At 40.4% G+C, this 143,538-nt stretch overlaps 1 protein-coding gene across 2 annotated transcripts; it reads right to left on the reverse strand.

Moving 5' to 3' along the window:
- Positions 1 to 560: 560 nt before the first annotated feature.
- MID2 (midline 2) lies at positions 561 to 97,530 on the reverse strand. 2 transcript variants are annotated; one of them, XM_041000116.1, is made up of 10 exons: positions 97,209 to 97,530; positions 83,153 to 83,868; positions 70,458 to 70,553; positions 28,024 to 28,131; positions 26,600 to 26,748; positions 16,441 to 16,568; positions 15,212 to 15,445; positions 7,333 to 7,494; positions 5,610 to 5,817; positions 561 to 5,232 (listed from the first exon to the last, which is right to left on the reverse strand). In XM_041000116.1, the coding sequence occupies exons 1-10, from the start codon at positions 97,210 to 97,212 to the stop codon at positions 4,830 to 4,832; spliced, it is 2,208 nt and encodes a 735-aa protein (XP_040856050.1). In that variant the 5' UTR covers positions 97,213 to 97,530; the 3' UTR covers positions 561 to 4,829. The 2 variants fall into 2 exon arrangements, with proteins under 2 accessions (XP_040856050.1, XP_040856051.1); XM_041000117.1 differs by having other exon boundaries at positions 15,302 to 15,445; positions 97,209 to 97,529.
- Between the last annotated feature and the right edge of the window lie 46,008 nt (positions 97,531 to 143,538).

Raw genomic sequence — 143,538 nt, forward strand, 5'->3', positions numbered from 1 at the left:
AAGCATGCCCTTCCCAGTTTGTCACCCCCAGGTTGGATAATAAAAGCATTGGCTTTTGACCATACCAGCTATTTTTTCTTATAAAATATAAAGCTAAAGAGGTGAATACGGACGTGAATTTTGCCTACACTCCTCCAATAGCACATTACTGATGGCTAATTTATTATCTCCTTTAATTGCATTCTTTGAAGGCCTTAAGAATAATAGTTTTAAAAGGTGGCAATACTGGACCTGGAATATGTACTCGAACAGAATAATACAAGTGGTAGCAGGGAATTCATTGAAAGCATATCCTTGATTCTAATTTTGTTTCAGTCCCTGAAATTTAATGTGTCATGTTTTCTTTGGCCTTAAAAATTTATTTCTTATGGTACTTATGCTGCTAAAGTCTAAATCTTCCTGACTGAATTGCGAGTTTCAGACACCTTGGCCCTCTTTGTGTACAGATCCTTTATACAGTAATTTGTTTCACCCAAGTCATTTACCCATTTCCAGTAACCCACATCTTCCTTATACACATGCCCACAACTAAACTCCAGCAAGAGACAACCAGAAACTCATGAATTCATTATATATTTATTTAATTCATAATATAGCATTTTGGATGGGCTGGGATATTTTAGAGAGGGATGAGGCTGTATAATCTGCAGATGTTCATATTTCCATCACTTGGAGAGACAGTACTGGTCCAGAGCTCCCAGTACAAACAGGCCTGGGGTAAAGCATTGGATAAAAAATAGTCCAACAATAGTCCAATAAATATTCTAAGCAATAACAACACAGCATATGTCTGGAGTTGGCAGACCCCCACCATAAGAGGGAATTTTGTCTAACTTGATGGCAATTAGTCCATCTGACCTGTAAAACACAGCCAAAAGAGTTCAGTGGCTCCGAGGCTGTAACTGGCTTCAGGAGCTAGAAATAAGTATGACGGTGGTTCTTATTTACCTGCCTTACATTCTCTGTTCCTTGGAAGAAAGGGTATCAAATATTTGAACTCATTTGAAAGTCCATCTCTGGATTGCTCCATCCAAGTAGTCATATATAAATATGTAAACCATGGAAGCTTAGAAAATTCACCTAGTGTGTTGTAGCTAAAAAGCATATATAGGTGATTTTGCTGCCATCTGAATTTCACTGCATCCAAAGACACACAATGGAATTACATAATAAAAACAGGTCCAGATGCAGTCATTCTTACTTACAAATACTTATTTCAATATGGCATTAAATTTTTTCATATTCTCAAAGCAAGATTAATGTTATTTTTACTATTTTGTGCTTTGTTCAATATGAGAATATAAAAACTAAAAACAAGCAGAAATTGCAGACAGAAAATGCTTTTCAAACAGAAAGAAATGTAGAGAATAGACTGAATAAAAAAGAAACCCACAAAACAAAACACACAAAACCAAGAAAAATCTTATGGAATCACCTTCTCTAATTTAAATATCAATCCTATTCTCTGTGTTCAACTGGGTCTATCTAGAGGTAAGCAATGACTTCCCTTAAGGTCTCCAATACTCTCCTTATTTAATGAAGTCTTAAATTTACTGAAGTAGTTATTTGGGACTCACCACATGCCTACTAAGTACTTTGTTGCATCTTGGAAATAACTCTCCATTATTTGGCTCCTACATTGGGACTTAAGTGTCAACCTTCATTGCTTACCCCAAAGCCAATTTAATTTTTGATTTTATTCTTCAGACTTAGCTCTGAGTGATTTTTGGCTACACCCAACATTTATATTCATCTTCAAAGTTTTAAAAACTTAAAATGTTGAAAAGAAAGGTGCCACACACTCTAAAGGTAATTCTCCAAGACAATTGCTGAAGAGTTTTTGAGGACAGTGCTCAACTATATGTATAAGTCCTGGTGCTTATGAAAAATGGTAACAATACAGCTCTAATGAGGAAGCCATCAAGCTTTTCTGCTCAGGATATAAGAATACCACTGTGGACATCAGAGTACAAGGCGGGAACTTTGAGTTTTCATTCATCCATCCATCATTCAATATACATTAACCAGGTCACCACTCTGGTCCAGACACTGTACCTGGTATTAAAAATATTATAGCCACAATAAAAGAAAAAGTCCTTGTCCTCATGGACTTCAGTCTAACAGAGAAGATGATTAGTACTCATTAAATATTTGTGTGCATTGAAATAACTTGAATTGTCAAAAAAATGAAAATTTCTACCAATGCTCCCAGATATTCTAATTAAGTAGATCAGGAGTTGGTACTGAGATATTAATTGTTTTAACAAACAACAAAGGCAGTTCTAACATAGGTGGTCTGAAGAACATCCTTTGAAATAGACTACAATACAAAGTGATTATTGCTCAGAAAGACAGATCAGGAGTTGGTCTGATTGAGTGAGGCAGGTATAGGGAAATGTAGCCCAAGCTAAGGGCAAAAGTAAGGTGGGCAAATAAAACTTTATCTCAGGGTACTAAAATCTAAAGGGCACAAAAATAATGACGCTGGAGTGTCAAATACAAGACAAAGGAAACCGGACTAGGGTGGAGGTGGAATGTTCCATACTTACACAGCATTTTCACACTATTCACTTGATTTAAGAGAAATTCCTATTGATGAATCTGGACATTAAAAATACTAATGTCTCTTCTCTGAGCCCAAAGAATAACTTGTGTAAATAGTTTAACTTAGTAAGCACAGTCGTGGCAAAAGATAAAACTGGGAAAGCCAACAAGAACACCAAAAGCCAAATTCTAAGGAATCGTGGCCTCCTACTGAATGCTAAGAGTCAGTGGAATGTGCTATGAAAGGAGGAAAGGTATTTGTTTTGTTTAAGAATTTGGAGACAGCCTTAAGGGAAGAGACCAAGATAACTGAGGAATGAAGGAAACTTTCAATGAAATATATTTTAAAGCACCACTATATTGTAGGGGGGCTAAATATAGGGAGGAGTTTAATATTTATGGCACAATTAACAAATGCCAGATACTGTGCTAGGCAGTTGAAACATGCTATCATTTTATATCTTTGAAACCCCCATGTGTCTCAGATGTTATCTTACAGAAGAGAAAACAGGCTCAGAGAGGTGAAGTACTTGCTCTCTAGGTCACATGATTAGTAAATGATAGATAAGCTAGGATCATTTTATTCCAAAGATTCTGGGCTTTCCACTACAGCAAGCTATTTAGCAGTGCTGTTGAATCGTAGGGAGGTTGCTACAGTCTCTACAAACAACTTTTCTATCAGATTTGCAGTTTGAGCCTTTTTTTTTTAAATCTCCATCAGTCTTGTTTTCCATGTTAAGTGAACAGACAATACACAACTGTAACTGAAACAGAGATGTATATAATGTCTCCTACAGAGTAACAAGCCATTCAAGAGCAAGGAACGTGTTTTGTGAATAAGTGCACTTCCATGGTAGTAGGGATACCTTCTAAGAGTTCATTGAACAGACTAAAAAATGGACATCCACCAAGCCCATGGAAACAAGGAGTGGAGAAGTTTTGATGTTGTTTCAAAGCTCCAATCTTAGGGGTTGTTCCAATACCACTTTGGAACTGTACAGCTATAACATTTCCACAGTTCCAAAGGAGTAGACTGCTTGAAGCAGCCTTAGCTCTGGCAAAGCTTTGGCTCTTGACATGGTCAACCCCTGAAGCTGAGCTGACATAATCACAGACTACTTAGCCTTTGACTACACTGGTGAAGACTTGGAGGAAGTTTATTTCTGTATTTCCTAGGAAGGGTTGGCTAAACCAATGAATAGTGTAAACAAGAGTGTAAGAGGAATGATCACTTAATTTGTTTAAGGAAAAGAATGTTGTTAGACATTCTTCAGCACTTCCAGAGTGCTTATCTGAAAATACATCTCTATGCAAATAGTTGTATCTTAACACTCCATTCCTACAGGTTAAATAAAGCAAATTCCTAAAGAAATTCACTATAGAACCATCTTTTTAGTCTAATGCTAGTAACTGTACTTGAGAGTAATAGAATTGTATTTCTTTGAAACATTCTTTCCGTTTGAAAAAAAAAAAAGCCACTTTAGACGGACTTCCTCCATTAAGAAGCATTTGAGAAATTGTGCTATATTGGACTCTTCTAGCTGTATCAGATTTCTATTCAGCAGTAGTATCTCTTGTGCAATAGCGTCTCCAAATCTCTCCTAATCCCATCTGGAGTTCTTCTCACTATCTCATAATCTATGTCATGATTGAGTGTGTAGAATAAGGAAAGAACTGGAGGGAGTGAGGGGCTTATTTTGATGTTTCCTTTAAGGTTGATTTCTTACTCAAAGGAGCAGCTTAGAAACTGTTCATTTTGTATGTTACATATACACAGTTGTTTCCTTATAACAAATTCTTGGTTGTAGGTTTTTGACAAAAACAACACAATATATGAGAATTTGACACTGTTAGAAATTGTATTTGGCCAAACAGGCCAGCACTAAGAAGGCTGCCCACAGTCCTTACTTCTGGTTAACTAGACCCTCCTTCAAAGCATCTTTCTACATTATTTATCTTGAATTACTCTAATTCCTTCCAATACCATTTATACTCTGATATCACTGGGAATTTAAAATTTTTCCAATGACAGCAGAGGCATTCTCTAAATTTCTTCTTGGTTCCATGGTTTGAACTCAGACTACTCAGATTATTCATTCTGAGAAACTCAATATATTAATTCAAATATAAGTTTTAATGCACAAAATTAAATCTACAGTATCTAGTTACTTGGGGTGCTTCAAATGAACTTTATTTTGTATCTCATATGTTGAATGCTAACTGAGGCTTATGAAAGCAGGGACTGCTGACCTGGAGAGCCAGTGAATTCTATGCTCTCTTGAAACCTAATGGCAAGCCTTCACCCCAGAAACATAGGGAGATTCTTGTGGCCTGCAGTTGCATTCCTGCCGCTCAGGGTAATCAATGAAATCAGGGGCAGGCAAGCCAGACAGTATCATGAGGGATTTGTTCCAGATTGTAAATGTTGGACAAACTGGAAGGATGAAGGTCACATCAAAAGTATGGAGGTGGAGAGAGTTAGCTGGATCATAGAAAGACAGCATGTTGTTGTCATAATCCAGGAGGACCCCCAGACGCTTCAGCTGCGGAGGTACATCCACCAGCATCTCCTTGTTGTTATGTCTCACCACGAAGTTACTATTACAGCGAGAGAAGACCCATGAAGAAGCATTCTTGCCAATCCATTCATTCTTTGGCGCTGATTTATAGGCAATACCAATCGCATACCTGCGAGACAGTCAAAAAGTGGAGAGAGACAAACATTCATGAATGATCTGACTTATGCTAGACACTGTGGGGGATATTGAAAAAAAAACCATTCACTGTTTCTTCCTTAAATAGTTTACATTCAATCACAGAATGTTCATATAACAAATGGCTTTAAAAAGTTAGCAGTTGAAATGATACAGTAATTTCCAACTTCTATGCCAGTCATATTTTCCATAATTTTATTTTTAAGAGCCTGGCAAAACTTTCTAGAAGTGATTTTCATCACATATAATTTAATCACTTTTATCCTTGACTTGTTGGTATTATGGTTGAGCTATATAATTCTGCCTCCCAGGAACGCAACACCAAAGAAAATAAAAAAGGAAACCACTTACCATGTTGAGGAACCCATGACAACCTCCCAGTAGTGGCAGCCACTGTCAATGAATATATTCCCTGCTGCCCCATAGCATCCTGTACCACTAAATCTCTCTGGAGTATGACTTTTCTTCAGAGAGCTTTCATCCTTCTCCATTTGCAGGCCATCATTAGAGATCTTCAACTTCTTATGAGTCATCTTGGGATCCAGTTTAAAGGGCTGGCCTAGAAAAGGTAGGGGGGAAAAAATCACGATGAAGTACTTAAGAATTCTACCTTTGTCATTCAGGACCATTATCACTACCAGGGGCACCTCAATATAACGATCATTCATAGGTCAGTTTAAGTTGGCTGCTGTTTAAATTTTATCAGAAAGGTAAGACAGAAGCCAAAGTCTTCAATAAAACAAGACCACAGATTAATCTTCCATAAAATTATCTTAGAGATATATATTTTCCCACTCTGGAAAAAATGTGGCTTTCTCATGAGCATTTTGTTGGAATTCATATTTCAATTATATAGATGCTAACAAACTGCCCCCTTTGTCATATATTATCAAATTTAAAGCAGACTCCCAGATTCTCATGTTCTCAGACACGTTTTGCATTTTGCTTTATTTCAGGGAGTGGTTTGGGATATGGGTATATTTTAAGAGAGGGAGTGTGATGATGTTTGGAATTAGACAAAGGGAAAAAGATGAAGCAATTGCTATCTGGTGGCAGAGCAAAATAAAAACTGAGAACTCAATGAAAGGACAATGGTTTACCCTCCTACAACTGAGATGTAAACAACAGGTAATTGAACATTTTTGTTAAAGTGACTGTTTTATCATCAATGATCAGAAAAAAAGCATTTGTTGTGTAAGATCATTCAAAACAGAGATTTCCTTATAGTTACATGACAAAAACATTATGACAAGGTGGGAAGGCAGGTGTTGGATATGGTAACAGTTTTACTATACAAATAAATAGTTAATACAACATCCCTTTCCAACTTTTTCTCTCTTCTCCATTTTCACTACAGAGGCCACAAAAACTAAATAGTCAGACTTACCACCTACCTTGTTGCTGGGGGTGGCTAAGAAGATGAAAGCAGAAGTCAGAGAGTAGGAAAGTTTCTGCTTTCATAATAAAATAGCCACTCTGTGTACCAACCCTTTGTTCCTCCTTATCTGAAGAGGAAATGTGACATCTGAGGGCTGCAGTGGTCATGTTGTGACCATTTGGCAATAAATCAAAGCACAAATGGAAAAGGAGGCTGCACTCTCTACGACATCACAGAGCTGCCGCACTAGCCTTGAAATGCCTATTGCCAAACTTGTTGCTAGAGATGAAAAGCAATACTATTCATTTAAGCTATTAACAAATACTATCTGTTAAGCCAACTTAGTTGTATTTCTGCTATTTGCAGTCCAAAGACTTCTTAACAGAAATGGCTTCTCTGCAGTGGAGTTCTACTAAAAAATGTATTTTATTTTATTATCTGCCAAGCATAGGGGACAAAAAGCAGAGAATATCTCTTCACTAACATCCTCCCAAGATACCCAACCAGCTAATTCTATGTATATCTCAGTGCACACAAACTTTTCAGGGGAATCCAACAACCCCTTGCCCAAAGCAAAAAGTGCAATAGTAAAGCTCGGCTACCCAGTAGCACCACACTCATGTATTATTGCGGATGATTGCACAGGCTCAGGCACACTTCCTGCCATAGAGGGGAAACCTGATCATCAAAACGTACTGTTTGTTTTCAATCGAGTAGGTTCACTGTTCCGGCTGCCTGCCTGGTTTATGGCTTTGACAATGAAGATGTAGCGGGTCCCACTCTGGAGTCCATGCACTGTGTAATGATTCTGTTTAATGTTGGGCACAATCATCCAGCTATCCACTGAATTATACAGACCTGTAAAGTGGAGCAAAGAGATATACATTGACACAGAGATAAGAGACCATGAAAGACACAATGAAAATTCATTGTAAGCTCCCACACTCCCACCCACCAAGTAAATTCATTTTGTTTTTTTGGAGGGGGATTGCTTGGTACCTTAGAAGGAATATGAGATGAACCAGGGTTTATAATTCAACTATTTCTTTTACCCCACAGAGCTAGGCTTATGCCAGGCTCCTCATTTCTGGCAATTGAATGCAATCACTAGCAAAAGTTAGCTTACTTTCAATTTTTGCCAAGTAACAGAAATAGGCAATGTGTAAACTTTCATTAGATCACTGCTGTTACAGACTCTATGAATCTTTATTACAAATGTCCACTCCTCTGAGCTTGAATGGATGGGACAGTCTTGTGCAGACCACAGAAATGTGAATACTTAGAGGCAAAACAAGCACCTACACATCAGATTTCCCTTACTTTACAAATGGGAAGGTAGGATTAGGAGAAGAAAGATGACTTGCCCATGGCCACTGAGAGTTGTTGATGACATTGAGGAACCCTGGTATCTTTTCATTCTAGTCCAGTGTTCTCTCCACTATATGACAAATCATGGGTTGCACAACAATTTTGCTTTGCCTTTACAAGGTAGTGAATCTTTCAGAGCTTATGATTCTACTCCTGCTTCTGAGCCTCACAAACAAGTTGTGTTCCAAACCATCACAGAAAAGCCAAGAAATAATATCTGCTTCTTACTCTGGCACTACACATGTTTATTCCTTTCTGAATCTGATTCCTACATTCCTTTAGGGTTAGATCCTATAGGAACATCTCTGTTGTCTGGAACATTCTCTCCCAAATATGGAAAGGGATCAGATAGTTATACTTCTGTTTTTGAAAGTCTTTAGATGATAAGCATCAACTTAAACAGGGGGAGATCGACATAATTAAAAACATCCAATTGACTAGCTTGCATGAAAGGAGAGAAAATTTGTGGAGATGTCTTATGATTCTTGTGAAAAGGCAATAAAGACAAGGGCAGAAGAAATGCTTAAGGCGTTGCCTATTTACATATTGTTGTACAGTATGAATCACAAACTATATAGGAAAATTTAACATAAAGAGAAAAATCTGTAATCTTCCACATATATTTCTAACAATACAAAAACAAAAACAAGCTTTACAATGAAGCACAATGCAGCCATGAAAAGAGAAATAAGGATGATCTCCAGGAATAGATATAGAATAATTTTCTGGAAATGTTGTCAATTGAAAAAAGAAAACTGCAGGGGGCTGGTGTTGTGGCATAGCAAGCTAAGATTTCACCTGTAGCACTGGCATCCCATATGGATGCCAGTTTGTGTCCAAGCTGTTCCACTTCTGATCCAACTCCTTGTTTATGACCTGAGAAAGCAGAAGAGGATGGTGCAAGTCTTTGGAACCCTGTACCCATGTGGGAGACTCAAGAAGCTCCCAGCTGGTCCAAGCCACAGCTAGAGTCTGGAACTCCATCCAAGTCTTCCACATAGATATAGAGGCCCATGCATGTGAATTTTCTTAGGCTGCTTTCCAAGATCCATTACTAGGGAGCTGGACCAGAAGTGAAGCAGCTGGGACTCGAACTACTGCCTATATGGGATGCCAATGTCTCACCTTGTGGATTAACCTACAGAGTTACAACGCCAGCTTTTGAACTCACGAAATTATATACACATATTAATCATTAAATATATATTAATTATATCATTATATATTACATTGCATGCAATTATATGTGTTTGTATATGTGCACACATATAAATTATGAATGCATATATTATATGTGTATGCATATATGTGTATTCATATGCATATGTAGATGTAGATGTATGTTTGTATATCCAGCACATAGGTCTTGGTCTCTAATACAATTCTCCCACTAAAATGAACCAAGGTTTGTTGAAGGAAAAATGTTTTAATTCAGGACCGGAACAGGATAAGTTAAAAAGTAACTTAATCATTTTGTTATGCCAGAAAATAAGGAAGTGCTCACAAAAATGATGGAAGAATATCCTAAGGACCCAGGACAAAACCATAGGGACCTTAGAAGACTACCACTGGTGACAGGTGGACAATTTAAGCACCAAAACAAATTTTACATGAAAAATTATTAACCATTGAAAAAGGAGATTTTGTGAGTCCCTACTAATAAGTCAATAAACAAATGAGAAACAGGAAGTGGAGGGGCACGTTTAAAGTAGAATGTGAGCACCAACTTATAAATGTCAATGCAGCAACTTATAACTAATACTATATGTCATAATTTTGCAATCACAGTAAAAACTGGATCAGACAAGAATCATCAAGTAATGCCAAAACAGAGGAAGAGATGAGGGTGAGATGAGGCCATCAAAATTAGTATCATTAATGAACAAATGGACATTCTGTGCCTCCAGATATAAGCCCTGAAGAAGGACATGGCATCACTTATGCAGTGTTCCACCTGTGAATGCATAACCTGAAAATAATTGTGAGGAAACATCACAGAAACCCAAAGTAAGGAATAGAGTCATGATAAGGACATAAAAGAGCACTTAAAACAAAAGTCTCATTCAAGAAAAAAAAAAAAAGAGAGAGAGAGAAGGGGGAGCTTAAGGAATGTTCCAGAATAAAGAAGCTGAAGAGATATGATCATTAAATGCAATACATGATCTTAAGACTACATAGGACAATTTTGGTTTCTTTAAATGCTATAAATAATATTACTGAACCAATTGGAAAAACTGGAATATGATATGGAATATTTGGATAACAGGAATGCATCAATATCAAACTTTTTAAAGAATTGATAGCTATACTGTGGTTATGCAAGGGAATTGCTTTATTCTTAGGAAACATACACTGAAGTAGAGGTAAGAGGCCATGATGTATGCAATTTACTTTTCAAATGGTTCCAAAACACAAAAAGATTGAAATGTTTAAGAATGATAGAGCAAATGGGGCAAAATATTAATAGGTGAAATCTTGGTAAAAAGTATTATAATGGGTGCTCTTTGTGCTGGTCTTACCAATTTTCTGTAATTTTTGCAGTCATTTCTAAATTTTAAAAGGCAAAGTATGTATTGCCTTTGTACTATTGAGACTTGATGAAATGAGACATAATATTTGAATTATGGTAGTGAAAGTATACCTCTGATTCAAAAAGGAGACCACAATACAGTCAGTCATAAACCTGAGTGTAAATGTGTGGTGCAAAGTATTGGCATGATGATGAAGGGGAAACGGAAGTTATATCACTGTGGCATTATGTTACTAACCACTTGAGCAGAAAGACATTACATCTAATGCTTTCTTAATGCAAAACACAAAATTGAAACAGAGAAATGATAATACAGTAATCAGGAAGACAAACAACTGCTGGAATTTTCATTCAGCTAACAGCATCATCTGATGGTTGTGATGATTTCAAATCTTAGATATAGGAATAAAGTTTAAAATAGGAATGAAGTTGAAAAATGGGGCAGCTACTTTTCTATACTTAATTCTAGACCAAAAAAAAAAAAAAAAAAGGGCACAAATTTAGGCCCAGGACTGTAGCCTAGTGGCTAAATTCTTTGCCTTGCAAACGCCAGGATCCCACATGAGTGCTGGTTCATATCCTGGCTGCTCCACTTTCCTTCCAGCTACCTGTTTGTGACCTGGGAAAACAATCGAAGATGACCTGAAGCCTTGGGGCCCTGCACCTGTGTGGGAGACCTGGAAGGAGCTCCAGGCTTCTGGCTTCAGACTGTCTCAGCTCTGGTCATTGCAGCCACTTGGGGAGTGAACCAGCAAATGGGAGATCTTTCTCTGTCTCTTCTCTCTGTAAAATCTGACTTTCCAAAAAAAAAGAAAAACTAGATGAATCTTTTTTTTAAGGCAAATTTCTGGATAGAAAACGAAAAATCCTCAAGGGAAAGTAGAGGATGAGGGTACCAAGGTGGGCCAGATGAGCGGAGAAGACTAGGACTTTCCTTGAATCTTCACAAATATTTACTCCTAACAAAAGAGCTTCCCATTGGCATCTTTAATTCTACTTCGGGTCTCTACTCTTTTTCCTGTCCCTCTGGACTTTGACCTCAATAACCAGAGGAGGACATAGATGGCAGATGGGTATGAAAAGAAAATACATGGGCACTAAGGACTACATTCCAACTGCCAAGGAGACCACAGGGAATTGGAGTGCCTTCGGAGGCCAAGTACTCCGAGGTCATCACTCGCATTTGAATCTCCCACATGGGGTAGAAGAAGTTCAAATCCCTCATCGCAGAGCCCAATGTCACTGGAACACAGCCAGGAGCCCTGAGCGGTCTACAGAAACAGAAGAACAATAAACTCCCTTTGGCACTAGGGAGAGGAGCTTTCTCTGGTCCTTATTTAGTTCCAACTTTGGATCCTCACCCTCTCTTGCAATGACCATCAGGATCGCCCCAGAGCCCCCCCCCAAAAAAACAAAACAAAACAAACAAAATTAGAATAGACAGAGAACAGCAAGGAAAGCTTAGAACTAGACAGGAAATGGTCAGCTGAATTCACATATACCTTTACTAGGTAGGACACAAAGATAAGTTACTCCTAACTAGGGTATTGAGGATTTCTGTGCACACCCCTCCTAACAGTGTCCTGTGCCTCAGCTGGTGACATATGCCTTGTTAAAGCTATAAGCCAGTTTGGACTATTCTAAAATCTGCCAAGTTCAGTAAAAATTATGCTTCAATACAATAAACTGCTAAATACTAAAATGAAAATAGAAATGAGACAGCTGAATAGTATCCTACAGCCGATTGTATACAAACTAAACTTGAAATGTTAATGAAGTAGTCACAGGATGTGGTTAAGAACCCACATTTTCTGACATATCAGTCAATACAATGTCAATTAACCCCATAATGTTGGAAATTGTTGTTGATGTTATGTTATGGCTTTTAGTTGGTCGGAACGATATTCTGCCAGCTCTGCCTTCAGAACAGAGATGGTCTCCCCAAGAAACTGTTGAATTGAGCTGGACAACAAGATGCTGGACTCTATGCACGGCACATGCTTGCAATGAAAGAAACAAGATTGGATTTGAACTGTAATACTGCAACAAGGTGGAGTAATCCACCATGGGGGGAGGACACGGGGAGGGGTTGGGGGAACATCAGAGCCTATGAAATGATGTTGCAAAATGAAATGCAATAAAAAACAAACATACAACCCCTCTCCAAAAAAAGAAAATATATGTTAAGACTGACTATATCCAAAAGGAGCTTGGCATGCTGAAATAATAAGCCAAAGCTAATTAAATAAAATGCATTAGGAATACATTTTTAACATGTTGCATTTCAGTTTTAGACAATTGTGTAAGAAAAGAACAAGATTTGTAATACATGGAGATTTCAATTCACTAAATACTCAGTAAACAGTCAGTAGCCTATGGCTGCTGAAAAGAAAAAGATAAAGGGAAGGAAGCATGGCATACTGTACAGGAGAAATAATCTGGCTGTCCTCTGCAATGCTCAGACTACTTCTGGAATGTTACATTCACCTTTTAAACACATTTATTCATTAATTTGCTTGAGTAGCAGAGACAGAGAGAACACTCCCCTCTACTAGTTCATTCCCCAAATGCTCAGAGTGGTTGGGCTGAGTGGGGCCAAAGCCAGGAGCTGGGAACTCAACCTGGCTCTCCCATGTGAAGTGACAAGAATCTATCACCATGGTTCCAGGGTTTATTTACCAGGAAGCTGTAGTCAGCACCTGCAGCAAGATATTAACGTAAGTATTCTAAAATAGAATGTGGATGTCTTAACCACTAGGCTAAATGATACTTTCTTGAAAGCAAAATTTTAAAAAGCACTTTGACAAACAGGACTGTTTCCATAAAAAGGATTATCAGGAAATAATGGGCCAGAAAACTACTCCATATGAGGAGCAATTAAAAGAACTGAGGATGTCTAAAAAGAGAACATTTAAAGAGGACATATGCGCTGCCTAAAATTATCTGAGGAGCTCATATGCCAGAGATGGACTAGGTTTGTTCATGAGGAACAGAAGGCAAGAGATATGACTAGTGGTAGCTGTGGTTCAATTCAAGGAGGATCAAGCTGAAAGTCTAGCAGGCTTGTGTTCCATTCTTGAGTCCATCAGTTTGTAGCTCTATGACCTTGGACAACTCATTTAGTTTAAACCTCAATTTCTTCATCTGTGAAACAGAATATCATTTATTTAATAAACTAAGAGCTTGCTGAGGACTGATAGAGTAAAACGGATATGTTTATGAATGGCAAAGCAGAATAAACCTGAACATTACTATTGTCACTATTTACTAAGAGGAAGAGTTAGCGCTCTTACAAGGAAGCACTGGCAAGTATATTCAGCTGCATAACAACTAAATGGGTTTTTTGTTGGAAGTGAGCTTCTCAAACTGAGAAGATGAAGTAGAGATGGGACAATTGTCTACTGATATTCAGCAGAAGGCAAGAAGAGGGGGCTAGAGGAATTTTAATTTTTATTCTAATTCTAAAATGCTACGATCCTGTCATTATTGAGTTATCCTTGACGCTTTTCTTTTACAAGACTATTCATAGCCTTGATAACATAGGTGACAGCCATTAGATCTCTGTCATTCCTTGAACTTGTTCTCCTTGTAAAATGACTGTTCTACCTGTATCAAGAAGGAGTAGTACAGTTTCTGGCTGTTTGATTTTTCTAGAACAGAAGAGACTAGTATGGAAAAGAATGTTGGTGAGGACTTTGAGTGTGACTTCACAATCTGAAGAAACACTCAGGAACACAGTTATACAGCCAAGCGGCTTAGGTTGGAGCTGCACGAGGCAAGTGTTTTTTGGGTTTTTTTTTTTTTTTAGTCTGATCCCAAAACATTCTCTCATCTCTACCCACCCCACTTATGTCACAGAACAGAATTCTGTCCCAGAGTTGTCACAATACAGGAAAAGGAAGTAAATCTGGAGGGGTTAGTTAGAAAATCTCCTCTCATGCTGGCCTGTGAGGTTAGACACAGAAGTACAAACACAAAGATAGAAAGAAACACTAATTCGCATCCATGCTGATGCAGCCACAGGGTGAGAATCATTTCCATTCTTGGATCTAACTTTAATTCTGTTTTCATTTCTATTTTCCCCCAGCACAGTGAGGGGAAGTTTTAGCTCAAATCTTCCTAACTGGCCCTCAATAAGTCAAATTCTTACTTTGCCTTGTCTTGCTCCAATTTACCAGAAAGTGAAACCATAGCATATGAGTTTCATCAGTGTGTTTCATTTTATGGTTCACTTGAAACATTTTTATATTTATTGCAATTCTTGGTGAAAGGGAGGAGTAAAGGGAAGGGTGACAAAGGCAGGAGACTTGTCACTGTATTTACTGACACAAATAGGTACAATAAAAGAATATCTTTGAACATTACATATTTTACCATGAAATGAAGTGAAGAAAGATTCAGAGACAGAGATGTTCACACAGACAGAACCAGCAATGATGGTGGTTTAGCTATGTAGAAACAAATAGTGAGTTAGGCTCTCCTTGGGAGAGTAGAGTGATATGGGTTAACCGAGGAAAGGCTTAGATTACGAAAACAAAGTGTTCCCAGTGATTTCTCAGGAAGGGAATATGTAACTTGCTTGTCACCCATCAGTTATATCTTTGCAATGCCCTGGAGAGCTTACACTGTCTATGAAACACTGTACTGAACAACCTAACATGTCTTACAAACACTTGCCTCGTGGCGCCCCGGCCAATCTTGAGCAGCTTACTGCTTCCTTACATTTCCTTATCTCTGGCCACAGGCCCCAACTACACCATGACTTACTGATGAAGTTAGCCTGGCCAGTGAATATGGTGTACTGAAGCTCATAGGAGCTGATGCTGAACTCATCATCAGAGATCCAGTGGACTGTAATGGTGTCATGGGAGGCAGTACAGAGTTCCTCTCGGATAGATGGTGGGTTTGGGGCTGCAAGGAAAGGTGGGGAAAAAAGGTAAGGCAAACACATTCTTACTTCCAGAATTGTATAATGCTTAGCATTCCTGTATAACCCAACACCTCTTACAGAAGTTCCCTTAACAGAGCAGCTTTAGACTGTATGAACCTTGTATCTTGAAGCAAAGACCTGCGCCCTCAAGCTCCCCAAAGTAATTGTTGTTCCCACAGCAAAATACATCCTAAGCAAAGATATCAACCTGAGTGCTATAATGATTGTTCCAGCTGTCTAGTCTACCTGTATAAACATTTGCACAGTATTAGAGCAAAGTGGTCATATAATTTTCTCCTTACACGTCCCTCAATCTATTTCTTTTTGTTTCAAGGTAGGATTTGTTATAGATAATACATATATAAATGGCAATGGCGTCAAGCACAAATTAATGATCTCTATCATCTACACAATGGGAATCATAATAAATTAATTTGTTGTAAGCATTAATGATATAAAATTAATATAACTAGGTGTTTAAAACAGGATGACTGTGTTAATGAATTAATAGCTGCAAAGTTATTATGTGTATTTTTCTTCATTAAGTGGTCAATATAGAATCCTAAAGGTAGCCATCCTTTTTTAAAACAGGCTAATTGCATTCCTCATTTTCGAAAACAGCCTCCACAGCACATACTTTTTACCTTTTTCTAATTTAATACCTAAGTTGCCTTAAAGTCTTACAGGCGATGCCTGTGTCATATGAGACATTTTGTAATATTCCCTAACTGCCACTTGACTGTTCCCTTGTGGTTGACTTTCAAGTATGAATAGTATAATCTTCCTAATCCTAGAAAGAGTGGACAAATGATCATTTTCTTCCGTTACATGAAGTAAACTTATTTATCTAAATGGTAACTATATCATTTAAATATTATAAGAAAGATCTGTTATACATATTACCCATTTCATGTTATTTTAAAGTAAAAGCACACTGAAAGGAAAAATTAGGAAGGCAAGCATAGCATTTTCACACCTGTTAAATAGTCTAGCCCCTCCAGCAGTTTCTTTTCTCTGGAAAAATCTAAAGCAAAGTTTTCAAAGGCATCATTAAAATTGATGTCTGGAATCAGAACTTGAGAAGATGCAGTTGCCATAGCGACCCTGTAGAAGAAATAAAAGAACATATCAATATACATCAAAATAACTTTGCTCCTTATCCTGTGTTTAGTTACTAGTTGAACAAGGTGAAAAGAAATGACTGCAAGTCTTCATTCACTAAGTGAAAATATCATATCTGTTCTTTTCTAATGGAACAACCTCAACTTTAACCATAAGGAACCATTTAACAGTTACACCATATTTACTCACATATGTTCACCCCTCAAACACGTCGCTCCATCCTGTCTTAATTTGAACATGTAAATACAGCATTTTTCCCCCTCTGCATCATTTTCCATCTGGCAGGAAGCATCCAAACTAGACCTCTGAAGCCTTAGTAAAAGCAGTTTGAATTTTTTCTACCAGTTTGAGTGATTTTCCCTACTTTATTTTGCTAATCAACAGGCTAGCATACTAAGATAATAATATATTTTGGTAATCTTCTATAGTAATTGTATTTCATTTATTATTCTCCTACTGTACAATGTCATAATAATTTTCTATTCTCCAACTAAGCATCTTCAGAGTAAGGGCTATATTTCCTACCTCATATCTTACATGATCCCTAACACAATGTTGAATATACAGTGAAAAATAAATGTTGAATGATTTATTGAATGACTAACAATAACAAAGCAGCTTCAAATATTTAATGTGTATTCAGCACATACAAAGCACTATGAATGCATTTTATATACATTATCTAATTTACTATTTCTTATCATAGCTCTATATATTACACATTATTTCCATTTTGCAAATGAAAAAGTAGATACATTGAAATATTAAATTATTTACCCACAATTGCATAATTAATTATGATCAAAAATACAACTGAACCCATGTCCATCTAATTGTAAGATCTGCATATTTAATCAATTAAGACTGCTCCTTGCTTTCAAAAATGAGGTTTATTTTATACACTTCAGCAACTCCTCATCATGGCTACATACCAAAACCATCTAGGGGAGCTTTTACTAAAATATACATGTTTAAGTCCTGTGCCACATCTTTTGAATTACAGTCAGTTGAGATCCCTGAGAATTCAAATCACAGGACAGAAAAAAAATAAACTTGGTAACAATATGCAGGTTAGAGTGGAAGAAGCGTTGCATGAAGAAGACCAGCGAGGGAATGTTCATGGTGGACCAGCTGTGGGGATGAAGAGTTGAACAAATACCTTCCTCATGTATGTAAACCCTATCATACATCTATGAACAAATCTTGGCTGTTTCTGAAGGCAGAGTAAAAGCATCATCTTCAGGCCTAACACTGAATATCCAATCTTCCAGAATTTGGTGAGTAAGGAGACAATGACCTCTTTAAGGAAACAGTTAAGCCAAAAAACTGACTCAGAAAATTTCTTTCTAATCTCCCTCACCTTTTTCTCCACATCCATCCATCCATTCATCCATCCATCCATCCATCTAATATCTACTCAGGATAACTAATAGGCATTGTGCTAGGCAATAGAGATACACAGGGAAAACCAGTTTGTTGTGGTACTTGCAATGCAGCCCTTGCTCTTGCCCTCACAGAGCTCACAGTTTACAGACCTTAAACAGGTAATGTAAGCACCGCTGCTAAGGGAGTAGAACATACACAAGAGTTCTTCAGCATGGACTTGGGGGCTAAGGGCAATCCCAAACAAAGTTAATGTTAAGCCATGATCTACATCTAATGACTAGGAGTTAGATAAGCAGAGATAGTGTAGGGATGTGTGTGTGTGTGGGGGGGGGGGTTATGGGGGTTGGGGGTTATGTCCTTCTGGGCTAAACTCTGGAGAATGAGGCAGAGTCAAGAAGGGTCTGGGAGGCCAAATGGCAAACTTTGAATTTTATTTTAATAGTGGTGGGAATCATTGAATCATAAATAGAGATGTGCTCATCTTTAAGTTTATGTTTTGAGAAGAGTACTATGGCTGAAGTGGTCAAAATTGTGAGCAGGAAAATGTCTAATAATGAGCAAAAAGCAAAGTGATAACAGAAGGGTAAATAAAACAGAGAGTTAACTTGCAAGACATGTAAACAAGTGGTCAAAAATATTAAAAAGTCAAAAGAAATGTTAATTATGAGATAACACATAATAATTATATAAAAGCTTTCAAGGTATTTCTATTAAAATTTTTATTAGGATTAAAAATGATATACACTTTGGAGGTTCATTTTAATGTCAAATATGAAAACAGCTTAAATGTAATATTCTTGTGTGACAGCATCAACATTCTACTTTGTAACATTTTTGCTAAGGAATTCATTGAAGCACATGCATAGATACAACTATGAGGGCAGTCCGAACATCATAGGTAAGCTAATTATCTCACAATGCTGATTTAGCTAAGTAACATAATGTACATCAAAAGATGGAGTGTCATGAGATCACCAGAATCAGGTTTTACAATAATGTAATCCAATATTATGGCTTAAAATTTCATCATATACTAGGTTTAAATGTAAGAATAATACAGCACACATGGAATGACCTTATGTTTATTAAAAATACCCAACCCAATGTTAACAGTGGCTACAAGATTAAAACATTAAATGACAGAGTTAAAAATCACACGTGGTGGTATATATATATGCTCATGTTTGTCTTTCTTTCTTAAAGCAAGAAACAGTGTTTGCTATCTTTTGAAAAATAGATATATGTATATATATTTGTTTATTTTACTTGAAATTCAAAGTTACAGAGGGAGAGAAGGAGGAGACAGGAAACAAAGAGAGATAAAGAGAAAATCTTCCATCCACTGGTTCACTCCCTTAATGGTCACAAAGGCCAGAGCTGGGCTGATCCAAGGCTGCAAGCCAGGACCTTCATGAGTGCAGGGGCCCAAACACTGGGCCATCCTCTACCACTTTTCCAGGGCATAGCAGGGAGCTATGTCTAACGTGGAGTAGCTGGAACTCAAACTGGTGCCCATATAGGATGCTGGCATGGCAGACAGATTAGCGTGCTACACTACTGTGTCAGTCACAGTGTTTGCTCTCTTGCTGCAATCTGCCTAAGACTTGATCTCTATTAGGGACAATATAATGGCTAAAATTTCACTTTAACTGATACCTCAGTTTCTCTCTCTCTTCAGCCTTAATACAATGAAGAGTGTCAGGAGACAATGTAACACGATTTCAGAACCTGTCAGAGACCAGTGTGGAAGATACTTAGATTGTGTGCATGATTTTCAAATCATGCCACATAGATACACAAATTAGTTCACCCATGCAAGAAGCTATATTTGAGCCCATGAAGAGAAGATTAGACAGCTGAGAATTATTAACATCCAGATAGTAAAGCAAGCCCTGGTAGCTAAAGATTTTGCAACAAGGAGAATGTGTAGTAAGAGAAAAGAAAAGCTAAAGACAGGATCCTGAATAATAATAGCATTACAGGAACAGGTTAAGGAAGAGTTGCTCACAAAGACAAAAGAAATCGCACCTGTAGAAAGAAACCCAGTAGTGTTCATGGAAGTTAGGTCACAAACAATTTCAAGTAAAAATGATCAGAAAGGACAAAAGCTACTGAGAAACCAAATATGATAAAGCCAAAGAGTGTCTATTATGTTTACCAAGAAGGTATTTGTTTGATGGCTTTGGAAAGAACATTTTTCAATGATATCACTAACATTTTAGAATGTGAACTGTGTTTCAAGACAATTAAATACAGTTGTTTCCATATGTTTTATCTGCATTCAGGAAATCCCAGTGAAATGACAGTCTAAAATGACATAAGCCCACGAAAACAATGAGAATGGAAAAAGAGATGCCCATGACTAAGAGATTGTCAACAAATGTTTGGAAGATATAAAGGGATGCTGCGTCATAACCAGCAACAGACCAGAGAAAGCTGAATCAGGAAGCCAACAACATCAAGCTGACGGAGTGCCACAGAAAGTTGAAAGTTTGCGTGAGGAACAGTTAGGTCCCCAGATCCACTAACCAGAGACTCTCTTTTCCTCATCCTGGCAAGAGATGTGAGAGCTACTTTCTGCAGAGTTTTGACATTATACCAAAAGGAATGTTTAAATTCTCTGCTCTTTTTCCCTGTTTGGCTCCCTGAACGCTGGCAGGCAAGCTTTATATACTCATCTCACACCAAAAGCAGGGAGACTGGAGGGTTGCTTCCAAGTGAAACTGACCCAAGAGCAAAAAACCACAGACCCGATCCTTGGACTCCCCATAAAAAGCCAGCATTCTGACTTATAATTCTATAGCAAAGATCACCAAGCAATGAACAGCCCTCACCTCCTGTCAAGGCATCCATCTACCTTTTCCTGCTTCAATTCAAACAAGTAGCCAAAATCTTACTAGATACTTAGTGAAAGATAGTAGCATAAAAATGAAATTAGGAGAAAAGCAAGATAACTGGAGAGTTTAGAAGAAGACTTTAAAATGACAATATTTTCAGGGAGGCAAACAGTTTATATCCACCAAACAAGAACAGAATGCCAAAGAAGAAGAGAAGATCAAAGTGAATGAATATGCTGTTGAAATAATTTGGGGAAAAAATAGGGAAGGGGGGAGGGAGAGACGGGAGGGTAGAGTCTATGCTTCTAAACTTGTATCATGAAAAATGCGAAATCCACTCATTTTACATAAATTAAAAGGAGAATTAAAAAAGAATGGCTTTTTTGAGAGAATTATTTATTTTTTATTGGAAAGGCAGATTTGCAGAGAGGAGAGACAGAGAGAAAAATCTTCCATTCACTTATTTCACTTCCCAAATACCCTGACCACCTGGAGCTGAGCCAATCCAAACCCAGGAGCCAGGAGCTTCTTCTAGGTCTCCCGTGGGGATGTAGGATCCCAAAGGTTTGGGCCATTCTCTGTTGCTTCCCTAGGCCATAGGCAAGGAGGTGGGTGGGAAGTGAACATCCAGGACAGGAACTGGCACCCATATGGGATGCTGGCACTTACAGCTGTAGGATTAGTCAGGTTAGCCATTGTTCTGGGCCTAAGAACGAGCTCTTATAAATAAAAACAAAAATTATGGACTTAAAATTTCGGTAAAAAGATAGGAATAAAAATATAAATTAATACAGCCATTATGAAAAACAAAAGCTAACAATAGAACTACGCTATGATTCAGCAATCCCATTAATGGATCTATATCCAAGGAAACAGAACTCAACATAGAAAAGATATTTGTCCCCCTCCGCCATGCTGTAGTACTGTTCACAACAGCTGAGATACAGAAACAATGTAAGTGTCCATCAGCAGCTGAAATGAGTAAAGAAAATGTGGAATAAATACATAATGGATTGCCATTTACATCAACATCGATGCTCCTGAAGGACACTATGCTAAGGAAAGTTAAGTCACTTAAAGACAAACGCTGCATATGTTTAACTGCAGAATCTGAAAAAGTCACTCACACAAGCAGAAAGAGCAGAGCAAAATCATGAGTGGTAAGGAGTGAATACGGCGCAGATAGGCAAAGGGTACAGTGCTTCTATTAGAAGCACATTTTGGATATCTGTTCGTATAGTGATACCGATAGTCAACAGTAATACATTGCATATTTCAAAAATCTAGGAGTAAATTTCAAATGTCTCACCATAAAAAATAAGCTTGTTAGTAAGTGATGGATATGTGAATCCTCTCGATTTAGTCACTCTGTATTGTACAACATATATGAAAATGCCACACTGTATTCTGCTACTGCATGTAATTATTATTTATCCATAATAATGTTAATTTAAAAAATGTATTTATTTTTATTGGAAAGTAAGATTTATAGAGAGGAGACACAGAAAGATCTTCCATCTGCTGCTTCACTCCCCATGTGGCCACAATAGCCAGAGCTGAGCCGATCTGAAGCCAGGAGCCAGGAGCCAGAGGCTTCCCCTGGGTCTCCCACATTGGCACATGGTCCCAAGACCTAGGGCCTTCCCTGATTGCTTTCACAGGCCACAATCAGGAAGCTGGATGAGAAAAGGGGCAGCCAGGACATAAACTAGTACCCATAGGAGATCCTGATGCATGCAAGGCAAGGATTTCAGGCACTGGACTACCATGCCAGGCCCAATGATTTGAAGACAGCATGGCATAGAAAGAGGAAGAAACAGAATGAAGATCCTCTGGTTCACTCCCCAAAAGACTATAACAGAGTTAGACCAAGCTAAAGCCTGAGCTCCATCTGGTACTCCCACATGGGTGGCAACGGCTCCATCGTTTGAACCTTTATCTGCTGCTTTCTTGAATACATAACAGAAAACTGAATCAGAAGTGGAGAAGCCAGGACTTGAACCAGCACTCCAACAAAGAATGTGCGTGTCCCAAGTACTGGCTTAATCTGTGGTGCCACAATGCCCATCCCTCATTTTTTTGGAGAGTACAGATTTTAAAATGTAACTCATAGTCAAAAGATCAGGAAGCAAAATGACAGTAGATTTCACATAACACTGAAGATCAGAAAGCAATGGAGGCATGCCTCCACAATTACAAGGCAGTATTTCCAACCTATCAAGTATGACAATTGATTTTATAATGTTCACAAATGAAAATTTTCAAAAAATTTACTTCCACGTATTATTTAATAAACAGTCTTAATAAACAGTGGGAAAATTTGTTACAAATAATTAAGAGAGTAAAACTATAATAGGGAAGAGGAAATCCAGGCAGAACCTGGCGTGTACTCTAAAATTTACAGAACAGTGAATCCAGGGAGGCTAATTATCTGGCTGTGTAACAGAGAGTGCAGCATACCCGTGAACTAAAAACTTAATTGTAGAGACCTTCAGAGAAGTTCCTTCTAGTGTTCAACAGAATACTGATCAATACATGCATCTGAGGCAATTACACAAAGTTTTGTGTGTGGTTGGTGGGGGTAAGTTATCCAAAAAGATTAACATGAAAAATCCTTGGTGCTCATGTAGAGCCAGGAATAACGTCTGTTCTCACCAGCTAGACTGGAAAAATCTTACGATTCTAGGACACTGGGTACAGTACTCAGAGGGTTTCGCCTCAGTAGTGGGGAAAAAATGTAGACTAAACACTGCTGTCATCTCATCTGACAAATATTAAAATCAAGGCTTGAAAGGATCAAGTCATCTTATACAATAAACTTACTGTGTCTCAGAACAAAGACTACAAATATACATATATATACATATACAAATATATATGTATTTTTAAAGATTTCTTTCTTTGAAAGGCAGAGTTGGGAAGGGGAAGAGAGATCTTTCATTTGCTGGTTCATTAAAAAGTCTTCAATTGCCTTGGCTGGGTAAGGCTGAAGTCAGGAGCCTGGAACTCCATCCAGGTCTTCCATGTGCATGCAGGAATCCAAATAGTTAGCACATCTCTCACTGCTTTCCTAGGCACATTAGTGGGGAGTTGGACCTGAAATGGAGCAGCCAGAACTGGAAGTGGTGCCCATGGAATACTGGCATTGCATACATTAGCTTAACTCACTGCACCAAAATGACACCTCCAAGCTTAAAAATATTTATAGAAATACAAAATATACAGCAATTAACGAGAAAAATACAGTCTTGGATCCAATTAGAGATTATCAAAAATGCAAAGATTCAAGAAAATGCAACTCATAATGAAATCAATCAACTAGCTGAAACTGACCCAGACCTGAAACAGACGTTAGAATAGGGCAACGACATTGATACAATTTTAATAACTGTATTCCATACATTCAAAAAGTTAGAGGAAAGACTGAATATCTTTAGAGATATGGAAGATATTTTTTCAAAAGAAAAAGATCAAACTCCTTGAGATGAGAACTACAATATTTCAGATGAAAAAAATACACTGGAGAGGCTAATGGCAGATTAACAGTTATAGAAGGAAAGTTGTGGGCCCGGCGGCGTGGCCTAGTGGCTAAAGTCCTCGCTTTAACACGTCCCGGGATCCCATATGGGCACCAGTTCTAATCCCTTAAGCTCCACTTCCCATCCAGCTCCCTGCCTGTGGCCTGGGAAAGCAGTCGAGGACAGCCCAAAACTTTGGGATCCTGCACCCTTGTGAGAGACCTGGAGGAGGTTCCTGGCTCCTGGCTCTGGATCAGCATGGCACTGGCCATTGCGCTCACTTCGGGAAAGAATCATCGCAAAGAAGATCTTCCTCTCTATCTCTCCTCCTGTATATATATCTGACTTTGTAATAAAAATACATAAATCTTTAAAAAAAAAAGAGGGAAAATTAGTAAACATACAGATATACCAATAGGAGTTACCCAAAATGAAACACATAAGAAAAAACAAAAGATATCCCTACCATGGTAAAAATAGAGCATCTGTTGAGTATGGGATAACTTCGAGCAGCCTAATATGCGTCTAATTGGAGTTTCCAAAAGAGATGAAGGAAATGGCATTAAAAAAAAAACCACCTTGAAAGGCTGAAACTTTTTTCCAAATGTGCAGATGTCAATTGGTATTGTCTAAAACTCAGAAATTACAAATATCAATAAAAGGATTATTTAGGAATTAAGTCATGCCAATTGAAACACCTACTAGAGCTGAAATTGCTGAGCTTCATTATAAAATCTACTGTCACTAAACTCCCCTGGCTTGAGTCTTGCCTCTGTCCTTTACTGGTTGGACATTCTTAATCAAGTTACATAACTTCCTAGGCTCGTCCTGTGATTTTTAAAATGGGTGCAATAGAAGCATGTATCTCGGAAGATTTTTTAAGGATTTAAATGAGTTAACATCGCTTAAAATAATTCTCGATGATGATGACGACGGTGATGATGATTAAACAGTGGAATGAAGGATAAGGAAGGCTTAGGAATTTCTTGTACTGTGTCTTGTAGCAATGTTTTATTTTCTAATTATTCACAATATATCACTTCAATATAAACAAGTTTCAAAAATGAGTATTTAAGATATGAGTATTTAAAATATGAGTATTAAGTTAGGAGAGAGGAATTAGAACAGTTTTAACAAAATATGCTAGGGAAGAAAGTGAAGGACATGGTGATAAACAGGGGCTATGAGGTAGAAGAAAACTGTGGTTTGGGTTTTTTAATAAATGAATTTAAAAGCAATTGTAATATCAAACACACATAGGAATGGAAGAATCTGTCATTGAGAAGTTTATCATTTCCTATCTATGGTTATAAAATAAGGAGGGATCTGATAAGCATAAGCAGAAAAGTAGAAGGTTGAATTTTAAGGTGAGCACAAAAGATATGAAACTAGTCATTTTGAAGATGAGTCAAAAAAGAAAGCTGCTTAGAGAGAGATTCCAGGTCAGTACCAAGAGCCAGGGTAAGATCAGAAGTCATAAATGCATGATTCAGTAACACCATCACCACTGGTGATGTCATTTTCCCCAGCAGGGCTCTGCAACTGAAACACAGATGGTGCCTGACTTATGATGCTTCAACTTAACAATTCTTTGTCTTTAAAACGATGTGAAAACAATACACAAGCTGCAGAACCTATACCCAGAATTGGGGATTTTGACTTTATCAGCTAGCAAATGTAATATAATGTTTTTTGTTTGTTTGTTTGTTTGTTTGCAATTCTGGGTGTTGCCCATGGTTCCAGTCAGTTAGACAATCACAAGGGTAAACAACCAACCCTCTACAGCATGCTGTGTTGTTAAACTAGCATGTTCAATAGGTTAAATGTATTATATGCATTTTCCACCTTTTAACATTCCCAATTTACAATCAGCTCATCAGCACATAAGTCATGAAACATTTGTTATAGGAAAGGAAAAGGTGGGGATAGCTGAACTGATTCGGGCATGGATTTGTATCAGGTTGATGTGATAAAGGATACTAGTGGCTAGGGAACCAGGGATACTGAAAGGGAACAGCTGAAGTGAGAAATCACAGACTCAAATAAGCTAAGGAAAAACTTTTGAAATGTGTGCATATAAAGGGCCTTCAGAAAGCTCATGTAAAAACTATGCATGAATTTCAACAAAAATGTGCATCAAAATAAACATTTTCAATTCCATTTTCCACAAACTTTTTGACGTCTCCTCTTAAGTGCTGGAACAGACCCAAGGGACTTTAAGCTAGTCCTTTTTCCCAAAAGCAAGCATTTTCAAGCAATATAAAGAACTCACCTCTCAGCAATATTTTTTGCAGACTGTAGAAACCGTGCCTGGTCATTTTCTTTCAGGATATGCTCAGCTTGGTTGATGAGGACTGTTGACCGTTCAAGACATTGGCGGCAATTAGCAACCTGCTGTGCCAACTTTCTCAGTTTCATAACCTTAAAGGAGTTGGCACCAAAAAATAAAATAAGATAAAGCTTAAAATACTTAATTAAAAGCAATAAAGTAATATGAAGGATATCTGATGCAGTGCTTCCAAAAATAATGTTTATTAACATCTTACGGCCCCTAACCATTCACCTGTTCTCTACTAACCACTAAGTCTGTCTTGTAAATTCCGCCCATCTACAGGTCGCTCCCACTCAGTAATACACTCTCAATTATCTACTTCCTCTTTCTATTAATAACATTAATGTTCCTGATTGTAAAAGCAATGTACACTCCTTATAAAACATTTAGAAAATAAAACATACAAAGGAACCTCTATAACCCCCGAGATCACCATTGTTCACATTTTATTTTCTCCCTCCTATATATATAATATATATTATTATATATAATGTATATACAGTGTTATCTTTTTAAGAGGATCTACATTTCTGCATGTGTCTCTCTGTGTATCCATGCATACATGTACGTCCACAAATCTGTATTCTTATAAACTCCGATCCTGCATTAGATAGAACTACCCAGCATGACACAAAGTATGGATCATCACTCTATAGACTCTCATAATTTCTCAGGCTGCACACACAGCATGGGCTTATAATCACCAGCACTGGACAGAAAGCCAAAATCTAAAACTGTGTAACTGTAAGGAGGTCTACACCTAACTTTGACCAAAATTTTCAGTTTCCAGGCTAGAAAGCTGGGAGTCTTCTCTGACTCCTTTCTCTTTTGTATTTAATAAGTTGATGATTTCTATTATTTCCTTTCTAGTAACACTTATTATCTTCTTCCCTTATATTTGTGCTGCTGATACTGCTTCAGGTCTTTAACAATTTATACTAAGGATCATTATATAAGCCTCAAAATGTGCTTCCCTGCCTTCCATATCAACACATTCTTATCTACCTTGGACACTTTGGCCATTTCAATAAGGTTTTCCTCTTCCTAAGACAAGCATGGCTTCTCAATACCTTTCAGAGTAAGCTCAAAAGTGGATAATCACGGTCCTTCCAAAAGCATAGCTAATATTTCTACCATTTTCCTTTTTTTTCTTTTTTAAGATGTAGGATATTTCCAACAGGCCAGAATTGCTACCATGTTTATTAAAATCACAACACTAGCCAAACATTGCTTATTTGTCTCTCCCAGCAACCTCATTTTATCTTGCTGTTGTGATCCAAATTCAAACTGCAATCATGGGGATCAAATGCTGACATTTATAAATGTCAAGGTGTCCTGGAACACACTGAGGTACTATGTTTTACCTTTGTCTCTTTGATTTTGACAGCAATCATTTGCTTCCTTTGCTGGATGATTTCTACCAATTCGTCACATTCTTCCATGAGCTTTGCTTCATGCATAGCAGTATTCACCTGCCAAGAGAGTCCAGAATATTACACAGTGATTGCTGCCTTTGTCCCCTGCTGGTTCTAAAAGGTTCGGACTGACAGCTAAGCATGCACAACTTCTTCCATACCTCCCTCATAAGATCCACTCCTAGAAGAAGGGTAGAGATGATGATATTAATGATGCAAGGGCATTGAAGCACCACAGATAGGAAGCTCTCCGGACCTCTGGTAGATCATGATGGTTAATGGAAGGCTGGGCAGAAGGACAGATGAGATGGGGGCATGTTATTCCCACTGTGCAATTCCCTTTACTCCAGCACCCTGTCCTCCTGCTGTTCTTTTGGAATGAGGGTAAGGAGATTTTTGCATGTCAAGAAAAGTGAATCCTCCTCCACAGGCACAATAATAGTTAAATAACATTACAATAACACACGTCTACTGTCCTAACAAGAATATTTTCAGTTTTCCTTATTGCCTTCTAACTTATGAATCTATGAATGGGCAGATATATTTTCATGTTAAATATATGAACAGGCATGTATATTTTTTCACACAGTGGTCATTATGTTCTAGGAGCTATTTCTCACCTTGGGCTGTCCAGTATCTGAATATCTGAACTATTTTAGGACACTGGCTACATCAAAAATATTTTTCAATGTAAAATAAAAAAGCCACTTTTAATCATACTCTTTCCATGGACTGTTTCTTCCTACCTCTAAACCTACTGACATTACATGGTACAGAGCACCCAAGGGAGCTAAACGTAGGGCAGAAGATCTTTGTGCTGCCCAAGCACAAAAGGAAAAGAAGAAGAAAAAAATAACATCTGTTAAGTACTTAATGTCAAGCCCTTTATAAATGATTTTGTAGTTATCACAACTTATATTTCTGTTTCACAGGAGGGGAAACTGGGGTTTGGGAAATTATAGTGGCTACCTCGAAATCACTTAGCTAGTCAGCGGTAAAACCAGAATTCCAACCGAGTTCTGTCAAGTGAAACCCCTGGGCTGGCTGGGTGGGCAGACGAGGTTCAGATCCATTTCAGCAGCACACAGAGCAGTCACACAGGGAAGCACAATCACTCCAAGAGTCTAGTCAGGGATCACTCGAGCAGAGCTCTAGAAGGCTGAGGAATAGACAATGGGTTATTCAATAGCATCAAAACTCAAGGGGCTAGATGTGCTTCATTTGCAAGCTAAGGCTGCATTTATAGTCGATACGCTTCTTCAGAGGGTTCCTCTTCCTATCCCAACCCCAGAAAAATATTCATTGCTGGACGCTGTTTACCCCATCTCTCATCCACAAAGGTCCCATCTGGATAATTTTCTTTGCTACTTTACTAAAATGACATGTTTGTCACTGAGTGACAGCTGAATTTTGCTTTATTTCCACTTTCCAGGGAGTGAGCCATAATAAGCTGCTTTTCATTCTGAACCATTCAACTCTTTTTTTTCCTCAGAACTCTCTCCCTTTCCCTAAATGGGATCTACCTTTCCAAGGCAGATATCTTATCATGTTAAGGAACAAGAGATTTATCTAGTTCCCCCTGAGTCCCTGCTGACAGTATGTAGAAACTTAAGATACTTCCCTTCTATAGTTCCTTTTTGAGACTACTGCTGGTGCAGTACAGTACCTTGTTGTTTCATACTAACTTTATAAAGCACTCACTATATGTCAGGCACTGCCCTAATCAGATTATACACATCAGCATTTTCAAACCTCAACACAGCCCTGGGAGACAGATATTATCATTCTCTTTTGGCAGATGAGAAAACGAGTATACACAGACTCAGTGACTTGCTCAAGACTATCCGTCTAGTAGCAGCAGTGAAGGGACTGGGAACTCACACCTTTAACGCTTTCCTATACCACCTGTGCATCCTGGTGTACCAACATCTCTGTCTATAGTTTGCAAGATCATTATCTCTTTTGCATCATTCATCTTCATCCTCTCATCCCTTTCTCAGCCACTTCAAAATTCTAATTGCTTCTCCTAGAGTGCCACGTGCTTTTCAGGTTCTGTGTCTTTCCACAAGATTCTTCTCTTAACTTAGAAAGTCATTCCCATTTTCATTTACTGAACAAACATCTACTTATCCTTCAAGACTCTGCTTAATGATCACACTATTGGGCCCAGAGCAGTGGCTCAGTAGCTAAATGGTCGCTTTCCACAGGCCAGGATCCCATACAGGCACCAGTCCTGGTCCTTGCTACTCCATTTCCCATCCAGCTCCCTGCTTGTGCCCTGGGGAAGAAGCAGAGAATGGCCCAAAGCCTTGGGACACTGCACTTACATGGGAGACACAGAAGCTCCTGGCTTCAGATCGGCTCAGTTCTGGCTGCCACAGCCATTTGGGGAGTGAACCAGTGGGGAAAAGATTTTCTTTCTGTATAAAATGTGCCTTTCAAACAAAAATAAATAAATTTTCAAAATTTTCTTTAAATAACGACCTCATGGGCCTGGTGGCAATACCAAAGTGGCTAAATTTTCACCTTGCATTTGCCAGGATCCCATATGGGCATCGAATCATATCCCAGCTACTCAACTTCCCATCCAGCTCCCTGTTTGTAGCCTGGGAAGGCAGTAAAGCATGGCCCAAAGCCTTAAGACCCTGTACCTTCATGGGAGACCCAGAAGAAGCTCCTGGCTCCTGGCTTAGGATTGGCTCAGCTCTAGCCATTGTTGCCATTTTGGGAGTGAACCATAAGAAGGAGGATCTTTGCTTCCTTATCTCTGTAAATTTGCCTTTTCAATAAATCTAAATAAATCTTAAAAAAAATCATCCTGGAGACTGACAGACACATGAAAGCGGCAGACACAACACCAGCGGCATTTAGTGAGTGGTGATCTGAACTCAACCAGCAGCTGGAACTTCATCAGCAACCAGGTGGGAAGGGACGTTTACTGGGAGTTCAGGAGGTGAACCAAGACAAAGAACTGCCCATCCTACTGGTCTGTTTGATTTGACCAGGAGCAGAGACAGAGCAGCAGATCCCAGACAGGCAGTGTGTGGGAACAGGGTGGATTTCACAACCCAGTCCATACCCTAGAGCTGTATTGGCCGCCATTTTGTTTAAGGAGGCAAGGGCAATGGACAGTAGCACATGCACTGAGCTGGGAGTGAACTCATTTCTCGCTCAGTGAACTGCAACAGCATAAAATCCTACAGGTTCCACCCAGTATAGGTCTGGGCAGTCCCTAGACCTGGCAGGCAACAGATCAAGAACTCTAGTAGTGATACATCTACTATGTAAGTATGGTGTGGCAAAGGCTTTAAGACTTGAGAGACAAGACGGGCATGCGCTGAGCTGGGTGAGTTAGCTCACTAGTCCCACACAGAAAATAATACTGACTATGCCATCGTATAGGTAAAAAGAGGTCCGTGGAACCCTCACACATAAGAGCCAACAGGTTCCAGCAAGATCAGCAAGATCAGCACCACCAACAACCTAGTTATATAGGACACCTGGTGTCTTCCCTAATTCCTGGGATCTACACCAACCAGAAGTGGAGAAGGTTGTACACACAACAGGGCAGCCTCAGCATGGAATCACAGAAGGTGGAGAGTGGTGAGTCAGGATCTGGAGCTACAGAAACCATGGTGGAAATCTAACATAAGAACCCAGACCTGGAACTCATTAGAGGGAGTAGCACAAGTGACTTCAAACAAAAAGCTGTGTACCAACTGAAATAAGTAAAATCAAACTGCAGACCTAGGGGTGACACAGCTAGGAAACCTGCCCCAAGGAGTAGAATCTGATAACCAGAAGAAGTGCAATGACCAAGAACAAAAGAGGAGACAGAGTCACAATGAATATTACTGAAGATTCCCCTGCAAAGGAGCAAAAGCCTGTGCCAACCTCAGAGTTCACTGAGGAATACATCAAGAAAACTGGGGATACAGAATTCAAAACACTTGTTATAAAGCTTCTGATCAGCAATGAGAATCACATAACACAGGAGCTCAAGGAATTTAATGAATATGTCACACAGAAAATGAATCAAATGAAAGCTGATATATCAGGAATGAATAATACACTGGAGCAAATTAAAAGTACAGTGGAGAGTCTCCAATATAGAATGAATGAGGCAGAAGAAAGAATCTCAAAATTAAAAGTTATTTCCTATCACCAAGGGGAAACAAACAAAAAGCTGAAAGCAGAGCTGTGTCAAGCTAAAATGTGTATTGAAGAATTGAAAGACACTATTAAAAGCCAAATATAAGAGTTATGGGACTCTCAGAAGGTGCAGAAAGACAAACTAGGATTAAAGGTGTATTCAATGAAATAATAAGGGAAAGTTTCCCTAATCTAGAGGAAGAATTGGAAAACAATATCCAGGAGGAGCACAGAACTCCCAACAGTGTTGATCAAAAGCAATCTTCACCAAGACACATGATCATCAAGCTCTGTTCTATAGGACATAAGAAAAAGGTGCTTAAATGTGCATGTGAAAAAAATCAATTGACATATAAAGGAATGCCAATTAAACTCACAGGAGACCTCTCACAGGAAACTCTACAGGCCAGAAGAGAATGGAACGACATATTCCAGATTCTAAAAGCAAAAAAAAAAAAAAAAAAAAAAATGTTGGCCCAGGATAACATACCCAGCAAAGCTTTCATTTGTCTTTTTAAATGAGATAAAATTCTTCCACGGTAAATAAAAGTGAAAAGAATTTGCCTCTTCCAAAGCTGCTGTACAACTGATACTTAAAGATGTTCTCTTGACAAAGAAGAGGATTAGTACCCACCAAAACCAAAGGCCAATGTGAAGAATATCCCAGTAAAAGAGAAGACTAAATCAATGAACAACCCATTGCTAAATGACAGGACCAAATTACCACCTATTCATATTAACTCTGAATGTAAATGGCTTAAACTCATCAATCAGTGTCATAGATTAGTAGACTAGATTTAAAAAAAAAAAAAAACATCTATTTGCTGCCAACAGGAGACATATCTCACCAACAAAGATCAGCTAAATTGTATCTCATGGATTTTGACTTTTTTGTTAGTTTCACCTCTTCAAAATACTTTCTTCTGATTAAATTCTTTAATCATTCATAGATCATACAGTAGTATCATTTTCTTCAAAAAGGGTCTTGATTTTCTCTTTTTCATTTTTTCAACGACACATTAGTCATTTAGTAGCATGCTATTTAAATTCATAGTGTTGTTAATTTCTTTTTTCTTCCTGTTGTTGATCTGGTTTTGCGGCTTTTCATTTAAGGGGTGTATAGTCACTGTAATGGAGACTATCTATCATATCTAGTAGCACGTTATTTAACTTCATGGCATTGTAAATTTTTATTTTTCTAGATTTCTGTTTTTCTTCCTGTTGTTGATTTTGTATTGTGGCTTTTCATTTAAGGGGATGTATAGTTACTGTGTAATGAAGACTATCATATCCCAATGAAACTGTTTACTATATCTTGACAATAGGATGCTGGACTCTCTGCCACTGTCCATGCCCGCAATGATGGACCTATGACTGTGTAAGAAGAGCTACACTTTAGTAATGATATAGGAAGAACTCAGTGAGGGGGGAGGGGCAAGGTAATCCCAGGGCCTGTGGAACTGTATCATAAAATAATAATAATAATTAAAGTAAAATTAAAAATAACTGTCACTATTGTGACTTTTCACATCTTCCTGGACACAAGTAATTAGTCTATTTGTATGCTCATAGAACTTTATATTTAATTCTATAAAAGCACTTACTACCTTATACCATAGTGATTGTACTAGTCTATCTTCTTTGCTTAAACATGAGCTCTGGAGGCCACGGATGGTGTCTTATTTGGCTTTGTCTATTTCCTGCATAACAACTGGTACGTAGTAGATGCTCAGTAAATATTTGTTTGACAAAACTGTAGGAAGGGAAAGTATCTCAGTGATTGCTGTATGTCCACTTGGTTATCTAAGTTATCCTGAACTCAGCACAACACATTTAAAAACAAATTTATAAATTTACCTCCCAGCTTCCACCTCTGATTTTCTATGTTTTATGAATTCTACTATCATCAGTGCAGTCACCCATGTGCAGTAATTCTAACTTGTACTTATTCCTTGTCTCCCGCATAAATCTTCGATAGTCCTTTCCCTCTTTTTCAGTGTCACCACAGTTCTAGTAAGCAATACAGTGAAGACCCTGATCTGAGAACTGAAGAAGTTGAACCACTTAGTACCCTTTGGCATTATTATTACAGTCTCTTTCACCGACCCCCTACTTCCAGAATATCTCCAGTTTTGAAAAAGGTTTATTTATTTTTATTGGAAAAGCAGATTTACAGAGAGGAGAGACAGAGAAAGAGAGAGAGAGAGAAATCTTCCATCTGCTGGTTCATTCTCAAATGGTCACAATGGTCAGAACTGAGCTGATTCAAAGCCAGCAAGCCAGGAGCTTTTTCTGGGTCTCCTATGTGGGTGCAGGGCCCCAAGGCTTTGGGCTGTCCTCTGGTGCTTTCCCAGGCCACAAGCAGAGACCTGGATTGAAACGGAGAAGCCAGGACATGAACCAGTGCCCATATGGGATGCCAGCGCTTGCATGTAGAAGATTAGCATGATGAGCTACTATACTGTCCCCAAGAATATTTCCTTTGCCACTCATCCTCATAAGGTGTTTTCTGCCCTGAAGCCAGGGAAAAAACATCACCATTCTTAGCATCAAACATATATTACCATATTTTGCATGCAAAGCATTATCTGAAAGTCCTCCCCTGCATAAATTAGAAATCTTGATAGGGAAGAACAACATATTTATAAAACAGTCAAGTTCAACATCAAATGAGCTTAGCCGGTGCAATGGCTCAATTGGCTAATCTGCCAGCAAGCACTGGTACCCCATATAGGCACAGGTTTGTACCTTGACTGCTCCACTTCCCATCCACCTCCCTTCTGATGATCTGGGAAAGCTTCTGGGGATGGTCCAAAGCCTTGAGACCCTGATGCCGTGTGGGAGATTTGAAAGAAGCTCCTGCCTCTTGGCTTCTGGCTTCAGATCAGCTCAGTTCCGGCCGTTACTGCCACATGGGGAACAAACCAGTGAACAGAAGGTCTTTCTGTCTCTTCTTCTCTATGTAAAGCTGTTATTCCAACAAAAATAAATAAATAAATAGGATATAACCTATGGAAATCAAAAGGAAAGACCCTTGCCATTTAGGAAGTATCTTAATGAAAATGGGTTTGGATTGGGTGTTGAAAGTGAATAAAGCTTAGAATAAAATGGTGGGAAGAAGGGAGATTCCAAACTAAGCAGATGAGATAACATTTTATTCTTTAGGCATTATAGTATTTCTGAAAAATATTTTTGAGAATAGTCATAGTTTATACTTTTGTAAAAAAGAAATAAAGTAGGATTATTCTGATAGAGGCAATGGTGCATTTGAGAATGATTTAAGAAGGCTATTGTGACGTGAGTATCCTAGAGAAGGATAATAGGAATAGAAAGGAAAGGTCAAACATGAGAAGCATTTCCTTGCTCAGATAAACAGCTTCTTGAGGAACAGCTCTAGGCCAACTTGTTCCTCCCACTGGCACAATGCTTTACATCCAACAAACACTAAAAAAAAATCCTGGATTGATTTGGCACAGCAAAAGAACAAAAACAAAAACATGCCAAATATCAAAAATATATAATCTAGTAAATACATTTTTGCAAAGAAAGATGTAGGTCAAAATGAAAGAGCTGTATGCGAAAGGGTGTTTTGGACAGACACAACATGGGAAGATAAAATAACCAAGTACAACTAGTAGAGCAGAAAAGCTGGCTCCAGAGGCAAAAAAGCTCAAACTGAAGGTAAAGCAGTGACATTAAAATAAATTTTTCCATGTCAAGAAGCAATCCAAAAGAGCAGGGTCCTTAAGAGTTTTCCAAACAGGAAATACTCCGGGGAAAAACGGTCTTCATGATGTGAATTAAAACATCTCAAATTACTTGGAAGGCCCTTGTAATCCCTGGTATTTTCCTTGCTTGCAGTTGTGTTTTAAAAAGGCCATGAGGTATTGCACTTACTTATTAACTTTTAGTTCAAAATAACTGAAGTTATCTTGATAAATGTTCTGGGTTAGTTGGGTGGGTGAAGGAGTGAATGGGTGATGGAAGATTCCAGCTCTTGTCTTGACCTTTGCTCTGTGTTTTGCATTAGTGGATTTGGTTATGTGGCTTTCTGTCTTTGGGGGGAGGGAAAATGCCTCTTTCTTAAAAATACCAGAAAGGCAATCTTGGCAACCTACCTGTATAAACCCACGCACCCCACAAAGAGGCAATTTGTGATACTTAAGACTAAAACATCTTAGCCTCAGTCTTCCAAGACATTGACACTAAAATAAATAGGCCTCCCTGGGAAGTTTCCAGGTCCTCTTCTCTGCTTCATAGTCTGTTACTTTCTTCTCAGATGGTGCAAGAATCGGATTTGCATAATTCCTTCCAACTGCCCATCTTACTCTAGTTCTTGAAGTTCTATCCTACCTTCCAACCCAAAGGTTACTACAGAATAAGACTTGCTCTTCCCTAATTTCCACCCTTTCCTGGTGCAAATACACAAGTCCTCTGATGAAAAAAAAAAAATCACATTGCTGCCCACTACAAAGAACTAGATATGTGGGAGCTCACCAGACACAAGTCACAAAATTTCAAGAAAAAGCTCCTTTCAGGAAGCTTACTTGGTAGTTGTTTTGGAGATCTCCCATATGCTCACTGTATGGGTCTTTTATTACCAATTCTAACACCCTCATGGGAAACATCCCCAGTTGAATCCCCTCTTAATCATATTCATCAGTCCTGTGGAATACTAGATAGGAAGTTAGAAGGCTCTAAAATTTGCTCTTCAGGCTTAGAAACAGAGATTGCAGATGCCAAAGTGTTTTAAAATCTGAGAAAATGGAATTAAGAGATAAACTTACTTCATGACAAAAAGTTGAAATCTATGCATAGTCTTTCCAGAATATGTATTTCCATGAACTTTCTGAAAAACCCCTCATATGCACTGATTAAAAAAAAAAAATTGCCCCAGGAGCCTGTGTTATGGCATAATGGATTAAGCTGCAGTTTACAACACTGGCATCCCATGTGGGCACTGGCTGAGTCCTGTACGCTCCACTTCTGACCCACCACCCTGCTAATGGGCCTGGGAAAGCAATGGAAGATGGTCAAGTCCCTGATCCTCTGCACCTACATGGGAGATACAGACTGAAGCTCCTTATCCCTAGCTTTGGTATGGCCTAGCCACAGGCATTGGTTCAGTAACTTTATTTAAGAGCCAAGTTGAGAAAGAAAAGCTCAGGCCTAGAGTGGGAGGACAAAACAAATTCCCTGCTATCTATTTTGGCTTAGTTTTACTCAGGTGAACCACCCCATCTTCTCAAATTCCATAAAATCAGGGTAAAGAGGCTGAGCTGGGCTTTATTCACACCTGCAGTTGTTTTCTGTGCAAAGTATATGTGAAGGAAAAGTGAGAGGTAAGTTAGATATTTGATGAATTACCAAAAAGCTATTATGAATAGTCATGTCACCTAACCAAGCTGCAAGGAATTCATTACTTTCTTATAATGACACACTGAAAAAACAAACAAAAAAACACACAAGGTTTATAAAGCAGACATAGCACTCTTGTGGCACCATAAAAGCTAAGTTGTTAACTCAGATAATTCTCTCTCTCTCTCGCACACACACACCACCAGCACCACCATGTCCGGCATGTCAGTCCTGTTGTAAGGGGAATATTCAGATGTCTTGAAGAAGAGAAGAAACAATATTCTTTTCTGCTTTCTAAAGCAAAACATTGTAGTGCTGCTGGAAAAGTCCTACTAGTTTTACATTAAAATAACGAAAAGCAGGGTGAGCATTTGGTGAACCAGTTTAGACACTGCTTAGGATGCCTTTGTCCCATATCCAAGAGTGTAAGTTCAAGTCCTGGCTCCACTTCTTTTTTTTTTCTTTTAATTTATTTATTTTTATTGGAAAGTCAGGTTTACAGAGAGAGAGAGACAAAGTGAAAGATCCTCTATCCACGGATTTACTCTCCAAGGGGCCACAATCACTAGAACTGAGCTGATCCAAAGCCGGAAACCAGGAGTCAGGAATTCCTCTGGGTCTCCCACGTAGGTGTAGGTTCCCAAGGCTTTGAGCCATTCTTGACTGCCTCCCCAGGCCACAAGCAGGGAGCTGGATGGGAAGTGGAGCAGCCAGGACACAAAACAGTGCCCACATGGGATCTCGGTGAATGAAAGGTGAGGATTTAGCTATTAGGCTACTGCGCCAGGCCCTCTATTAAAAAAAAACTTTATTTTTATTTGAAGGCAAAGCAACAGAGAGGAGAAACAGAGAGATTTTCTACCTACTGGCTCACTCCCCAAATGACCACAACCACAGGAGGTAGACCAGTCAGAAACTGGGAGTCTGGAGCGTCCTCTGGGTCTCACACATGGGTATAGGAGCCCAAGGACTTGAGGCAATCTTCACTCCCTTTCAGCGCCATTAGCAGGGAACTGAATCAGAAGTGAAGCAGCTTTCACTTGCTATACTACAGAGCTGGTGGCCACCTGGCTCTACTTTTTTTTTTTTTTAGGTTTATTTTATTGCTATTGGAAAGTCAGATATGCATAGAGCAGGAGAGACAGAGAGGAAGATCTTCTGTCCATTGATTCATTCCCCAAATGGTAACAACAGCTGGATTTGAGCTGATCCAAAGCCAGGAACCTGGGACCTCTTCCAGGTCTCCCACACAGGGGCAGGGTCCCAAGGCTTTGGACCATCCTGCACTGCCTTCCCAGGCCACAAGCAGGGAACTGGGATTCCGGCGTGTGCAAGGCGAGAACTTTAGCTGCTAGGTTACTGTGCCGGGGGCCCTTGGCTTCACTTCATAGTTTAGCTTCCTGTTAATGAGCACCCTGGGAGGCACCAGGTGACAGCTCAAGTACATGTGCTCCTGTCACCCACGTGGGGAACCCAGACTGAGTTCCTAATTCTTGCCTTCAACTTGGCCCAGGTCTGGCTTTGCAGATGTCTGGAGAGTGAAGCAACAGATAGCATGCGCTCACTCACACGCTCTCTTTCTCTGTCTGTCTTTTAAATAACATGAGAATAAATTAAAAAAAAAAAAAGACAAAGAATCAGCTGTTGAGGGCCAAGTGTGTGCTGTCAGAACCAGGCTGGATTGCAACACCCATTGGTCCCAGTGGAAGACATAGATGGAAACAGAACCAACCCAGCAGTTGCAACCACCAGGTGATCGGGGCGATGGACTGTGCCGGGCCCTGTGCTTGCTAAAACACACAAGAACCTGGACTGGGAATACCTCAAAATTTCTTTGAGGATATCCCCAACCGAAATGCCGGACTCAGAACCCTAACCATGATAAGACAGAACAAGTCAATCAACCACCTCAGCTATTTGTCGGCAGCGAAATACTGGACAAATGGGGACCCTATGATGGACTGTGTCAATCAGTGGATTCTTCAGCGACTTCATCGTGCTTGGAGTGGCGAGATTGGCAGTGATTCATAACTGGTGAATTATCAAAACCACTTGAGCAAGTATCTCAGAGCATGATCCACATCCGGGACTTGGGGTGGGTGGGAAACTGGGTGGGGCTTCTCCCTCAATATCCCTCTTTACCTCAGATACATGAAGGAAACAATATGGAAATAATAGTCTTACCCACTTCCCTATAGCCCTTGAACCTTTTTACCCTAATTAACTATGTAAGGATTGTCAAAATATAATAATAAAAAAAGAAAGAACGAAAAAAAAATGGCCTTTTTGTTTGTTCCATTTTGGAGAAGGTGGTCAATTAAAGGAATAAGGAATGTGGGAAGCTATTAATAGGACTTGAGTCCCCTGTTCTGAAACAGCTGCAGCTTAGAGAGCACAAAAATTACTAAGGCTCAATTTAGCAATCCATGACCTCTGATGCCTCCTTTCTTTCATTTATTTATTTTCTGACAGTGGGGAGGGTGAGACATTGGTGGAAGACAGGTGTGTGGGACACAGATGTTTGAAGTCAGAAAAGTGGTATAGATGGGGAGGTGGCAGCCACACCATCTCTCGAAGCATAAACAATCTCAGTGAGTTGGATTCAGTGCTTCATGCTGACTGCAAGACACGTTTCCTGTCAGCTTCAGCTGTGAGAAGAATATATAATAGGGAACACTTGTATAGTGCTCACCACATGCTAACAACTGATGCCTATATTTTGATTCATGTTCTTCCATGGATCCTGCCAGACAGACACTGTTATTATCATTCCCATTCAACAGGAGAAATAGAAATATATAAGTTAACGTAACTTGCTCGAAGTCGTGCAGCTAGCAAATGGCAGAGTTAGGATTTGCACCTAGGCAGTATGGCTCGTGTCTGTGAATTTTAACTACTGAATGTGTGTGAGAGATACCGAGACCGAGATAGATGGAGAGAGGCTGTGCTCACACACACTTCCCCCCTGTTAGAGTTGCCTTGCAAGAAAATCACATTCCCTAGAGTTAATGATTCACCAATATTTTGTGCTATCTCCTTGTTTTTAGGAAAAAAATATACATGGAATAGAAGTGCATATTATGTGACGTTCAGAAAATAGTGCATACATGTGTATATGCATATGTATATATCCCATGTTTATTTTACCCTGAGTCTGCTAACAAAAAATAATACAGAGAGAATGAAGACACTTGCGCTCCATATACTGCACATGGCTTACTAACTAATGACTAGGCCATCTGCCAGCTCCAGGTTGGTTTTGGAGTTCTGTCTCCTCAGGTATCAGACCAACAAATCTGTATAGCCTTAGGATTCGTTATTGCCTTCTTTCCATAAGATTTTTGCATGTAAGATAACTATTTAAAATAAAACAAAAGAGAAAAAAAAGATATGACTGAGGTTTCCCATCTGGCATTTAGTGTAAATTGCTATAAAGTCGACATGAAATGAGGCCTAAATCTCCACCCTATATCACTTCAGAATCATGGAATTATTGCATCTGGACAAAAACAAGAGGTCACTGAGTCCCACATCCTCACTTTATACAAGGCCTGAGAAAGGCGTATCCAATGTCATAGCAATGAATGGCAAGGCAAGTCTACAGCCAGCATTTATTTACCTCTTTGAAGCTATAAAACTCTCCAGTCTTCATCCTAAAAATACACACAGACAGAAAAGCTTACCTAAATGGTCCCAAGCAGTTTTCTTTGAATTAGCCAAAAACAGGGGGAAAAATTTTTTATTTAGGTCACTGATGAACAAATTCTGCAATACCCAAACAGTGGAAGAATACTCCACAATTAAAAAATAAAAAAAAAACAATACACCTATTATACTGAACTATACACCTATTGCACTGAATCTCAGAAGAATTAAGATGAGTGTCATAAGCAAATCACAATGCTTTACATAACGTATGATTCCACTTAAATAGCACAGTAGGAATGACAAAAGCATGGTTGCTAAGGAATAGACCAGCGGGAGCAAGAGGGACAGACAAGACTCTAAAGAGGCAGTGCGAGGAAGTCTTTGTGATGATGTAATGCTGTGCCAAGTCTGGTGGTGATTACAAGCACCTATACGTGAGAGAAAATTAGCAGAAGCACACCAGCCCACACACGATCTAAGTGTGGGTACATGTAAAAACTGCTGAAACTTGCGGGAGGCTGGGGGTTCACTGTCACTTAATGGCAGTGAGGTCAGGTAAAACAGCACTTGTGGAACATTTAGGCCAATAGCATGCGGTAACTGTTTTTAGTCTAGTCATTTCTATGTCAAATTTATTTCAAGAGGAAAAAAAAAAAACTTTTTTTTTTTTTAAATAAAACCCTCCTGACGTCCCCACTAGTTTTAGGCAGCCCTGGAAAACGGAAATTTCTGTAATTTTCTGAAGCTTTAAGTAGCACATTTCAGGCCTTTGGTCAAAAGGCATTCTCTCTCTCTCTCTTCTGCTGACAGACACGGGCACACATACCCTACCGTGTGCCTACCTTTCTCCCGTATCATTTAGGCTGCCTAATAAAAATACTTAATTGTTGAATTATGTCTCCTCTGACTAGAATGTAAAAACTGCTTTGTTCTCTTCACTGCTGAATCTTCAACATCCACAATCGTATTTGGTAGGTACACTGAAGGTGCTCAATAACTAGTCTTTTTTAAATGGAAGAAAGTGTGTTGGTTCTACAATAAAGATGTAATAATAATAATAATAATAATAAAAACACTAAAACAACTGTGGGGACTGGCATTGTTGCATAGTGAGTAAAGCTGCCAGCATCATTCGCAAGAGCACCGGGTCAAGTCCTGACAGTTCTCCTTCTGATCCAGCTCCCTGCTGATATAGTTGGGAAAACAGTAGAAGATGGACAAATGTTTGGGACCCTGCACCCCTGCGGGAGACAAACACGGAATTTTTTGCCTAACCCACCTGTAGCTGTTAGGAACATTTTGGGGGGTGTGCAAGTGCACAGAATCTCTCTCCTCTGTGTGTGTTTCTTTGTCACTGCCTTCCAAATAAATACATACACACATAAAAATTTCAGAAAAAAAATATTGTCTGGACTGAACATATACACTTTTTTCCTGCTATTGTTCCCTAAACAATAAAGTATGACTAGTATTTACATGGCATTTACATTGTATTAAATATTGTAAATAATCTACAGATGTTTTAAAGCACATGGGAGGATGTGCCTAGGTTATATCTCTACTCCTGAATAAAAGTAGGCTCGCAATAAAACTTCTAACTATACCCAGACAACAAAATGCCAGACTCTCAGGCCCAGTGTGGTGGCCTAGCGGCTAAAGTCTTCATCTTAAACAAACCAGGATCCCATGTGGGTGCTAGTTCTAATCCCAGCAGCTCCACTTCCCATCCAGCTCCCTGCCTGTGGCCTGGGAAAGCAGTCGAGGACGGCCCAAAGCCTTGGGACCCTGCACCTATGTGGGAGACCCGGAAGAAGTTCCGAGCTCCTGGCTTCAGATTGGTGCAGCACCAGCTGTTGCGGTCACTTGGGAAGTAAAATCAATGGACGGAAGATCTTCCTCTCTGTCTCTCCTCCTCTCTATATATCTGACTTTACAATAAACACAAATAAATCTTAAATAAAAGAAAGAATGAGAACCAGTTGTTTAAAAAAAAATGCCAGACACTCTATCACTGCTTATCCCTACAGTGTCATAACCCATGTGAAAACCCGAACGCTGGAGTCAAGAGTACAGCTGAGGGACTGTATTACCGTAAAACACAGGGGACAATGAGGAGGAAAGAAGGCAAGTGGGGGAGGGAGGAAGTCCTATACCGGTAAAATTGTAAAACAGAAAATAAGAATTTTTAAAAAGTGTAAAAAAAAAAAAAAAAGAAAGAAATTTGAGCATACCTAGACTTAGATTTTGTTATTTTTGAAAGAGTCCTGGAACCAACCAACCCCAGACAGACGGACAACTTAATCATGTCAATTTTTTTCATTACACGGCACAAATTTCCCTTGCATTTTTTTATTTACACAATTACTCAAAAGAACTGATATGTCATTCAAACACTGCTTGCTAAATTCTGAAGTACTGAAAGACATGTTTGTATAGCAATGTTGGCCCTTGGAGACCACACATTCTGTAATGTTTCTTTTCTCAACATCAACAGAAAGCGATCATTCTTAGCTAGGCAATTGGTGGCACTTTGTTCACTCACCCTTACGATAAGAGTGCACTTACAACAGATAGCCACCAGAGGGTAGTGTTTATTCAATCATTTTTTCCCCTCTATCATGCAAATCATGTGCTGGGTATAAAACAATTGTATATGACACAGTACTTGCAGCAGAATTTATTCCAGTGGGGAGACAAAGCAATACATAGAAGTACAATTGGGGCCGGCGTTGTGGTACAGCAAGTGAAGGTGCCATTTGTGACACCTGAATATTATGCTGAATTGCTATTTGAAATTTAAGCTGCTCCGCTTCTGATCCAGCTCCCTGCTAATGTTCCTAGGAAGGCAGTAGAGGATGGGCCTAGTGCTTGGATCCCTGCTATCCATGTGAGAGACAAGGATGCAGTTTCTGGCTCCCGGCTTTTTCCTGACCTCACCTCTGCTATTATAGCCATTTGAGAAATAAACCAGCAGATGAAAGAAATCTATTTCTCTCTCCCTCACTTTCTCTTTCATTCTGCCTCCCAAATAAATGAAACACATCTTCTTTAAGGAAGAAATCCTATGATGAAAGTATGCAAAAACTGCTCTGGGTACCCTGATGGGGATTACCTGAACAAATAAAGGGAGTTGGGGATAGAGGCAGGAGTGATGGCTTCCTGGGATGGGAGGATTTCCGAGCTGAGTCTTGAGTGTCAATCGATAGTTAGAAGAAAGGTAAGGAGTGTAAGTACTGGCAGGACAAGTGCCATACCCACAGCTGTGTTCCCCATCCCTGGCCCAAGAAAGAAACATGTGCAAATATTTGTGGACCAAAGTACAGCGTGCAGGTGACAGAAGAGCATGCTAGAGTAGGAAGGATAGAGTCCAAATCATGATGGATCCTATGAAACTTCATCTTAGCGGTACTGAATAGTCACTTGTGGAGAGCGGAGCTGCGCCTCAAAGATGGCGCTTGTTGACCATTGCTTCGTGGCACAAAGGTGGTAAACAGGTTTTGGGAAGTTACTGAGGATTGGGCCAGCACGCAGGGAAGCTATGTGACCTAAGTCATGATTGGTGTGCTTACCACATGATGTGAGGAACTGTGTATGGATTGGTTTGTGTAATGTAAAAAGGTCTGGGTGAAAAATAGTTAATGAGGAGATTCCACCAGGCGCGCTTCAAGGCTAGAGCTAGAGCTATCGCTATCGCTTCAAGGCTATTGCTAGCTAGCACTAGGCTGCTTTTGCTTTACTGTAATAAATCTTACAAGTGCTGTAACTGCTTTCACTTTGACACAACGCTTGAAGTCTTGACCAATAAACTTTTTTAAAGAATCTTTACTGTATTGGGGTCTTGCTCGCGGGACGAGGGACCCCGATATTTGGTACTGTGACTCGGATAGCAGATAGTCACTGAAGTGTTTGTACTAGGGAAGTAAAATGATGGGTCTTACATTTTAGAAAATTTATTCCCACAGAAATGTAGAAATACACAATAGAGGGGGTAAGATGAACCAGGTAAGGAGCTAGTGTTTCTGGAATGAATGTTGCAAGGCCATGGCCACTGCCTTTGTGAATCTAATAGTTCAATGTGATCATGAGGATCCAATATGGCGGAGTGTTACAAAGGTATGCACAGATGCTCTGCCCAAATCTACACAGCTAGTAGATAGCAGAATCAGTACCAGAACCCATCCCTACTATTTCCCAGTCTAGAGATTTTTTTTTCTAAAGCCACCTTTTTCAACTATGGAATTAGAGAAGGGGAGAGGAAAGCCCAGCTTCTGGGCCTGGCACGATAGCACAGTGGTTAAAGTCCTCACCTTGCATACCTGGGACCCCTAGGCACCAGTTCTAATCCCAGCAGACACAGTTCCCATCCAGCTTCCTGCCTGTGGCCTGGGAAAGCAGTTGAGGATGGCCCAAAGCTTTGGGACCCTGCACCCGTGTGGGAGACCCAGAAGAAGCTCCTGGCTCCTGCCTTTAGATTGGCTCAGTTCTAAGCCATTGTGGATGCTTGCGGAGTGAATCATCAGACGGAAGATCTGCCTCTCTGTCTCTCTTCCTGTCTGTATATCTGACTTTCCAATAAAAACAAATAAATCTTAAAAAAAAAAAAAGACAGCTTCAGAATGGACTGTGGGGACCACTCTCTACACAAGTTTGACATAAACACGTCTCCCCAAGGTCTCTGTGGGAGACTGATTCAGCATCTAAATTTTCTCTGTATGCAGACAGAGCCAGGAATCTCCACTGGGAAGGCCAGGGAAATCCTCACCCCGACACTTATGGTCAAGACGGGTGCTGTTCTGAGAAAAGAAGTTATTCTTTCCTAGCCAGGCAACCTTGGATAAAAAAAAAAAAAAGCCTTAAAACCTAGTTCCACATTCAAAAAAGATAGATGGTTACTAGAAGCAGTAAGGGCCCACATGAAGACTAAAGACAACTAAAAGAATCTATATAGCTTCAAAGTTGTAGGAATGAAATGAGAAGGCATGGAGGAATGAGGCACAGGGAAACAATACAGAGAAGTACAGGCAAACAGCCCCAAGAACCTGAAGAATTCTGTACGAGGGTGTCAACAGGAAATATTCATCTCTCTGACTATGTCATAAAGATGTCTTGAAACCATTTCCAGGAATCCCAACTACCTTAGGAATCAGGAAGTAGACCAGAATAAAGCAGTTTCTATGGGGAAAAAGTCAAAGGGGGAAAGGCAGCGATGAGGTTATCCTGGTTATCCTGGTGCGATATGTGATTGGAAGCTGCTAGAGACAAAGACGTGTGTGTGTAAGAGTAGAGGTTCTTTTTTTTTTTTTTTTAAGATTTGTTTATTTTTCATTGGAAAGGCGGATAGACAGAGAGGAAGATCTTCTGTCCGATGTTTCACTCCCCAAGCGGCTGCAATGGCTGGAGCTGAGCCAATCCGAAGCCAAGAGACTCCTCCAGGTCTCCCGCATGGGTGCAGGGTCCCAAAGTCTTGGACTGTCCTCGACTGCATTCCCAGGCCACAGGCAGGGAGCTGGATGGGAAGCAGGGCCACCGGGATTAGAACTGGTGCCCATATGGGATCCTGGCGCGTTAAAGGCGAGGATCATAACCACCACGCTACTGTGCCAGGCCAAGAGTAGAGGTCCTAAGGAAAAAAAATTCAAGGGGCCTGGCACAATGGCTCCTCAGTGGCTAAACCTTAACCTTGCAAGGCCCAAGATCCCATATGGGCACAGGTTCAAGTCCCAGCTGCTTCACTTCCCATCCAGCTCCCTGCTTGTGGTCTGGGAAAGCAGTGGAGGATGGCCCAAAGACTTGGGACCCTGCACCCGTGTGGGAGAACTGGAAGAAATTCCTGGCTCCTGGCTTTGGATTGGCTCAGCTCTGGCCATTGAGGCCACTTGGGGAGTGAATCAATGGAAGATCTTTCTGTCTCTTCTTCTCTCTTTATATTTGCTTTTCCAATAAAAATAAATAAATATTTTAAAAATTTTCCATAAATACTGTTAATGTCTTGGGAGTCCTGTGTTGGGAGTGTATCATTGCTGAATCAAAAACTGAAAATAGTTAAAAATATGGGCTTTGAAGTCAGACAGTCCCAGTTTAACTGCTAGGTTCTACTGCTTACTGACAAACAGCCTGTCTGGTTTTAGCCAAATGTTCCAAGTTTCTTCTTTGCAAAATGAGGACAATACTAAGCTTCTTAGAATTTGTACATTTTTATCAAATGACATAACTTAAATAAATCACCTAATACATTCTCTGATAACGGTTCATGATGTTTTGCTTTGTTTTGACTGCTGCTACTATAATGATGATGACAACAGTGACTACTATTGCCATAACTATTCTATCCTCTGTGACTGTCGAAGCAACGAGCACTATTTTATCATGTGGTTTATTTATATTCTGTTTTTAAATGTAGTTTCTTGCTTTCTGGAACATACTGAGTGATGAGTTGATTGGCCATGAGATTTCCATGTCTCTTTTTGGAGTCTTCCTTCCACATCCAAGAACCCAGACCTCATCCTCAAATGCAGTTCACCTGCACACTGCAGGACAGGGTTCACTACGCCTCCAAAGGGATGTGGCTTCTCTTCCTATCAGGAATCATACCATCACCTACTCCCTTCAGTCATGGCAGAAGGCCAGTGTCAGCAAGGAGATCACCTGCTAACTTCTCGTAAAAGGCTGATTGCATTGCACCTCCTTGGCTAGGAAGGAATCTGCCTGGCCTGAGCATGTTAGCCTCTTGTTTTCTACTCTGGGATCTCCCCATAATTAACACAATCCCTCACCCCTCACAGTAGGCACAGAGTCTGAAAGGTACTAGGTTGAGCCCAGAAGAAATAGGTGTGTAAGCAAGAAAGATATCTGACACATTCCCTTACTCACAAAAGCATAATACCAGCACAGTATTCAGGTTTCATCTCCTCGATGATGCTCCCTGAGGGAGAGGAGTCCATCTGTTCTCTAGGCTGAGCTACAAGCAAAGTGGTGTTCTATACACTAGAGGCTTATTAAAACACTCATTAATGCACTGATGAATGGGTACCTTCCAAGTTCAGTCTCTGCTCTATAGAGCAAGGAACTCACTCATTAGTCTGCCTGTGATACTGACAGGAGAGAAGGGTGCCATTGTCACAATAGCAATAATGTAGTATTGTGCTAGTATTTCTAGAGTTTGAGGTGTCCCGAGCATACACCAAATTTACAAGGATTCTGATGGGTGCCACATTATGGCATTTATGTGTCTGTAATAACTATGATTCATAATCTCTCCACTGTCACCACAGCAAAGCAGTAGTAGGTCTTTATCTTCCACTCCCAACACTTTTAGGGCTTCTTTTTCCCTTATGGATCTGTCCTTGACGTTACCCATAATCTGATTTATCTATATGTAAATGGTGATAATCTGAGGGGAAGGCACAGAATATGATTTGTTTTGGGTTCTTAGTTTTGCTTGTGGCTCAGGATTCAGTAACCCGCTTTGGGACCTCCAGTAGCCCAGCAGCTTCTACAGAAAACACAACAGCAAACAGGAAGGAATCCCAACCTGTCGAGAAATTTCAAAGAGCTGATCATTTTAGTACTTCACTATTGTTTAAAAAGATTACAAATGTATAACCATTTTAGCCTAAACAGTGCCTTCAGTACAACAATCTCTATACGTAATCTTCACATGCCTATGAAATAGATACTGCAGGTCCTTCTGTATGCATTGTGTGGATAAACAGGCTGAGATTTAGAGAAATAAAGGGAATTATCCAAGTAATATAACCTAGCAAGTGACAGAGTTGCAACCCAAGCGATATTCCTAACTCCACAGCGAGGACTCCAGATTACGCAGGTTCCATTCTAACCATCAGAATGACCCTGCCGTTCAGCTGCTTCCTTCGTGGATTAAGTTATATGTGGGTGTGTGTGAGTGGGTGTGTATACATGCTAAGTTTCCACTTCTCCAAATCTTTCTTTTACCCCCAGAAACCAAGTGAGCAGATTGGAAAGAAGCAGACTGCTAGTGAAGTCATGTAGGTCTGAGTCTAAATTTCAGCTTTGACACTCAACTAGCTGAGCGGCCTCGGACAAGTTACTTAACACCTCTTTCTGTCCAGTAAAATACAAACAACATGACTTTATCTCACAAATGGTTGTGAGACACAAAACAGAGATAATGTTGTTAACATACTACCTGGACCACAGTGCAAGTTACATAAATATTGAATTCCTTCCTTGTGCTTCCCCAACTCCAAGTGGCTTGCCTTGTATACATCTATTTTCCAGAAAGTTGCAATTCAGGTTTTGACTCATATCTGCTTACTCATCTTACTGTAAATAGGATTGCTACACTTCAATTGTTGATGGATTATCATTGATAGCTGATACCTGCATAATAATTTGTTGCCTGAGATAGAACTTAAACTTGCATGCATATCCATATACACAAAATTTTTTCCCAAAATGGTAATACTTAAGTTATTACTCAAATATAAGTCCCATTCCATCAAATTGTGATAAAACCACTCTTCTTAATCTCACCTAGAACTGAAGAGGTTGGATTACCCTTAACTGGAGAGGGAAAGCTAACTTCCTTGGTTACTTTGATCTGAATCCACTGCAGTAATATTCTCATTGTAATTTCTGTAAGGTCTGTAATTTCTTACCTAGTCCAGATCTCACATCCTCAGAACAAGATCCCAACTATATTTGCTAATAAAGGACACTTGTACTTGAAGCCACCTCCTTGTGGGCTGTCTCTAGACACCAGTGTGGTGCCATTCTCACACCTGGGCCTTTTCCTGTTGTCACAGTATCCTCACTGAGGATCTTCAAACAATGGGACCCAGAGGAAGATTAATTGGACTTGGGAGAAAATCTATTCAAACCTGAGAGTGGGAGTACAGGGCTTCTATAAACATGGGTTTGACAGACAGAAATTAAGCTAAGCCATGAATTTTAACTAGAAAAAGAGGGGAATGGAAACATTTTAAATGTTTTCTTCATACATTTTGGCTTCTTTGACTGGTTGCAGTGACAACTTGTCACTATTACCATTTTAAGCACATTATTATGAAATTGTGTACATATATTTAAAAATAGAGACTATGAGAAAAGCCCAGGTGAGCATTCCCCAGTTTCAAAACCCATCAACATTTTCCAACACTTGTTTTATCTCTTCCTTGCCTTTTCTGCAGCAGTATGCTTAATGCAAATTCAAGACATTATATTTGATCCCTAATACTTCCATTTTTATCTAAAAAGGAAAAGGCTCTTTTATTGCATAATCACAATTAAAATAACGTCTTAATAACATCCACCTGATGTATGATCCATATTTAAACTTCACAGCTAATTTTTCTGTATTGAGTACTTAATGATGAAGACTTTATAACATTGATTTTTTTCAAATACCATGTATATTTTAATGACTGTAACAAAAAAAAAAAAGAAAAAGAAAAGACTATGCACTTCACAAATCCTAATTAACGATACTTAAAATTCTACCTTCAGGGAATTTAGGTTCATAATGCAAACACAGATCGCAACACGATTTTCACTCACTCACACAGCATTGTGAATTTCATGTCTCAAGAACTGGAGAGAGAAAAAAAGGTAAAGACTACAAAACAAGAAACTCAGGAGGGGCAGTACTAACTGTAGAGGGAACTACTTAAGTCCAACATGGAGATGTGCAAAGTGCTCACTCAAAATTGCTGTTGATTTCTCTGACCTTTTTTTCTGAAGCAAGTATAAGTACTAAAGTCTCAACAATCTTCCTCATAACAGGAATCCTAGACCCACTGGATGACATCCATCACTTCTGTCAGCCCTACTGCTAGCCCAGTGGGAGACCCTGCTCTCAACTACTGTCCGGCAGCCAAGATTTTTTCTCTGAAACAGATGACCAAAAAGGTTGGTTGTAGGTGACTGAATTCAGTAGAATTCTCCAGCAGCACACTGAAGCAAAACAGGAAAGCCCTGTATGCTTCCTGGTACTCTAGTAAAAGAGATTGTCTTGGTAAATAAAGATTATTGACAATATGTATCAACAGTTTTAAAAACATGGTTTTGTTTTGCAGTCAATTTTGCTTTTAGGAAACAAATACTCTTAAAAATAGGAGAAATTATAAGAGAAAAGATAAATTTATAGCAAAGTGACAAAAGAAAAAAACAAGCAAGCCAAGGATATAGATTTGAGAAAAACAATAAAACTCTGTAACACCTATATTTTAACTTTGCAATTCACACAAAATATAAACACAATTATTCATGTCCTTAGCCACAAAGGACAACATAACATAGGTACATCTGAAAGAATGATAGCACATCATCTCAGCATTACTCTGCAATTTTTCATAAAATAAAATAACAAAAAAATGAATACCCAAATCCATAAGCCACTTGGAAATAATACACCCAAGCCATCCTGGAATCAAAGAGACAATCAAAACTGAAACTGTTAATTTAATAGAAAAGAATGAAAGTGCACACACTAACACCAAAATGTAAACTCTAATTAGAAAAATGTATAAAGTCTGAAAACAAATGAACTAATGATTCAATTTAAGAAATTGGAAAAGAACAATAAAGTAAACAAAAAGTCATCAGGAAGAGGGCATACAGCACAGATTTGTTCCTCTTTAAATTCACTGTGTTAGGATACAAGCAAGCTCTCAAAGTTTTCTACTTAATTTTCTTAACAGCTCTCTCCACATCTCCACAGTAGCTCATTCAAATCATGATAGTCCTTACAATTCCAATCCCATTACTTCTCTATTCATTCACGGTAAAATTACAGCATATGCTTTTACTTCTCTTCTTCACAGAGATTTCCCTCAAATTTTCACAGCAACCCAACCAACAAACATACGTGCAGCTTGAACCATCTTCTTTCTCTTTTACTACAAGGAAGTGGTATCTCTCTTGCTTTAGGAAATTCATCTTCCTACTTTTACTCTGCAAATCATCTCCCACCTGTTGGGAGCCCTCGCTGGATGAATCTTCCCATGTTTGTCCTTCAATCAGTTTCAACCTTTTGGCTGGCTTCTTTTAAGTCTCAGGGCTGGTGCTGTGCTGCACTACATTAAGCCACTGCTTTTGATATCAGCCGTCCCTTATGAGCTGTAATTTGAACGCCAGTTGCTCCACTTTCCACTAGCTCCTAGCTAATAGCCTGGGAGAGCAGCCAAAATATGGCCCAAGTGCTTGGACCCCTGCCACACACATAGAAGATTTGGATGAAGTTTCATGATGCTGCTTTTGGTTGGGAGCAGTCCTAGCCATTGTGGCCATGTAGAAAGTGAACCAGCAGATGGAAGTGTGTTTTGTTTTTATTTGTTTTTTTTTTCTACCTCTCTCTCTCCCCTCCTTTCATCACTGTCTTGCAAATAAAACAAATCTTCAAATTGATTTTGTCTCTCAAGTTCTTATAAAAGATCATCCATTTACTTCCGGAAACACAATCATTCCTTAGCTTCCAGCAACGCAAGTTCTTAGTTTTCCTTCTGATCACTACAACTGCTTTGTGAATAGCTCACACGTCAATGTTCTGAAAGTTTTAGCACCCTCAGTCTTACATGGTCTCATCCACTTCCAAAAGTTTGATTACCATCCATAAGTCAGTGCCCTGCATATAACTTTTATTTTTATTTTTAATAATGATTATATAGTTGAGAGGGATGCATACCTATGCAGCCCTCTGAGTAGGGAGGGGAGGGTCAAGGTATGGAGGAAGGTGGGCTAGATAAATGTTTCACTTCCTTTCCTTTTTCTTCTGTTCCTGCAGTGGGAGAAAGAGAGGGGACCACTCCTTGCTGTCAAACTACATCAGTACCTGGAGATGGGGGATGGTCATTTGATGATGCCTTAGAGACCCAGATGTGGGGAAGAATGTCCTGAGGGTGTTACTTGAGTGGTTTTGATAGTTGGTTTAGATAGTTCCGAGACACTGTCAGTCTGGGTGCAACAGAGTTGAGAAAACCCTTCTAAGGTCTATTGGCTGACCAGGTCCTTGCACTGAGGTATACATAACTTTTAAATATGCATTTATTTATTTGAGAGAGAAAGAGAGATCTTGCATCTGCTGGTTCACTTCCCAAACAGTCTGAAACAATCAGGGTTGGGCCAGACTGAAGCCAGGAGCCAGGGACTCCATGGCGGTCCCCTACATGGGTGACATGAATCAAGAACTTGAGCCATCATCCACTACTTCCCAGGTGTAATAACAGAGAGCTGGATTAGAAGCAGAGCATCCAGGACTCAAACCAGCATGCTGAAAGGGGTTGTTGGCATCATAAGCAGTGGCTTAACCCACTGCATCATAATACCTACTTCTTGTAGGGATTCATTGAAATATAAGTGAAAAATTTAAATATCTTTCAGTAAATTGACACAATTGTTCAACCAGTAACAATGAAATGTTAACACAATTCCACCACCTCAAAAAAAGAAATCTTACTTTCATCACGTTTAGCTCCAATCTAAGAAATAAAGGATACAGAAGTAAAGCACTGAGCACAATACCTGGAGCAGGTTAAGTGTCAATAATCAATAGTTACTGAAAACAATGATGACGAAATCGGTCACTTTTCATCTCTTCTCTGAAATCTTATAGCACTTAATATCACACAATTTATCACTGGGTTCCTTTACATTGTACTGCTTACTGTAGTTCCATACCGTTATTTGTGCTTTCCCAATGAGACTATGCAGTCTATGCAGACTAGGAGAGTGACTTAGATGCATGCTCTATGTCCCGTAGCACAATGTTAAACACAGTGGAGCTTAATAAATCCCTTTTGATAATGTCCCACAGAGGAAACAGGGACAGAAGCTTTAGTGATTCCTAGAAGGGTAGCTCGTTGTTTTGTTTTTTAAGATTATCAATAACAGGCATCAAAACCCTGGGAACACCATTTGCTGTCACCTTCTAGGCTAATGATGTGTCACTGAGCCTGCATGGAGCTTTGATATACTCACTGTAGGTCAGGGTTTTGTTTGATTTGTTTGTTTCAGATGGCTTGCTACTAATATCCTGTTTTTGATAGAATGGATTCTAAGTGGAACTAAGGTGTTTAGTTCCACTCTCTTCCATGCAAACAATGTGCAATTTGCCTACTCATCTGTGATAGTAGATTTTTACTTTTCTAAAGATTTATTTATTTTTATTGGAAAGTCAGATATATAGACAGGAGGAGAGACAGAGAGGAAGATCTTCTGTCCGATGATTCACTCCCCAAACGGCCACATCAGCTGGAGCTGAGCTGATCCGTAGCCAGAAGCGAGAAGTCTCGTCCAGTGCAGGGTCCCAAGGCTTCGGGCTCCTGGACTGCTTTCCCTGGCCACAAGCAGGGAGCTTAATGGGAAGTGGGGCCACCAGGATTAGAACTGGCGCCCAAATGGAATCCCAGCACGTGCAAGGCGAGAACTTTAGCCACTAGGCTACTGTGCTGGGCATGATTTTTACTTTTTAAAAATTATTTTGGAAAAATATCCATCCATCTATCTGAAAGTCTGAGTTCTGAAGAGAAAGAGAGAGAGAAAAAGAGAGAATCCTCCATCCATTGCTACAATCCCCGATATAGCTGCAGCAGACACCACAGGGCCAGGATGAAGCCAGGAGCCAGGAGTTTCTTCCAGGTCTTCTACGTGAGTGTAGGGGCCCAAGGTCTCAGCCTATCTTCCACTGCTTTCCAAAGCCACTAATAGGGAGTCTGATCAGAAATTGAGTAGCTTGGACATGAACATGAACATGCCTATATGGGATGCTTTATAGACAGCACCTTTATCTACTATACAACAACACCAGCCCCAGATTTTTACTTCCTAAATGTTAATGTTCTAAGATACCAATAAAATATGTTGTATTTCATTTTTGACAAGTCAGCAGGATTTTCCTGAAATGGTTTGAATCACTTGGTTGATGACTGGGTGGCAACTGGAGTCCCAGAATAACTCCAGGGAGCTATAGGATTTAGACCTATACTAGTGCTAGAACACTCATAGATTTGGGCCCGGCGGCGTGGCCTAGCGGCTAAAGTCCTCACCTTGAATGCCCAGGATCCCATATGGGCGCTGGTTCTAATCCCTTAAGCTCCACTTCCCATCCAGCTCCCTGCTTGTGGCCTGGGAAAGCAGTGGAGGACGTCCTAAAGCCTTGGGACCCTGCACCCGTGTGGGAGACCCGGAAGAGGCTCCTGGCTCCTGGCTTTGGATCGGCATAGCATCGGTCGTTGCGCTCACTTGGGGAGTGAAACATCGGACAGAAGATCTTCCTCTCTGTCTCTCCTCCTCTCTGTATATCTGACTTTCCAATAAAAAAATAAATCTTAAAAAAAAAGAACAGTCACAGATTTAACAAAAATGTTATTGTATTGTACACTACAAACTAGCATCTTGTCATTGCTTCTCCTTCCTTTTCCCCTAATTATTCTTTCCATCATTGTTATCCTTCCCTGCCTATTCTTCTCACTGTCTTCTTTATTCCTCAAGTCCTGGGCTTATTCCTGTCCCTGGGATTTTTCTAGAGAGATATCTTTGGGTACCCGTATACCTATGGTTTTGTGCCACTGCACAATTACCAATACACAGACTTAGCAGGAGCTAAGGGTGGAAACAAGTGATTCTAAGCAACATGGATTCCCATTGATACAATAAATCTTTTAGCTACAGTTTTATTAATTTAGAAATACTCCATGAGAGATCAAGATGGCGGATTAGAGTAAGGACATGTTTAAACAGATGGAGAATCATTAGCCAGGGTGAAGCAGAGAGCACACATTCCAGGAAATAGGAGAGGACAGGCCGATGGCAGAGAGGCACCTGGAGACTGCCGGATACGGGAAAGCAGTGGAGACAAGGGTGTAGTGTTGCAGTGGCCAGATTCTCCCATGGCAGTCAGCAGAGATCTAAACTCCACCAGCAGCCAGGTGGGAAGGGGAGTTCACCAGAAGCTTAGCAGGTGAACCCAGGCAAAGAACTGAACATCCTGCTGATTTCTTTGATTTCACCAGGAGCAGAGAGAGGGCACCAGATTCCAAACAGGCTGTGTGGGAACGGGGTGGATTTCACAGCCCAGACCCCAACAAAACTGCATCAAGTGTCATTTTGTGTAGGAAAGCAAAGGCTGTGGGAGGGGACTGCATATGCACTAAGCTGGAAACAAACTCATTTCTAACAGTGCAGTGCATTGATGTGGCATCTTAGAGGTTCCACACAAAATAGATCTGGGCAGCCCCCAGACCTAACAGCAAGTAAATCCAGAACCCCACCAGTGGCACATGAGGTGCCATTTTGTACAGAGTGGTGAAGGCTGAGGCTGGAGGGAAAAAAGGGAGCTGTGCATGTGCTGAGCTGGAAACAAATTTACTTCCACCTCTGTGCATTGCACTGGTCCCACAGGAAAAATAATACTGACTTTGGCAGCCAACAGGTGAAAATCAGTTTGGGTGGCCCTCAGACCTAACAGCCAGCAGGTTCCAGCAAGATCAGTACCACCAACAACCTAGTTATTTAGGACACCTGGTGTCTCCCTAATCCTGGGAACTGCTCAAACTGGAAGTGGGAGAAAGGCTGTACAGACAACAGGGCAGCCTCAGCATAGCATCACAGAAGGTCTAACACAGGAAGTCTAACACAAGAGTCCAGACCTGAAATTCACTGGAGGGAGTGGCACAAGTGACTGCAAACAAAGAACTGAATGCCAATCGCAATAAGTAAAACTGAACTGCAAACCTATGGGTGACACAGCTAGGAAACCTGCCCCAAGGAGAAAAATCTGATAGACAGAAGTACAATGAGCAAGAGCAAAAGAAGAGATAAATGCACAATGAATATTACTGAAGACTCCCGTGCAAAGGAACTAAAGCCTTTGTCAAGCTCAGAGTTAACTAGGAAGACATCAAGAAAAATGGGGGGCACAGATTTCAAAACACTTGTTATAAAACTTCTTATCAAAAACAAAAAGTACATAGAGGAATTCAATGAAGTTAAGGAATACATCACACAGGAAATAGCAACACTGAAACAAAATCAGCCAAATTACTGGAAATTAAAAATGCAATAGAGCAAAATAAATATTCAGTGGAAAGTCTCCACAACAGAATGAATGAGGCAGAAGAAAGAATCTCAGAATTGGAACATATTTCTTGTCACCCGGGGGAAAAATCAAAAAGCTGGGAGCAGAGGTGGGTCAAGCTAAAAAGTGTATTCAAGAATTAAGAGACAGTATTAAAAGGTTAAATATAAGAGTTATGGGAGTCCCAGAAGGTACAAAAAGAGAAGCTGGGTTTAAAAATGTATTTAATGAAATAATAAAGGGAAACTTTCCTAATATGGAGAAAGAATTGGGAAACAGAATACAGGATGAGCAAAGAACTCCCAATAGGGTTGACCAAAAGTGATCTTCACCAAGACAAATGATAATCAAGCTCTGTTCTATAGGACAAACGAAAAAGGTGCTTAAATGTGCACATGGAAAAAAAAATCAACTGATATATAAAGGAATGCCAATTAAAATCACAGTTTATCTCTCACAGGAAACTCGACAGGCCAGAAGAGAATGGAACGACATATTCCAGATTCTTAAAAAAAAAAAAAAAAATTGTCGGCCCAGCAAAGCTTTCATTTGTCTTTTAAAATGAAATAAAATTCTTCCACAGTAAAGCTCAAAGAATATGACTCTTTCAGACCTGCCCTACAAATGATACTTAAAGATGTTCTCTTGACAGAGAAAAGGAATAGTACCCATCAAAACTAAAGGCAAATGTGAAGAACATCCCAGTAAAATAACAACAGAAGACTAAATCAAACAATGAACAACCCATTGCTAAAATGACAGGACCAAATTACCACCCATTCATATTAACTCTGAATGTAAATGGCTTAAACTCATCAATTAAACATATATAATAGTAGACTAGATTAAAAATCCAAAACCCATCTATCTGTTGCCTACAGGAGACACATCTTAGAACAAAGGTCAGCGGAACCTCATGGATTTTGACGGGTTTGTTTTTATTTTCATTACTTTAAAACAGTTTTTCTCATATTAAAATCTTCACTAATAGGTCATACAGTACGATCATTTTATTCAAGAAGTTTATTTTTTTTTTCATTTCTTCAGTGACACATTAGTTATTTAGTAGATGTTATTTAACTGCATGGCATTGTCAATTTCTTTTTTTTTTTTCTTGTTGATTTTGTTTTGTGGCTTTTCATTTAAGGGGATGTGTAGTAACTGCATAATGGATCCTATCATTCAGATATGAAGATACAATGCAATATGCATCTGTAGCTCCAGATCAAAGATGGACTCCCAATGAAACTTGTTAAATATATCTTGACAATAGTCTGCCATTGTCCATGCCTGCAATGATGGACTTACAACTGTGAAAAACTATACTATAGTAATAATATAGAGGAAATCAGTGGGGGATAGGGGATTTGGTAGAGGGTAAGGAAATCCCAGAGCATATGGAATTGTATCATACAATAAATAATAATAATAATAATAATAAATGCAAAAAAAAGAAATTACTCCAGGATTCAATGCTGTTATACTATGGGCTAAGTCACAGCCTGCAATCCTGGCATCATATATCAGCACCAATTTGTGCCCTGGCTGCTCTGCCTCCAATCCAGCTGCCCACAAATATATCTGGGAAAGCAGAGAATGATGTCCTGAATTCCTGGGTCCCTACAACTATGAAGGAGCCTGGAAGAAGCTCCTGCCTCTGCGCTTCTACCTGTCCCAGCCCTGGCTATTGCAGCCATTTGGGAAATGAACCAGCACATGGAAGATTTCTCCCTGCATCGTTAACTCTTTCAAATAAATAAAAATAAAAACCTGTAAAAGAAAGTATTCTTCCCAGTTGTAGGCAATTGCCTAAGTTGCCTTGTACCTAGGCAAGCGTTACATTGCTGGAAGAAAAGCAGCAATAGTTCTTGGGCATTGTGGGCCTTGTTAATACCAAATATGTGCTAATTATAACAGTGTGTGTGTCACCATAGTCACCTATTCTATTTTTTTTTAAAGATATGTGGGAATGTCAGGGAATGGCAGGACAGGGTACACCACCCTGGCCCGCGGTACAGGGAGTGCAGATTGCCCAGGGAAAGTGTCTGGGGAAATGTTGGAGTGGGAGCAGGTGAGGGTATATTTCACAGGAAAGGAATGACTGCTGGGTCTTCCACAGATTAGCTACTGCACTCTCAAGCAGGCAAGGGAGCTGAGACCTAGTGGTTTAGAAGGGGGAAACCAGAGGACATGTCTGGGTCAGGCCAAGGCATCTGTCCACATGGGAGACCTGGGCTAGCCCAGCAGCATACATGAAAGCTAGGGCTGGTGGGGGAATGTCTGGTAAGGCTGGGCCACAGTACCCAGGAGAATAAAAAGAAATTGACTAAAACATTTATCCTACTCATCTTCCTCTATATTTCAATGCTTCTCGCCCTTTTCAGATGCCCACATGGGTGTGCATCCCTCTCAAATATGTAAATAATAATTAAAATACAATAAAAATTTTAAAAATATTCTAAAGCTAACCATTGTTTTGTGCTCTTGATGTTAGTAACTAGAGGTTAAAATAGGCTTGGAGTATGTAGGAGACTGGAAAAGCCTGCTCTGAATAGAAGAGACAATGTTTCCAATAGGAGGAAATAAACAACAGCATTCCTCAGTTTGTCTGTTTCTCCCCTCTACGGGAAAAACAGCAAGGGACTGGAAACAAGTGTTTAGATAGACACTGGAACTCCCCCAAGGTCAAGGCAGTCCTTATCACCAATTTACACACTAATTCTCTCCTTGAACATATAGGATTCTTCCTATTCATGTCCTCTTTACAAATATACCCAAATGCATACACACACAAAGAACACCCCAAAGCAATCATCTACAGAATTAAACAGGTGCATAGCACCTGCAAAGAGTATTAAGATGTATGCTTCATAAATGTTAATGCTGCAAAGAAAGATACTCCCAAGCACTGCTCTGGTATCACATGGTCATCTGTACATGGACACATACTAATATCAGACACCAAGATGTTTTACACAGACATCTGTTATTACTCAGACGCTAAGCAAAATAAGCAGCAACTTGCAAAACAGTGCACATAAAGTCAGGGATTGATGAATCTTGTTAGTTTTGCTCTTCAGTTTTATTTCAATTTTTTTTTTTTAAATATTGGAAAGGCAGAGCAAAGGAGAGAAAGGGAGGGAGGGGGAGGGAGGGGGAAGGAGGGGGAGGGAGAGAGAGAAGAAGAAGAAGAAGACGACAACAAAGAAGGAGGAGAAAGAGGATGAGGAGGAGAAGGAGGAGGAGAAGAAGATGAATGGAAGGAAGGGAGGGGAGGAAAGGGGAAAGGAACAGACTTTAAACCTCTTGTTCATTTTCCAGATGTCTGCAATAGCCTGGGCTGGGTCAGGCCCAAGAAATCAGGAACTTCACCCAGGCCTCCCATATGGGAGGCAGGAACTGAATTACTTGGACCATCACTCACTGGACTGGAAACAGGGTAGCCAGGCACTCCAATAGGGGATGGAGGTAGCTGGGAGAGGCTGCATGTGTGTATGAGGTGGGAAACCTGAACCATACGGGATGCTGGTGCTGCAGGTGGCACTGTGCCAGATCCTCTCATTACTTTTATCTTTACTATGTATAACAACCTGACTATTTACAGACTATTCCTATTATTTTGTAGTCAAGGAAATTGAGACATTGAATAGATAACTAATTTACAGTCATATCTGAAGTCATAGAGACGGTTTGTATCCAATTTGACTCTAAAGTGTATGCCATTAGTCCCTTTGCTCTATTAAAACTGAACAATAGGGGCAGGCATTTAGGCACAGCAGACTGGGCTGCTCAACCTGCTTTACAGAATCTTGCCTGGCCAAGTCCTCATTCTAGGGCTGTGCATGACCATGTTGAAAGGTAAAAGTGGTGCTTGCTGCTCACTGCTTTGGGATGTCCTGCTTGGCCTTGCTCAGAGCTGAAGTTGAGCACCCTGAAACACCTTGAAGCTTTCCCCTGTAGCATCCCCGCAGCCCCATGCCCCATGCAGTGGGCTGACAGAGCAGGATGGTGGAGGTGGGTAGGTTGAAGCTAGGATACGCACAGGACACTACACAGCTCCCTGGGCTGTGACACGTTGTAGAAGGGTGTCAGAAGGGGGAGGTGGCTAGGGCTACAGCTCTGCAGAACCAGATCCAGGCAGAAGCAGGGCAGAGGCAGAAAGAGCAGCACAGGTGGGCACTCTAGTTCCTTGTAGAAAATTGGGGCTGGCCACTGGGCAGCACAGAGGGGCATTGTCCTGAGTCATTAGAAAAGGGGCTGCTCCCAAGAGTCACCAGAGAGGGTCACAGGAGTATGAGTGTGGGATAGCTGGGACCAGAGGAAGGTGCTGGGTCTTGAGAGGTAAGGATGGGGAGCCAGAGTTCAGGAGGCTAAGGCCAAGGATGGGGCCACATGCTGGGAGTGAGAGGAAGTGAGCATGTGGTCCTAGAGCTGAGGGAGGGGATGAGGCCTTTTCTATGAAATGAGTGAAAAAAGCAGGAGGGGCCAAAATTAAGCAAGTATTCTAATGATTTGATGAGTTACCTGGAATTTGAATACTGAACAGGAACTGCTGTTTTGGCTTATAAGGACATAACCAGATGTGAAATCTTATCTTCGCTACAGATACAGGGGATGTCAAGAAGGAAAACAATATTAGTCCTAATTCATATACTATCTCATACAATACTATTAGGTGTCCACATCCTCCAAATATTTCAACCACAGCATTTAATGACCTCAAAATAATATTTCACTAAAAATACACTAAGAATTGTCACAAAATATATTTTGAAAGATGACTTAGCACATTAGGAATCTAAAAATCTAAAGCATTTTCTTTTCTAGTATAAAAATAGGCTATGCCCACACTTCAGATTGCACAGCTGGTTTAGGTTTGTCTTCTATGTTAAATGTCAGTTGCTATACACTCAATCAGAACAAAGGTAATTCTGAATTATTCCTTATTATAGTATCCTGAATATACAGACAACATGGTTATGCACTTATTTTTCATTATTCATAGAAACCATTTTCTCTACCTAATAATCCACAGTAATTTCAGAACTGGTGTTTCATTCTCACAAGGTGCTGACCGCCCAAATCCTTCTCAGGAGCTATTAAGTCTATTCCCCTTGCTCTTTCAACTCTAAGAAAAAATATATTCACAGAACATTCTAACAAACATCTAAATATGCTAAAGAATGTTCCTTCTCCCCGCTTCCTTGACTCCCTTTCTCTCCCTGTCTTTTCTCCTTCCTCTCATTCCCTCTCTTACCACTAGATGGGTAGACGTTTAGACTTGTATTTGAGATATCTCTGCATTCAATATCTAGAGTACCCAAGTTTGAGAGCCAACTCTCAAGTTCCAGCTCCTCTTCCTATTCCAATTCCCTACTAATGTACACCATGGGAGACAGCAGGCAATGGATCAGACACTTGGGTCCCTGCCACCCAAATGGGAGGCTCCCATTCAGTTTCTGCCTCCTGGATTCCAGGCATCTGGGGAGTGAAGTGGCTTATGGGATTCCTTCCCCACTACTCTGCTCTCTTCATCTTCCTCTCAAAAAATAAATTTTGAAACTGCATAAATAGAACACATGTGTTCCTTCCTGTTCCTGAAATCTTAACTTTTGCTTAGAACCCATAGTCAAGGGGAATTTCGGCAAGATAAAAGGCAAGTTTCCTTAATACTAAATAAAGAATCCCATAGGTATTCTTCTTTTCTAAAGGTTTATTTTATGTATTTGAAAGGCAGAGTTAGAGATTGAAAGATAGATATGGAAAGAGAGAGGGAGGGAGAGAGAGAGAGAATGAATGAGAATCTTCCTTCTGCTGCTTAACTCCTGAATTGGCCACAATTCAGAACAGGGCCAGGCTGAAGCTAAGAGTCAGGAGCTTCATCCAGGTCTCCCACGTGGATACAGGGGTTCAAGGATGTGAGACATCTTCATCTTCAGCTGTTTAAACAATCATGTTAGCACAGAGCGGGATCAGAAGTGGAGCAGCTTAGACTAGAATCAATGCCCATATAGGATGGTGGTATTTCAAGTGGTGGCTTAACCAATTACATCATAATGCTGACCCCCATCCTCATTCTCTCTCTCTTTTTTATCACTTTCTTACACACACACACACACACACCCCAGACACACATATATGACAAGACTTTGGAGCTGCAAAAGAGGGTTCTGAGTCAGAGTGGTGGCTAGACCCCACGTCAAGAAAGGAAATAGGGCCCAGCAGCGTGGCTTAGTGGCTAAAGTCCTCACCTTGAACGCCCCAGGATCTCATATGGGCGCTGGTTCTAATCCCGGTGGCCCCGCTTCCCATTCAGCTCCCTGCTTGTGGCCTGGGAAAGCAGTCGAGGATGGCCCAAAGCTTTGGGACCCTGCACCCTTGTGGGAGACCTGGAAGAAGTTCCTGGCTCCTGGCTTTGGATCGGCATAGCATTGGCCGTTGCGTTCACTTGGGGAGTGAATCATCGGACGGAAGATCTTCCTCTCTGTCTCTCCTCCTCTCTGTGTATCTGACTTTGCAATAAATAAATAAATCTTAAAAAAAAAAAGAAAGGAAATAAAGCATGTGTGATCAAGGCAGTGTAGCTAGTGATTTCTATAGTTAGTTGTCCAGTAACAAAAAGCAACTAGAGCTTTACATATGTGTTTGTTAGTCTGATTATTCTGAACTTAAAAATTATTTCTCTCTTCACCTTTGTGATTAAACTTCTCAACCCCTGCATTTGCCAACAACTTACCTTGTCTCCCACCATCACCTTTGCACAGAATCTTCTCCCTCGAAAGTCACTAATGATATCTTTTACAATGTCTGATCCAATGAACTCTGGCAAATTATACCTTAAAGGGTTTGTTTCCTTTGATAGTCAGATCCCTTGTTTTTTGTAGGTTTCCCTTTCTCTCTCCCCCAACCCCCGCCCAAAGATTTACTTATTTATTTGAAAGACAGAGTTTATAGAGACAGAGAGATCTTCCACTCACTGGTTCACTTCCCAAATGGCCAGAGCTGGGTTGACTAGAAGCCAGGAACCAGGAGTTTCTTCCAGGTATCTCATATGGGTGGCAGGGGCCCAAGGATTTAGGCCATCTTCTGCTGCTTGAATCAGAGCCCATAGGGATGGCAGCATTTCAGGCAGTGACTTTGCCTGGCACACTCCTGTGTTCTTTCTTGACTGTTACCCCCCATTATCTCATAATCTTTACTTACTACAAATTAGCCTCATTGTTGGGCCTGAAACCACCAATATTGAATAAGATATCCAAATGATATGCACTTTGACCTTGCAAAAGGAAATGTAATGGGGTGGTTAGGGACACAGACTCTGGAGTTAAAGGGCCTAGATTAAAATCCCCATTCTGTTGTCAACTAGCAGCACAACCTGAACAAGCCATTTCAACCTTTTTGTAGCTCCAGTTCTTCATATGTAAAGCAAGAACAGTGGTAGTGTCTGTCTCACAAAGTTGTTGTAAAGATTGAGTTAAAGTTCCTAATGGTGCAGCTGAAGCAGTAAATTCTCATTCAGAGCTTTGTATTATTGTAGTCTTTACAGTAAGAACATCTAAAACTTTCATTCTTTCCACAAATGAATCATTTACATTTGCGATTTAGCTATTAAAACACATGCAAGTTCTCAGCAATCTCACCTAAAGCACCATAGTCATAGCATCTATTTTTGGAAGGTCAGTTGTATTCTGAGTGGCAAAAATTGGAAATCTCTCCCAGGTCCCCTTTTCATTCTACACATTCTCTGTGGCTTTAGATGATGCTTGGACACAGACATCTTTCAAAACTTTTCCTTTCTGAGACCTTTCTCCTGACCTCTGGATTCAGCCGGCCAGTTGCCTATTAGTCACTTCCTATATCACCACAAGCAGCACATGTCTAAAAAGAATTCCTTTTGTATTTCTTTATCTATTAAAGACAACAGGTACACTCAATAACCCAATTCAGAAACCCTGGAATCATCCTACAATTCCCTCTCCTTTCTTTACTCGTGATAGCCAATTCATCACCAAATAATATTGATTGTGCCCCACAGGTATGTTTTAAATGTATCCTATCCTTCCTAATCCTATCATCGCTGCCAGGATCAGACTTTCAACTCTTCCTACAACATCAAAAGCATAACTAGTCTCTTTGCCTTCATTTTTAAGCTTTGCTCCATCATCCAGACTATAGTCACAGAATTCCTCCTTAAAAGTAGATTCTGATCTAGCTACTTGCTTAAAACCCTTCTATGACTCCCCAGCCTCCTTAGGATAAAGTGCCAACAATTATGCATTTTCTTGTCCCAAATTATTTCTCAAGACTTGTGTCTTGCAATGATTACCAGATATTTCATTTGTACTGAACCAAACTTCTTATGGTTCCCTGAACACCTCCATGCTGATCACCTTTCTGTGGGCCTGAATGTGGTTCCCTTCACTCCTCTATTTCATATTTGTTGGCAAGAATTCTACCCTTGCTCCAAGATAACTTGATCTATATTTTTGTTTCCATTCTATTCTTTCCTAAGTTGCTCAAATAGACTTGGATATTTCTTCCTCTGCATTGGCTTGTCATCTCAAATTTACCTTCATTACCATAATTATTCCTTCACATTCTATTTGTCACATTCTTTTGTCAGGTTCTCAAACAATCTGTGCTTTTTCTTGAGTACAGTAACCATTTCCTATTTAGTTCTATACAGCCAGTGCTTAGGGTACCAATTTGTCAGTACAATTTGCTCATTTCCACCTTCCACTAATATCTCTGCTCTCTATTGCTGCACAGGGAGTAATTTATTTTTTTCTCCTTCAACATTTGGCTAAAATGCCTTTTCCCTGATTACTCACTTCACTCTAATCACTCTTTCATTTTATCATGACCTCAGTGTTTTGTCGAGGGCTTCTTTCAACAAACATTTGTGATTTACTGGTTTATATCCCATTCCTTCTTATCGTTCAACACACTTAAACATTTAAGGATCATTAGCTGAAATCATCCATAGTAGTGTTTTTAAAATTATTTTTTTAAAAGCATATTTTTAATGTTTGCAGAAGCAATCAAATATCTATTACACAGACTCCAAATTGTTTGCCTCATTCAAATCAAATACCTTTCAATGATCACTAGGAACAAAAAGGACAGAATTCCAAGCATCAATAATTTGGACTCCAAACAGAAAGAGTTACTGAAGCAATTAACCTAGCACAAAGAAAGAGAACTGACAGTCCCGAAACTAAGGGGAAACAACTCCCTCTCTTCTAACTCATTTCCTTTTTTTCTTCTTTTCCCTAACACTAAAGAGTAGTGTGCCAATCAGCTCCATAAAAGGTTGTCAAGACCCAGAAAGAAATCAACCTGCCCAGGGAGCTCCTGGGATGGATTAAGCCAAAGTATTAATGCAGTCTAAGAGAAAAGAAAAAGAAGGAACACCACTAAATACTCAGGAAAATGTTTTCATATTCTCAATGTACTAATCCATAAGATTAAGGCTAAATGACTGAAACTGGAAGGGCCACTCTGCATTCATTTGTAGTCCCTACATTGTACACTGTTTTATTCTCTTCTATCTTAGCAGATACTGTATTTTCCCGAAGTGGAGTAACAGTTTTAGGAGATCATCAACCATATATACTTCTTTTGTAGCTCTCACATAATCCATCATATTGAGTAAATAGTGTATGCTCGAGAAATATCATACAGTGACTGATTAATAAGTACATAACAATTTTTCCCTTGCTACTTTCAAGAATTCTTATTATTCACGTGGCCATGGGGTCTTGCATGCCAAGAGGAAGTATCCATCTGTTGGTATACATTTTCCCTTTGCTATGCATTATACAAAGATTTCCTCTGGAAATGTAAACAAAGGATGCCTGATGAGCCAGGACAAAGAACTATATATAGAGATCAAGTAGCCAGAGGAGCAAGGCCTAAGCATAACCTTCGTTAACCAGAAGAAAAGGAATCTTGAGCCAGCCTCTACCATCTTCTCATGCTGTCTAGTCCAATAGTCAATATTTTCCAACTGCCTATCTTACAGAATTCTGAAAGCAGGGCAGCAACTCAGCAAGATACATGTCCATAGAACTCAGCTAACAAATCTGCAGTGATCTTAATCTTCATTCCTCTAATAATAGGAAGACTGAAACTTCGTTTACTTTTTGAGAAGAATAGAGAATAGAGAGAAAAGAACAGGGTTAGGGAGGCAGTATTTATGGCCTCTTTATGGGAAGTCAATCTATGACAAAAACATTTGCAGACAATAAGAAGGGGAACAGGTTCGACAGGAAAACAAAACAAAACAAAATTTAAAAAAAAAAAAAACTATTCTAGTTTTCTCAGAAGAGCCTTTCAGCTAGTATCCTCCACCCTTTCCCTATGTGAAATGCTGGGTTTACACTATGAGCATAGTTTATTCACTATTGACAAGTCAGGAATAGATAAAAGGGAAAAAAAATTGCAAATCACCCTACAGTGGCTGGCTCTCCTAACGGTATCTTACTGTTTATTTCATTTTATGAAGTATTTATAAGCACTGTAAAGTATCAAGCCCTTTCCTTTATTGCATTTCTGATTCTGAGGCTTGTCCTAAATCTTTCTTCACATAGAGCCTCTGGGTTGAATGAGTATTATCAAGTAACCTGGATTTGCCCTATTCTTATGAGGAAGGTTAGGACACATCTGGTCATCCAGAAGCAAAGATGTCATGGACGATTGCTGTGGTCTTCCAAAAGCTACCCTTAAACCTGCCAAAGACACGATCCTAAACTGAACATATTATGGAATTTAACTCCCAAAATACACGTTCATGCTAGACAGTGTTATATTATCTATCTTCCCCCACTGCAAATCTCAATGAGCATTTTTATCCCATTGTCTCTGTTTCCTGCACATGTGCATGCACATCAAGGTAAATTTTTTTGTAGTGTGACATCCCTCAGAGGGTAGATACTATGTTTCTGCTGTTTTCTTTGTACCTGCTACCATATCATGCATAAAGAGGTATTAATGAAAGTTGACCTTTTGTGTCGCCAGAGCAGACAGCAGCCTGCATGATGGGATTTAACAAGCATCCCTAAGGATGCTTCTTGAATACCTACACTGCAGGGCAGCATAATGTCACCACCTTAACACTTGGGCTGGAATACTAACTTCAGAAAAGTACTGTTGAGGAAAACCTCACCTGATACCTGAAAAGCCAAAATTGACTCCTTCCCTGGTAATATAATGATAACTTGTTTGTATGAAACTAGCTCCTTACTACTTGCAAGAGTAGAGCCCCGAAAATGAAACTTGGGTTGACAGGATGGACTTGGGAAGACTGAAACAAGTTTAAGTCTGGGTGAGGCTAGCCAGGGTGGTAAGTTTCTCAAGGGTGGAGAGATCAGATGTCAAAGAGGTCCTGTCTTGAATGAACAATGAAAATAAACTGCTTCCTTTGCTCTTCTGACTGCATCTTGTTCTACACTCAACAGACTTTTTTGATGAGAATGAAGAAGGTGATGATTACAATTTATAGCCATGTTTTATTCACTATTAACTGCTATCCCACCTTCAATCATGCAAATTCTTTACCACAGGACGCCTATGGTAAAGAAAGCCTTTGACTTACAATATGCTTTTGTCCCTTTACCAGTGTGGATTTCTTATACTGTCATCTAACAGCATAATCAGAGACTGCTACAGAGTGGAATGCAGAGGGAGTCTGATGAGCTCATAACCATCCTAAAATATTTTCTATTTTGTTTTTATCCTTTTTGAAAAAGATGAGACAGTAGAGAAAAGGAACAGAATACAGAAAGCAATCACTCACAAATCATGACCTGAAAAGGCACTGAAGATCCCATACTCAATTCAACTCCTCATTGTATAGGTAAGAACACTGATACCAAAAAGCTAAATGACTTACATTCAAACCACAAATTAATGAAAGACCTGAGTCTAGAACTCATTTTTGCAAGTCACATTCCAATGTTCTTTTATTTTCTTATGCTTCTCCTCAAATCTCTCCACCCACACCTGAGTCTAATCAGTGTATAACCTTGTTCTTTTCTATAAACGGAGTACCCAGCTGGGAGTAAATTTTGCTATGGTGTGCTCATCACACAGGTACACTCTATTTGATAAAAGCCAGTACTTTAAGAAGCCTGAATGTTTGGAGAGCAGATGGTTACTCATAAAACAAAAGGATTCTTTGCCTTACAAGAAGATCCTCCACTATCTCCTAAAATAATAACAATCTCTAGGTGGAATTAAGACATAATAAGTTAATTAAATTATATTTCTGCTGAAGGTAAAAATAGATGTGAACTGTTACATTTATTTGCCACATGAGTAAGATTAGAGCTTAACTAGGAGGCTCCATACAGAAATATTTTTATCCAGCCACTGTCCATGAGGAATTCTTGCATATCTGATACAGCTCTATTTACACCTTAAATACTACCATTACCTCTTCAAAATCAAAACAAAACCAAATGCTATTACTGAACTTTAAACCTCTTAAAAGACAGAGATTACATATTTATTTTTTATGAACTCTTGAGATCAACTCCTAAACACTGCCTTAAGTTATTTTGTAATAATTTTTAAGATCTTACACTTGTACAAAATTTTACAACTTAGAAATTTAACAGCAACATCATTTATTGATAACAAGAACTGGACAGGTAACAAGTGACATCAGATGGGGAAGACACAAAGTATACACTACTAGCAGGGGATAAAGGGAAGATGGCTAAGAAGAGGACAAACAGTTCTTGTTACAGAAAGGGTATTACGCTGAATGAACCTCAAGGGCTCGGGTTTCCAGGGGTGATAATATCCACTACACTGAAGAAAAAAGCAGACTTCTCCGAGTCTGACACTGCCTTCTGTTTGGAAAGAAGCGATTTTCCCTTAAACTGTTGTCCTACTCGCTCCTCCCATCCTATGGCCACTGCAGATTTACTGTTTTAGACCATTTATGTCTGTCAATTTTCATGGAACAAGCATCCTAATGAATGACTTTCCTCCAACTATCATTCAGTCTTTCACTCCAGGTGACTGAGCTACACTGGAACAAAACTGAAGTCCCCAAATGATTGAGCTATATTTAAAAAAAAAAAAAAAAACTGAAGTAACCCCCCATCTGCAAAGGATTACCCAATTCACAGTCTCTGAAAGAATCACAAAAATTTCTGTTACATACCTCAACCTGCTGGCAGATCTGTATTAGTTTGGCCATTTGATTTTCTAGTTCACTGTTGCGTTTTACCAGGTTGGTAAGGTTCGTCTCCAGAGTTTGCTGTCATCGCAGAGTGTGAAGCCAGAGGGAAACAAGGAAGAGGGGGGGAAAAACAACAATGAACTTGAGAACCAATATTAAGTGGAAATCAGACACAGTCAGTAATTCAATACTTCAAAGATGCACAGAGCATTTATTATGGGTAAAATACTCTTGTAGTGTTAGTTAATACTACTGTCCATTTATTTGCTCCAGCCTGTCCTAATTGGGGAAAAGATGGTGTTCAAGGGGCCTGTGAATGCAGGTTGCATTGACATGAAAGCATCTCATGTATTCTATACTATTTCTAATTTCCTAAGTATTTTGTAATTAATATTTCTCTTTACCCTCAAAGTAACTGTAGAGCATATGAAGCATAGGTATTACCGGTTGTAATTTTTTTTTACAGGTAAGTAAATAAAAAATATAACTTATTTAATGATTACTATCTGCCAAACACCATGCCAGGTAATTGAACAGATAATATTTAAGAATCATAACAACCTTATGAAATAGAAGGTATAATAATTTTTCTGATGAGAGAACCAAGCTTCGGAGTGAAAGGGAAATGTTTGTCTTACTCCTGTAACCATGAGGCAAATAGAGGACTAGAATCCAGTTCTCTAGCCCTCAGTCACGGTTTCAATTTTTTGTTTCTCTTTTTAATGGTAAAAATTTCTATTTAACCAGGATGCTCTGCCAGAAAAAAAAAGGTAGGATTCATCAAAATCAAGCACAGTATCAATGTTCCTTCTTTTACTGAAGCATCACCCACAGAGAGTCCAGGCTTCAAAAGCCCAGCACTAACAAGAGAGGGTATTCTTTTAGGAACACATTAGGAGCACTTTGCAGATCTGTTGAATATGACTTCATTACAACAGTACTAGGAATTCTAGAATATTTTCAGTTGAGCAAGCTATTTGCTCCCATATCTTGTGAGAAGCAAAATACAATGTCATTTTACTCTGGATTGATTATGAGCTTTTGTAATTCCTCAGCATTCCCTGAGTCTTCAGTTACAGCAGCTCTTTCTCCTACAGGACCTGCCTGCAACGTTACATGTTCTCCTTTCACACAAACCAGCTTAACATCCCATAAATATGTTCCAAATGCAATACTATAACTTCTTGTTAGCATTCCTTCCTTTGATCATGTTCATCATTTCAATACTGTCTCCACGGTTTCTGTGATTTACGTGTTCAAAGTCCATATTTTTAGAACAGATGTTGAAGGACCTGGAGTGTAGTGAAATGTGGAGGAAGGGGGAACCCAGGTTCTTGGATCTTTCCTGTATATTAAATAACAATAGATCCCTAATAACCTTAACTTCGTTTCAATTAATACATTCCAGCAGATATGCACAGATAGATCATTTCCTTGTTCTGAAACAGGATTACAAGGACCAGCTTAACCCTTGCTGCCCCTTCTTGCCAGAATGACTCTTGCTTTTCTTTGGATTTAGTCTCATAAAAGTGATTTTCATCATTTATTCCATTTTCCTTGCCTTGGAGGGGGGTTATCTTTCCAACCTTTAATCTTACTGCCATCTCAAATTGCGGTCTTGTTAGCAAAGATAAGGGGAGGGAAGGAAAAATTAAAGGCAGCAATGACTTACTTGGGCATCTTTCCTAAGCTTAAAAGAGGCTAAAGAAAAAAGAAATAGTAGTTCAGAGATTTAATACAATAACACAAAACACCGTATCAAGCACTTACACTGTTCAGAGCACATCACAGTCACACACTGAGGAGAGCTGAACTTAAGTTATGTCTTGAAGTACAAGTAGAATTTTTAAAAAACAGTGGTAGAGGGGAGCAGGAATTTATAAGCATAAGGAAAATTATAAGCAAAAGTAAAAAGGAATAGAAAACATAGCAACTTTGGGAAAATAGCTTCGTTTGGTGACAACACAGAGTACAAAGAGACCAGAGGAGGAGCAAGTATGAAAATGGTGATCAAGGCCTTGTTGTGGAAGATTTAAATATGTGGGTAAGAACTTTGTACCTAATTGTTTTAAGTATTGGGGGCTTACCAAGAGCTATGGAGTGCAGTAATGACAAAATCATGGATGAACTTAGACAATTAATCTAGCAGCAATAACATGGGGGCAGAGAAAAACAGGAAAGCCTGAGGCACAAGGACACTGGTTAGCAGGAAGTTGCAATATTCAAGGCAGTTGGTAATGCAGGTCTGGGCCAAGATAATAGGATAATCGAGAGAAACACGTTTCAAGAAAGGATTTGTCACTGTCAAATATGCAGAGAGTACAAGAAATATGAGGATTGATAAAAAGGCAGCTGGATTCAGTAATTAGAGGTTGCAGATGACGTTTGAAAAAAGGAGTTTCAGTAGGATTTTGGAAGCAGATGCCAAATTATAGAGGGTAAAGAGTACATCAGTAGTGACAAAGTCAAGGCTGCAAGTTTAGACTCCTCTTCAGAAGTTTGGCCATAAGGTGAATACAACAGAGCTTAGTTTGATGAAAGGGTCTAACCTAAGTTATACAGTGGGAATCAGTAATGGACTCAATTGTTTGATGATTTCCTCTAGCAGATTGGTCCGAATTCTTAGATCCATGGAAATTCCATGCATAACAAAGGACTAACTGACCTATAATTATATGGAAATAAACTGTAGATTGATGAATACAGAGCAGATATAGTATTAGAGCCCTGTAATGAATTTCCACTCAAACATGGGATTCCACAGGAAGAATGTGCTTAACAAGTATATGTGGCATGTTGCAACATTGGTCATGAGATTGATGCCTCATAAATAATTCATATATAGAGCAGCACTCAGATTCCTGCTGTGTGTTCCTTATTTATGGCCCAGAACAGAGACTCACAGCTTCTGAGAAGATACTGAAAACAAAAATTAGGGCTAAACACATAATGTTGGGTCTGGTTAACTATCAGCCTTGGGTCACCATCACAAAATTGTAGCAAATGGTTAGTTTGCTCTGGCCCCTAGCAATTTGCAGAATGCCAGCACATTTTAACAGCACAAACCCCAAACTGACAAGATGACTCTAATTTCAACCTTACTTCATTAATATGAAAATGCTTTGAAAAATAAATCTTTGGCTAATGAAAACACCATCTGTTGATGGCTTTTTGCCACTGTTTTCTTACATTACAAGACATAATTTGAGGAAAACACCGAACATTTACTTACTCACTTCCTATTCATTTACAAGAAATTAAAGCCTCCTCTCAAATTGCAATTGATTCTTGATAATGAACATATGCAAAGGGAAGCAGAGAATTGAAGCAATTATGCAGTCTACTTCCTCACCCCTTCCTTATCATGCTTACCACTGACAAATCATTTAGAACTAAAATTCCTGAGCCACTCTAAGTTTGAATGATTTGATTGATTTGGTCAAGTCATTATCTTGTCTGTACTGTGGCTGAGCAAACATTGTGTGTGTGTGTGTGTGTGTGCGTGCGTGTGTGTGTGTGTAAAATCTCTTGATGTAAAAGGAAACACATCTGCTGTTGTTCAGTTTTGAAAGATGGATTTGTTTTGATCTTTTCTTGTACAGTCCAATTTACGACTGGGCCAGGTGCCCTCTGTCCAAGCCCAGTTAATGCAGCTTTCTCAAAACAGTGGAACCGTGATAGCAAGAGAGCCAAAGTGGCAGGGGAGATTGGAATGGAGATATGTGCTGGGAGGAAATGGGGACAGGAGGTTGGCAACGAGAGCAGGATGAAGCTCCCATTTCCTGCTGCAGGAGGTTACCTCTGGGTCCTCCCATGCTTCCCCTTTGGGAGGATTACAGAAGCCATTTTAGCTTATGCCACTGTGAGGCTCTTCACTTTTAGACGGCTACATCACTTCAGTTCTCACAAAACTGTACATGTGTCTAAACAGTGCAAAGGGAGGCAAGATTTGGCTGACTTGCATAATTGAGATTGTAAAAGGCGTGCATCAGCAAAATCGGCAGTCTATCTAATTCTGTTTTTACCCAACATCCTTTCCATGTGTGTTGTATAGACAACACTTCCGTGTTGTTTACCTTTCCCAAACAGAAAACAGCTTTGCCATTTGAGAAAGTTGGGTACAGCCTATTCTTCCAGACAGCATCCTATTGAAAGAAATGGGTTTTCTAACACTCTCAAATAATTGCTGTATTTTTTTCCACCTCTCTAGATATAAGCTATTTCAGGTAAATTTCTCACTGGGTCCCTCAAGAATTCTAGCCATACATCAAAACACCAACTTTTCATTAAAGTGAGGAAGATTACTCGTATGGCACAAAAAGAACAATATTTCAAACTGTTATGTGTTCACACTTACATGAGCACTGACCTGACACAGTAAGTCTGAAACCTAATAGCTTGCAGTCTTTCTGTTTGTTATGTTGAAACAGGCAGTGTTGCCACAAAATACCTATATTCTCTGTTGATTTCTAAAAAGTACAAGGAGACAATTATCCAAATCTAGACAAGTTCCTGACCATTCTGATGTGGGAACTTAACATTGGGTTGAGGTCAGGAGAGAGAAATGAAGAAGGAAAGGAAGGTCAATCCATCCCAAACCCAAGTCTTCCCAATTGGCAAAAGACTATTTCATCTTTAACAAGAACCTGACACAGTAACTTTGTTAATATTCCATGACATGCTATTCTTTGACATCTTGTTTACAGATTGATGCTCCCAAATTTCCCCAAAGCCAGAAGCCAGAATCTTCATATGATTTGGGAGTCACATTCTGCCTCCTTTGTTAGACTGCTTGTCTTAAAATAGTTACTTTGCTTTTGCTTCAGTCTGTCACTTTATATATCAATTACATATGGCCTTTCAACAACAGAATATGCCATCTGGCCCACAAACTGAAGCCCACACCCTTATGCCACAATTTATTCTTTCCCTAAACATTTATTTGCTTTTGTAGATACAGGTTATGTTCCAGAATGAGATGTGTATGATGTACTAAATGTATAGCATGCAGGTCTCCTTTACTTGAGCTTTGTTAGAGAATAGACAGGCCCTCAAAACAGGTTAAGCAGATTGTCATCCCTCTTCTTTTTAGAAGTTTTGTAACTATCAAGCAAATATAAACCAAACCTCTGTTACTCCCCTTATCAGGAATGCTAACTAAACTACCCAGCATTTTTTACCTTTTCTGTGCACCCTCTCTTCAAGGATACAACATGACCAAATGTCTAGCATAAATGGATAAATTATTATTTGGGCTTTCTAAAATAAAACCTGTACTAAAAAACCTAAACCCGATGTCTGTTTTGATAACACTAGGAATAGTGAGCCAAAGCCAATTCTGCTTTCCTGGATGCCTCAGATTTATTTTCCACTTGCAGTATTCCTTTTCATTTCCTGACTCTCATACTCTCCCTCCTTTTTCTCTTTCATCTGCTCTTCCTTCATGTCAAATTTCTAGACCATGAGTGTGCTTCAAGGCTCAATCTGTGGTCTCTACTCAGCTCACTATTGCACAACTCAACTTCCATGCTAAAAACACACAAATCTATTTCTCTAGTTTTGATCTTTTAGCCATTGGACAGTTTTGAATTTCAACTCCTAGAACATTTGCCCTTTCAATTCTGAGGGTATACCGTGCTCTCTCCTCTCCAGAAGTTTAAACAAATTTTTCCTTAACTAGAATATTACCCTCTCCTAACCCATCTATGTCTCCTGAAGAAAGGTTCAAAACTTCACTCAAAGTTTGATATTCCCTTTCATGCTCCCACAAAATTCCCTGTGCTTATGCTGTCATAGCACTTGACACACTGTCTTATAGCTAGATCCTTGATTATTTGTCTTCCCACACTAAACTGAGAGTCCACTGGGGTTATAATTGTGCTATCATTGTAACCCTAACATCTCTTCTGATGCCTGATAATTAACAGGTGTTCTGTAAGTGATGAATAGATGAGTGATGAATAACAATCACACAAATTCCAAATCTCAAATCAAACCATCTCACCAATACTGCTGTCCCTTCCTAGGTCCCAATTTTGTCATTAATATCACCAAATATCAAAACTTTCGCAATTCAATCATTTTTTGTGATTTCTCCGCATCATCTAGAACCACTATAATTATTCACCAAGTTCTATAAATTATTTCTTCATGGACTCTCTTCATTTTGACCCCTCTTCTCTAACAAATTAATTTGTAATTCACTGTTTTGAGCTAAACGACACTCTTCCTGTGGCCTCTCCTCTACACATCAGGGGATCCTGTGCAAATCCGTATCATGGCACTTACCATAATGAATCAAAATTTTCCATTTACTCATCACTTTACTGTACTGAATGTAATATCACTTCATGGCATAGATCGTACCTAATTCCCTGTGTCCCCACCTCACAATATCCAAAATGTTCAATAAGCAAATTTAATGTACGTTGTTTGTTAAATGAATGAATAAATCACTATCCTAAGTCTGTGATATTAGAGTTTAAGTTATTGTCTGCTCTAGTCTCAGAGGAGATAAATAACAAGGTACAAAACAAGATATTTCCTCATTATACCAACCATGTATGAACTTGAAGGTCCTTATCACATTTTTCTACAGTGTGTCTTACAATTTCGTTTTTTGTTTTTTGGTTTTTTTTTTGGTTTCATAGTTCTTGCTTCTCTAATATTTCTTCACCAATATATATTTTTTAAATTTTAATTGTTTAAGAGTATTTATTTATTTAAAAGAGTTATGGAGAGAATTATATAGAGGAGATATATATATAGATATATGTATCTATATAAAATATATACATCTTCTATACATTGGTTCACTCTCCAGGTGGCCACAGTAGTTAGGGTGCAGCCAGGTCTAAGCCAGGAGCTAGGAATTTCATCTGGGTCTCTCCTGTGGGTGGCAGGGGCCCAAGTACTTGGGCTATATTTCCACTTCTTTTTCCAGGCCATTAGTAAGAAGCTGGAACAGAAGTTAAACAGCCAGGACATGAACCAGTACCCACTGGGGATGCCAGCATAGGAGGCAGTGGTAGCTATGCTACAACACCAGGCACTGTATTTCTGTCATATGCTTCTTTGCCCAATCACAACAGAATTTTCATCAATCTGAGAACAATCTCTCAGTCAAACTTTTCTAAAGAGTTTCCAAATTAACTATGGTTATCTTCTCTCAGATGTTCATGAGAAGACTTCAGGACAAAAGAAAGAATATCAACAGCAAAACAGAAAGCTGAGGGCACAGATAATAGGAGTATCTACTCACCAAATTTGCTCTTAAAAGGGAGAAACAACAGAAAACATCCTCCAACACCAGATTTGACAAATAACAAATGAGTACAGAAGCAGAAAAATCAATAGAAATCTTGCAGGGAATATAAGAATGAAAATGATTCTTAGAATAGTTTAAGTGGAGATATAGCACAATGCATTTCTTTTTACCTACAGACACATGAAACATGTACAGATTCTTATATGTGTACTATGTGTAATGGGGAGCAAGTATTGGACAGCACAAAGACAACAGAGAATTGGATCTGTAAACAAGAATGACTTTACGACAGTGAGTTGAAGGCTGACTTAAATGAGAAGCACCATGACAGATATTGTCCTCTCCCCATCCATATATGTCCACCACCACTACAATTTAGAGAACACAAATCTAGACTAAAATGCTTTGCTTTTTTCATACAGAGTTACTGTGATTCCATATCTAAATGTGTGAGAGTAAGAAACAACTTTATATATTCCCTCATGTCACTCACTCTGGCCTCCACTGAAGATATTTCTTATAAGTGTGAACTGGCTTATTTATTAAAATGATTCCTTAGCCTCCAGATAGGTTCTACTGAAACTTGAACCTCCCATAAGGTGGATACAAAAAGCTTGTCTTACATTATGGCCATCTCCTATGCAACTTATCGGAAAATTATCCCAGACACTCTCTCATCTTCACATAAACAACTCACATGCATGGTTGTACTTTAATACACAGTCATTCTCAGTCACTCATTCATTGAAGAATGCACACTCAACTAAAATGCAAATGCACCATCCCTCAACCTTGTTTCTCATAAGATATTTCTCTTTCTTTTATATTCATACTCATATTCTCACTGGTTCAGAAACAGTCAAATGCCCATTGGTGACTAAGTTGAAAGGGTATCTCTACTGGCTGACAAAAGTGGGTGTTAAGTGGATGAGTAGACAAATGACTAGGAGAAGGGAGTGACTGAGTGACAATTGGGTGGGTGGATGACAGAGTGACTGCTTAGGAAGAAAGACAAGTAATCAACTGTGATAACATTCTAGAATATCATATTTTCCAACCTTTTAACTCTCTTTGTGGCTTTCCTTTGAACATTCTCCAAGTCTTATATCTCCCTTCATTTGTCGGGCAACCTTCAGCTTTCTCCTTCTCACTCTATTTTACAGTGTGTCTGTGTGTCTGTATGTGTTACTGTCCCATGACAAAAAATGTACCCCAGCGCCAGATAATATTTTAAAGTAACAACACTCTTTATATGTAAATTTAACTATATTTAAGAACTATTTGTAATAATGAATTTGTGGAAAGGTGTTTGTCTACACCTTTCAGGAAATGACTCCTATTTCAATTGGGTTTTCACCGCTATACTTTCGGCATCTGTGGGTATAAATGTGAAGATATCACTTTCACAGGGAATTATAATAAGCACATCTGATTTATATATATCTCACCATCGAGTTAGAGAGTTGGAGAATTCAGCAATCAAATGAATAGGCACTTAAAATTAAGGACATGTTATTCTTTGGTTTTGAAGATTGTTAGTAGTTCACAGATTTTTTTCAGACAAGATGGGCTTACATGGCTTAATTCAGGAACCAAAGAAATGTTTAGGCAGTGGTATATATCCTGAAAATCCATTGTGAAGACAACAGATATTTCTTGAGCATATACTATGTGTGCTGGAAACTAAGGCAGACAGTGTTTGGCCACAAGCAAGCCAAGAATTATTTGATGAGTTGTAGTGTTCTTATTGGTATCAACTGAACACTAAAGAATAGGTAGGATTCCTAAGTAGGCCAAGTGAAGGGCACCAGTGAAAGAGTATGAAACAAGAATGGCATATTTAGAAGACAGAAGGCTCACCTGGCTATATGAAGGTAGCATCTTTGAGAATAGTAGGGGAAAAAGATAAGTGGGCAGCATGAAAATCAAATTGTATAGGACTTACAATATTAAGCTGAGGTCTGTGAACAACAGACAGCTACCAAAATTTGATCTCTTTTCACAAATCCAACGTTTATTAATACAGTGGCATGAGTTTTTATGAGAGGAACATAAAATATAATTTACAAATACATATATTATCCTCAGTGGAGGCCAGAATGAGTGACATGAGGAAATATAAAAAGTTGTTTCTTATTCTCACACATTTAGATAATATAAATTACAAAATAGGGAAAGTTTTCTAGAAATGCAGCATGTATCATGAGTTAAGATATGTTGGGACTAGTAAGTAAGAAGAGGAATGGTGGAGAAAATGATAGCTCTGTTAGGCCTTACACTTATGAAAATGGTTAAGCACACAAATACTCTTTAAAACTAGTAGTCTTCTGAAGGAAATGTGCCTTGCATCTCACCAATATGGGTAGTTCAGATAACTGAACAAGATCATGAAACTATACTTAGTATTCACTCCAATCCCTCTAATCCATTTTGAAAACAACTTGAGAAGACAAATTAGCTAACTAGGTTACTCTAGCCTATATCATAATTTAATTTTTCTTTGTTGAACAAATAAATATTAGAGGTCAATGGCCTTAATCAGCAAGTCAGTTTACAAAAGGTAGTTACAAATACCAACAATGAAGCTCAGAGCCAAAAAGTGAAAACAAATACTGTGCCGATTATTGACCAATAAGTCAATCCCTTATACATCATTTCCCTCTTTTCCTATAGGATTCCCCTGATCCTCTCACAGCCAGAGGAGTATGATCAGACAGCTCCCCCATCACTTCTGCCAGCCAGATTTCTCCTTTGTGCTTTGGAGAATAATCAAGCAGATTAAGAGGATAATCCTAAATGAATTTCTCATTTAAAATTAACCCAAAGAAGTGAACATATAGCGCACTAAAAGTCAGACTTCCTCTTGGCTTAATGTGGAGAACTAACATCCTTTTACACTTGGCTCCAAACCAAAATGACTACACACACACACACACACACACACACACACACACACTAGCAGCAGCTCCGTCTCTCTCCCCAAAGTCCAAGATGTTCCAGACATCATAATAAACCACACAGTCGAGAATGATTCATATGTTTCTACTCTCTGTCCAAAAAGGAACAAAAATAGTTTCCATTTAACTTACAATCAGAATTCTCTGCTCATTTCCTAAAAATATTAAAAGGGTACTATTAAGATGGCCCTTCTTTCTCTGAAAATTACTGATTCATCATAGGCTGAAGTACCTTTTGGCAAAATATATTTGTTTTCCTGAATCTCTGGAGACAAGAGTTATAGATACATGATGCCAAGTACCTAATCAATCATCCAATGTTTTCATGTTTTCAAATAGCTAGTGTTCTGAAGATGCAGGTTGACTCTATCTAGTCTTTTTGTTATCTCAACAGTACATATGGCTACAGATTTTTTTGTTTGGAGTATTTTTCAAGGCCAATGCCTTATTATAGTTTAAACACCTGCACATATTTGGCAGTTTCTTCCATCCTCTTCATGTTCCCTATTCTTCCTAAAACCCTGCCCCCATCATTTGCTATTATGAAGCTGTATATTTATACAACATGTCCTTTTCCTTTATGTGGTCAACCATTTATCTATGACCCATGAAATGTGAAGTTGTTGGAGCATAAATATATGTTTTGAATGACATTTTGTGGGGGAAAACTTAGGTCCAAAATAAAGTAGCAGACACTACAGCAGAAAGGACAGTTAATCTTGAGATTGAGTTCCAATGCTAGCTCTGCTATAGTTAACTATTTCTGAGACTAACTAAATCACTTAACCTACAAGGCATAGGGCTGGGGTGAACATTTTGCCTAGTGGGTAAAACATCAGTTGGGAAACCCATAATCCAGATCAGAGTATGTGGGTTCTAATGCTAGCTCTGCTGCCAATTCCAGCTTTCTGCTAATGCAGACTGGGAGGCAACAGCTGATGGCTCAAATAATGGGGTTCCTGAAACCAGCAAGGGAGAACCAGTTCCTAGATTCTGGGTGGGTATTTGAGGAGCGAAGGACCAAATGAGAACGTTCTTACTCTCCCTCCCTCCCTTTAAGATAAACAAAATAATGCATGAAGAAAAACTGAGAGCTTCAACTAAATTAAATCCAAGACCTAAAATTTTATGATTCTATTAATTGAAATTAATGAGATTATTCTCCTCTGTAGCCTTGATGTTGATACACTGCAATCAAGATATTTATTTTTAACAAATTTATAAACAAGAAATAATACATACCTACAAAGAAGTACCAATTGTTATCAGCATAACTATTCTCAATATTATTTTGCAATAAATTACAATAGAAATGAATCCCACTCCAAGTACTAGTACTATTACTCTCACCAACATCATAATTTTGTTACAAATAAGCTGCAAAGAATTTTCTAGAGGGAAATCCACATTACCTTCTTCCTTCCATTCTATTTGGGTCATTCTACTAGCTTGGCATCACTACTTTGGCCCTATTTTGGAGTGGTAATATTTTTCATTTTTCTGGAATCTCTGTTAAATACCTTCTTTCTTGTAGGAAATTATACCACATAGCTGGCAGGCTATGCAAATAAAACAATTTGCTTGATTTGATATTTGATAGCATTAATGTGAAGTAGGAGAACATTAAATAACTGGCACTTAGACTTGCACATAAATATCATAGGGTACAACTTCAGAAAATCCTGCCTACTGAACACAAATGAAAGAGCAGGGATTTCCAAGATAGTGACAAGAGGTTCAATTGTAGCCCACAACAATGAACACTGACATAAAATGTGATAAAAGCTGCAATCTGTGTCTCAGCTAAATTTTGGTTCAGAGAATTGACAGTCATAACTGATTTCACAGCATACTGGTTTCTTTCTTCATTTTTTGTTTTGTTTTTAAAGCCAGACTTTGGAATTAGTCTGTGTTAAATGCTTACAGACAGTAGATAGTAGCCAATGTCAACCTTTTGCTTCTTCATTATACTGAGTATGCAAACACAAACATTTACTACTGTCCTTCAGAAAATCTCTCACCTACATAGATACACTCAGACATCTTCACTCACACCTCCACAGACACACATCTGAAACATGAAAATCAGCACATATGCTAATTGTAGTATACTTACACATGTACTCACATACTTAAAAGAGGAGGTGGAAAGATCACAGAAAGATATGTAATGTGCAATTTGTCACTGACAGAAGACAGGATGCTGCTTTCCTGGACTAACAACTGGTGGAGCCAGCAGTCAGCTAAATCCCCACCCCAAGAACCGGACAGAAGTAAATGAATACAAGCAGATTTATCTAGCAGATGAGTAAGTTATTTCTCATGAGAATAATTATAAGTTAAATCACTTGTCACAAAGAAAAAAATGACCCATTTCATTAGGAAGCTTGCTAACTGTATAAATGTGAATTAGGAGTCAAAGTTATATAAGGGTCATTGCCCAGATCACTTACCTTGAGTTTCTCAAACCGATCATTCAAGGATGCAACCTGATGGTCTCGGTGACGACCCACCAGTTTGCATAAGGCACAGATCAACTGGTCATCAGTTACACAGTACATATTCACTTTCTCATTCTCGTGGTCCAGGCAGGTGATTCCTCGAAGATGTGTGTCTGGCACTGGTTCTACCAGGCGGTGGCTGGTGAAAGGTTTCTTGTTAGGGTGTGTGGCCCGCAGACAACGGTCACAGTAGGAGACCTCACAGGTGATGCATGTTTTCACTGCATCCCTTGGTGGGTCCTGCTCACAGAATTGGCAAGCAATTCTTTCACTAGACATGGTGGTGCTGGGCCTGTAAGTCCTCTCCCGGCGGTTCTCACTTGGTGAATTGGGCCCACTGACAGAAGCCTTCTGGAAGCGATCAATAATGTTCTGGAGTGTCACATTCCTCTTGAGGCCATCTAGGCCCCGGTGGTTCAGTGAGATAACATACCTGCAGGTGGGACACTGGAAAGCTGTAATGGGTTCAATGGATTCACCAGAACTGCAGCTTGAGACCAAGATGCGATGGGCACAGCTGAAGCAGAGGCTATGAGCACAAGGGAGAAGAAGGGGGTCTTCAAACAACTCTAGACAGATTGGACAGGTCAATTCAGACTCCAGTGTTTCCATCTTTAGTGAAAATAATCCTGTTGAGGCATTAAGAACCACAGAGGCTGGGCTTTCACCTGCAAGGAATTACAAAGCAAGAGTCATTAAGCTTTTCCAAAGGAAAAGGGGGCTAGAGTACAACTGCACACTAACTAATGGAAGTTTTGCACACTGGACTCCCCGGGGATGCTTGAGCAATAGGAAAGCAATCTAGAAATTATTCAGAAAACCTTTCTGCCCGTCACCCACTCAAACCTTGCTTTTGAAAATGCCTGTGTTTCTTTTCCAGCACTGATGAACAGAACTGAGTGACATCCTCTGAATCATGGTTTACTGATTAACATTATCATTTCAGCTCACGACACTGGTGTGGATCATTCCTTCACATATTCTCCACTGGCATCCCTTGTCCTACACTATGATGAGCCAGAGGTCCTGCAAAATTCTCAGTCTCTAATCTTTGATATCATTCTCTATTTTCACTTCAAGGTAAAATATAGGGGCTGATCCTATTTCACATCCAGTAGAAGCAAAACAATGCCATATTTCAAACTCTCTACTTCCTGAAATGAAGCCAGCCAGCAGGCCTGTATAAAAAAGAGGGGGCTTTAGAAAAATCTAGTTGGGGCAAGATAATATGTTCTTTTTTGAGCATACAGTTTAATTACTTCCTATTACCTCACATGGCAATTTGTTCTACTTCATTTGTAGTATACTGAGTTACTAGAGATGATAGTTACAAAAGATAATAGTTTTCATTTTCACTTGCTGCTCTCAACTTCAGAAAACCCATCACCCCACCAAGCTGCATTAGAAATTATTTCAATTTGTTTAGTTAGTAATAGGTAATGATCAATGATGAAGTCATACTACCTTGTGGCTTCTGTTTGGTTTTATTATTATACAACTAGTACAAGTCTGTTATGAAATTCATGTGCCTTTTTACATCTCCTAAAAGCTAACATGGTACAAATCAACATCTAGATCGAAGTTGGCAAGAGGAGCAGCCAGAAATTTTCAGACCTCGTAACCCTGATCTTTGAATGTATTATAGAGTAAAATAAGTCACCCAACTCACAAGAAACTATCCTATTGGTTTTTGCATAGGTATTTCTGAGGTGAACATAAAGATTCTTACTGCCACGGCTCTTCCATTAATGACAATCACAAAACATAAATATTCCAAGTTAGTCACAACTAAGGAAAAACATAAAATATCTTATGTTACTCTTATTATGGAAAAGAAAAATATATCTTTTTCTTTGAAGTAGATCTGTTTACCATTTCTCCATCATTGGATATACTCATCAGGGCTTGATGAGCTGATTCTACAATTGATATTTGCTCAGATACTGTCACTTCCCAGTGATATATGCACAGCCCTCTCACAGAATGCATTGAGTGCAATCAGACTCTATGCATAAGTACAATAGATACACACATAAAAGCTATTGCTAAATCAAACTTTTTAAGTACAATGAACTAACTTACTTCTTTAATGGGAACCTATAGCAAACTGAGCCATAAAATTGACGAATTTGAAAAAAAAAAACTGAAGAATTTGACACTAATGCAGTCAGTCTCAGTTAGTTTAGTAGTTTCAAGTGCTTGTACAGACACTTTTCAAAAAATAACATGTGTGCTATTTTCATTTTACAGTTTACAAGTGTTGGAATTTTTTTGACCAGTAAGTCATACTTTATAACATCTATCAGCATTTATCTACAGATGAAAAAGTAAAAGAAACAAAATGTAAATATATCTTAGTATATTACAATTGGAAAAGACTTTAGAAATGAAGGATTTCCATTTAAGGTATGAATTACTGCTTTGGACTGTGCCACCTAATATCCCTCAAACAGTTGAATTCAGTGTGGCAACAAAGGAACTTGTTATGCTCCCTACTCACACACACACACACACACACACACACACACACACACAGCCTATTGCTCTGATTTCCTGTTCTTTTACAGGTATCATCATACAAGTGTAAAAACTTACATGTTTGTAATTGTAATCACTGATGACTTCCAGAAAATTCCATCTTAGTTTATTTATACGTCTCTATCTCTAGTTAACACTGCCTATCCCTTAAGAACAGAAACGATTTCATATTTTTGTTCACTACACAGTACTTTCCATGGTATTCAACCATTGCTAATGAAGTTTTCTTTAAAGTAAAAGTAACAAAGTGGGCTTTGGTATTTACTGAGTACCTGCTTTATATCAAGTACTATGTTAAGCACTTAACATACAGTATTTCATTAAAGTCTTTCAAGAAGCCAGTGAGAAAAATACCATTATTACAGCCATGAGCAGAGGCCAAGCTAATGCCAACGCCTGTTCTCTTTCTCCTACACTTTCATTTCAAACATCTAACCACCTTCACTGAAGTTTATCTTGACCGTTTACAAGAAGTTTCCTGAACAGCATGCTTCCACTTCTATTTTTGTCCCTCTTTGCATCTGAATTCCTCAAATCAGTCTACCTCATTCCAACTCCTTTCCAGAATCATATCTGTTTCCTCCAGGCCCATCTCCACCTCACACTGTACTTCTCTCACTATCTCTTCTAGAACCACATGTCTGCATTCTTCAATGTCTGTGTTGGAAGCTGCCTGAGTTGGTGGAGAGCATTGCTGAAAGGTATGCGTACATGTTAAAACCTATATAAAAACTATTAGAGGAGCACAGCTCTTGAAGTCTTAGGAGGGTGCTATATAAATTCTTTTCTGCAAAGGAAAAGCTTCATTTGTTCCCAAGTCAATACAGCACTTGAACTTTATTTACTATGAGATAAGCTGGGGGAAAGCAAGCTATAGGTCAAGATTGCCTTCCATGAGGTCAAAGTAGGATTTTAAACCAGGGATTTCTGAACATTCTATAACTGCTTTGAGAATGTTGGATGTGTGTCATATATGCATTTTTATGGGGAAAGAGGAGAATGTCCCATGGCTTTAAAAAGATTCTCAAGAGGAATCTTGACAAAACAGTCAAGTATCAGTGCTCTAAAATACTCTATCTTAACTGACTTCAGCTCTACAGAGAATATTATGAGTGTTGTTGTCTTTTGTTGACTATCATAAGTACCTTTTCTGTACTGCTTCTATGTTTTTCTATCTTATTACCATACAGTAATATATGTAATATATGTATAGTATAGGGAGTATACTGTATATATATATATATATATATATATATACATATATTACATATGTATATATGTGTACATGTATGAATATATTTCTTCAAATACCTTAAAAACAACTTCATTATCTCTTAATTATTGAGACCTCTTTGTTCTGGTTACTCCCAATGATTTGTCATTCTTTCAACTACACTTCAATTTCTCTTTCAATGTATTATCTCATTTAATTTTCTCAACTCTCTAAAACACAGGTATTAGCACTACAAAAAATGTAATGCCCAAAGTGTGCAACTAGTAAAGCTACTTAGAATAAAACTCCCCAAATAAACCTATATACTTATGCCTGACTAATTTTCAGCAAAGATCGACATTGTTCAATGTAAAAACATATATATTTTCAACAAATAATGGATATACACATGCAAAAAAAATAAAGATGAAGCCTTACTTTATACCACATGTAACATTTAACCAAAACAAATAGATAACAAAATTTAAGGGCTGAAACTATAAAGTTCTTGGAAGAACAGATGTATGTAAATCTCTGTGGACTCAGACTAGAGAGCAGTTTCTTATACGATTTCAAATACACAAAGAAAATATAAATAATACTTTATGGGCTGAAACAGTGGCATAGGAGGCTAATCCTCAACCTGCAGCACTGGTATCACATATGGATGCCAGTTCATGTCCTGGCTGCTCCATTTCCAATCCATCTACCTGCTAATGGATTATACCCCAAGTCCTTGGGCACCTGAACCCATGTGGGAGATCTCGAAAAAGCTTCTTTGGAAGCAGCTCCTGGCTCCCAGCTTTCAGATAGCCCAGCTCTGGCTGTAGCAGATATTTGAGGAGTGAGCCAGCATACTGAAGATCTCTCTGTGTGTAATTATGACTTTCAAGTGAAATAAATAAATCTTTAAAAAATAAATAAGTAGTACAGGGCCCGGCGGCGTGGCTTAGCAGCTAAAGTCCTCACCTTGAATGCCCCGGGATCCCATATGGGCGCCAGTTCTAGTCCCGGCAGCTCCACTTCCCATCCAGCTCCCTGCTTGTGACCTGAGAAAACAATCGAGGATGGCCCAAAGCTTTGGGACCATGTACCCATGTGGGATACCTGGAAGAAGTTCCTGGACCCTGGCTTTGGATCGGCATAGCATTGGTCATTGCGCTCACTTGGGGAGTGAATCATCGGACAGAAGATCTTCCTCTCTGTCTCTCCTCTTCTGTGTATATCTGGCTTTCCAATAAATAAATAAATCTTTAAAAAAAAAATAGTACAGGCCTGGCACAGTAGCCTAGTGGCTGAAGTTCTTGCCTTGCATGAATCAGGATCCCATATGGGTACCGGTTCATGTCTCGATTGCTCCACTTTCCTTCCAGCTCCCTGCTTGTGGCCTTGGCGGGCAGTGGAGGATGGCTCAAAGCCTTGGGGCCCTGCACCCATGTGGGAGATGCAGAGGAGACTCTGGATCCTGGCTTTAGATTGGATCAGTTCTGGCTGTTGCGACCAGTTGGGTAGTGAATAGTATTTCATAAAAATTTAAATCTTTAGTGCTCTAAACAGCATCAACAAAGTGAGAGGACAACCCACAAAAGAAGAGCAATTAATTGCAAACCATACATCTAGAAATGCCTAGAAATGCAAATATATAAATGGATAGAAATATATAGAACTGTTACAAGTTGATAGTAAAAATATAGCCCATTTTAAAATGGACACAGAGGAGCTGATGTTGTAGAACAGCAGGTAAAGCCTGTAATACTGACATCCCATAAAGCACTAGTTTGTGTCCTGGTTGCTCTACTTCCGACACAAATTCCTATTAACGATTTGAAAAAAAGCGGCAAAAGATGGCCCTAGTGTTTGGGCCTTTGCCACCCATATGGGAGACCCAGGTGGAACTCCTGGCTTTGACTTGGCCCAGTGCTGGCCATTGCGGCCATCTTAGGAGTGAACCAATGGGTGTAAGATTGCTGTATCTCCCTCTCGCTCTGCAACTCCAAGTTTTAAATAAAGTAAACAAATCTTTTTGGAAAATGACAGGGACAGTCATTTAGACTATCAACTAAGGTACCAGTTAGGATATCCTCATATCAGAAGATCTAAGTTCCAACTCCTACTCCTGCTGCCAGCTTCCATTCCAAATGCCCACCAACTGCTGACTCCATAATCAAAACACAGTATATCCATATGGAATATTATTTGGCTGTAAAGAAGAGCAAAATACTGACTCATGCTACAATATGGCAGACCCTTGAAAACATCAGGCCAAGTGAAAGAAGCCTGCCACAAAAGACAATATATTATATGATTCCCTTTCTATGGAATGCCTAGAATAAGCAACCCAATGGAACAGAAAGTTAGATTAGTGGTTGTTATGGGCCAGGAAAGGGAAGGGAAAGGGAGTGACTGCTAAGAGCTAGTTTCTTTTTGGTACAATGAAACATTCTGGAGTTAAGTAGTGGTGATGGTTATAAAACTTTCTGAAGATACTATAAAACTGAGCTGTATAGTGCTAAACAGTGACTATTAGAGTAAATTACCTCTTATTTTTTTAAAAAAGATTCAAGCTCAGGTCTGTCAGACTCAAGAGTATAAACAGCCAGTATATCATACAGCCAATTGTGTAATTATGTAATAAGTATCAATTTTGTTGGATTTCTTGCTTGTCTTCATTGTTTTTCTAGGTCAGTGACACCATGTCTACATTTTACAATACCCTGGAATGGCGTCTCTGATCAGTACCTATCAGAAAAATCTCAGCTCCCAATTTTGATTCAATTCAAAAATATTTAAATGATTTCTGAAAACATTTTACTCCTATTATCACAGAATACTTTCAACAGGAGAAAATAAGGTGACAAAAATAAAATGATGGCAGAATGTTGCAACTTCAAAAAGCTTGTGGGCCTAACCTATGCAGATTTAGGGATGTGCTAAAGTTAAAGACAGGATGAGAACCTGATAGGGGAGACCCAATGACAAGTAATGAAGTTCCTACTAGAAAGACATAGTCTGACATAAGAGGACAGAATTAGTTGCCCTATTAAGAAAAAAACAAAAACAAAAACAAACAAAAAAACGCGAGCATCCAAACCTTTATTTTCCTTTCAAATCTTTACATGACTGTCACATAGTCAAATATGTATGTTTATGCATTTGCTCTTGCCCAATTTTTAAAATAGCTTTATACTAATCCCCCTTCAGGCTGAAACCCCCTAAAAAAGGAAGTCCATGAGAGTAAACTACAGGAACATATCAAAAGCTTGTGTGGCTGAGTAGGACTACAAAAGAGGAATTTCAATAAACATAATTAAGATAAAAAGAATGCATTCTAACATTTATAAAATGAACGGCTGATTTTAGCATCGTCTTCCAAGTCCAGCATTTGGTTAACTTTGATCACGAGATAAGCCATGATCTACACTTGGCAGCATTCTATCACTTCAGATGTTATTTGAGCATAATTAAATGCCCATTTATTTCAACAGTTAATATTCCATCTCGTTTTCATCTTCTAGGTCAGCAGAGCATGGCTCTGGGCTATGACTACCCCTCTAAGGACTCACCATCTCCTCCTCTTCACAGAAAATCCCTGAGTGTGAAATCAAGCCTAGTCTCAAGATGGGAGACTGGGAGTTGAACTGAGTTGCTGTGTAATTTTTTTACAAGTCTATATAAAATAAGCAGATTTAAGATATCTTGTTATTGCAAAAATTAACATCACAAGAATTCTTCCTTAAAAATACTAGAACCTATCTCCCTGCCTTGGAGGGTGGGGTGATCAAATGAATCCTGGCTTAGTCTAACATTTCCCAACTATAAAATGTCATTCAAGTTGGACTAGAATCATCAGGTACACTCCTTAAAATACTTTCCTCTCCTGGCATCCTATTATTTTAGAGCCCCTTCCAACCGTAACCAAACAGAAAAGATATCTTGGATTATTGTAAGCTATCACCTTAAATCATAAATCTTATGTTTTTTTTCAGTGTGATTAAAAAGACTTACAAAGGATAGATATCTAGTAATAAGCAAATGGAAAAAACGAAGTACATAACTTTCATAGTCTAAGGCACTGAAGTACAGAAGTACAGTGTATTATTTTATCTGTTATATGTAAGTAAGATGTGATGAGTATTCCCACGTATGACTAAAAATAGGGAAGGGAGAATCCCATGGGAGTCAAAAACTAATGAGCAGTCATTTATGAATGAAAAAAGTTAAGATATCCATTAGGATTAAGAAAACACCTATTGTGACTAGTGTTATAGCATAGCAAGCTGGGCTGCCACTGTGACACCGGTATCCCATATAAGTTGCGGTTCAAGTCTTGGCTGCTCCACTTCTGATCCAGCTCCCTGCTAATGTACCTTGGAAAACAGTAGAAGATGGCCCAAGTGCTTGGAGCCCTGCATCCATGTGAAAGAACCTGGCTTCAGCCTGGCCTAGTCCTGGTCATTAGGACCATTTGGGGGATAAACCAGTGAATAGAAGCTCTCTGTCACTCCCTTTTGCTCTATTACTCTTCCTTCTAAATAAATAAGTCTTTTAAAAAGGAAAACAAAGCATGCATTGAAGTTCAAATCATTTGGGAACACAGGGGAAACAATGCACAGAAACACAGAAAAGTAACAGGCTAGGTGCTCAATAATCACAATCACAACAGCCACCTCATCTGTGTATAGCATTTTAGACTTTTCAGTGTTTCAAAGCCATTAGTTTATCTTATCCTCATAATACAGCCTGGTTATAGTCCTGAATCTAAAGTGAGCATGCAGAGTGATCATAGGATTCAAATACTTTGGGCTACAGCTTCCTCATCTATTAGGCTCTTACAAGGATAAAAACAAAATAAAATTCTTAACTTGCAGAAGCCGGTATGGTGGTGAGCAGGCTAATCATCTACCCTGTGGCACCAGCATCCTATAGGGGTGCAGGTTTGTGTCCCAGATGCTCTAATTCCAACGCATCTCCCTGTTTATAGCCTAGGAAAGCAGTGGAGGATGGCCCAAACACTTGGGACCCTGCACCCACATGGGAGGCCATTCTGGCTCCCAGCCTCAGATTAGCTCAGCACCATTATAGTCATTTGGTGAGTGAATCAGGAGCTGGAAGACATTCTGTATCTCTCCTCTCTCTGTTAAATCTGCCACTCAAATAAAAATAAATCTTTAAAAGTAACTTTTCATCATATATTTGCAAGAGATAAATTCAAAACAAGTTATTAAGAAAAGTCAAAACCTTTGAAAATCCTTCCCAAACACATGGTTGGCAGAGTGGAGGCCAATCACACTCTCACAACATCTCTGGAGGACCATGGATCTGATTGTGATACATTATCTTACAATCATAGATCACCCCTAAAACTGGCATCCCCCCAAGGGAAGAACTGCCTCTCTTCTTTTCTCTCAAGATTTCATCAGGAAGCCACAAGAGAGCTTAGGGCTGGAGGCTGATTACCAAATGGTAGAGAGCACTAGAGCCAGTTCCTTTCATAGGTTATTAAAGCCTACTTAATATTTTACAGTGTGTGGATTTAATGATATTTTCTTTTTACTCATGAGCTCCTAAATCCACCAGTTGTGTATTTTATACATGAGAGTTATCACAAGCACAAAAATGAATGATCAGCATAGCAGAACTAAAAGTCTGCATCAAATGTAAAAAATTAATCTAAGTAACCAAGAAACGGATTTTCCAAGGTAACACATGAGAGCTGACAGGGATCCTAGGTACAACTCATAACGCTTTTATCTTAATGCAGATTATACTGGCAGTTTCAGTCTGGGAACAAATTAAGAACAAACTTAATTTACCTACTGCTACTGGTACAGCTTTCAATCTATTCCAGGGCTGCTTCTTCCAACCTTTGTTACTCAGTGAATTATTAATAATTTTGTAAATGTCCTGTGATATACCTGGATAGGCAGTTATGTCTACTTCTACAGAATAAAATGGATTGTAGTGTGTGTGTGTGTGTGTGTGTGTGTGTGTGTGTGTGTATGTATGTATGACATTCTATTGAGTAGTGGACTGAGAAAATCCCAAGTTCAGGTCAGAAACAAGGAACAGAGAACAGAGGCCTATTTGAAATCAAGCGTCTACTCCCCTGGGAATCATGTGGATCCTAGCAACACTGAACAAAGGGCTATAGACAAAGTGATCCTGGATTCTGACTGTAAATCATTTTTCTGTGTCTCAGCTCCACATATTCAGACATTTTTCTGTCACGAATTAGCCCTGTATGCCATACTCATACATTATGCTCCTGTCCAGGTAAACGGCAAATACTGTGCATTTGTGTTTCAAGGAGGTTTAGATTATATAATGGGTTTGTTATCAAATTGTCTGGTCTCTGTAAGAGGTTGATCCAGAGACCAGAGGACACTATTCATCAACCAGAGGAGTCTGATCTGCAGGGAAGATGTTGAGACAAAGCCCAATCTCAGGCAGTCAGAGCTCTACAGGGAGGTAAGAACCCAAATAAGATAATTCTTATAAATGATAGCTTGCTAACCCTCTGAGGCTGAGCCAACATCCTAGAATGTAATCAGGTGAACCCCATGTGGATAAAGGAATGAGATGTTGACACAATACTCAAAATTCATCCTCCTATACTTTAAACATCTTATACCATCTCAGTAGCTTACAGGATTTCTAAAGGGAAATTTCAGGTGCTGGGAATTTGACTATCTGAAAGAATATATCTCCCTATGATCAGAAGGAAGGGGAAGATAGGAGAGAAACAACTGGACAAAGCAAACAGAAAACTCTTCGCGGAGTTTAATCCATGAAAATGGAAAGAGAAATATTTTGATCCTTGGAGGAGAGGAAATTTTTCTTTTTAAAAGGAACTAGCAGTCTGCACAGGGGGATGATTGGAGTTGAGATTTGTCATCACAAAACCACTCATCCGGTCTTTTCACCTGCTAGGGTAAACCAACACACTGGTTGAGAAACACTTTCCTGGTCTCTTCTGTACTTTGCTCAGTGATGCACACAATGTTTTTTGTTTGAGAAACCTGAAATATAGACATTAGCACACTAATTAAGACATTCCTTGTTTCCAAAATTTTATTCATGAAAAAGTAAATGGTTTCAAGCTCAGCTAAACTTTTGAATATCCAGAATGCCAGAATGAACGTGTAACATTTCATATTTTGATGATGCAATGCTAGAAGTCAACTTAAGTAAGGAGATGTTTCATAAACACAGAGCCTCATCTCCCCAGCCCTCCACCATGGGAGGACAGAAATTCAATGCTGATTGGAAGTGGAGCACCCCCTCAAACAGCAGCCATGTCCCGGACCTAACACTAGGAAGCTACTGATATGGAACCACCACAACAGACACTAGAACATACTGTGCCTTGGCTATGTCTTCACCCTTATTACGGCTCTATGTACCTGTTGAAAAAGAGAGATTGAGTTCCAAGGGTAAGGCTGAAAAAATAATATTCTTGGGAGGAACTCCTATACTTACAAAACTGTATCATGAAAAATAACAATAATGATAATAATAAATACAAAAAAATGGCATTTCCTCCAACTTCCTCCTAAGCCAACGAGGCTTGCTGAGTGATAAAGACATATTCCTGTAGTTTCCTTCCCAACTACTGTAATGTCAGCAGATTTTATGGGAGAAGGGATGAGGGAGGGGACAAGCTCACTACCAAGAGCAGTATCTGGATACAATTATGAGACTCCACTGGCAATACTTTAGGATCAGCAAGTTGGAGCAAGTTGCCCTGTGCTTAGAGGAGGGATTAACTAAACCAATTTCATCTAAATCAATTTGCACTGTTCAGATACGTTCAAGAAGGAACCGAGTCACTTTGATTTGCAGCAATACTCCCTGGGGGTGGCCTTGCGAGGTATAACAGGCTGGATGAGAATTCCAGGAGTTAAGTAGCCCTTTCAGTCATGAGCCCCTATCTCTACTCTATACAGGCCCTCCCAGTACTAATTCTGGGGCTGCAAGTATGAAGTGAGGCCTAGAACAAGGAGGAGGCCAAAATATTGTGCCAAGACTGGGGTCTCAGCCAGTCAGTAAAGGACTATGCACAATATAGCTGCTTAATAAATATTGTTGACTCACTGCTGTTAGCTGCTAATGATGCTTATATAGCCATGTCTAAAATATTTGTGCCAGTTTTCATTAGAAATTAACTAACTGCCTCCCCTTGTAGGCCAAAAATGGGTGAGGTTATGTTTTTAAATAGGACTGACTCAGATTGTTAGGTTAGAGTACATTAGATATAATTTAAACCTTGACTTAAAATTATTATGACTATCTGTGTGCCAAATTGTATGTATGTTTTCATTCAGTTGTACACATTTAGGGAAAACAGATTTAGGGTGTAAGTACACCAATGGACTTGGCTTCCAAAGGGTTAATGATGGCAAACTAAGGTTTCCCATAAACTAGCAATCCTACTTGTACCCAATCCACTAACCCAATAAAAGGTAAATGAAGTGCTTTCTTTGAGAAGTATAATGCTGAGGGTTTATAGAACTCTTTCATCTTCAAAGGACCAAGGCAAGACTCACAATGCCCAACACACAATATCACGCCTTTTACAGAAATGCACCAACTATGAAAGAAAGGTCATGGGGAAGTGCTAAGGTCATATGGCCAGTGCCACATCAGATGTGTGACAAACTCTCCAATCTTCAGCTTTCCTAGACTTCGCAAACATCAGCTCATGAGGAGCAATTAGGAGAAATCTAATTCACATTACGTATCTGCAGCATATTAACTCATTGGGCAGGAACAAATAAAAAAGAAAAAAAGAGCAACTGTTAGGCCTTTGGGGCAGTGATGAGTAGTGAGGAGGTGGAAAGGAAGACGTGTGGCATGGGGGATGATCTTCGGGGTGGCAGAGTGAAAGTGCCCCCAAACAGAAGAAAACTAGGAGAAGGATCTGCCTGATCAGGGATCCCTTCTATTTGGACCATTGCCGGAGAGCAGACTGGGTGACTGGGAGGAAACACGGGGTTGCAGGCAGCCCTCACAACCCCAACTTGAGATTGGACTAAGCAACACACACAGTACTTGTCTGTTATACAATTTCCAATATACTGTATTCTCTTAAAAGCGATCCTCCTTAGAGCCATCCAGTCATTGCCATCCACTGGCCCCCACATTCTGAATCCTCAAAAGGGTAAATTAATTGGTTGAAAAAGCAAAAAGCGGTGTGCCTGGGAATGCGCAGATGAATGGGCAAAAGGGTGAGCACAGGCTGAAGGGCTGCTGGGATAGCGTGTGGGGGGGAGGGGAGGGGGCAGTGTTGGAATTCTGCCGGGGGGGGGGGGGGAATGTAGGTGCTTTTGTCACAAGAAGAAGTTGGGCGACCCTGAAGGTGGTAGGGGTGTATGGATAAAAAGAGGGAAAGTGCAGAACGCCTGTGCTCCCTGCGATCCAGATCTGCTCTCAAAGAAACGCCTCCGAAAAAATAATGTGCCACACACCAAGTGTGAAGTAACCTAAACCAGCAACGTTTCTGTAAATCAACCCCACCATCATTTAGTTAATACTTATGAGCGAGCAATGAAAAAAAACCCCAGTCTCCCTGATTCAGTTGTAGTCTGTCCTGCGGAGATATGTAAGTCCCCCCCCCCCGCAACCCCCCCCCCACACACACACACACAGCTGCTTTCACAGCTAGGCCAGAAATAAGCCACCACCAAAACAGAGCCCGAAGGCTCTTTCCCGCGGCAGAAAAGGGATTAAGTTTCGCCTGGCCTTCCCGCCAGCAGAATATCCGCGGCGGCATCGCCCCGCTTGCTGTGCCAGCCCCACGGGACACGGGCGCCTCCCGGGGCCCACGAGGCTGCGGGTCACCGAAGCGTGGGAAGGCGGCGGTGCCCTTTCCCAGCCTCGCGCCCAGGCACCCGGGGACAAGGGCTCGCTCGCCAGTGGCCCTGGGCCCGGCTCAGCTCCTCGGGAGGCCTCGGGCCGCGTTCCGCCCCGCACCCAGGAGTACAAACTCAGTCCCAGGAGAGGTAGGGGTAGCCAGCAACAGCAAGCCCGAGATCCCAACTACGTGATCGGGGCGCCAGAGCCGGACCGGGGCTGCCGCCACCGCCTCTTGCCTCGCGGCTCCCTCTCTCTAAACCTTTCCCGAACCCTGGAGCCCGACGCCAGCGCCGGGCCCGGCGGCATGTGCAGAGCGGCCGCAGCCGGGGCCGAGAACTGAGCGAGCGGGTGGGCGAGGACACCCGACCCTTAGGGCCGCGGCGGGGAGGGGGCGCGTTTTACCCATAGCGTTCCCAGGTGCCAGCCATCTCCTCCGCGCGCCAGGGACCGCCGGGCGCTCGCCTGCCTCCTCAACGAGCTGGCTTGGGCTCCGGCGCGAGCTCCCGGGCCGCCACCGCCACTCTAGGCCGCCGCCCGCCGCAGCTGCCGCTCCGCCGCCGCCGCCGCCACCGCGCAGCAGCCAGGAATCCACCAGCCCGCAAGGCCCGTAGGGAACAAATAGCCCGGCGGCCGCGACGTTCTCGCGGTCGGCTCTCCCCGGCTGAACTTAAAAGAGTTTTCTTTCCCTCAGTCCAGGGGCAGCACCATGACACCACGGCAGCACCACACTGTCATTTCCGCCGCCGCAGAGGAAAAAAAAAAAAAAAAGCAAGCGTTTCGCAAAGGCGGGGCGCGGGGGGGTAGTGGAGTGGGGGCTAACAGGGCTGGGGCTGACACCTCCAGGGAGCACCCAGAAGGGGCCGCGGCAGAAGGGACACTGGGCAACCTTCCAGGGCTCACCTTCCGCCGCCCCCGCCACTCGCAGCTCCCCCAGCCCCTCCTCTCTAGAGGCGCGTTACATGTTTTCTCCCCTGGCAGGAGTGACCGGAGAAACCTGAGCAAGTACAGGCAACGGGTGGGTGGGGTTCGGGTTACTACTGTACCTACCAGCTGATTCCAGCAGCCTTTTCGCCAGCGCCTTGTCATCTTGAAGGAAGGCACACCGGAGAGGGGCTTGAGCCGGGATGTGTGTGTGTGTGCTTGTGTGTGTGTGTGTGTGTGTGTGAGAGAGAGAGAGAGAGAGAGAGAGAGAGAGAGAGAGAGAGAGGCAGCACGCAGAATGGAAATGCACGAGACTGATCAAACTGTTCTCCCACCCGCCACCCCACCCTACTAGTATCCCCTACACACAAACACCCCCCCTCCACCCCACCCCACCCCCGCACGCCTCAGCCGCCAGGACAGAACCGCGAAAAAGGCCTCGGCAACCGCCAGTGAGAAAAGTGTGCCTGGGTCCACCGCACAGGTCCCGAAGAAGCAGCCGCTCTGTGCAAAGTTAACTACAGAGTAAAACAAAAATAGTGGAGGAGACAGAAAAGGGCAGACAATTGTAGGAAACCCAACCCCTATTTCTTTTTACAAAGGGAGAATGGCTGCATTTTATTGGCCTGGGACAAAAGTTGTGGAGATGGATTAAAGCCTTCAAATGAAAAAAAAAAAAAGTAAATAAAAATAACCAAATAGTTCCTTTTACACCTTCAAATCGTTGACCAGCAAAACGAGGGTCAATAGTAAGTGGACAATAGGGAGGATGCTAGTTATTCAGCGGCCGTGATAACCTGATTGGTCCGTTTGGAACCCAAGCGACTCCCATTGGTCTGGAGTCAGCCTGTCTGCCGACCTGTCATTGGCTGAGAGACCACAGCCCCACTCACAAGGTGGATGGTGAAAAGAAATAGGAGGAATTCCCAAGAGAGAGATTGTTTCTTGGAGCAGAAGGAGAAAAGTAGGGAAAAGAAGTAGTGTGAAACACCCTCCCCCTTCTCCTAGTCCTCCCATTACTGTGCATGGGAACAAGTCCAGAAAAATGAAGGTAACTCTGGGTGTATCCTGTCCGGGAACCAATAGTAATCAGCCAACACCCCTGTTAAACAATGTGCTAGACAGAGCAGTGAGGTGGAAATGAAGGCAAAAATCACAACCAGGCCACCCTAATGAAATTCAAAATGAGTCACACCCAAAGTATACACAACAAAAGCAAAGATAAGTAAGTGATGCTACATCAAACTTAGAAATATGTGCACAGCAAACAACACAACACAGTAAAAAAAAAAAAAAAAAAAGGCCAGAATGGGAGACGGCAGGTTAATACCCATAGTATATAAAGAATTTCCACAATTCAACAACAAAACAATGTTATTTAGAAGAGGGTAAGGTGATCAGCATTGTGGTGATCAGCCATGGACTGCTTGCTGGCATACCTTGTTAGAGTGCCTTTTTCATGGTCCAAGTGCTTTTCTTCCCTTCTGGTTTCCTGCTAGTGTGCCTTGGGAAAGCATCAAATGATGGTCCAAGTGCTTAGGCCCCTGCCATCTATAGGAAAGATGAGGATGGAGTTTCTGGATCTTGGCTTAGTCATGGCCCAGCACTGACTGTTGCAGACACTTGGAACATGAATTAACAGATGGAATGTCAATCTCTCTCTCTCTTTCTCTCTCGCTAGCTTGCCCTTGCTCTGCCTTTCAAGTAGAAAAAGAAATATTTTAAAAGTGAACAAGAAACTTGAATAAGCATTTCTCAAAGAAGATATACAAATGTCCAGTGAACATATTTAAAAAAAAAAGAAGCTAACATGTTTGAGGACATCCTGTGGTTTTGAATCTAAGTATTTATTTGTTTACTCATTTTTAAATATTTGTTTTTTGGAAAGGCAGATATAAAAAGAGAAGAAGATAGAGAGAGAAGGAGACAGAGAAAAAGATTCCCCATCCTCTGGTTTACTCCCCAGGTGGCCACAGCGCCAGAGCTGAACCGATCAGAAGCCAGGAATCAAGAGCTTCTTCCAGATGTCTCACACAGTTGCAGGGTTCCAAGGGCTTGGGCCACCCTCTGCTGCTTTCCCAGGCCACAAGCAGGGAGCTGGAAGGGAAGTAGAGCAGCCAGCATAGGAACTGGCGCCCTTATGGGATTCCAGCAGATACAAGGTGAGGATTTAGCCACTAGGCTATCGTATTGGGCCCGATTCTATGTATTTTATAACTGAATATTCTGCAGTGATCATTTCTTTGTAGATATCAAAAAATTAGAATATTCTCAAAAAGAACAAGTGAACCCAAAGTTGACTCAGAAGTCAACTGATGCCTGAAAATTCTTCTTTAGTCTCGCATTTCATGATCCCCAGAGAGAGCTGGAGGATTTTCTAAAATGTGAAGAGATGACGATGTTCATCATGGGCCTGCCAATACAGAGCTAGCTAGCTCGTGGGAGACCAGCCAAGTCAAGTTTAGCTTTTGTCATCCTTTGGGAGCCATCCTCACCTTCCCATTCCAGCAGATTTCATTTCCCCTGAGCTGCTTCTAGAGCTTTCAAACTAGAGCCTCGCTTACCAGAGCTTTAGCTGGAGCTCCCTAAGCTTCCCAGGCAGGAGGCCTGCTTCGGAACCTTTGCTTTTCCTTGTTGAAAAATTAATTGCTTCTGGGTCCCTTTAACAAAGGCTCCTACTAAGTGATTAAAGAATTTAATCAACTTATTTGAGCTAAATGTTAACAGCTTCAATTTTCTCTCTATTAGTAGATGATATTTTAATTTTAACACAGACCTTCAGTATATTAACTCAAAAGAATGACTAATAGTGTGTGTGGGTGGGTGGGGGTGGGGACATTTTGCTAATCATATCACACGAGCAGCAGCTTTCCCTCGTTTCAGTGGTTTTTATACACATTACACACTGTAAATGTATTAAAGTAGATGTTTTCTGGCAGGAGATGCAAAATGGCTAAGAGTATGTGATCAAAATTATTTGTTTAGACTTATTTAATAATTATCTTTGTATATAACATATGTTGGTTCTATTAACAAAATAGATCTGGTCCATGGGAAAAAAAAAAAAAAGAGGTTTGACAGACTCAGCTAGAGGTGTTTAATTGAATAAATATGAAGCCAACTCACCACACCACAGGCCTACATTGTGACAGGGATAGTTCATGGGCTTTCTTTTTTTTTTTTTTTTTTTTTTTTTGGTAGCTAAGAAAGGGGCTGGGGGTTGGGGCGGGGCTGAACGGCTCCAGATACTTTCAAAAAGGCACAGAGCCCAGTCTGTTCCAGAAGGAAAAATCACAGAAGCGTGATTCTGTTGTGCAAGAGAATCTGCTACTGCAGAAGGAGACCTTCACATTGCTCTCCAAAGAAACAGCTAGTTGTCTGAAAGCCAGAGATTGACCAAAGGCTTTTTAAACCAGGGAGATTTTACCAGGATGGTGAGAAGCACTTTTGGCAGGGACTCATCAATAAGCACATTCTTCTAAAACTAGTTGTGAAAGGACCCTGTAGGCTGCGTAAGAGAGAGTGATTCAAAATAAATATGTTCCCTCTATGGAGAAATGACATGTCTCTGATACTTTCTGTCCTCCTTTGATATATATTTTGCTGTTGCTTTTATTAAAAAAATCAATTTTGTAAGTTATCTGAATTGTTACATTTGTTAAAATAAACATAAACTGTGTCAGTGACATAGTGGTAGAGATTTTCCTTGCATTTTAATGAGTGCTCAGACCAAAACCTGAAACGTAACACTGACCTTACCTTTTTTACCTAAGCAGCAGCACCTGTCAGAGTCTAGCTTGCCTGATGCCATATGCCCCTGGGTTTCCTCTCATCTCACTGTCTAGAATTCTGTTTCTTCCTCCTCCTTCTCTTCCTCCTGTGAAGGCTGGCAGACCCCAGGGTTCAGTGCTTGGCTCTTTGCTGCATCTACAGACACTCCCTAGGTGACCTCCACCCTGGTTTTAAGTACAATGCATGTGACAATGGATCCTAATTTTGCCCTTACAGCTCAGACCTCTCTCCTGAGTCCAACTTGTATATCCAACTGACTCGCTTACATCTCCTTGTTGCTATTTCACAGGCAACGCTAACTAATGTGACCACAAATTTCAGTAAATGGTATGAGCAAGCTGCGTAAGCCAGGTACTGGGATGTCATCCTCAATACCTTCCTCTCCCCAGTGTGTGACTTTGAAATCTTGCTTTGGTGACCCCGCTAACACTTTTTCCACCTTGCAATCAATATTATCATGATCTTTCCAAAATGGAAACCTAATCATTTTACTTTCGTCTGCTGCTTTTTAAAAACTTTCTATATCTTCTTACCACCATTAGAGTAAAATTACACAATGTGGTCTGTATGATTTGGTGTTAGCTGGCCCTGTCTGCATCTCCAACCTCAAGCTGTCCTATTCTTACCCTGGCTAATTACAATCCAAACACGCTGGCCTTTGATCCCCCTTTAACTACATCATACTGCTGCCCAATCCAGGAACTTTACGTGTTCTTTCCCTTCTACTGAAGTACTCTTCTCTTCAGTCTTCTTCACATGGCTATCTAATGCCTGGTTCCAAGTTACAAACATCACTTCCTTGGAAAAAGCTTCCTGACCAACATTAACTAAATCCCGGAACATTGTTTTTTAATGTATCACACCCACTCATTTGTTTGAGGGCACTTTCTAGCTAAAATGATTATATATGTTTACTATACATACACATGTACACATACACACATGTACACATACTAGAAGGTACATGTCGTGGAAGCAAGGACTATCTCTCCTTGATGTATCTCCAACTCATAGTTGCTGCTAATATCTCCTGGATAGATGTCCATAAACAAGAAAGGTCCAGAGATGAGCTTTGTGAACTTGGTATAGATTTACTCCAATCTTCAATCCCTCACTGATAGGACCTCTTTGAAAAACTCATGCATTTATAGAAGGTTTATGTTAGGAGGCCAGATGAATTACTTAAGGGCCTCAACTGTGCATGCGCCAGCACTTCACAAACAGACTCAAGAAATGGTAGAGCTTGTCTCTGTGGCCCCAGCAGTTAGCATGATTGGCTCTAACTAAAGGATCGGTTCTCCAATCCAGTGCATGTGTGCTATACTGGCATAGGGATTGAGGTGCAGCTGATTAGGCCATCGCTTGAGGCTTCCACATCTCATACTAGAGTGTCCATTTCAGTCCTGGCTACTCTGCACTTCCACAGCAGCATTCCTACTAATGCACACCTTGAGGGTAAGCGGATGATGGTCTACATATTTGGGTTCTTTCCATCCAGGAGGGACACTCAGATAGAATTCCTGGTTCCTGGCTTCCGCCTAACCAAGCTGAGCTCTTTGAGCCTTTGGAGAGTGAACCAGTAGTTCTCTTTGACTCTCTCTGTCTCTATCTCACCTTGCCTTTCCAATAAATAAACAAGTATTTTTTAAAAGGAAAAAAAAACATTAATATCCCTCAGGGTATTAACTGGTGTTCTGAAGGGAAAAAATATTTGATTAAGCATATTTAGGAAATGCTACAGACTGAATCTCTTAGAGACTCACAAAACATATTAGCATATGAAAGCTCTAAGAAGTCCTGCCAGAAATAAGATTTTTTTTTTTTAGCTTTGTTTAGCATTTTCCAAGCATATTTGACCATGAAACATTTCTGTTTTACTAACCTATTAATATCTCATGGGGCACCGGTGTAGAGATGTGTGTGTGTTTGCACGTGTTTGTATATGTGTATGTATATCATGGATATTAACGAGTTAACATACATTATATGGCAATGAATTCCAACGATATCGGTAAGATGAGATACAGTGGGATTCAGTGTTCAAAAATGGCATTGATCGTCAATTGTGCTTTCTGTTAACACTGATACTGACCTGCATTGAGTAAAGAGTGCTATTCTAAATGAGTTCAAATATTCTGGCTTGAACAAATTACCTCTAGGCTACTGAGAAACTGCAAATAAGATTTATCCTTGGGAAAATATATAAAAGTATAAATCAGAGAAATATCAGTGTTAGATCTCCAAAGACCAGAGGTGAGCAGTTTTCAAATGGGTAAAATGCATTCTGCAAACGGAAGACCAGTACACCTGTTTGAAGCCACCGTCAACCCCTCTTCCTCATGCCCATTTCATCACTTCTTCCTATTCCCTGAACTCTTCACCCCCATCCTTATCTAGGGTCTTTGTAGTTTGCTGTTCCCTCTGCCTAGCGTAGGCATTGGCAATCCTTTTGCTGTAATAAGCCAGTGGCAAATATATTGTGGACCATAGGATCTATCTCAACTCTTCAGCTCTGTCATAGAGAGCGAAAGCAACATAGACAATACACAAATAACCAAACTTTATTTTATAAAATAAACTTGAGATGGCGGGGGGGGGGGAGGAGGAGGAACCGGCATTGTGGCACAGTGGATTAAGCTGCTGCCTATAACACTGACATTCCATATCAGAACATGAGATTGCTCTCATGATTCAGCTCCCTGCTAATGCACCTGGGAAAACAGCAGAAGACAGCCTAAGTGCATGGGCTATTGCCACTCCCAAAAAAGATCTAGACAGAGTTTCCGGCTTCTGTCTTTGGCCTGGCCAGCCTCAGACATTGCAGACATTTGGGCAGTGAACCACTGAATGGAAGACATCGCTCTCCCTCTTTCTCTATTTCCCTCTCCCTCTCTCTCTTCCTTTCTCTCTCACCCTCTGCCTTTCAAATACATAAAATAACTCTAAAAAAAAAAAAAAACCATGCAGATTGTGGATCAGATTTAGCCCAAGGCCACAGCAGTTCAACGTGGAGAGCATTTTACCAGGATCCTTCTGACTATTTTTTTTTTTTTGCTTAAAATTCAGCTCAAACATCATTGTCTCAGATTACACCACTGAGTCTGAAGTACCTACACGTATACTTGCTTTTAAATCTCCCTGTTTTAATCATTCCCACTGTACATATCACTAACTGACATTTCCTTTATTGACTTGTCCCTGACTCCTACATAGCAGCATAATAATTGATGTCTATTGAGTTCTTATTGCATGCCCAACAGTATTGTAAGCATTTTACATGTATTAACTCTTTGAATTTTAATAATATCCTTCTGACAATAATGTTTTAACTCTGCCATTTTATAAAGACGAAGAAACAGGGCCCGGCGTGGTAACTTAGTGGCTAAAGTCCTCTCCTTGTCAGAATCCCATATAGGCACCAGTTTATGTCCCAGCAGTCCCGCTTCTCATCCAGCTCCCTGCTTGTGGCCTGGGAAAGCAGTCTAGGATGGCCCAAAGCCTTGGGACCCTGCACTCATGTGGGAGACTTGGAAGAAGCTCCTGGCTCCTGGCTTCAGATTGGCTCAGCTCTGGCCTTTGTGGCCACCTGGGGAGTGAATCATCAGACGGAAGATCTTCCTCTCTGTCTCTCCTCTCTGTGTATCTGACTTTCCAATAAAAATAAATAAATCTAAAAAAAATGAAGAGACAAAGGCTAATAGGTTAAGTAATTTATCCATATCTCATAGCTTAGATGGTAGTGAGCCTAGGAGCTAGGCCCAGGCTCCTAAGCATTGTGTTTTACTACATTTCAGTTGTAAGCAGCATGGAAGCAGGATACTTGTTTGCTAAGAACTCCAGAACAATGTCTAGACCACAGGTGGGGAGCCTTTTTTTTTTTCTTTTTCTTGCCACGGGCCATTTGGATATTCATGAGATCACTTGTGGGCCATACAGAACTATTGACTTCAGAATTAGCCTGCTATAGATTTGCTGAATGATGAGTCCTGCCTGTGGTTGCTTTGTCAGGACCAGATCAAATCATTGCACAGGCCTTATACAGCCTGTGGCCCTGACATTCTCCATCGCTGCTCCAGAGCAATGCCTAGCATATGATTGCTTAATAGGTATATGTTAATTTAATTTTAAAATTTCTTTTGTGACTTACAATCAGAGTGGAGAATGAGAGAGCTTCTCTCTGCTGCGTCACTCCCTCAAATGACTACAAGAACCAGGGAGTGGGCCTGACTGAAGCCAGGAACCAGGAGCTTTATCCAGGTCTCCCACATGGTGCCAGGGACCCAAGTACCTGGACCATCTTCTGCTGCTTTCTGGCATCATTAGCATAGAGCTGGATTGGAAGTGGAACACCTGGGACATGAACTGGTGCCCATATGGGATGCTGGCATTGAAGGCAGTAACACAATTTGCTACATCACAACACTAGTTTCACTTAGTAAAAAATTTTAAGGCACACATATTTTTATATTCACTAAGAGTAAAACATATTAACTGATTTTCAACTTTGACAAATCTAACATATAGGAAGAACCAGGAAATGGAAAGGATATTGAATTGGTTTAAACTTTGGTGAACATTAAGCAAGGTCTTTCCAGAAGCACTTATTTTGCTAGACCTTTCCATACTATTTAACATTGCTGTTCTTTTCTCTCTTCGTTGGCTTCCAACACATTTTTCCATTCCCTAATTCCCTATACAACTTACTATTCTTATTTTGTCCTTCGTGTGATCCTCTTCCCATCAGCCTGTAAAAGATGGATATTGGAATTCCATCCTCAGCCCCTGGCTCCATCCACTTTCCAAATTCTCTTAAGTGACCCCACTCGTTCTCATTGTTACCATTTTTACTTTCACCCTGACTACACAGTAATTTACCTCCAGGCTAGTCCCTTCTCTAATCCTAAAAAGATCCCACAGACACCACAAGTTTAACATGTCCCAAACTGACTCATTATCTCCTTCCCAAGTCTATTCCTTTCCTTATATTCCCTATCTCAGTTACTGCCATCACTTAGTGACCTCCACACTTAGGAATTTGAGCATCATAATGTCTTCTCATTGCCTCATCACCCCTAAACCCACAGCTAAATAGTGATCCAATCTTAGTGAATGCACTTCTCTCTCAGGGGTTTCCTTACTAGCAGGCCCTGGGATCACTGAGGGGATGAGGCAATAGTGGCAGTGTTCCTCAACAAGAACCACCAGAGAGGGATTGAGCATGTCAATTTATTGTAATGCAAGCACAAATTTATATTGACTAAGAAGAGGGAGGCAGGGAGGGCATCTCCTGACAGTCCTCCCACCCAACAATGGCACTATTATTGGCTAGAAGGCATGTCTATCTCTCTAAGCCCTCCAATCTTGTCTCAGGTCACACACAATACTCAGGGCTGGCAAATAGGCTGTGGGTCATATGTATCAGGTAGGCTAGTAAGTAATGTGGACCACACCTGACTTCTCAGAGTTGATTATCAAGAAAGTGCCAGCACAGCTTGTCCAAGGACAGAGAAGAGAGACTGGAGTACAACCCACCACCCTTGCCTATATCACCAGTGAACAGGCCAGACTGAGGTCTCGGTTAGCTGAAACCACAGTCAGGTGTTCCCCCGTGACACAGTATGTCATGTGGCTATGACCTCCCACATAGACCAAGCAGGCAGAGATCCACGGGCGATCTCCCACACTCCTCCAACATTTCTCAACTCACCATACTCCTAATTCCTGTACTCAACATTCAGCTGAGATTTGTGCCTTTGATTTTGAACCTATCTACCTGTACACACAGCCACCAGCAGAGGAACAAGACAACGTGACAGCTCAACAAGCTAATCTTCCTCCTATAAACACTAGAATCTCATATGGGTGCCAGTTTGTGTCCCAGATACTCCATTTCAATTCAGCCCCCAGCTTAGGACATGGGAAAGTGTAGAGATTGGTCCAAGTTCTTGGGACTCTGTATCTATATGGGAGACCCAGAAGAAGATCCTGGCTCCTGGCTTAGGATTGGCTCAGCTCCAGTTGTTGTGGCCATTTGAGGAATAAACCAGTGCATGGAAGATCTTTCTGCCCTCTCTGTAAATCTGCCTTTCCAATGCAAGCAAATAAATCTTTTTTAAAAAGTAAAGATGGTCATGTAACACCTCATTCCCTAGAAGATAGAGCTTATGGCGCGTCAGGACCACATAAATCTCTTTTAACATGCCAGCTGCTGTGTCACTCACCGTTAATGGTTCAGCAGTTCCAAATTGCTTGCAACACTACAAGTCCCCAGACAAAAACCTTTCTGTCTTTGTTCACACCTTTGTTCAAGTCTCTGCCTTGAAGCTCCTCTACCTATTTTTCATTTCCCCCTTGCCTGGCCACCTCCTCAAGTCATTTTTCTAAATTTACTTTCATCTTTTGTCTGGACAATAGGATGCTGGACTCTATGCTGGGTATATGCTTGCAACGAAGGAATCTCAACTGAACCTGAACTGTGGTTATACAGCAAAGTGGAGGAATCCATCGTGGAGGGAGGGTTGTGGGAGGGGTGGGGGGAATCCTAATACCTATAAAAACTGTTTCACATAATACAATGTTACTAACAATAAAAAATAAAATAAAATAAAATAAAATAAAATAAAACCTAAAAAGAAAAAGAAAGAAATTTTTCTTCTACTGATCATTTCCCAAATGCCCACAACATCCAAGGGTCTGCCAGGCCACAGGCAGCAGCCTGGATCTGTATCCAGTTCTCCTCCATGGCTGGTAGCAACACAAGTATTTGTGCCATCAGCTGCTGCCTCCCATTGTGTGCATTAGAAGGAAGCTGGAGCAGAAGTGTAGGATGTGGGACTCAATCAATCATGTTGAGTTGTGCCGGAATCCAGCTCCAGCTGAGTTCGGAACTTGCAAAGGGTGCGTGGATGAGGCGCAAAGAAAGAAAGATGGACCACTAGGTCTTCATCATCATAATGGAACACGCACAAAAGCTATCCGCTTTATTTATACAAAATCAGTCAAACTCTGGCTCAGACTTTTTACATCATGGTCAAATGGGTGTTTCTAAAGATAACTCTGCCATTTGTTTCACCTAAGGCTAGGATGTTAATCACCTGGCGCCTGGCACCTGGCTAGGAAAAAGTTTTCAATAGATGGTGCATATCAATCAGCAACACATTCCTACCACAATTACTCTACAGCTTGGTCTTGAGACAGTCAAGGAAGGAAGAACTTCACGGGAGGGACCTAAAAGATCAAAGAAAGAGGGAAAGAATAGATTCCCACTACACGTGAAGACAGAACACCCTTGATTAGCATAGGATCAAAAGGGGAGTTAGCACCCTTGATTAGCATATTGCCACAGGATGCAGCCATAACAGCAATAATAGCTTTTTGGCTAAAAATGGTAACAGCACATCAGCTTCTAAGCTCCTATTGATATTTAACAGTAACTCCGCAGAGGCAGACAATGCCTAAATAGATTACGGAAATCTCAAAGGAGTTGTCTGGTGTCCATGCAGAGGGAGGCAGAGCTGCCTGCATTCAGGTGTTGTAGAGACATCCACCGGGCCTTCCCACACAGCGGGACATTCCTTGCGGCCTTGCCTGCAAAGGAACGATACTCTTCACACCTTCCTGTCTTCCACATCCATCACATGGACCCCAGCAAAGTTAAAAGGCAGGAGATCCACATGACAGCCGCAATACGATACTAAATGCCCATCCCTTGCCTAGGCTCTCCTCATGCTGTCAGGTATGGTCTAGATATTATCCCTCCAAAAAAAGGCATCCCTTGACACATCTTATTTCAGGATGGGTTAGCTGTTCCCCCTCTGTGCTTTCCAGGGATCTCGAATATGCCTCTATTATAGGACTTTCTTACCTGTGTCTCTTGTCATACTATGAACTCCCAGAGGGCAGGTGTCATGCCTTGTCAAAAATTGTACACCGGGTACCGGGTATTGTGTACAGTGTCTGGCATGTGGTAAGACTTCAATGACTGGTTGATAAATCAGCTTTGTTGTGGCCACAATGCACTATTGGCTTATTGAACTGACGTATAGCACCCTTTTTTTCACAAAAGTAATTTAAAAATAACGTGGTGAGTTCAATAACAGGGGTATAACAAAAGAACAGAAGAGGGCCTGTGCCGTGGCCTAGCAGCTAAAGTCCTTGCCTTGAACGCGCTGGGATCCCATATGGGTGCCGGTTCTAATCCCGGCCGACCTATTTCGCATCCAGCTCCCTGCCTGTGGCCTGGCAAAGCAGTCCAGGACAGCCCAAAGCCTTGGGACCCTGTGCCCGTGTGGAATACCCATAAGAGTTCCTGGCTCGTGGCTTCGGATCGGAGCAGCTCCAGCCGTTGTGGTCACTTAGGGAGTGAATAATCAGATGGAAGATATTTCTCTCTCTGTCTCTGTCTCTCCATATATATATATGACTTTGCAATAAAAAATAAATCTTAAAAAAAAAAAAGAACAGAAGAAGCACATCTTACTTGGGCTGAGGTGAGGGTGATATCAGGGAAGGAAGTTACAGAAAATGCACTAATTCAAACTGGTTGCAGTAATAAAACATATGGAACGCAGGAAGAAATAGGGTGAATCTATTTTGCATGGCTAAACTACACTGAAGCTACATTTGAATTAGTAGGATAAAATGGGTTATTCGATAAATTCCAGTATCTTGGAAAGCATAAAGCCAAACCTCAGAAATAGTTGAAGGAACAGGACAGGATTAGCTGAGATAATGAAAAATTGTGAGGAATCTTACGGTTTTCTTTAAATATTTTAAAGGCTCTGTTATGAGTTGAGTTGTGTTCCATCAAAATATATATTGAAGCACTAACTCCCAGACACCAACATGTGATCTCTTTTGCATGTACCATTAATTGAGATGAGGTCATATGGGAGTAGGATGAGCCTGTACCCCAATATGACTGATGTTATGAGGGGGGAAACTGAATGTAGGCATAGAAGGAAGTTGGCCATGTGAAGACAGAGACATCAGGATTATACTGTTATCAGCCAAAGGACAAAGCTCTCTCTTACCTGTACCCTACTCCACCCCCCCCAAAAAAAAAACCCTAGAAGAGACTAGGAAAACTTCTGCCTTAGAGCTTTCAGAAAGAACAGAGTCCGGCTAACACCTTGGTTTCAAGCATTTAACTCACATAACTGTGAGACAATGAATATTTGTTATTTTAAACAATATAGTTTATAACACTTCATTACGGCAGTAACAGGAAACTAATACAGACAGTTGTGGAACATAAGGAATAGATTCATTTTGTGTAAGACCAATGGATGAGGAATATATGGAGAAAGAAATGCTTCCTTGTATTGAATGAAAATCCCATAGTTATGCTACCCAGTGGTTAAAATGAGTTGTCATGGGTTCTAGCAAGCACTTCATCACTAGAAGTCCATGTATAGGTTGGAAGTTTCTTTGGCTGAAACTATAATGATGATATTAGTAATGGCACAACCACCATCTCACCTTAAATTGAACAAGCCAATGCAAGATGATACTTTCAACACAACTAGACATTTTTGAATGTTAATTGAAATGTTTAATTATATTAAGGACCTTGTGTCAATTTTTAGGTGAAAATCATGTTGTTTTTATAATGAGAGAGGAAGAGGAATGGAAAGAGAAGACCATAAGAGAGAGACTGTATAAAAAGAAGAGACCTTAACTTTTGAAGATAGATATACACTGAAATGTTCATATAGGAAATTATACAGGTGTCTATGTTTTGCTTTAAAACAATCTGCAGTGCAAGTTTCAGGACTGGGAGTGGGCCTATAGGGAAAATCACATCCTTCTGCTGCGCTACAGTTCCTGCTGGTGTACATGAGTGCCAGAGTGGGTCAGGCTGGACAAGGCAGCAGCAACTATCAGCACAAGCGTGGACTGAATCATGGGGTGAAGTGGACTGAGCTAAGCTGCAATACCCATAAGGTATATATGAGAACCCAATTAAGATGTGGCAAGGACTAGACTGAGAGTGGGCCTAGTGGTAGGTTATTAGGGGTTACCCCAAAAAGGCTGTTGTGCATAAGTGCTAGGTCTGTGGTGTTGCTGGATTGTAACACCTATAGGTTTGCATAGGTCATTAAGCTGGACAGATCTGACCAATCAACTACAACCACCAGTGTGTGCGTAATCTGATACAGGTGACAGACTGAACCAAACCCTGTACTGGCTGGCACATGCAAGTCAGATCTGTGGCCATCCCAGATGAGGTTTCTTGGGGGACTTGAAAACTAGACCAATGGATTCAAAACTCCAACCATAGGGAGGATTATAGGATTTGTGGTCTGACCTTGAAATGCATGCGTTTGAACTGGGTCTCCTCGGTTGCTGATACCTACCCAGTGGACGGCATGCCCAGGTGCATACATGGAACATGATGGATAGTTCATTTGGGTCTGCAGAGGACCACAGGTGCCATTCAGAAGATGGAAAACAGAATGGGTTGGACAACAGTTCTGGTTGAGATTTGTCAGTAAGTGTCTGAGTGAGTGGATGCATGGGGTGGAATCTGTCAGTCAACTGACCTTGGAAGGATTTTCTCAAGCTTGGAGCAATAAAGCCAACAGAATCTCAGAACTATCAAGACTACTTAAGCAATACCCTTGGAACATAGTTCTCCACACTGGGGTTTCTAAGATGACATAAAGTGGATATACCCCATCCCCAGGTACTAATGTAGTTTTACAGCTGGGAGCAACCTTCTCCCCCTGCCTCTACCTTCCACACCTAGATACAGGAGAAAAGGGAAGAAAAGGAAAATTGGAAGCATTTGTGTCAACCACCTTCCCTCATACCTTGGTCCTCCCCACCCTTACCAGTGGTCTTCATGGGGTGTGCATCCTTGTCAACTATGTAAGTAACATCAAAAATAAAAAAATAATAATTTGCAGGAGGAGAGATGGGTTTGGGTACAAATAAGATTAAGTAGGTTAGGTATTAATAATTTTTGAAACTGAGTGAGGTTAATTTAACATGGGGGTTAATTTATACTATTCTCTGTACTACTATCATGTACTAAGCATCATTGGTAAGATCAGGAACTATGCTAAATGTTTTTAAGGCATTATCTCCTTTAATTAATCATAGCACATAAAATGCTCTATTCTTGGGCCCCACTTACACCTTGCCTTGCATCCACTGGGATCCCATATGGGCACCAGGTCATGTGTTGGCTGCTCCACTTTCCATCCAGGTCCCTTCTTGTGGCTTGAGAAAGCAGTAAAGGATGGGCTAAAGCCTTGGGACCCTGTAGCAGTGTGGGAGACCTGGAAGAGGCTCCTGGCTCCTAGCTTCAATCGACTCAGCTCCAGCCATTGCAGCCACTAGGGGATTGAACCAATAGACAGAAGATCATTCTCTACGTCTCTCTTTATCTCAATAAATCTGACTTTGCAATACAAATAAATAAATCTTAAAAAAAACTATTCCTGTATAAGAAAACACAGTATTTTTTTTAAGATTTATTTATTTATTGCAAAGTCAGATATACAGAGAGGAGGAGAGACAGAGAGGAAGATCTTCCATCCAATGATTCACTCCCCAAGTGAGCACAATGGCCAGAGCTAAGCCAATCCAAAGCCAGGATCCAGGAAGCTCCTCCGGGTCTCCCACAAGGGTGCAGGGTCCCAAAGCATTGGACCGTCCTCCACTGCTTTCCCAGGCCACAAGCAGGGAGCTGGGTGGGAAGTGGAGCTGCCAGGATTAGAACCAGCGCCCATATGGGATCCCGGGGCGTTCAAGGTGAGGACATTAGCCGCTAAGCCACGCTGCCAGGCCCTAAAAACACAGTATTGTTAAGACACTCTTTTCAAATTAGCCCACATAATAAAGATGAAAAGACAGTTCAATTTGTCTGGATTGTTAGAATCTTCAAAAGAACAAGTGTGTGTGTGTGTGTGTCAATTTGTATCCTTAAATACATCTTCACAACAGCTGAATGATATGCCATCTTACCTCTCCTAGAAGTGGGAAAACTGAGAGTGAGACCTAAGAATTAAAGGTAGCACGTTAATTAATTGGTAAAAGTATGATTTGAATTTGAGTTTCTTTGGATCCACTGTTGTGTGATTTTCTTAAGAAAGTTTATTTCTTTGCTTTTACTGATTTGAAAGACAAACTGACAGAGAGATAAAGAGAGAACAACACAGAGAGACAGAGATATATCTTCTGTCTGCTGATTCCCTCCCCAAAATACTCACAAGAGCCAGAGGTAGGCCAAGCTGAGGCCAGGAGCCATAATTCCATTCTGGTCTCCCACCTGGGTGAGGAACAAAAGTACTTGTTCTATCTTGTGCTGCTTTCCCACACACATTAGCAGGAAGCTGAATCAGAAGCAAAGGCGCGACTCTATCCTAGATACCCTAATATAGGATTCTAATTGCCAGCTGGCTGCTTAATACATTGTGTCAAAAACATTTACCCTGTTGTGTGCTTTTAATGCTCTTGATATTCAAAGTGTGGCCTAAACACCAGCAGCATTGTGTCACAGGAATTTCTCTGGGATGCAAAATTTCAGGTCCCTACCCTTGATATGAAATAAATAAGCAGTTACATTTTTTGCTTAGGGGCCCAGCGGCATGGCTTAGCGACTAAAGTCCTCACCTTGAATGCCCAGGATCCCATATGGGCGCTGGTTCTAATCCCGGCAGCCCCGCTTCCCACCCAGCTCCCTGCTTGTGGTCTGGGAAAGCAGTGGAGGACGGCCCGAAGCCTTGGGACCCTGCACCCGTGTGAGATGCCCGGAAGAAGTTCCTGCCTCCTGGCTTCAGATTGGCCCAGCTTTGGCCATTGCACTCACTTGGGGAGTGAATCATCGGACGGAAATTCTTCTTCTCTGTCTCTCCTCCTCTCTGTATATCTGACTTTGCAATAAATAAATAAATCTTTAAAAAATTTTTTTTAGCTTAGTCACAATTCTTACAACCCCACTGTGTAACTCTATCCTTTTAGTTGTTGGCTTCATTAAGTATGCACCTGTCTCATCCAGAACCAGGATTCATGCTAAGACCCTACCCTGTTTGAATATTCAATTAAGGCACCACCCCTTACTTCATCAAACAGGCTGAGAACAAGAGAGTATCTCTCTTTGCCATGGACCACACTTATCGCTTATGTTCTTGTTCCCTGTCTCTGACAAGCAATGCTCTGGTCCACTTATAATGGGCATTTCTCTGTGTGACATTGCTCGCATTCGTGAATCAATGTATATTTATTCCTTCACTGGTAAATAAATCCTGTTCCTACTTCTTGTGCACATTGCTAGAATCCATGTAGAATTCTTACATCTGTGTAAGGTTGGAGATGAAAATAAATGGAGCTGTAAGTAAAAGTTCAGACTCATGCTCATATCACCCAGATGTACTCAATGAAATTCTGCATCAAAATTTGAGAATTGCATAGAGTAAAGCACTATCCAGGATATTTAAGCCCTGAAAGGATGACTAGACTGGATCAAGGGCTCTAAAGATGGTATTGAGGAAAATTTTAGAAATACTTACATCAGATTGTATTGTGTTGTACTTCTGGAGAGGGACTTAAGAACCGATTTATAGTCTCCTGAAGATGAGGAATCATGGTAAGGCATCACTGGAAAATGAGACCAATATATATTAATAACTTAATTTAATATTCAAGCATAATAAGCTTGATTTAGATAAAATACCCATGAAAATCATCTAGTTGGTTGATGCACTTAGGCTAGCATCATCTATATGCTAAAATTTCATTTTTTAATATATATAGACCTCAAGGAGCACAAAGTCTAGTAAGAGAAAAACAAGTAAACAAATACACAGTTACAACAAAACATGATCAACTACTAAGTATGTTGAGTACAAGTGTTGAAAGCAGAGTTGAAATCAACCAGGGGAAGAAAGGTGCTTCAGAAAGAGCACAGAGCATGCGCAACAGCACAGAAGCCAAAATGGATGTGGTAAATTCAATGAAGTGCTAATTTTGTTGGCACATAGACTAAATACAGAGTGGAACACAGAGAAGGAGTTAAAGAGGTACAGAGTAGATGACTGAGGTTCCACATGACACTCCAAGGAGTATAGATGTTATCCAGAATCCCCTAAAGTTTTAAATACAACAACAACAAAACTTGCCTTTTAGAAAATTACTCAGACATTTGAAAATGATGTATTTGAAGGGCATGAGATTGAAGCATAAGAGTTACTGGGTGGGGCTAGCATGATGGTACAGCAGGCTAATCTTGCACCCTGTGGCACCAGCATCCAATTTGGGCACTGGTTTGTGTCCCAGCTGCTCCACTTCCCATCCAGCTCCCTGCTTATGGCCTGGGAATGCAACAGAGGACAGCCTAAAATCTTGGGACACTGCACCCTCGAGGGAGGCCAGGATGAAACTTCTGGCTCCCATCTTTGGATCAACTCAGCTCTGGTCATTGTGGCCATTTGATGAGAGAACCAGACCTCTCTGTCTAAAGTCTGCCTTTCAAATAAAAATATATTTTTGAAAGGGTTACTGTGAAACAATTGAGATATATTAAGTGAGGAAGAACAATGAACAAACACATTTGGAAAATATTTGGAAAGTTGAATAGAATTTTGTGACAAAATAAGTGAGGGAGAAATGAAAAGAAAGGTTTCTGGATTAGTACTGGAAGATGGTGGTGCCACTGACAAGGTAGTACCCAGCCAGAAAGCTGCCTTTTCACTTCTCCTTCACTTCTTTTCTCATAATGCAGGCACAATAAACATCTAGTAACAAAGCAAGTACAATAAACATACAGATCCTGGTTTCTAAATGTCATTCTCCACTGAAAAAAAGGAGTATTATATGAAGAAATGTCTGATTCCATGATGAACCTGGATTATATTGTTTGTGCAAGAAAATAACAACTCACTCAACAAACAAGGAGAGACATGTCAAAACATTGGAGCTAGAAATGAAGAGATTTACATTAACCAAATCTGGAAAATGCTATTAAAATAAAGAAATATAATAAAACATGATAACTCTCTGAATAATGTATGAATCTACAAGTCCACATGGATAAAAAAAATAAACAAATAAAAGAGAAAGAAAATCTCATCTTCACAGTTAGAATAAACATAGGAGGGGTGATAGAATTATAAAAGCACCATTCAGCCACTGTCATAATAATAATTGAATCATGGCCACCATTGTGCCTGCCGCAGGTATGTGGGCCCTTGGGGGCCCAGGGTATGGGTTTACAGGAGGCCTAGGGGATAGAGCCTCCTGAGGGCTCATGCAGAGGCAGCCAGAATGAGTCTGGGGATTTCTCCATGTGCTTGGACGTGGGAGGGGTTGGAGGAGGGGAGAGCCCTCAGCACACTGGCAAGGTGTGCTGGTGGGTCGGGCTTGGGGAACTTTGAGTGGGCTTGGAACTTGAGTCAGCAGAGGCGTAAGTCACAAGCCAGCACACATGCCAGGAGCTTGGGACCCTGGTGGGTAGGCAGAGCTCCAGGCCAGCACCCCATCCCACTGGAAGACATAGCTTTGCAAGACCAGGCTGGAGCACAGGGACTGTGAATTGCTCATGGAAAGAGGTAAGGGGATGTGTGCAATTTAAGAGCACTGAGGGAGTATATTGCAAGTGAGGAATTACTTCAGATGGACTTCCATTGACAAGGTCACTGTACTTGCAGGTAAGTGAGGGGGCTGAGACCAAGCAGTTTGGAGGGGGGAACTGGAGGACCTTTCTGGATCAGACCGATGAAGCACCGAACATGGGAGACCTGAGCTGGGCTAGTTAGCATTTTGACCACCTACTGACTACCACTAACTGGCACACACTAAAGCTAGGGCTTGGGGCCTACCTGGCAAAGCAAGATCACAGCACCCACCAGTTAGAGTCAGAACAGGGAACAGGTAATGTTAAACCGGGCCATGACACTAACCAGCACATAAGAGAAACAGGTCTGGGAACAGATTCTGTGGGGGATATGTGGGCCCACCCCTGTGGAACTGCAATTTCCCCTGGCTTGCTTAAGAGCAGGGGGTAATGACAGGTTGAACTAGACATGACCATGGAACCTTCTGACACTCGTGGGTACTAGGGCTGGCAACAGGCCAGGTTGATCCAGGCTGAAGCATCAGCAGATGCACAGAGAATGGAGTGTGGGATGGGCCAGGCTGCGGCATCCACCAGCTCATACGAAAGATGGGATGGAAGGGGCAGACTATGCAGGATAAGGTCTAGTACCCACCAGCATGTAGGAGATTTGGTTCTGATAGTGGGTCTGATTGGGGAACTTGGAGAACTCCCTTGCTGGGACCTAGCTTCCATTGGTGAACGTGAGATTTGGGCCTGGGTGTTGGCCAGGCCAGGCAAGGTAGCTCTACCCATTGGAAAGTGTGTGGATTGGTTCTTGAAGGGGGCAGACTGGGCAGGGAGGGGCCAAACCTTAACACTCTGGCATATGCAGAAGCCAGGCTGGAGTATGGGTAACGACAGGCTCTACTATCACCCCTACCAGTTTGCATGAACCAGGGATGGAAGTAGACTGGGAAGCACTAGGCTGCAGCACCTGCCAGTGAAAGTTGAGACTGGGGTTGAGCTGGAACAGGCTAGGCAAGGCCAAGATGTGGAGATGGGCTATGCCAAGCTGGGTCAGAACAGCCACCGGCACATGCAAGATCTGTTCCTGGAAACAGGCCTGGTCAGGGAGCTAAGTTGACACCCAGCTGAGTTGTGGTTTCCACTCGTGAGCTTGAGAGCCAGAACGGGGGGTGGTGATCTGGGCTGGACATGGCTGCAGTGTCCCTCAGCATAGGTGTGACTGGATGTGGAATGTGCTACACTTTGCTAGACTCCAGCATTCACTGGTGTTTGTGAAAGCCAGAGTGGGTAAGATGGGCTAGACTAGGTTTTAGCATCCACTGAACCATGCGAGAGCTGTTTCTGGATATGGACCAGGTTTGGCTGGGTTGTAGCACCCAACAGTAAGAACCAAAATGGATGTGTGCTGGTCAGACAAGGCTACTGTTCCTGCCAGGACACTAGGTAGACTAACTCAGCCTGACCCAAGGAACTACCAGTGTACAAGAGATCTGCCACTGAGAAGAGACCTGATAGAAGAGCTTGGGGAATTCCTGTTTCAGGATGTAGTCCCTGCAGGTAAACGCAAGAACCAAGGCTGGGAGCAGCCCAGACAAGGCCAGGTTACAGAACCTGCCGGCATATGTGTGGGTCAGGTCTGGGAGTGGGCCAGGTTGGGTCAGTTCATAACATCCACTGGCAGATCTGAGAATCAGGATGCAGTTCAGGACAGGTCGAGTCAGGCCGGACCTCCAGCTAGTTCACATTAGGACTTAAACTGGGGGCCAACTGGGCTGGGCTGGGCTAGGCTGTAGCACCCACCAGCATAAGCTGGAACTAGGTGCAGACCTGGCCGGGGCTAAGCTACAACATCATACAGCAAATGCTGAGGTGAGGCAGACCGTGCCAGACTGCGCTGCAACGCGCACCAGCACATGTGAGACCAGGTGGCAGGGGTGCTAGCTTGGTAGAGGTAGCGGGGAGCAGCATGGGCTCCCCTGGTGGGTCACTGCTCCTATTGGTGAGCATAAGAACTGACACTGGGGGTAGACCAGGCCAGGGAGGGCTACAACATTTGTTGGCCTGCATGTGAACTGGATTGGAGGAGAACCAGGCTGGGCTAATTGTCTGTATTCACTGGTGTATGCATGAGACGGAGTAATACAGGCTGGTTGGGCTTTGCTGCAGCATCAGCTGGCAAGTGCCAGGAATGAGGCAAATTCTTTAAAGGTAGACTGCAGAACCACCTGGAAAGTCCAAGATCTGGGACTGGGAGTGGGCCCAATAGGGAAACTGGGCACCTCTCTGATGGGCTACTACTCCCACTGATGAGCATGAATACCAGGGCTGGGGATGCGCCTGGCTAGACATGTGATAACTGCTGGTATGAGTGTGGGTTGGTTAGTGGGGTCAGTTTGTTGAACTAGGCTCCAACACCCATTGATTTGTACAAAAGCTGAATGGAATGTGGAACAGACTGGACCATTCCGCACATACTGGCAAGCACAGGATGCAGGCCTGGTGGGGGCCATTGGAGGGCACTTTGACTAGACTGCCATTCCTGCTGATGTATGTGTGGGTTGAGTCTGTAGTGGACTGGCTTAAGCTGTGCCACAGGTATCCAATGGTTTGCTTACGAGATGGGGCTAAAGACAGAACTGACCCAGGAACTGCAACTACATGTGTATGCATAAGCTGATGTGGGTGACCAACTAAGCCAGAGCCCGTACTGGCAAGCACACACAAGAGTCAGGTCTGGGGTCACCTCTGGTGAGGTGTTTTTGAGGATTCCCCCCAACTGAATCACTGGTCTCAGAACTCCAACCGTGGGGAGAATTGCAGGATTTGTCAACTGACCGTGGAGTGCACTGAGCCAATTAGTGGCTTAGATGGAGCAGTAGATGGCATACCCAGATGCACATAGAGGATATGGCAGTCCATTTGGCCCTGCAGAGTACATCTGCTACCATGACAGAGCAAAGAGGACAGAACAAATTGGCCAAATACTTCAGTCAAGCATTGACAGCAAATATCTGGGTGAGTGGAGACTCTAAGGTAGACTACATCAGCCAATGAACCTTGGAAGAATTTCCTCATCCTTGGATTGGTGAGATCAACAGCATTTCATAACTATCACTTAAGAAGAACCCTCAGAGCATGCTCCACATCAGGGACCCTGGGATGACATTGGGTGGCCATCCCCCATCCCCAGGTACTGATGTGGTTGGGATGCTGGGTGTGACTTCTCTTATCTCCCCCTTCCCTCAAATACAAGAGGAAGAAAAAGAAAATTTGGAAACAATGATCTTATCCATTTTCCCCTACTCCTTTACCCTTCCCACCTTGATCAAATACATAAGCATCATCAAACATTTAAATATCTACACACACACACACACACACACACACACATATATATATACATATAAATGCTACAGAAAAAATGAATCATTTGGGAATCACTAGTAACTTAGATGAAAGAAATGAGATACTGAAATGGTCTCAAACACCTCCTTACTTATTAGTGCAACAGGGAAAAAAACCAGTAATTTTAAAGTATAGCAACTTAGCAAACAGTATCTTAACCAAGTGAGAAATGATGGGACAAATCAACATCATATACCTACTGAAGACAAGGCATTTCTATGATATTCCTTGCTAAAATATGTAAATACAACATAATCATGAGAAAAACTCAGACACTCCCAAATAGAAGACTATTTTATAAAACTTCCAGTCTGTACTGTGCAAACTTACTGATGCTGTGAAACATAAGGGCTGTGCGACTCCTCCAAGTGAAAGGAGACACACTACTGAGTACAATGAATGAACTGAGGGTTTTTTAATCTATTAAATAAAATTATTGATACAACTTACCCAACTAAATTTGAACTAGAACTGTAGATTAGCTAATACCGTATTAATGTTAATTTCCCCATTTGATCATTTTTCATGGGTTATGTAAGAGAGTGCCATTATTAAGAAATACACTGACATATTTATGGGTAAGTGACATCATGTCTGCAAGTTACTTTTAGATGATTCAGAACAAAGAGAGTTGTGTCTATGTGTGTGTGTGTGTGTGTGTGTGTGTGTGTGTGTGTATGCGCGTGCACACACACGCATCTTAGAGACAGAAAAAGGAAGAAAATTGGTGAAAAATATGGGAAAATGTTAGCTATCATTTTAGGCATTTTAGGAATCAAATTGATTAAAGGGTCAAGTATAAATGATGCTTTTACACTTCTTGCAACTTTGCCATAACTCTGAAATTATATTGAACTAAAAAAGGGAAAAACTATGTAGTGAAGAAGTAGAGATATCAACTTCATTTCAAATTGCCTTACTTCTCAACATCTTTCAACAACTTTGATGCAAGAGAAGCCCAGGGGTGGTGGTAACTGAAGATGTTATTGTTGTGCAGATTGGACAGACTTGTGCCTGATAATGACTTCAGGAGAAATAGCAGCCAGAAATAGGATTAAGATGCAGCAGGGAGAAAATATATTTGCATAAAGTACATTATCTATTCACAACAGTTTCATCATGTCTTCTCTATGGTGGCTTTGTACTGAGTTTTGAAATCAGGAAATGTATGTTCTATAACTTTTAGTCTTCTCTTGCAGGACTGTTTTGGCTATTTTGACAATTTAATTTCCATATAAAATTTAGGGTCAATTTTTCAGTTTTTATTTAAAAGTCTGATAGAATTTTTTGATACAATTGCATCTGGTCTATAGGGGCTATTGAACTCTTCATAATATTAAGTGATCCAATCCATAAATATGAGATATCTTTCCATTTATTTAGAACTTTACTCATTTCTTTCAATAACTATTTTTATAATTTTTGGGATATATGTTTGACTTTTGTTAAATTTATACATAAGCATATTTTTCTTTTTTATGCTTTTACATGTGCAATTGCTTCTTTAATTTCCTTTTGGATTTTATTGCTACTATATTAAATACAATTTATTTTGGACTTGTATGCTCTGATTTTGTAGAATATTAGTTAGAATAGTTCTTTCCTTTAAAAAAATTTTTTTGAGAGGCAGAGAGACAGAGATCAAGCAAGAGTGAGACTGAGAGTAAGAGAGAACTATCTGATACTTCATTCCTCCAAGTGCCCCAAATGACTCAAGACTAGGAGAAGAATCCAGGAGCCTGAAACTCAATCCAGGTCGCCCATGAAAGGAACTCAATCATTTGGCCATAAGTATCAAACCCATACTTTTTGATAGGGGACATGGGTCTTCTAAACAGTGTCTTAACCACTAGACCAAACATTTGTCCCAGTAGTTCCTGTTTGTGACCTCCTTAAAATTTTTTTGTATGTAAGATGATGACACCAATAAAGAAAATTTTACTTATTTTTCCAATATAAATGCTTTTTTATTTCATTTTACTGCCTAATTCACCTAGTTAGAAACTCTAGTGCACTTTGAATAGAAATATTTAGTTAGCTTATAACATGGGTGTTGGAGATGCATTATGTTAAGCCACTATTCAGATACCTGCATTCCATATCAGAGAAGTTGATTTGAGTCTTGGCTCCTCTGCTTCTGATCCAACCTACTGCTAATATGCTTGGGAGGCAGCAAGTGATGGCTTAAGTGGTTGGACACCTGCCATTCACATGGGAAACATGGAAGGAGCTCAGGGCTTTAGCATGGGCCAACCTCAGTTGCTGCAGCCAGTTAGGAAGTGAACCACCGATATTCCATCTCTCACCATCTCACTTTCTCCATACTCTGGTTTTTAAATAATTTTTTAAAAACTGCTTGAAAGTAAATATCTTGTTCATGATTTTAGGGGAAAGCTTTCTGTTTTCAATCATGAATGATGTTAGCTGTGAGGTTTTTGTAGATGAGCTTTATCAGAGTAACAAAGTTCTGTTCTTTTCCTACTTTTTTTGAGTGCTCTCCATCATGAAAAGCATATTAAATATTTTAAATGCTTTTTTCTAAGTTTATTGAGATAATCATGTAATTATTATCCTTTATTTTATCTGTATACACAATATGATCTTTAAATTTTTTAAGTTTTTAATTCTATTTTGAATATTATTTACATAGTTGAGAGGTTTGTATGCCCATTAGGCCTCTGATCGGGGTGGGGAGGATCGAGGTATGGAGGAAGGTGGGTAGGGAAAATGTTTCAGTACTATTTTTTTTCTTCTGTGTCCACTAGTAGGGAGGAGGGTGCTCCTTACAGTCAAACTACAACAGCACCCAGGGATGGAATATGGTCATTTGATATTGCCTTAAAGATCTTAATGTAAGGAAAAATGTTCTGAGGGTATTTTTAAGTGGCTTTGATAGTTCTAAAATATTGTCAGCTTTGTTGCTCTAGGATTGAGAAAATCTAAGATCTATTGATTTACAAATTCCAGTTAGTGCATCTATAGACTCAGATGCTGCAAAACTTGGCAAAGAGTTGTTCAACCTGTTCTTTCCATCATCTGACAAGGCTCTGAACATCCTTTGATAGCCTAGATGAGTTGTTCACTACAAGGCATCAGCAACTGTGAAGGTTTAATCCTGATGCATGCACACCAAGGTCAGACTATATATCTTGTGATTTTCCCTGTGGTCAGGGTTTGAGTCCAGTGGTCTAGTTTGGGAGTCCTCCAAGAAACCTCACCTCAGATAGTAGTGTTGGGTTTGGTCTGTCACCTGCAACAGTCAATGCACTTACTGGTGGATTCAGCTGCCTGGACAGTTCTGCTTCCAGCTTCATCTCTCATGCAAGTTGATTGGTGCTGTGGCCTCGCTCAGTCCAGCATGCCACAGGCTCAGTCCTCAGAAGACCATTATGTGCCTCGGCTCAATTGGTGCAACCCCCAATAACCCTCACTAGGCCCATTCTCAGCACTAGTTTTGTGCATGCCAGCCTGTGCTGTGATCTAGCCCAGCCTGGCCTGCATCTCATCAAGCTTTTATGCAGCTTTTGGTGCAGCTTAGTTCAATCTGACCCACCTCAGACCTGGCCCACACATGTCAATGGGTGCTGCTGTTTATTTAGCTTGTGGAATTATCATCCCTGGTTCTTGTGCTCAGCACCAGGAGCTATAGCCCAGCAGGGGACTATCCAGTTCCCCTAACAGGCCCTCTCCCAGTTCTAGATCTTGTGCTTACCTGAAGGTACTGCAGTCCAGCCTGACATGACTCTCATCCAGTTCCAACACTTGCCAGCAGGTACTGAGGCCTAGCCCATTCAGTCTGAACTCAATTTGGCTTTCATGTGTGACAGTCCATGTGGTAGCCAGACTGGCTCTCGGGCTCACCAGTGAGAGCTACAGCCTCATAGGGGAGTTCCCAAAGTTCTGCTACTAAGCTTGCTCCCAGTCCCAGGTCTTGGAAGTGCCAGTGGGTACTTTGACCCAGCCTGACGTGGTCCACACCTAGTCTCAACTCTCACTGCTGGTATTGCATGCAGCCTAGGCTAGTCCAACATATTCCACACCCCATCCTGATTTTTCATATGTGCCAGCAAGTGCTGTGGACTGATCCGGCCCAGTCCCAGACCTGGCTCACACAAATGCTAACAAGTGCTGCAGTCTTGCCTTGCCTGGCCTGATCCCAGTCCCAGTTCTTGCATTCTCAAGCAGGGAATTCCCCCACATTCTCCTACCAGACCCACTCCTATCCCTGGCTCTCACGCATCCCAGTGGGTACTGCGGCCATGCTTGACATGTTGTGTCCTCAGTCTCGGTCTTTCCATGTGCCATTGGGTGCTGCAACCTGGCATATTCCTAACCTCTTCCTAACCTCTTCCTAACCTCAGGCTCCTATAAGTATTGATGAATTTTGCAGTCCAATCTGGCTTGGCCCAACACCACCCCCAGCTCTCCATATAAACCAGCAGGTACTTCAGTCCCACAGAGATGAGCCCACAAATCTCCTAAAGAGTCTGTCCCCAGATCCAGCTCTCTTGCATTGTGGTAGGTGCTGTGGCCCAGCGTGGTATGGCCTACCCACTCTACTGATGTTCTTGGGCGGGTACTATGGGTTAACCTAACTAGGCATGCCTCACCTCCCCCAGCCTTCACCTTTTGCAGGCAGTATTACTTAGCTCAGTCAAAGCCTCCCATGTGGGTGAATGCCTTGGCCTGACCCAGACTTGCCCTCCAGTTTCCCCACGCTCTAAACCACTCCATCTCAGCTCCCTCGCCTACCTGTGAGTGCAGTGGCCTGATTCGCAGAAGACCCAAGATGCCATTCCTTTCTTGTCAAACATTCCCTTGACAACCTCCACCCCAGCACAGCCCTAGGCAATCTGTAGCTTCCTCTCCCAGCTGTGTGGTGGCATGTGATTTGCCAGGATGGTTGGGTGGCATGTCCTGGCCTGGCACCCCCACCTTCTATCATACTCTGCATTGCATGGTAGTGCTCAGAATTCCCTGCATATCTTCGAAAGAAAAATAGAATAGAGAACTATACTAGCACACTGGCATAGTTAACCAGGCCCAGAATGCCCAACAATTGTTGGCTGCTTTTGTCCCAGCAGTATAACACTTGCCTAGGTACAAGAGAACCTAGGCAGTTATCCACGGCTAAGGTCAGGATGATTTTGAAACTCATATTGTAAGAACTACTAGAGAAACCATCTAATCACCTAGTAGAAAGTCTCTTTACTCAACCAGAAGTATGCTGCAAAAGTAAGCTTTTTCTGAGTGTGGGGAAAAAAAGATTCTTGGAAATAATTCAGTTAGGTAGCTCCTAAGAGAGCCTGAGAGATACCCCAAGATACCTTACCAGAATCACCATGTGATAAAAACAAATTTTAGTCTCATGACTTTACAGCTTTCTTTTTCTGTGGGTGGATTTTTAAAACAATAGTTAAGTTGTCACTGTGGGTAGAAGGCGGTGTGTGGGCATTTGGGAAAGCAATTAAAATGCTGCTTGGGATGCCTGCATGACTTGAACTAAGCGCAGAGTCCCTGGCTTTGGCCTGACACAGCTCTGATTGTTTCAGGCTTTGAGGAGTGAACCAGGAGATGGAAGGTCTCTGTCTCTGATTTTCAAATAAAAATAAAAAAAAAAAAAAGAGGAGGAAGAAGAAGCCATTTGGGACACTTATGTCCTATATTGGAGTGCCTTGGTTTGGGTTCCAGTTCCACTCTCATTCCAACTTCATATTAGTGCACACACTGAGGAACCGTGAGTGGTGGCCCAAATAGCTGGGTCCCTGTTACCCATGTGAAAGACCCCGATGGAATTTATGCCTCCTATCTTTGGCTTAAACCATTCCCAAATGATGTGGGCATTTATGGCATGAATTGGTATATGATATGGATTCTTGCTCTTCTCTTACTCTTCCTTCCAAATGGAAAATAAATAAAATATTGTTAAAAATGGAAATAAGTGAGCAGCCATGTTATTTAGAGATATGGAGGGATCTACTAAGAAACAAACAAATAATAAAAAGAAAAATAAATTATTCCCAGGGAACAAACCTAGGGTAGACATGAGTAAGACAGAATTATTTTTATTTCATTACAAAGTTTTCCAGGCTGCTTTTGTGATTTAAAATAACTGACTTGTGGCCCTTTGATTTTGTTTAAAATTCCATTTTATTTAATTTATTTTTTGCAAGCTCTAAGATGATATCATTTTGAGACCCTGGGAACAAGGTCGTAGAATCCAAATGAAGTCTTCTTAAAATGAAAATGGTGATTTGGTTGACTTAAGTCATGCATACCTAACTAATTCCAGAATATTTCACTCTTGATACTTGATGGTCAAATTGGTAATGTGACAAAGTTTCCAAATGAAGGTAAGAACAAATAATCTGTTGCTGTTGTGCCATTTAATAAATTTGCAGAAAGAATACATAAAATGGTGTTTGCTCAGTAGTTTAAGATAATTTAAACCTATAATGGAATGGGCTACTTATAGATGTGTTGTTGTTCTTTAACAAACTTCAAAGGCACTCTGTGAGTTTTTCTCTACTGTTCCTTTCTGTTACAGAACTTGAACTAGTTTTCTAAAACATCCTCTACCAACAATCAAAGTCTGTACAAACTCATTTCATACCTGGTCCTTAGATTGGCCCTAGCCATACTGTCTACCCTCTTTAAAACCTAGATCCCAACTAGTGCAGATGTTACAATCGTCCAGGTATGTGCCATTTAGAAACCTCATGATATAGTTTAGCAACAGTTCAGTTATGGTATTCAAAAGAAACCACATAATATCTTCCTTTTATTCTCCAGGCCCATATATACATTCTTGATGTATCTAGAAAAGAGTTCATATATTTGTTTTTCAGTTGCATAAAAAGAAAAATTATCCACATATAATGTGGAGCTTTCCTTCAGTAGTATTTTCGCGCCCATTATTATTGCCAAAGAACTGCCAGTTCCAGTTACTCACTCATTCCAGAAGGGAATCCCTACACAGAATTCCCAAGAGCCTAGGTGTGGTGCTCTGTGGGCAGCATACAGACAGTAGTTCTCAGTCCAGCTGGAAGGAATGAAATCACCACTGAGACCCTAAATTAATTTTTTTAAAAAGAGAGGTTATCAGGAGGGAAATAAAATAGATTTATGTACAGATGTAGTAGCACCTTAGCTCTGAGTATGAGGTTCATGTCAAGGCAGATTATAAATGGGCAGTTTCAAGCTCTAGAACATAGTTTTGAAATCCAAGTTTCCAAGTTTTTCTAAAAGGGAAGATGTGCTGTAGTCAGTAGGCATATCTTGTATGCTTAATCTATCATCAAAAAACACATTTAATGGCAGTGTGCTCTTGGAAAATATTGTACAATGCAGTTAAATAGTTTTAAATCTCATGAAGAATGAGCGTCACCATTCCTGATTGACAACTGGACATCAGATATAGCACAAATACAATTGAGATTGGAATAAATATATTATCTTGTTAGGTTACATAAAAGGTCCCTATATACTAAGATATAGGTAAATAACTCTATTAAAATGAAATTTAAAATTGGGTTTTATTAGCAACAATTTCACTTGTTGCCTTACACTTCAGAAATGCTTTCATTTAATTACTTGAATAGTCCAAATCTATTTAAAAGTCTTTTCTAGAGAATTTTAACTAATGTGCTCTTTCCACCTTTACTAAAATGTCCTATCATAGTCACAAACATTAAAATTCCTCAGTTGGAGGCAGACATCGTGATGCAGCAGATTGAGCCATCGCTTAGGATATCCGTAACCCATGTCAAAGTGCCTGGTTTGAGTTCCAGCTATCCTGAACTTCTTTGATCCAGTTTTTTGCTAAAACAACTGAGAGGCAGTTGATGACGGCCAAAGTACCAGGTTCTTGCCACCTGGGGTTGGAGGGAGGCCAGGATGGCTTTGGTCTGTCCCAGACCGTTGGTTGTGGACATTTAAGGGACTGAATGAGGAGACAGACGTAAGATCTCCCTAGACATATTTCCTAAACTTTTTGTCACGCTCTGCCTTTAAATAAAAGCTTAAAAATGCAACTGTAGACATAAAAGCAAAGCTTAAGTTGGTTTTAGCTACACTTATTTTTTTAAAAAAGTGTTAATTACCCCATTCTCCCATTTTACAGAGCTTAGTATGAAAGAAATGATTAAAATGCAAAAGTTTTTGCAGCCTACTTCTAAGAGATTCGAACTGCACCCCCCACCCCAGTGATCCAGATGCATGTGGGCCAACGACCACACTTTGAGTCACTCTCCTGAGAAAGTTCTCTTACCAAACATTTAATAAGCACTCTTCTTGTCAGACATTGTGCAAAGTGCCATGAACACAATAATAAAAGATATGGTGAGAGTACACATTTCTGAATTCACTGGATTCCTAGTATTAGAAAAGCAATGATGTATATACACAGTAGATATGCAATAAGTATCTGTTGAATGAATTAATGAGCAGGTGAATGAATGAATGCATACTTGAGCCATGAAGTCAGACAAGAAAAACAATACCATATGATTAATATTATTGTAGGGATATTCATGGAGGGAATAGAGAAGAAAGTTAATATTTTACTGCAGATAATAATTTGAGACAGTTGTTGTATGCAGTTAACCTGACTTGGGAACATCAGAGAAGGTTTATGGATGAAGGGCTGCACGCATGAATTCTAAAAGGATGAGAAGGGCATGTGCGTGTGGAGGTGGATTGTGTGTGTAGAAGATTAAGGAATGAACCCAACAAATAACACATGTGCAATGCCAAAACACAGTCAAAGACAAATAAAAACAGAGAAGATGGTAATGAAATACTAAATAAAACCAGGTACAAACAACACTGTTGTGTGCTTCAAAGCAATGAAAATGAAAGGCTCTGCTTTTTTAGGTACTGTCTGAAGAACAGTAGGAATGCCCCTGCCCCGAAATCATCTTTTTGACAGCCTGCCAATGATGTCTGCCAGTGTGCCCTGAAAACTCATTACCTTGAGTCATTGACAAATTGCCCTGTTAAAAAACAAATATCCCTTCAAGATTTCAATTCCTTTTTTTTTGATTTGGTTACTAGATTGGCAGATCAGAGAATATGATAGCCATAGTGGATTTCATTTCATCCAAGAATTGGATAAATTTCCCCATAATTTCCTTATAGATGAAATGGGAAAAATATAAGCTAGATGCTTGAGCTGTTCGCTGAGATGTTGCTGTAACTAGTTAAACAATCAGAGCCAAAGAAGTGAAAAAATTGTTTGGTATCAGACTGGAAGGCAAGTTCCAGCAGAGAGCCAAAAGGCCCTATTCTTGGCCACATCTTGTTTAGTTTATTTATAATTTTGGCTCACTACAAATAAGAGCCAAAAACAGAATGAACTGCCTTGGGGAGCAATGAGCACTAGTCACTGAGGGATTCAAGCCAACCTTGGAGAACCCATTACCCGGTGGTCAAACACTGGGGAGGCCTCTTTTAATCAGTACATTTTTATGACTAAAACACCAATTTTAAAGTTAAAAGACCTTTATTTAAATTCTAGTTTCAATACTTATCAGCAATTTGACTCTGGGCAAGGCCCTTAACCATACTGATTTCAATTTCCTCACTCACAAACTGAGGTTCAAAGTGTTGTGACAGAGTCATATTTAAAAGCCTTGTCACAGTGTTTGACACACTGTAGGTGTTCAAAAAATAGCAGGAATTATACTAATTCAGTGACTCGGAATACTACATCTCAAATCTACTAATGACAAAAAGAGAGGAGGGACATGGAAATGAACTGGGCAGTCTTGGATATGCAGAACCCAAACTAATAAGGTTATTGATAATATTTAACAAGAAAATAAACATTATATATATATATTTTGAGATTACTTTTATTTGTATTGCAAAGTTGGATATATAGAGAGGTGGAGAGACAGAGAGGAAGAGCTGTCCGATGATTCACTCCCCAAGTGATTGCAATGGCCAGGGCTGAGCTGATCCAAAGCCATGAGCTAAGAGCTTTTTCTGGATCTTCCATGTGGGTGCAGGATTACAAGGCTTTGGGCCGTCCTCAACTGCTTTCCCAGACCACAAGGAGAGAGCTAGCTGGGTGGGAAGCGGAGCTGCTTAGATTAGAATTGGCTCCCATTTGAGATCCCAGTGTGTTCAAGGCGAAGACTTTAGCCACTAGGCCACCGCACCAGGCTCCTGTAATGTATATTTTTAGGCTCAACTCAGGCCAAAAATAATAGGGTGAAGGTGCTTGCATGGGAGAACTGGAAGAGCTCCTGGCTCCTGGCTTCAGATAGGCACAGCTGGCCGTTGTAGTCACTTGAGGAGTGAATCATCGGACAAAAGATCTTTCTCTCTGTCTCTCCTCCTCTCTGCATATATCTGACCTTGCAATAAAAATAAATAAATCTTCAGAAAAAGAATAGGGTGAAGGGTATCTGGAAAGAGAACAGGCTTGAGAACTCTATTCTCCCGATGAACTTATCTGGACAATAAGACGCTGGACTTTATACTTGGTAGATGCTTGCAATGAATGAATCTCAACTGAATTTGATCTGTGGCAATGCAACAAGGTGGAGGAATCCACGGGGGGGGGGGGCGCGGATGGGAGGAATCCCAGTGCCTATAAAACTGTGTCACATACTGCAAAGTAATCAATTTTTAAAAATAAATAAAATAAAATAAATTTAAAAAGAGAACTCTATTCTATAATTTGGGCATCCCATACTTCATTTATGCAATAAACATTGAATAAATGGGGTTGTCATCTTGATATTATTTCAGCAAAAAAAAAAAAAGACAAGGAAGAGATAACAGCAGATAATATTGGGAGAGTAGGCAGAGCTAGCTTGTCATGGACCTCACAAGGCATGTATAATAGCTTGGACTCTTACTAGTAAGCAATAGGAGTTGGATAGGCCTTTAAAGACAGAGTGTCATGGATTTTGATGTTTTTGTTTTTGTTAGTTTCATCTCTTCAAAACAGTTTCTTGTGATTAAGTTATTCAGTGACTCAGAGATTTTCTTCAAGAAAGGTTCTTGATTTTCTTCAAGAAGGTTCTTGATTTTCTTGATTTTCTTCAAGAAGGTTCTTGATTTTCTTTTTCATTTCTTCAGTGACACATCAATCATTCGGTAGCATGTTATTTAACTTCATGGTGTTGTTAATTTCTTTTTTCTTCCGGTTGTTGATTTTGGTTTGTGGCTTTTCATTTAAGGGGATGTACAGTAACTGTGAAATGGACACTAATATATCCAGATGTGAGGATACAATGTAGTATGCATCTCCACTTCCAAAGATGGACTTTACTATATCTTGACAATAGGATTCTGGACTCTCTGCCATTGTCCATGCCCGCAATGATGGACATATGACTGTGTGAAGAACTATACTATAGTAATGATATAGAGGAACTAGTTGGGGGGGGGGCGGGGAATTGGAAGGGAATAAAGGAAATCCCAGAAGCCTATGGAACTGTATCATAAAATGATGATGATAATAATAATCATAATCTTTTAAAAAAAGAAATAGTGGTATAGCTATTTCCACACTCTTCCTGAAGGGAATAGGGAACAAAGGGACAGAATCAACATATGAGTCCCCATTAGAGCAAGAAGAATGGCCCACTTTGGTCATTGTCAAAGGAGTGGCACCTTAGTTTATTATCTTCAGGATGGCAGGTTATCTTCAGGAGGAAGCTATGGTCTCACCTTCTGTTTTAGGGCGAGGTGGTAGACATTGTTGCCTATCACGAATAAATTATTTTTTTCTTTCTGCTCTTGGAGTGATTCATGTGAACCCCCTCCGTGAGATAGTGTATGAAAGATCCCATTTCCACCCACTAAGATAGGATCCCTCTTTCTTTCTTAAATAAATCATACTTTGTAAACAAACAAACAAAAGAAAGGTGATATGACCTGGTTTGCATTAGAGAAAACTCATTCTAACACCAATGTGGAGGAAGGATTAAAGAGGAAGAGAAGTTCTTTGGGTAATTAAAAAAAGACAGATAAGATAAAGAACTAGGGCTTACATACTGTAGTAATGTTGTAGGGGTTTTTTTGACCCTGACTACTGCAGCAACCTCAATTCTTGTCTCACAGGAAAGAAGAATTCTCGTGTGGACACAGTTTAGTTTTAAATCAAGATTTATTAGAAAAGTTGAGTAAGGAGACTCCCGTCCTAGTGACGGGAGAGGGCTTTGAGATCCTCTGCAATCGTGGCAGGAGGAAAATCAAGAGAGAAAAATCTATATTAATGGTGGGGAATGCACCTTTTAAAGGTTTACTTCAAAGGGGCTTTCCAAGGACAAAAGGAAATTCCTGGTCCCCCTGGTATCTGGCTTTGGGGCAAAAGACCAGACAGGTGTCAGACATCGCACATTCCTGGCCTTGGGAATAGGAGTACTACACTTACTCCAGTCCTCTTTTCAATGGTAGGGAGATCAGCCTGAGGTGCTCCTCCCATCCAAGTACTAACCAGGCCTGACCCTGCTTAGCTTCCCAGATCAGATGAGATCGGGCGCCTTTGATATGGCCGTAGACTGGCTGAGGCTCTCCTACACAATGGCAGGAGGTAATGGCTGATGCTTCAGGTGGGGAATTGATATGCTAATATCACCCTTGTCCCTTGGAAGAGACGTGCTGGGTGAATCCAAGACATAGTGGGGAAAAATGACTTTGGGACCCAGAATGCCCTAACTGCCTACTACCCAGTCTAACTCCTCTCACAGTAACATAAAGTAGATAGATTTCAGATAGATGCACAAAAAGGTAGGTTCAACAGGTCTTGATGATTGGTTGAAGAAAATAAGGATAACCCCCCCAATGTCATACCTGATAACTGTATGCATAAAGGTCTGAAGCACCAAAATGATTGTAGAGTGATGGATGGAGGAGGAAGGGAGGATTTGTGTAAGGAAGGTGCATTTAGGGCACACTGAGTTTGGTTCTCAGGTACCTATGGGACATGTAATGTTCTGCATGTCTAGTGTCAGTATACCATATGCCTCTGAACTTCATAGAGGTCTGGCACCACTGATCCAGACTTAGCGCTCAATAGCATACAGATATACCCATGGGAAAAGACAATTTAGGTTAAATCTACAGAAAAAGACAGATCTTTGGAAGGATTGGCATTCAAAGGTTGCCAATTGAGTAATTGCAGAGGAATACGAAGAACCAGGAAAGGAGCAATGTCATCAAAGCCAAGGAGTAGGTGCTTTGAAGAGTGTCATAAAAACAGAAGTATGGTGAAAGCAATGAATTACATCCAATAAAATAATGGCTTAACATTGTCCTCGAGGTTTGCCAATTAAGTATGGGCTTCCTTAACAAGAGCAGTTGACAGTGATGTTCCAGGAACAGAAAAGCTAGAGCAGGGCTAAGCTTGGAATAGGAGGTGAGAATATGGAGCAAATATGTACTCTTGAGGAAAGTTTCTGTGATAGAGGAAGCAGAGGAGTCGGGCAAGTGCCAGTTGGGTAGACAGTAAATGGAAGATTTTGTTTGTTAAGGAGTAAAGTTGAGTATATATACAGACTGATGGGAACTAGCCAATATAAAGAGATGAAACGGTTTGAAAGATGAAAGAGAAGACAATTGATGAAGAAAAAATCCTTATGGAGATGGAAGTGTATGCGATCCAAAGCACAGGTAGATGATTAAGCCTTGAACTGGCGCAGTATATCTGTTTCTTCAAGATGAAGAAAGTAGAAATTAATATGTATAGGGACACAGCTATGTGGAAAGGTAAGGGGGCAGGGAAAATGGGCATTATGATCTTTTTTAAAAAAGATTTATTTATTTTTATTGGAAAATCACATATACAGAGAGGAGAAGAGACAGAGAGGAAGATCTTCCATCTGATGACTCACTCCCCAAGTGACGGCAAGGGCCAGTGCTGCGCTTTTCTGAAGCCAGGATCCAGGAACTTCTTCCAGGTCTCCTACACGGGTGCAGGGTCCCAAGGCTTTGGGCTTTCCGACTGATTTTCCAGGCCACAAGCAGGGAGCTGGATGGGAAGCGGGGCTGCCGGGATTAGAACCTGCACCCATATGGGATCCCGGCAGATGCAAGACAAGGACTTTAGCCAAAACAAAGCACCAAAGCAGGTGCTCAGAGAAAAATGACATTTCATTTTTAAGTGAGCACAATCATCAAATTGCATCAGAAGCTCACAAGACATGACAGTCCAGTGTACTCAGCACTGGCTAAACCACAGAGGAAGCTGTACATCCATTTTTAGAAAGAGTCAAGAAATCACCAAAGGCTTATTAGGAATTGGATCTGTTTAGTTTAGCCAAGAGATGGTTAAAGGAGGATATCACAACTATCAAACAAAATTTAAACGACTATTCTGTTCCTTATGGTAAAAGGAAGAAGAGTGGATAGACGTTACAAAAAGAGAATTGCGATTCTGTTTTCAGCACAGCTTCTAATTCATCCACTGATGAAATGTAAACACAAGTAGTCTATTCAAGAGGAGGCTGGATAAACATCTCTCTGCTTTTAGAGCGTTGGAAAGGCCACCCACATGAGGCTAACTTCTCCAAAGGTAAAAGAGAAGATGGAAAAAGAAATCCAGTTGTCAGAGGCTACAAATCATTAAGTTGACTTATAGATACTGTGAGAGACTACTTCCTACCTAAAAAGTAGAGCTTGGCTGGAGCAGAAGGCCCTGCCTGACTCCTGCTACTTAGGAAAGAATTAATCAGAGAATCTAAAAATAGAAGCAACAGTCGAAGAATGACTCAAGAATGGTCACAGTCAAAATCCTTAGGGAAGAAAGGAGAAAAGGTGGAGAGATAAAGCAAAAACTTTCCAGGAAACAAATTTTACTAGACTTCTGGAATTGGTGAGTGGCTCTACTGAGAATCTTTACAGTGATTTCCTTCAACTAATAGTTGGTGTGGTTTCAACTATGTGGAAGGAATAAGGATTTGGATTCTTTTTAAAAACCAGGCTGTTTCTGCTCCAGATGAAGGCAGTAGTTCTGAGAAAGGAAATTAGAAAATGTTACATGCCTTACCTTTATATGATTGTTTTCGGCAGAAAAGAGGGAGTTGAAAAGAGTTATTGAGGCCTAAACTCCAAGACCAGAGATCTAGCTAGTACCTTATTGAGACTGCTCAGAAATCATAGTGGTAGAAGATGCCCATACATATTTAACACCTATGTTTAAATGACAAGTTCAACATAAAGTGAAGCAGACTGGCAGATCCCACATGGAGAAAAGCCTGCAAAGAAAAATGTAAATCAATGATGATTTAGTATAGAAGTTGATTTCGCTTAAATTGGGAACTAGGCCTGGATTAGTTTGTTAATCATTTGCATCAGATGTCCTTGCTAATTCACAGCATTGTCCATGGAGCAACAGGAGCAATATCACCTGGTAGCTTATTAGAAATGCAGGATTTTAGAACTTCCCCCAAGACATAATAATAACAATTTACACTTTAAAGGGTACTGTGTTCCTTGCATAGATGGTACAATTTGTATGTGTTTTCTTCATTGAACCTTTGCCTAACAAAACTGCTTTTCTCTTCTCTCCCTCCACCTCACTTGATTTCTGTGATCTTTGTTTCCTTGTGAGCTAACAAACAACTCTAATCATGGCTGATAACCACAGCAGCAGTGCTCCTGATACACACAGATAAAAAAGCTAAATAGGTGGTTGGTTTTATATTGCTAAGCACAGGTTTGGCCAGTGGAAAAACATTCACTTCATCTCCCATTGGGCTGCCTGTGTAACTTCTATGAGCTTACTGGCATCAGGTTCCCTTGTACTCAAACTGATGGAAAATTAATATTAAGGAAAAAATGCATGAATTTCAACTTTTGAACCAAAATACACTTTTTTTTTATAGGTTTAGTTTTCATTTATATGAAAGGCAGAGTGTCAAAGAAAGAGAGAGAGTGGAGAAACAGAGAGAGATCTTAACATGTTCTGGTAGTTCGCCAAATGGCTACAATTCCAGTGCTTGGTTAAACTGAAGCCAGCAGCCTAGAATTATATCCAGTTCTTACATGTGGATGACAGGATCTAAATACTTGGGCCAGTGTCTGTTGCCTTCTTGGGTATATTAGCAGGGAGCTGGATCAGAAGAGGAACAACTAGCAATTGAATTTGCCCTCTAATACAGTAGACATTATAGGAAGGGCTAAACACGCTGTACCAAAACAGCAGTCCCCAGAATAAACTTTTTTAATCCCATTTTGTATGAATATTTTGCAGTACTTTCATATCTATCCAATAGTATTGTGGTAAGGATAAACTGAGGACAAGGTATGACTGAGAAGGTATGCTTGGCACTGTGCCTGGGACATGGTAGGTGTTCAGTGGATGATGATAGTCATTATTACTGAAGGCCATCTATTTTGGAGTGAAATTAGAAATAATAAAGAATTATGTTAGGACTTTCTCAGCTTTTTAAAGTCCTTGTAAGAAAGAGCCTCCAGAAAGCCCTGTGTACCTCATTCACTTCCATCTCCTTAACTCCAGTGGCAGCAGTCAAGACAAAGTATTGTTTATCCCATTGGGCTGTCTTCTTTTTGCTGAATTGCCAAGATTTCCTACTTGTTCATTACTAACAGCCAATCCTTCTAGTACATGAAAGCAAATACATACATATATATATATGTATGTATATTTGTATGTTGGCCTGGAAATAATTCCACTTTCAGGGTTTTTTTTCTCCTGTGGAAAAATGCATGCCATCTTCCAAACAACTGACTTCAGCATGAACTTTGAGAGGTTAAGAACCTATCCGAAAATTGCAGGCTGCCTGAATGTCAACATAGGAGGGTGGTCACAAAGGGCTTGATAATCCCAGTCCAAAATTCAAGAGGTGGCTGAAAATCAGATGAGAATGTGACATGCGAAGAGTAGATAGATCCAAGTGCACAGTATTAGATTTTTTGGGGGGCTTATGATATTTTATTTATAATTTAAATTAATAATATTACAAATATAGTATAAAGAATAAAAAACACCTCTGTAATTCCACCTAGGTGAAGGTATAGTCCATTCAGCAAAGCAAGACTCTCCTTTCCTGGGTTTTGCATATTTTTGGTAGAAAGACATGAGTTTCTAAAAGATACATTACTGCTATGGATGCTTTCAAGCTTTATGTAGCATCATACTGAATATATAACTTTATAATTTGTTTTATTATTTGAGAGATTTATTCATATTGGTAGCATACAGGGTTAATTCCTTTTGAATGAATTTATAGCACTCCTTTGTACTAACATATTTACTTGCATACATGATAAAGTATCATAGGTTTAATAAGAAAAATACAAACAACACAATGAAGTAATGTGTATATAGTATATTTATTTTATGTTATTTTTTATTTTAGATGAAGTTAACATAGTTGATCACAGTGGGATGGACAAAAAGAGTTAGGGAAAATTGGGTTTTATCATTGTTTCCAAATTTTCTGTTTATCTTTCTTGCTCGGAGGAGGGGGTGTGGGTTGGTGGGGGAGACAAGGGGAAAAGCCATACCCAGCCTCCCAACCGCTTCAGTACCTAGGGATTGAGAATGTCCACTCAATATCAAGCCAGGGTCCCAACAGCACATACTCAGAGGGTTCTGCTCAGGTGCTTTTGATAGTTTTGAAATGTTGTTGATCTTGCCAATCCCAGGATGTATTTCAATGTCCATTGGCTGACATAGTGGGCCTCAAAGTCTCCATTCACCCAGATATTCGCTGATATCATTTGGTTGGGGTTGTTGTCCAATCTGTTCTGCCAGACGTTTGATAGGTCCATACCTCCAAGCACACAGAGTGCACCTGGCATGACATAAGCACCCGCCAATACATGTTGCCATCTGCCAAAGTGAAAGTCTCCAGTCATGGGCCTAGGCTGCCTTCCCTCTCCTCCAGCTACCACTGCATGCTGCTGGGTGATGAATATTTCAATTACCTGTAGTTGTAGTATATATATATATATATATATATAATTTAATATATATTTAATATTATTATATAATATTATATATATTATATATATTATATATAATATTATTATATAATATTATTATATTATTATATAATATTAATATAATTTAATATATATATAATATATATATAAATACTATTCTGTAGGTCTTAAATATACACTATTTCAATAAAAATAAAATAACAACAAACCTTATAGTTGTGAACATAATAGCTCTCAAACCTCGCTATGTACAAGAATCACCTGGGCATCATTTAAACACATGGATCTGGGACTAATGCCATGATTCAATAGGCTAATCCTCCTCCCTCAAGCACTGGCACCCCATATGAGTGCTGGTTTGTGCTCTGTCTGCTCCACTTCTGATCCAGTTCCATGTTTATGGCCTGAGAAAGGAGATGAGGATAGCCCAAAGCCTTGGGATCCTGTATCCAAATGGGAGACCTGGAAGAGGCTCTTGGCTCCTGGCTTCAGATCAGCTGACCTCCAGCCATTGCAGCCACCTGGGAAGTGAACCAGCTGATAAAAAAAAAAAAAAATTCTTTCTCTGTGTCTCTCCTTTTCTCTGCAGATCTGTCCTTACAATAAAAATAAATAAATCTTGAAACACACACATACATGGGCCTGGTGTGGTAGCAAAGCGGCGAAAGTCTTCACCTTGTACATGTCAAGATCCCATATGGGTGGTAGTTCATGTCCTGGATGCTTCACTTTCCATCCAGCTCCCTGCCTGTGGCCTGGGAAAGCAGGTGGGGATGACCCAAAGTCTTGGGACCCTACACCCACATGAAAGACCCAGAATAAGCTCCTGACTTATTCTGCTCAGCTCTGACCATTGCAGCCACTTGGAATGTGAACCAATACTGGAAGATCTTTCTCTCTGTATATCTGCCTTTCTAATAAAAACAACAACAAAATAAATGCACACACACAGATTCCTAGTCACTTCCACAAATCTTCTCATTCTGAAACCTTGTGGTTGGGCATGTTATGAGCTGCTTTGGGAATTGTGCTCCTATTCATATGGCAGAGTCCTTGCCTCATCCACCGCCCCCACCATGCGTCAGAATGTGACCATGTTTAGAGATGGACTTCAAAGGTGTCATTGAGTTAAGATGAGGTCACTACTGTGAACTCTAATGAATGTAGCTGATGTCCTCATAAGAAGTGGAATTTGGACACAGATACGCACAGAAAAAGGCATCTGAAGTCACATATAGAAGTTGATGTCCAAACAAACAATCCCAGGGTTCATTTTGTGGTGTGTAGGGGTAAACCTCCATCTGTGATGGTGGCATCCCCTTTGGGAACCGATTCAATTCCCAGGTGCTCCATTTTTCATCCAGTTCCTGCAAGCAAAAAGGAAAGTCTCCCACATGGGAGAAGTTCTAGGCTTTGACCTGGCTTAACTCTGGCCAGGTCAAATATAAATCTTAAACAAACAAACAAATAAATCCTGTGAATACCCTGAACTTAAACTTTCAGCCTCTGGAACTATGAGAAAATTAATTTTTGTTGTTCAAGCCACACAGTGTGTGATATTTGGTTATAATATTCTTAATGTCCAAATACCTGAGTTGTCAAAATAAACTTCTCAGGTGATTTCAGCATGAGCATCCTGGTGCCAGTCCAAATCCTGAAGTTTGGTTAAGAGCAAGGGTAGGGTTTCGAGTCACACTGATTTAAGGTCAATCACCATCTCTTCTATTTGCCAGCTGTATAAACTTAGAAAAAAGGTTTCCTATCTCAGAAAGCTATAAAACAAAAATGCCTCTCAGGCTTGCTGCAAGTAATACATGGAAAATTGTTGTAAAGCCTTCACCAGGATGTTTGGCATATAGTGAAAGCTCATTCATGTTAGCTATTATTTTTCATACTAATAAGGAGCTTAGTCTAGAATGTGGACTCTTTCAAAATCTGGGAAAAATGAACTTTGATGGAAAATATTACAATTTTATTTTTAACAGCCTCTAAGTGAAATTTATATTGCTTTCCTTCAAGTGCAAATGCAGAGAACACATCACAGTACTATTGGCAATGTCTGTGATTTTTGTCATCAGTGGAAATCATAAACAGCTTCATGCCACATTATTGTTCTTTAAAAAAAAAAAGGATTGGGCCTGGTGCTATAGCCTAGTGGCTGAAATCCTTACCTTGCATGCACTGGGATCCCATATGGATGCTGGTTCATGTCCCAGCTGCTCCACTTCCCAACTAGCTCCCTGCTGTGACCTGGGAAAGCAGTCAAGGATGGCCCAAAGCCTTGGGACCCTACATCCATGTGGGATACCTGGAGGAAGCTCTTGGCTCCTGGCTTCTGATCGACTCAGCTCTGGATGTTGTGGCCACTTAGGGAGTGAACCAGTGGATGGAAGATCTTGCTCTCCCTCTCCTTCTTTCTGTAAATCTGATCTGCCTTTCCAATAAAAATAAGAAATCTTGGAGAGAGATTTACTTACTTTAAAGGCGGGCTTGGGAGACAGAGAGATTTCCATCCACTGGCTCACTTTTTAAATGGATACAATGGTTAGGAATGCACCAGGCCAGTAAAATCTCTTTCAGGTCTCCCACAAAGGTGCAGAGCCCAGGCTTTTGGGCCATCCTCCCCTGCTTTCTCAAGCACATTACATTACCAGGGAGCTGAATGGGAAGTGGAGCAGTGGAGACTCGAATCAGTGCCCATATGGAATGCTGACATCACAGGCAGCACTTTAATATGTTGTGGCACAACGCCAGTCCACACATTACTGCATTATTGTTCTTTAAATATTTTTACACTCATCATTATTCCCCCTACCCCAAGCCCATTAGCGGGGAGCTGGATCAGAAGGTGTATCTGGGATGAAAATTGGCACACATATGGAATGCTGGCATCACAGGTAATAGCTTAACCTGCTGAGCCACAGCACTGATCCTAAGTGTACTCTTACAAAGTCCAATGGGGGGAAAAAAAAAGCCATCTCACTAGCTTTCACAATCTAAAAATACAAATCTGTGCTGCATAATTATGAAGGCTTTCAGGAGAATAATCCAATTTGCCCAGTTAAGAAAGGTTAACAAAACAATCAAAATGAGGCTGCCTAAAAAAATCATTACTGTACGTTGCCTTTATTTGAACCTACCTACTGTGTTATATCACCTTTGTGCCTCGGTTGCCTTTTTTCTTAAGTTAGGTTGATTGTATTATTTAACTTACAATGTGGTTTTTTTTTTTCAGATTGATTTATTTGAAAGGCTGAGTTACAGAGAGAGACATGAGCGTTTCCATCCCCTGGTTCCCTCCCTCAAATGGCTGCAATGGCCAGGGATGGCCAGGCAAAATCAGGAAGCAAGAGTTTCATCCAGATCTCCTCATGGCTACTGGAGTCCAAATACTATGGCCATCTTCTGCTGTTTTCCCAGGCACATTAGGTGGGAGTTGGATTAGAAGTGGAGCGCCCAGGGGCATAGCAAAACCCCAACAGGGTTGTCGAGACAATTAAATTGAATGATATCAGGTACAGCACTTAGCACAGACCATGGTATACAGCAAGTCTTCAAAATTGTAGCTACTATAATGAAATTGTCAATTTCCTTCTTGGCTCTCCACAGTACAGATGAAAGCCTTTAAATATAGCAGTAAAAAGACTTTTATTTTGATTAACTGATTCATGTGTTTTTGAAACATGTAATCTCAAAACAGCTGATGAACCCACCATTTTAAAAAAGTTATGTGGCCTAGTGGCTAAGGTCCTCGCCTTGAACGTGCCGGGATCCCATATGGGCACCGGTTCTGGTCCCGGCAGCTCCACTTCCCATCCAGCTCCCTGCTTGTGACCTGGGAAGGCAGTCGAGGATGGCCCAAAGCCTTGGGACCCTGCACCTGTGTGGGAGACCTGGAGGAGGTTCCTGGTTCCCGGCTTCGGATCGGCACACATCGACCGTTTTGGTCACTTAGAGAGTGGATCATCGGACAGAGGATCTTCCTCTCTGTGTCTCCTCCTCTCTCTATATCTGACTTTGTAATAAAAATAAATAAATCTTTAAAAAGTTATGTAATGGTTAAAGGCACACACTTTGAAGTCAGAAAGTCATGGGTTCAAGCAGACGCCACCTGAGACTTGAGTTTCCCAAACTCCACACCATCGCTGGACTCATAGCACCTGCTTCAAGGGATGGTTATGAGCATTAAGTTAGATAGTATATGCAAAGGGCAGCAGGGCCTCAATACACAGTATCTCCTGTTTTTCTTAGTAATTTAAAAATGTACGGCAAACTTATGAGTGAAGGAGCACAAACTTTCTTCTTGTTTCACACTAGGTTTCTTGAGGCTCAGCCCCTAAATCTCTTATCAGCTTCAGCACTGATTATTCAATCTCTCACATTTTATTCTCCAATGACAAACATTAAAATACTTTTTAAGCCACTTCCTGCCCCCCCGCATAGGTCTTGTCTTCATCCTCAACCCTCTGTCCACCAGTTTGCTATAAAAGGTCTTACACTTAATGATGGTTTGACTTATGATTTTTTTAGGTTTATGATGTTGCAAAGATGATATGCGCTCAATAGAAACCGTATTTTATATTATAATATTTCCCAGACTGATGATATGCAATAGGAAACTATTGAGTTGCACTCAGTACTCATCAGAATAAACAAATGACACTCTACAGCATGTTGTGTTGTTAAATCTGGTGGGTAGGCAGGGGAGGTACAGTAAAAGCATTTTTGACAACAATGTTTTCAGTTTACAGTAGGTCTGTTGGAACGTAACCCCATTGTAAAGCAAGAAACAGCTGTAGATTGCCCTTCCAACTTTCAAAGCTAACCTCTCCTCCACACTCTCAAGGCACCTGCCACCTCCAGCACACACATCCACACACTCTCCAGGCTTCTAGCATCGCTTTACACTTGTATTATTTTGTCTGTCTATACCTCTGTCTTTATGACTAGTACACGAGTCTTGGAGGAACTGAACTATGTCTTATTTACTGCTAAATGCCCTCAAACATCTTACTCGGCAGAGTAACTGCTTGGATGACTATTCTGAGAAGCTGTCTTTCCTACTCCTTTTTATGCTCCACCCAGAAAGCTACCAGCTGTGTCTTGGAAGGAAGTCTG

The sequence above is a fragment of the Ochotona curzoniae genome, unplaced genomic scaffold, assembly GCF_017591425.1.
Source record: "Ochotona curzoniae isolate NIBS_2020 unplaced genomic scaffold, NIBS_Ocur_1.0 scaffold_1852, whole genome shotgun sequence".
Taxonomy (NCBI): Eukaryota; Metazoa; Chordata; class Mammalia; order Lagomorpha; family Ochotonidae; genus Ochotona; species Ochotona curzoniae.

Bases quoted from the DNA above. Each gene is read 5' to 3' on its own strand.
- MID2 (XM_041000116.1), bottom strand. The intron at 70,554-83,152 runs GTAAGTGATCTG...CTGCGATGACAG, and splicing joins ATCGGTTTGAGAAACTCAAG to CAAACTCTGGAGACGAACCT. The intron at 15,446-16,440 runs GTGTGAAAATGC...CTTTCCTTGCAG, and splicing joins GGGGCTAGACTATTTAACAG to CCCCAAACCCACCATCTATC.